Source organism: Ammodytes marinus, assembly GCF_949987685.1.
Source record: "Ammodytes marinus genome assembly, chromosome: 11".
Lineage (NCBI taxonomy): Eukaryota > Metazoa > Chordata > Actinopteri > Uranoscopiformes > Ammodytidae > Ammodytes > Ammodytes marinus.
The window spans coordinates 28,268,980-28,413,158 of record NC_137215.1 but is presented as its reverse complement, the minus strand read 5'-3'; the positions used below and the strand labels follow the sequence as shown (position 1 = coordinate 28,413,158).

Below are 144,179 nucleotides of genomic sequence, written 5' to 3'. Positions count from 1 at the left end.
TCTATGTGTGTGTGTGTGTCAGGGTCGGTGGGGGGGCCCAACTGCAATGACCCAGCTTTGGGGGGGCCCAGCTTGCAGAAGGTTGAGAACCCCTGCTCTAGAGTAACAAAGCAAGCAGCACAGGAGAGACTACACTCTCCAGGTATTATGATCAACTGTCTATCTATGAATAAATTAATTATGAATAATTAATTGATTTTATCGATTAGTTGTTGCAGCCCTACAGGAAATGAAGTGATGAATGCTCAAAAATTTCTGGGGGGGCACCCCAAGACCCCCCATTTAAAAAGTGTCCTAAACCAAGGTTTAATCATAACCTACACCCTTGAAATTCATTCATTATTTTGTTTAATGTTATCTATAGGCCTTTGTATAAGGATACTTCCTAATCCTTATCACACTATTTTAAATGAAAGTCTTAGGTCGTGCTTATCAATTGCTCATAATAACCAGTAGGCCTATTTCTGTGTTGGACATTACTGAACCTCTTCCCATTTACAGTGTGTTTAACAGGTCACTGTTTGTGACCAAACATAGGAAAATGCCACACAATATTTATATGAATGATTTTATCTGTATTGTATGTAAATTATTAGAATATTTGAATAACTTGATATTTGCACTCAAGTTAGACTGATGATTGACATCTGATGGGAGTATCTCATATTAACACAGACAAATACCAAAGACTCACTGTTAACTAAGTACTCATTGCAGCTCTCTTTGGCTGTATCTCGATTCAGGGGTTGCGGTCTACGAAGGCTGCATTTGAAGACCGATTGCGTCATAGCGGCGCACAAAGGTTGTTCCATTTGCAAGGCTCCTCATATGCGGCCGAGAAATGCAGCCTTCGTTTCACGGTTTTGAAGGCTGCATCAGATGTATCCTTCGCAGCCCATCATATCCCATGATTCATTGCGGTTTTTTCAGAGATGGCATACAATAAAATAAAAAATGCTCCATATTCTTAACTTTTATCTTCCTTTCTTTTTTTCTTGTACTTTTTTTTCTTTTCGTCTGGTAGGCAACTCCTTTTTCTTTTTTCCTCTGCTGACAAGGCTGTCTCCGTTGGCAGCTATCAGGGTTGCTAGGCAGCACAGGAGAGGCGTGTCGTCACGCAAGGTAACGGCTTGTTACGCAAACCGGAGACCTGCGGAGACCGTCCTGTTTAACAACGCTCGTTCGGCCCTGGTTCGGCCTTCGAATCGGCCTTCATAGGCTATAGCCTTCATAGACCGCAAGACCGCGTCCTACCAAGGAGGCGGTCTCTGTAACGGGATACAGCTCCGGTATAGATTTTGAACCCCATGCCCCCTACTGGTGTATTAGTGCAGGTGTTTGTTGTGAGGCAGGTAATGTAGTGATTATTCAGTGATAATAATAATCTTTTAAATTTTGTCTGACACCTTTTATGTTTAAATGTAAGGCTTCACTCGTGCTACAATACAACATATCTAAGTGTGGGGGCTTTCCCAAGTAAATATTTATTTATATAAATTTAATTAAATCGGCATACTAATACATCCGCCACAGGTGGCCACCCCTTAAAATCTCCTGCCACCCTCTTGCCACCCCATGAATATTTTTCTAGATCCGCCCCTGGCTATCAGGTAACCTTCAAACAAATTACTCACTCCCAAAGTGATCTTGCAGCACTCTTGGAGCGGAGAAAACGCTGCTCATTTTCTACACGGAACCGGATGAGCTTTCTAGTCTCCTCTGGAGTCCCTGCATGACAGGAACACGGAAATATCATTGTAGAGATCTCAAATTAACCAATGCTGTAACATTACTATCCCTAAATAGCAGGAAATCCCTGCTGGATCTCCATGGAGCATACATATCTTTGACATTAATTAGTTTGTTTTTTTATTATTCTATGCTAAAGTGAAGTGACGTTATGTGAATCGGACCAAGCTCCTCACAGCTAATACCATCTAAACTGGATACTTTGCGACTATAAACATGTTGTTGTGTCGTGTGTGATTTTAAATGCATAAATTATTGAAAAGGGTTTAACGTTGGCTGGTGTGTTACGGTCGGGAAGCAGCTAGCAGAAGCTCCAGTTAGCATAACTTGGCAGGGATGTTACCCCAGATCACCTACTATAGCCTACACGTCGACCATAACAATTTAGGTCTTTAAGGCGATATATATATCAAACAAGCGTTGAAGAGTATAATCCTGTGGTTTCTACGCCAACTCAGTAAACAATACAAAACCGATACTTCACTCAGTATCGTCCATGCTCCTATATGTCCATGCCATGCTCAGCCTACGAGCTCTTCTTCTCCCACATTAATTACAACGGGGGTGCCACCTAGTGGTGTTACATGTTATAAAACAGACTTGTAAATCTTTATTAATTGTTATTAACGGAGAAATTACCTATATATATATACTTACATTTGTGAGTCTCTTTGGTTGCCATGGTAATGACGGTGATTCGCAGGGTATTCTGAGAAAAATCTCATAGCCCTCCGTTTGGAGTGCGGGTCTGGAATATCTCCGTTTGGAGGGCCACATAGCCCTCCCCCTTTGCCCTCCGCCTCGATTCCAGATGGAATGGGACACCCCTTCACGTGAACGCGCAATTCGGAGGGGTAGGGCGAAGGGGTGAATTGGGATTGAGCCTTGGTCAGGGATGTCAAGGATTGGTCAGAAAGTGAGTAAATTATTTCTGGGGGGGGGGGAGGGTTTCTGCTGACTTTATGACCAACTTGTGTGTCTTCATCAGTGATTTGTTAGTTTTTTATTATTCTCAGAATTAGTGATAAAACCGTCTTATAACAATTTTCACTAAATAGTTTCAACAGCGCTTTCAGGATATATTCTGTTACTTTACATCAGAGTTTGTGCTAATTTTGAAATGTTTAAATCATGGGTTAATTGTAAAATATGTTTTCTGTTGGGTTTCATTAGAGATAGGCAAACAGTTCATTACCTTATTATAATGCTATTGGAAAATTAAAAAAGTGTGTGTTATAAAAATTACTCTAAGTGTAACACAAACGCTTCCTCTCTACCGCAACAGATGCTGCTGCCTTGGCCAGTAAGATAGAGATGCTGGTTGTGAGTGTAAAAAGACGCTCCCAGCAACTTTATAAGGATTATAACACAAACAAAGGTCGCGCAAGATCCGCAGGAAGATCAGGGAGGAGAAAGGGATATTGACTGCTGTTGTACAGCAGTACAACGGAATGGTTCCAAGCACAGAAGCTTTGAGCTTGGAGACCATTCTGTCTGGTGAGACAGCTTGGCCATGGCAGCTACCTGACAATGGTAGGGACAACAACTGTTTAATACTTCCAGCAAATGTGGCACACTTTTAATGGATTAAATAAGATTTATATTGAGCTTTCCTACATATGAATTAAATTCTTGTCATAAATGTTTCACAGACTCTGTCGACCTCAGAACAAAGAGGAGAGTTTTTGACGGTGTCATGGCGGAGCGGAGACGGAAGAAAAAACTATCTTTTTGTCCGAGATGAACTGCCACTGGAGGTCCTTAACAGTTTGTGGGGATTCCTTATAAGAGCTGTCTTCTCTGATTTCTAGGACAACGATGCAAGGTATGTTTTTAGTTTTTACATCACATGAATGTACACATCAATGACCGATGATAACATCAATAATTCTGGCTTGGTTTTATGTTCAAGATTCTCCATGGGCTTTGACTGAAGACGGGATGAAAAGTCTGCAGAGCATCGCCAAACAGAAGCTGCATCGTGTCAGAGAAATGAGGGCTTCTGCGAGAAAATGCTACCTTCAAGTTTTGACTGGAGCAGAGAAATTCCTTCAAAGCTTTCCAGATGAAGATTGTGACAGTGAATTATTTGTTTTTCACCCTTGAAAAATTCGGTTTGGGTCCTGTTTTCACTTCTTGGGTTAAATTACTATACGCATGCCCTTCTGCCTCAGTATTAACAAACAGCCGTTACTCAAGTAGTTTTGATCTGCACCGTGGGACCCGGCAGGGTTGTCCTTTGAGACCGCTCCTTTTTGCTATTGCAATCGAACCACTTGCGATTGCCATTTGCGGTAACAAACAGATTCAGGGGATATGGAGAGGAGGAATTAAACATAAGGTATCATTATACGCCGATGACTTACTTTTGTTTGTCGCCAAGCCAGCCACCTCTTTACCGGAGGCACTTTCTGTGTTGGAGGTCTTTAGTCAGTTTTCTGGTTATAAACTTAACTTGAGTAAGAGCGAACTCTTTCCGATTAATAAAGAAGCTCTTAAACTTGATTATACAGGTCTCCCACTCAAAGTGGTGACAGATCATCTGAGTTACCTTGGGGTATGTTTTACCAGAAATTTTAAAAACCTATTTAAATCGAACTTCCTCAAATTATTGGATCAGGCGAAGCAAATATTATCGAAGTGGTCTCATCTGGCTTTCTCTCTTATAGGGAGAATACATTCAATTAAAATGACATTACTCCCAAAGTTCCTATATCTATTCCAATGTCTTTCTCCCCAAATCCTTTTTTCAGGCCCTTGACTCTTTAATGATAAATTATATTTGGAATGGTAAACACCCTCGGTTACGGAAAGCTTTTCTTCAAAGACCCAAACAAACAGGTGGAATGGCCCTCCCTAATTTCCAATACTATTACTGGGCTGCTAATATCCGTTCCTTATGCTGCATCCACACCAAGCGCGGGAGGGGCGGTCACTTTGCATACAAAGTCAATGCACAGACGCGAATAGACGCGAATGCTTCTCGCGCGGCACGAATGATGCGAATGGCGCGGCGCGAAACACGAAATTCGCTCCGCCACTCATTCGCTTGAGTTGAATATATTCATCTCACGCGAAAACTTCGCGTGACGCTTTGAAGCGAAAGCCAATCAGCGTTGACACTCACTCTGACGTCATGACGTCAACGTCGCTCATGACAACAACAATGGAGGACCAACTTATCATTGCGGTTTGCCGGCACCCGGTGCTCTATGATACAGGCTTGTACAGCTACCGGGACCGGACAAAAAAGGAGGTTGCGTGGAGGGCTGTAGCGGAGGAGGTCGGCCTAACTGGTGAGTTGTAAAAATGTGTATGAGTTATTGTTTACAGCCATATTTGAGCTTCAAACTGACACAAACTGTCAAAAATAACGGAAGATAGCAGAAACTGAACCAAGCTAGCTAGCGTCAACCGGCATAGTTCAAGTGATAACAGTTCGTGCTTTGTTTCTTATGAGTTATTGTTTACAGCCATATTTGAGCTTCAAACTGAACCAAGCTAGCTAAAGTTAGCGTCAACCGCTGTCAACAGCTGTTCAACCGGCATAGTTCAAGTGATAACAGTTCGTGCTTTGTTTCTTGTCAGCGGATGTATGCAGGAAAAAGTGGAAGGGCCTCAGGGACACCTTTTTAAAAGAGAAAAGAAAGGAGAGTGAGGCCAAGAGGAGTGGGGCAGCGGCAGGGACTTTCAGGAGGTGGAAATACTCTGCGGTCCTGTCTTTCCTCGACCCCCACGTTACACCTAGGGCTACAGCAAGTAACATGGAGCGGGGGGTTGGGGAAGACAGGACTGCAGAGGAACCAGGGAGTCAGGCAGAGCAGGACAGCTCAGCCCAGGCAGAGGATTGGGCTGAGCTGTCTGTGGCCGGGCCTTCAGGAGGAGGAGGTTGGTTGAATTGTCAAGTCACACATAGTAATAACACGTAGCGAAAAAGTCAAGAACGTTTGTGATCTTGTCTTCTTGTAAAATAAAAGGCTCACTGCAGGAAAGGGTCAGATAGTGTAGTTACTGGAAATATGTAATGTACTGACATGGGTGTATTTGCTGTCACCAATTACAGATTATCATCATCACCAGCAGCAGGAGGACCTTGGCTCACCCTCTGCCTCTGAAGAGACAACAGAAGTTGATCCCCATCCTCCAGTGCTCCACCCAATACCACCAAGAGGTATGTACATGACAAACGATGTATTATATTAAATATAATGTATGCATGGATACTGTGTTTTTCTCGATAACATGTACTTTATTTTGTTTAGCCTGAAATGTGATAATTTTCATTTGAAGCAATGCTTTGATTTCATTTTGGAATATTCAATTGATAACCATAGTCAACCTGTTTGCATTCCCTTAAGTTTTTATTTAATGGGCATATTTACCTAAATAATGGTAATTGAAGTAAAATGTTCAATTACTCATGATATTGATTTGAGGGCAAATTGCCGAGCCCTTATAATAACCATATAAGTGATATTATAATGTTCTCATTTGATACAGGGAGAAAAGCAGGTCAAAAACGGTCCAGGGACAATGAAAGCAACATCGAGAGGATGCTCATGCAGTCCCTGGCCAGAGAGAACACCCCTGCTCCACCTCCCCTTTCGGAAGATGAGATCTTCTTTAAAAGCCTGCTTCCTGCCATGCAAAGGTTGCCCCTTCAACAGAAGGAACATGTGAAATTCAATATTTATAAATTAATTTACGAGGCCAGCACTATAATTCTTAATTTGGAACCTGTTGAGGGGGCAAACCTTGTCTGGCAGTGAAGCAGGCTTCAGTTGTTTTTCTTTTCTTTTTTTTCCGCATTTTTGTAATTTTTTTGTAATTTAATTTTTGATAGTTTATAAAAGATTTTTCTTATCGAATCATACCAAATAAATAAATATAACTCCACTTGGATTTTCAATGAATTTATTTTGTTTTATTTAAATATAAATAATTAAAGTTAACAGGACTGAATACTGAAAGCTTGTGCATTCTACTTGTTCTTACCGGTTTCTAAATGATGTGCAAGTTCTGTTACGGTTTGATACTGGACCCAAGAGCAGACAGAGGCAGAGTAGGGTTGATGAACAAAGGTTTATTGAAATGAGGAGGGGAAGCTGGTGGTGAATGAACGAGGAAGCCGGGGGGGGGACCAAAGCAGGGGAGCTGGAGAGAGTGATCCGGGTAACTGCAAGCAGAGGAAAACAGCGTTAGGATAAAATCACAAAAAGCTACAAGAGGTGAGAAAATAGAGCGTGGTAATAATATCTACTGGAGCCAGGCTCGCATAGTTACCACAGTAGTGCATGGTACGATCTGGCGACGACAGCAGGGAAGCCAGAGGTGAAGTAGGTGGGTTGATTGGTGATGCAGACCAGGTGTGAGACAGACAGTGGGAGTGGCAAGTTCAATTGAACCATATTCTTACATTAAACATACCTGAATGTGAACACAACTACTACTTACCTTTACACAATTTTTACCATCAGTGCTTAAATAAGAAAACATTATGTTATGTACAAATTGCAAGAAGATTGCTCAATTGAACTGAGTGGGTGGCTCTTAAAAGAGCCGTTTTGTGTGTGCTCCTGCTACACTATGGTGTCTTGCCAAGACAAAGCCCCCTCTGCTGAGAAGTGGGCAGTGAAGACCTCCCTCACCCTGACAGCCTCTCGTCCCGGGTTGTTGGCGGCAACTCTGCCCAGGTCTGGCAGTGGCTCCACCTCCACAACTGGGACGTTCCCCCTCACTGCACTAGCCTCCTCTGACCTCCGCAGGAAATTGTGCAGGACGCAGGTTGCCTTGACGCACATCTCTGCTACCTCTGGCTTGACCTCCATCGCACGCCTGTACATCCTCCATTGTGAGGAGAGGATCCCGAAGGCATTTTCAACTACCAGTCGAGCTCGGGAGAGACGGTAATTGAAAATCCTCTTCTCACGAGGGAGGATGCGCCCAGGGTATGGCCTCATGAGGTTTTTCCGCAATGGAAAAGCCTCATCTGCCACAAACACATGCGGCTGGGGTCCCCTCTGGTCAGCTCCAGGAAGTAGCAGGTCAGTGGGCAGGTCGAGGGTTCCAGACTGCAGGGCTTGACCAAACGCAGAATTGGCCAGTGTCCCGCCGTCACTGGATCTCCCGTACCCGCCAACGTCAATCACCCGGAAGCAACGCTGGGCATCCACAACTGCTAGCAATACAAGGGAGTATGTCCCCTTGTAATTGAAGAACTGGGACCCAGTATTGCCAGGGGCTTTGAGGGTCACATGCTTCCCATCCAGTGCTCCACAGCAGAGTGGGAAGTTCCAGCGCTCCTCAAACACTGCCGCGATGGACCTCCAATCTTCTGCTGTGGGCACTGCCATAAACTCCCCCACCAGGCACTCCCAAATGGCAGTGGCCACAGCAGGGACGATGACGCTGACAGTGGAGACCCCAACACGGAAGCTGTTGGCGATGGTCCTGTAGGAATCCCCTGTGGCAAAGTACCTGCAACACAGACAACAGTTAATATAGGCTAACTGAGTTATTATGTCAAGGTCTATACTAGTTTGTGCTGTTATTGGTGGTAGTATTTTATGTACATATATGGCTCTAAAGTCAGAGTAATCAATAATAGATAATAGGCTATAATAAAAGTATGTAGGCCTTTCTGTTTGTAAAAAAAAAAAGATAATATAGCTGCCACATTTATTTACAGTGTAGGCTACTTTTGATACATTTGTTTGTTGTGAGATCACAGTGAAATTTCCGTTTTGGTACCGGTCAGAGAGATTAAACACGCCAGGGTGTTAACATGTACTATGTCTGCTGAATAAAAACGGCGTAGGCTAATCAAAAATAAGCCTGCTTGTTTTTAAACGTCTTTCCAACTGTTGTTGTCCAACTGTTTTCCAACTACCAAATAAGCCCCTTAATAATAGGTAACCTACAACATCACAATAGGCTATAATAAAAGTATGTAGGCCTTTCTGTTTGTAAAAAAAAAGATAATATAGCTGCCACATTTATGTACCTAAAATGATGTTGCCTAGCTATTTCAGTGTAGGCTACTTTTGATACATTTGTTGTTGTGAGATCACAGTGAAATTTCCGTTTTGGTACCGGTCAGAGAGATTACTATAAATGTTGGTTGCAGTTACTATTGATACATTTCAACATTTGTTAGTAAACTCACTTACCGGAGACAGATAGACAGGCGCTCCGCCGCTGGGACGGAACGCCTGTAGTTGGTATCCTGCCGGGAAATCCTGTCACCGATCCGGGCCAACAGGTCGTCAAATTGGGCCACAGTCAACCGGAGGTAGCGCTGGAAACGACAGTCATCCAGGCGCAGCTCCTGAATCAACCGGTGATATTCACCCAGCTGGTTCCGACTGCGGGTGATGCTGTGAACCCAGATACGGCGGCGGTGGGTGCGACGCTTCTTCCAGAGAAGATATAAACACGCCAGGGTGTTAACATGTACCATGTTGTCTGCTGAATAAAAACGGCGTAGGCTAATTAAAACTAAGCCGGCTTGTTTTTAAACCTCTTTCCAACTGTTGTTGTCCAACTGTTTTCCAACTACCAAATAAGCCCCTCCCCTCACGCGGCGCGAATATTTTCACCGCTCCGCATTCACCCCTGGGGCACATTCACCCCCGCGGTGATTTACACGCGGTTCGCGCGGAGCAACGCGAATTTTCGCGTTTGGTGTGGATGCAGCATTAGTGTATTGGGTGCAATTTCACCTCGACGACTCAGCCCCAGTCTGGGTAACAATGGAGTCCAGCGCTATTAGCCCATTGTCTCTATCTGCCCTCTTAGGGCCCACTCACACTAGGGCCGTTTGCCTGTTCTGTGCTGCAGGAAGATTCAGCATGATTCCCCCCCCTCCCTACTCCCCCCACTGGCCCGTGCTCACACTGCTCGTGGCCTGGGCATGTTTGCACCTTGCCAAAGTCACCGTGCGCGTTTAGGATTTGGAGCGTAGTCTTGTAGGCTATACGGCTGTTTGTGAATATTTTCATCCGGCCAAAGTTGCATCATATATTCCACATTAGAGCAACGAGAATCCTTAAGCTATTGTTTATTTTTTAAATGTAGCCTTGACGTAATAGGTCGCGGTGGACAGTCTCATATTTGTGCAGCACGCTGTTTATTAATAATATAACAGCCCGTCATCAGACCATACGTACCGGATGGTTTTATACACACACACATCGCTCCATCAAATCCAAGTCAGAACTTTTTGTATGGGCAGAGATCGTTTTTTTAAGTGTCTTTATAAAGTTTATTGTTAAACCTTAGTGTAGGCTACTGTTTCCTTATCACCGGGCCGTGGTGTGTTGTTTTGGGTGCGTCTCCACCGCCATGCGTAAAGGCAGTTATGACAGCTGACGAGAGGAAAAAGGAAAAAAATCATCTGACGAACGTGAGTAAACACGTAAACCTTTTTGCTTTGCTTTCTGCGCTCACCTATTTAGCTCTCTCCCTCTTTTATTAGCCCACACCTAGGCCTACACACACGTTAATTCTCACACATTTTATGTAGCTACAAGTCCAAGTGGTGGGCAATTCTGGTGCCGACTAGTAAGGCAGCGGACGTTAACGGACTATGCATCCTTAATAAATTCACGTCAGGAACGCCGCCTGTGCGATTGCTTGTGCGCGTGTCATCTCATTAGCATCTGTACTTTGGCCACGGCACACCTCTCCCAGGTGTGCCGTGGCCAAGGGGCTGTTCCGTGCTGGAATACAAGTTGGCGTGGTCACACTAGCCAAACGTTCTAGACTTTAGTATGCAAATGAGCTTTGGCACGGGGCCGCGGCCCTAGTTTGAGTGGCCCCTTAAGCGCCGCACTTCCACTCTCTTCGGCTATTCCCAACAGTAGTCCCGTGATTAAGCACTCCCTTCGAATTTGGACCCAATTTAGGAAGAATTTTGGAATGCAGAATTTTTCACTTTTCAGCCCAATTGCAGCTAATCATTTGTTTACCCCCAAGTGCGTTGGGCGCTTTGGCCACCGCACCCAACGCGTTTGGTGTGTTCGCACCTTTATAATTGTCTGCTGCATGGTCTGCTTATTACATTGCATTATGCATTTATTTTCCTTGAGTTACATGGTTTCCATGTTTGGGCGATGATATAAAGACTGAGCAATGTTTTCAGGAGCCTATTATCACATTAAAAGAAAACAAAATATAATAGAATAAAAAAATGACACTCTCAGCTTCATGCTAGCTTAAAGCCTGTTACCCGACCCACGTTATGCGCCTTTTTACCGGAAAAAACTAACGATTTGCCATCTGGTACACTATTTTTAATCATACCATGTAGGCTTATACAAACAAAGCTCACCTACAAAAGTAATACTTTTTCTCTGTATTCCCCACAGCTCCTAGATTAAAAATGTTTCTAGAGCTTTCTGTGTGTTCTGTGTCAAAATGTTTATATTTTTGAGGAATGCAGTGATCTTTACATAAATTATATTATTAGTGTGGTTTAACTAGACACATACTGTTCAATTTAATTAACAATATGTCATCCCACTCCTCCCCTCTAGGTTACTGCAGCTGAGGTGACACAGGTGTACCACACAGTCAGACAGAACCTCAGCTACAACAGTGCTGACTGTGCACATAAACTGAATCAAAAGATTCTCCCGGATTCAAAAATTATAAAAACAAATGACTATAGGGAGAACAAAGGCAGAGGCAGTGGTTAAAGATGTCCTTGCTCCAAAGGCAGTGGCTGATGTTCTCAATGGCCCGCGTACTTCAGATAAACCCCTCCCATTTTCCATTCAGACAGATGCATCAAATAAAGGCAACAGGCTGTTCAATACTTCAGTCCAGAATGCGTGGTCACCAACAAAATGCTGGATTTCATTGAAAATGCAGATGAGTCCGCTGCTGGGATTGTAGCTCAGTCACTTGAAAAATGTGGCTTATCGTTTGATCAAGTGACAGCATTTAGTGCAGACAATACAAATGTGAATTATGGAATTTACAACTCTGTCTTCACCAACTTGAAGAAGAAACAAAAATATCTGCTGCAAGGAAACTGCCATGCCCATATTGTGCACAACACAGTGAAGCATGCTCTTGACCAGCTCTATGTAGATGTGGAAAATGTTGTGCTGAAGGTCTATGCCTTCTTTTCCACATCTGCCAAACGAAGAGAATCACTCAAAGAGTTTTGTAGGTTTTGTGATGTTGAGTTCCAGGAAATTCTGCGACATGTCACAACCAGGTGGCTCTCCCTTAATCCAGCCATCACCCGGCTAATGCAAACCTGGATTGCACTGAAATTGTACTTCATCAGCCTGGGGGAGGAGTGTCCCAAACAACTTTGAGCATTGTTAAAGCTCAGTGAGGACTCAACTGAGGAAGATGGAGACATTGTGGAGGTTTACCTTCTTTTCTGCAATAATATCCTCTCTCTTTGAGGAAGTTGTAAAGAAGCTGGAGAGTGATGAAACCACCTGTGTTGAGTTATATTCCATCATGGATAACTTCAAGCAAAAGCTCACACCGAGAGGAGATGACCAGTTCTATGGCTACTTAACTAAAGTGAAGCTGCAGCGTCTCCGTCCACGTGATGCAGACATGGCAAGGGCAGATTTTACTGCATTTCTCAACACAGCACTCTCATATGTTGAGAAATGGTTCAACTTTTCCAAAGACAACTGGTTGTTCTCACTGCAACCTCTCTCTCTCTGCACCATGGCACCATGACCTTTAGTGACAATGGGTCTTATTCATCATCCATGAGTAAATCTGTGTGTAGGGTTGCACATAAATTCTCACGCTACTAAAACTGCTCCGGATTCACGAAGCGTGCGGAAAACTCAGATTTGATCGTAAACACGTGTGTAACATGATGAATCCCAATCCTGCGTAAATTGAGAGCGCGCCCCCGGTGATCAGCAATTAGCATAGATCTCCGCCCATGAATAGCAAATGACCGCTATATAAGGGCATAGGTGCATCTGCTCAGCCTGCGATCATCATGGCGCAAGGAAAGAGAGAGAGAGAGAGAGGGGAAAAAAATTCTCTGAGGAGGAGATTGAAGTTATTCTGGCAGAAGTCGAAGTCAGGAAAAACATTTTATTTTGTTCAGTCAGCTCCGGGGTCAAAGGGACAGGGAAAGATAAAGCGTGGAAAGAGGTTGTAGAAGCAGTCAACTCCGTCTCCTCTGTTGGGAGGACCCTCCAAGAGGTTAAAAGAAAGTGGTTCGATATTAAAATAGATGCAAAAAAAAGAATCAGAGTAAATAAATTAAGCACTTCGGCCACGGGAGGAGGAGGACCATCACAGCCAACACTGAGCCAGCAAGACGAACGAATTGCGGGCATTATTGGGGATACTGCCTTATCAGGCATAATCCCTGATGGAGACAGCGACATGCCTCCTTTGGAGCTGAGCCAGTCCCCATCAACTTCAGAAGGTAAGGTCACACGTGTCATTCGTTCACAATATTCTGAAAAATTGCGACAAAGCACTGAAAAAGTGCTTTGTCAGGTGCTCTTTAAATTGAAGGAATTGGCAACCAGAGATTCTATTTTGTGCCAATTATAAACTTTAAATAACTCAGTGATGTCTGTCGGAATGTATAGCCACTTAACACGTTTAACAAATAAAGACAACATTTAAGTCTGACGAGAAGCACACAGCTCGAATCTTTCTTTCATGACAATACATTTGACTAAGCCTGCCCTTTCCTTATGAGATGTGCGTGTCTTTTATTCGATTCGAAGACAGCCTACAGCATTCAGGTCATTTACATTGAATTTAAAAAAAATGTAGGTTTGTGGTGTTCAAAGTAGGCCCACTTAATTTTTTTAAACAAGTTCTGTTTTTACAAGTTCAAATAAATCCACTCTGTAGCCAATGTAAATGTTTTCTCTTTTTTCAAAGCATATTTATTGATGTTTTTTTTTTTTTTTTATTGTTTCAGCCGGCGAGTGCTTCTCCCGTGGCTCCAGTCCTCCACCTGCTGCTCCTCCTGCTCCTGCTCCGTCACCCAGACGCCGAGGCCGGAGAGGTGACCCGGTCCTGACGGAGCAGGTCCTACAAAATCAAGTGGCAATTGTTAGGGCAATTGAAGGATTGAATAACACAATGCAGGAAATCAACACCAGCCTTAAGGCAATCTGCCAAGCACTTTTGCCCACCAAAAAATAAAGTTTACTTTTTTCAGTGTCCCCCCTGTGTGATGTTTGGTTATTCTAGGTAAAACCATTTGGAGCTGTAGAAAATAACGCAATGCAATAACAAAGGCAGTATTAAAATGAATTGATGAACTAAAATAAGCGGGATGTTGGATAGATAAACGAATATATCCGTTTTTGCAACAAAATAAAATGTTCAGATTAGCTTTTTTAATGTTAATGGTAGCTTGTGCAGTACTTGTGCAAGCAACATTTACCTTAAAATCGTTCTACAAGTCGCTGGCGTACCAGAACAGCAGCCGCATTCGTCATCTCGCGAGCTGGTTCTGGAGGCAGCCGCTCAGGTGGATGTGGGATATCTGGTAGGGGAAGTCCCCTCTTAATTGAAAAATTGTGCAGGACACAGCAGGCCATTATAATGTTGCACACCTTTTTGGGTGTATAGAGGAGGGTGCCACCTCTGTGATCAAGGCACAGCCATCTTGTCTTCAGAACCCCGTTGGTGCGTTCTATAACAGCCCTTGTGACGGCGTGGGCTTCATTGTAACGCAGCTCCTGTGGTGTCTGTGGGTTGGTGAGGGGTGTCATTAGCCACCGCCTAAGCGGGTAACCCCGGTCCCCTGTGGATATAAAAAGATAAGTCTCTACATATAAATCACATGCATTTGTGAGTATATTCTTACCGATAAGCCAGCCGTCTCTCACAGCTCCATTCTCCAAACGCGTGCCAATTGCGCAGTATGAAACTGTCATGCGTTCCTCCCGGCCACCGTGCCACAACGTTGAGCAACACACAGTTTGCATCACATATCAGCTGCACATTCACGGAATGAAAGTTTTTCCGGTTTATGAATGCAAATGCATCAACAGATGGAGCCTTGATGCGTATGTGTGTGCAGTCTATGGCACCGATTACATTGGGCATGTTGGCCAGCGCGCAAAACTCCTGCTTCACGAGTTGCCTTTGTGCGCCATAGGGGAATTGAATGTACTCCGGCATTAATCTATTAATGCCGGTAAAAGTACTTTGGGCAAAATGCGGCTCATTGATGGCTGGGATATTCCTGCTCTGTCTGCTATCTCCCGCTGGAAGGTCCCTGTGGCAAGGAATCCCAGCACGGATAGTACCTGCAGATGTGCGGGGATGGCGTGGCTTCTTTGAGTTGGCCTCGTCAGATTAGGCTCCAGAATGTTGCATAAATACAACAGAATTGGTCTCGGTAGACGGAAACGACTAATCAACCACTCATCACTCTCAGCCAACAAGTCTGCCCGGTCCCTGAAGTTCCTCTCTCTCCAGATAGCACCTTGTGCCAAATCGTGCAAAAGTGCAAGTTCAGCCATTGTTACCATTGTCTAAAACCGAAGTCCTTTTTATACTATGGTAATTTCAAATTCACAACACCTGGTGAGCACTATTTTGGCCGTGACAATAGTTTTTGTGTGATTTTATTATTATGATAATATTTTTTATTGATATGTAGAAAGTACGTGTTGTCTGTGGTTTTAAACAAGTAGTTTACATTCTAAATAAATCGAATCTATATCTTAAACCTTGAATTGTCAACTTATTTTCTGTAGAACATTTTTATATTTTTTATATTTTTTAATATTTTGTCATATGTCGCATATTGCGTGTTTCAAAGGCATCAGCGTATTTTGAACATGAGAGAGAGTAATACGAATTAAAATTGTAATTTTCAACAGTGACAAACAGTATTTATGTCTATTCCTACATTTACACACAGCGCTACACACAGTCGGGAGCATGTGTAGATTTTGTGAGTAGCTACACAAAAATCAGCACTACTAAAAGATTGATGAATGCGGAAATCACACGTAAATTCGCGCTGCTCACGGTTTACACACAAATCCGTGCTGCTCACGTTTCATGAATAAGACCCAGTGAGAGGGTGACCACCAAGCTCAACCTCATCCTCATCATCATAAAGTCAACATGGATGAACTTTATGATGAATGCTCCACAGCAAAACCCATTCTGAAGAGGCTCAAAGAAGATGCTGAAGATGAATGGAAGTCCAAAGGTGTGGCTGCCAGGTGGGTGGCTCTCTTTCAAGTAGCTGACCTGCCTAACATGCTGTCTATCACCAGCCACATCCTGAGCATCCCAGCATCCACTGGTTATGTGGAAAGGATCTTCTCCAGAATGGCCAACAAATGGAGTGACTGCAGGAACAGGTGCTCCACAGAGCTCATGAGAAGTGAGTTCCTGATCACTCTCAACTTTGAGCAGTCCTGTTCAGAGTTTTACAACAGCGCTTTGAAAGACAAAGAGTTACTCAGTGCTGCAAGGAGTAACAAGAAGTACACATGGAAAAAGAAGTAACAGTTTTGAGGGGTAATGTTGAGGGAAGGAGTAATGTTTTGCACTTTCTTACATAAGTTTACAAGTGTTTTTGTTGTTTTTTGTACTGTTCTTTTCGTACAAATGTTCAAAGAGAGTCCCTATACTTATGCACTTAAAACGTTACATGAAGTTCTCAGTTTATTTAGTTTATATTTTAAAAGTTCATTGTTGCACACGCCACGCAAAGATATTTCATCAAAATTCAAGATTTAATTGACTGCACTTTATAAGAGAATGTTAATTGGTAATAAAGCATTTCAAGCTTTAAGTATGACTAATTGCTTTCTTGATCAACCCTTTACTAAAAACACCAGCACAAAATAAAACATACCACTGCTGCGGTCGGGCCCGTGGTGGGCGTCCCTTATTTTCATTTCTGAAAGGTGGCAACCCTACCGAGGCGTGTAGCACTATGTAGCTTGCATTGAAGTGTTACAGGTAAATACCCTACCTCTTGCTCGTTCGAAGTGGAGTTGTTGCGGATTGTTGGAAAAGACCCGACATTGAGCTTTAGCCTCGAGGCAAGTCCTGTGTTATACTGGCCCAAGTTGTGGAAGCAGTCCAGACTGAAGTGGTTAGCACTTGATCAACCCTTTACTAAAAACACCAGCACAAAATAAAACATACCACTGCTGCGGTCGGGCCCGTGGTGGGCGTCCCTTATTTTCATTTCTGAAAGGTGGCAACCCTACCGAGGCGTGTAGCACTATGTAGCTTGCATTGAAGTGTTACAGGTAAATACCCTACCTCTTGCTCGTTCGAAGTGGAGTTGTTGCGGATTGTTGGAAAAGACCCGACATTGAGCTTTAGCCTCGAGGCAAGTCCTGTGTTATACTGGCCCAAGTTGTGGAAGCAGTCCAGACTGAAGTGGTTAGCACACACAAATAAACGTTTTGGTAGACTTGTTGGGACATTCCCATCAAAAATGAAATCAATCCACTGTGTCCTCAAATCCTCTGCTGTTGGGAGGATATGAATGCTTCTGTGTTGGTTTGTGCAGCCAACAACTGAGCACTCCTCAGGCCTTGCTCGGGACATCTTGTCGCTTGGAAGAAAAAAAACAACTGTGGTAGACAGTGTTGCCAACTCTTCAGTAAGGAAAGTAGCTATTGGCTGTCCAAAAAGTCGCTAGAAGTCGCCAGATGACGTCATCACCTAATTTGCATATTCGTAGATGACGTCATCGCCTAATTTGCATATTTGTAGACAGGGGTTTTATACAGTAATATTTGAATAGATGAGGTTCTAGTGTTATGAACGTGACAATCGCATAAACAACCAACGTGGTAATGTTAAGTCTAGCAGTAATCATACATGCTCCTGGTTAGAAAAGCACTGCATAACATTTTGAATTGCACTACTCGTAGACCGTAGAAGAGGTGGGAAAAGCTGCTAACTGCTAATAGTGATGCTAACGGAACACGAGCGGAGAGGTGTATCTCCTGCTCTGACCGCAGCTGGGAGGGGCTGCTGCGCAAGGACCGGGCCGTCTGTCAATGCTCTGTGACGGGGGACGGGCCAGGAGGCTCCCGCTGCTCGTTGAGAAGCGTTAAAAGTGATATTTGCTTCGGCGAAAAAGTCACCAATAACTCCAGAAAAGAAGCTAGATTTGTCGCTTGTCGCTTTTTTGAAAAAAAGTCGCCAAAGGGGTCTGAAAAGTCGCTAAATCTAGCGACAAAGTCGCTAAGTTGGCAACACTGGTGGTAGACGGCTGCAAATGTCTGAGCTATATGGGGAAACTTGATCGGTGGGTGTGCCGTGTGCTTATTGCAGGTGGAGGTTCCTGGTTTCAAAATGTGGGGGGAGGTGGCTGTGCAGTTTATGACGTCATAAACCGCGAGAATTCTGAACGGAGTATATTGGGGGGAGGGGTGGGAGTTTCAGAAAGGGGGAGAGTGAGAAAAGGAGAGATTGTTATTTTTTTTTATATTTTGGCAGTCTAGGCACACCGTGGACCCATGGATATGTTGGAACACATTTAAAAATTGCATTTAGCATAATATGTGACCTTTAAATCAATCAGTTTATTTTATTTCAATGTGAGGAGAGCAGAATTAATTAAAAAAATAGTAAGATAAAAATTAAAACATTCATGAATAAATAAACTAAAAAAGTAAATGAAGATGAAAAAGTAGACAGATAAAATAACTAAATATTTAACCAATTAAACATTGCTGTAAAGGATTTGTAATAGGATGAAAGGTATATGTAAACAAAGTTTGTATTGATAACCTTAAATGGTCCTCATCCAAGTCACTTTTAATTCAAGTTCATATTTTCTTTACAGAGTTAAATATGGAGAGGCTGTCTGCTGTCTTGGCCACATGCTCTTCTGCAGAGCCTCAACGAAGCTCTGCAAATTCATGGTCCCTGAGGCAGCAGAAAGCATCTGAGCGCTGGAAGGAAGCACGCCCATTTCACCTGGAGTGCTTCCTAGAAAACCAGGATGTTGGTCGTCCCCTTTGTTGCTCCTGCCAAGAGCCTGCTGTCATAAGGTTTTTTGTCATTAATACTAAACTTTAACAATCTAATTTAGTACTTCACTTAAATAAGTATATTATAAGCTGAGTCTATACTATGAAACATTCACCAAAACTATTTAATACGTTAGAATAATTCCATATTTTCTCCCTAGGTGCAGAGATTGTCTCCCTGAGGAGTAATTCTGTGGGGACTGTGATGTGCTCCATCACAGCAAAATGCCACTCCACAACCGGGAGTCCATCATAGATGGATTCTTTAAGGGAATCCCTCCTACCTTGAGGGTCAATATAGGTGTGGATGGGTATTGCACCCATGAGCAAGGTATAATCTCACAAAAGCCTTAATTTTGCCATTGCATCTACAGCCAGTTGCAGTTAATGTAAATAAGTATTTCCCTTCTTTTGCCAGCTTGCATTTTGCCAACAGTCAAGGCCCCGAAGTGCTCCTGTGAAGGGACAAACTTCAGTGACACCTGGAAAACCAGTGATCCTTGTCACAATCAATGGTAAAAACTATTCACCTTTCAGATTTACTTTGATTGTTTTGATACTATTGTTATTTTGTAGGGATACTGCTGTACTGTGGCATTTGCAGTACAGTTTAAATGTATAGCACGGCAGTATGGTATTGTTATTTACTGAAGCAAAGGGAAAAAAGTAAGAACACAATTCTACTAAGATGAAATTTGGTGAATTATTAGACACATATTAACAATGGAGGTGTAACACTACAAATGTAATGTGAATGCTATACTATGATTAAAGGAACTCTTGGTATCTCTCTCAACCATTCACAATGTGCAGCAAAAACAGTTACTGTTTCAAAATGTGTTTTCATTATGTAATTTACTTTTTTGTTCCAAGGGCGTTATGACTTGCATCAGCCAATTAACACTTGCCAAACGTGCCAGCAACAGTGGACCCCTGATTTGAAGGACCTCCTAAGGAGTGGATATTGGCCGGCCTCAATCTCCACCTCCACCTTCTATAGTGTGGACCTCCTGAGGTCCTTTCAGGAGTTGAAGGTGATTGCTCCTGGATTCTCCAGACAGGCATTTGCAAAGCTGCTAGATCATCGCTCCAAGGTCGGAGGAAGAGTAAGTGTAATTCTTCTTTACCGTGTTTTAAAGTGTCTTTCCTGAAGCAGACAACATCACAACAACTATTTAATACTATTTATGTTTATCTCTATTCCAGTCTGGACTTGTCAATGGGGATGCACTGCAGCGCAGCTTCTTGGAGTTTACATACTCCTCATTCGAGGAAGAAGAGTTGTGCTGTGGTGCTGCTTTCACCTGCCCAGCCTGCACCCCAGAAATGTTGGCTGTGTCAGCAGATGGCAACAGAAAGCTGCATTGCTGTAAGAGAAATTAAAGGTGCCTTTTGTTCCAGTGTTTTATTGATTTATTCACTTGCTTACATATTTCATGAATGGATTTTCTATTTTAATTTCTTCCTCAGTTCTGATGACCGTGCATTTTTTGAAGGGCTCTTTGTGGCTGAAGACAGTGATGTGTCTAAATTCGTTGAGTCCACAAAGCGGTGAAAAATGCAAGTTTCAATAATAAATCTAATTTGATTAATCATTTGATTAATTGACTAAATAGTTACTTGATAACCATGCACGTGCAACCTAGATTTACAACGCACCTACTCAAAGATCCTTTAAAGCGGCAACGAGTAACATTTAAATATCTTTTAAACAGCCTCATGTTTCCTCTCATAATCATAAATTACCTTTAACAGCAAACAAGACCATCAGTGCAAAGAAAGACGTTTTTATATAGTTTTTATTACTGCATTTGATCTGGTCGTACACCCAGTCCGATTTTCGGTTCACGCGTGCATGCTCTATGGTCACATATCCGCATTGGTCGCAGATTTCAGTGTGGCGCTGCAACGTGAATTGAGAAGCATATGGCTCCAGGTGAGGGAAGGGGAGCGGGAGCCTTGTTTGAGACAGATGTTTGTAGTCATAATGACTGATAACGGGGCTGAACCATCAAAGAAAAAAAAGAAAATGCAATGAAGAAAAGCTAAAAGGGAGAGTGATAGGCGGGCGGCGTTGCCAAGCAACGTATACACAATTTCACGGAGCGAACCTAGACTGCAGTGTTTACTCCTAAATGAATGAGCGGTAGCCTACTAAAACACAGTTTACTTTGCCTCACCAGCATCATCAGATGACCATTATTCATCTGAAATAGTCATTATTTACAACAACATAAACACATTACCTCATCGTGATCCATAGACTAACTAACTGCCATCTCACGGACACGGACTCGTTCAGCTACGTGAGAGGTGACAATGCATCAACTCATTGCAATCAGGTGTGTTTAGCACTTACTGGCATTAGTTGATGCTGTGTCACTAACCACTCTCTGGAAGCCGAAAAGAGTCCGGTGCCCTCACACTTTCAACACACGGACACGCACCATATTGCTTCCTGATTATTTGAATCTTGCTCTCCCCGCACGAGCTAGAAAACAGCTGGCGTCGTAAAAATACTACCGCTTTTGTTCAAAGGTGTCGCCAACGTGCCGACTTACTCGTAGTAGCTTTAATGTATTATGTATTGTATGACGCCATTGCCCTTATTGGATTTGTTATTTTTTATCATTTGTGTCATAGACCCAGGGAAAAGGCACATGTGGGGACTCGCAGTGGAGAGCAGCAAGGGAGACCTCAAGGAAGGCCTCCAACCTTGATGAAGAGGGGATGGAGGTTTCCGTGTGTCGCCATGGAGTCCTCCTCAAGGCCCTAAACATGTACAGAGGGGAGATTTTTGCATATCCCCTGTATATACAGAAGGTGCTGATGCCACTAATATAAAGGCTACATTCTTTGCCATGGATGTGGCATGCAAGTACTGGCCATACCTGGGAAAAGTTGCCACTGCTCTTCCTGCTCTCCAGGAGCTCACCCAAATGAAGCCATTCCTCAGTGTAATGCATGCACGAGGGCATGCTACCAAGTGTGAGGTATGTTTAATATTTGTGTATCACACTTGCATTTTTGATTGTTACAACTAAGCACATTCATAAAATAAAATATAAGTTAATGTTTGAACAATACTATGTGATCTTTTTTGCTTTACTAATTCAACTAACCTTGACTAACAGATTACATGGAGTGGTAAAAATCAGGAGGGGGCAGGGACAACTGCTGGGGAGGAGGTTGAGCAGGTCAACAGCTACCTCTCCCGTTGTGCCCTGATGACAAAGTACATGACTAATGCAGGTGATTGAAGTGTCCATAGTCTTGCATTTTTTATTAAGGCGAGACACGGCAGGCAAAAACATCGTTTTTTAAGCACTGGTCAATTTTGAGATTTGTGTCTATTTAGCTTCCATAACATGTCTTCTTTCATACTAGTATGGATAAAAGGTCCAAAATATACGTTTTAGGTGTTTATTTTACTAAACTTTGACTGCTTGCGTCTGTATTTTGCTCCTAAATTTGTCAAAAGTGAGCATTCTAACGTGACATACAGCACCGCGACCGCTGTATGAATCATAATAACCATTGGTACTGTTGGAAAGCTCTGAATCTCAAGAACAACGTTATCTGATCCAAATATGGTCATTTCCTTTGTATCAGTAACCAATCGTGAAAGTGTGAGGAGGGATTCAATGCTAGGAACGCGACCTCATTGGCTAATGCACATTTCTGACGATGTGATTCGCTAAAAGGCATCACGTGATGCTAACCACGGTAGCTCGAAAATCACAAAATAAAATGGGAAAAACGTCGAAAATATGCCAAACCAACACAAAAAAAAAAACTTAATCAATTGGCTACGGATACTACATGATCGCCATTTGAAGGGGAGAAGTGTTAAAGACATATAAATCACACCGATCACGTCGGAGAGACACAGACTGTCAGAGGATCAGAGGGGACATGGTGGGGAGAGAGAGCGTCTGTGCCCACTCCGGAGCAGGTTGACAGATAGTGGCTAATAATTAATTAATCACGTTTAAATTAGCATGTGGATGTAAATGTTACTATGCTATGGTTTATATATGTTAAGCAGTGGTAGGCCTATATGGCATTGAGGGGTGTAGGGCCTAATTCAATAAATTACTCTAGCTATAATCAGTGATTATCAGCAGAATTCACGTTTTTATCTTTAACGGCCGTTTTCTCAAAATGAGCTTTTTCCAATACTCTGCGAAAGATATCTCAACTTCTAGACCACTGACATCAACCAAACTTTCCATAATCATTCATAGCACTATTTTAAAGGTTTTTACACAAGGATTTGTTATTATATTGTTAATTGTCTGATTTATGATACATTTTCATCCTAAAAACATACCTAAAATGCATTTCTAAGACATGTACATAGTATTTTTTGATTTATTAAATGAAAAAAGGCTGTATCCAAAATCTGTTGTGTAAAAACCTTAGAAACTAATATGTGGTTAAAATAAAATAGAGATTTTAACTCTGGCTTTATCCAACATCTCGAATTTTTTCTCGAAAAATGACCCAAATTTACGCATAATTGGTTAAATATTGCCATATTTGCATATTTAATATAATATTAAAGAAAAACATGTAATACAAAAAAATGTTGTGTTAGTGTCAGTAATCAACTGGCAAAGTTTCATGATGATATCTACAAGTTAAAAAAAATTCCCTATTCACCTGGGGTGTCTCGCCTTAAACAGTAAAAGTACACGTCCTTAACTCAATAAGCACGGGTGGACATGCTAACCTTGCATGCCATAGGGTGGAACAAAAACAAAAAACAGTCCCTTCACAAGACACTGTCAGCAAGATACGTGAAGGTAAGTGTGCTGTTAATGGTTTGTCTTTTGTTGTATGCCCTGTTGTAAAGCATACACGTTTTAATTAGTGGTGGGCCGTTATCGGCGTTAACGTGCTGCGTTAACGCCAGACTCTTATCGGCGATAAAAAAAATATCGCCGTTAATCTCTTATTCCACCTCCTGTTCGGCTCAGGGGAGATAATAATAGCCGGGGGCCGTTGTTGACACTTGAGGAGCCTTTATTCTCTCACACACCCGCCGCTCTCTCTCTCCATCACTTGCCCACGACACAATCGGGTATTGGAACGCAGGGTGGGTGTGTGTGGCCACCGGTCGCCACGTGACTATAAGTTTCCAAGTTTTAAACACTTCTATCTCTTCAACGTCAACGTCACCGTACCCGAATCCTAAATATCCCCATAGCAGACGCTATATTTCATCGGGGGGGAAACTTTGTTTTGCGCCACAGTTCGGCCGTAATGCTGCTGCACACATACACACACACACACAGACACAGGCGCACACACACACGCTGCATGACAGAGACGAGGGGCGCTACCAAAAAGACGAGAGGAGCGGTTGGAGCAGTTGGAGCGTTTAGAGACACATGCGTGCACATTTATTTACATAAAATCGCAATCGCAGTCATTTGTGCAGTTATGTAAAATGTTTCACTAAGGAAAATTACAGAAAAAGTAACGCACAGTGACTTTGATGAGTAACTTTAATCTGATTACTGGTTTGGAGATAGTAACGCGTTAGATTACTTGTTACTGAAAAAAGAGGTCCGATGCCGGTAACGCGTTACTAAGTAACATCTTGTTGAACATTATTTATTTTCATCACCAATTATCATAGTAGAACAGCTTCCTCAAGCAGTTTGTGATGCATGTTGGAAACAGGAGATGAGCCCCTGGTCTGATGCGCCACCTGGCTTGAGAAACACGTTCTCAAAGATTTACTTTGAGTCATTATTTAGGGAGCACACACATGTTATGAATGAATTAAAATGAGCCATTTTAATCTAGATTAATCTAGATTAATTCCAAAATGAATCTAGATTAATCTAGATTAAAAAAAATAATCTATGCCCACCTCTAGTTTTAATACTAAATATGGTATCACATTGTTTATCAGACATGTCAGAGACTCTTGGTAGAGACTGGAAGGCTGCAGGAGCTGAAGATGGAGCTCCATTGCACAGACAACATGGTGTCTGCGTGGATTTCGGATGTGAAAGAATGGGCAGCCAGTGGTGAGCTTGACCATACAATAGAAGCAACATATCCTCTTCCACCACAATTTGAGTCTCGTTTGAAATAAAGTAGCAGTCAATATAGTAGGCTTGGCGTCCTGCTGACACTATTATTTCTACTAGGGCTGTGTCAAAAAATCGATATATCGCGGTACTTAGTTTCGCGATATCAGTATCGATTTTTATAACTAAAAATCGTTTTTTTTTTTTCATTTTTTTTTTCCAAGGCTTTATTGACAGTGCAGAGACACATATATGAAATGGGGCAGAGAGGGAATGAAATGCAGAGAACAACCACGGGTCAGATTCAAACCCATGTCTGCTGTCAGGCCTGAGCCTCTAGGATACTGACTATTGAAGTTAAATATGTTTTGTTTAGAACACTTAAGATTCACTGTGTCACAAAAGCACACTGATGTGTTTTCATTATCAGTGTGTCCTGTACAGTTAGTACAAGAGTGAATTGGATTTGTTATTTTGATGTTATGGCAGCTGCAGCAGTGTTTGATCATTTGCCAAAACCAAAAAAAAGGAAGAAAATAGTAAAGGAAGTTGTGAATGAAATAGTTTTGACTTCATTTGTCTGTGCAATTATCAATATATTGTGCTGTTATGTTTGACAAGGCAACTTGTATATGGAATATCGCAATATATCGTGATATATTGTATCGTGACCAGTGTATCGTGTTACATATCGTATCGCGAAGTCCTTGACGATACCCAGCCCTAATTTCTACAGAGATAGCAGATGATTCCTGTGCCACTTCAGCACCACAAAAGGGACTTCAGCAGTCCATTGAGGGGCACTACCTAAGTCTTAGGCAGGGGAAGCAAACCCTCTACCGTGAGAATGGTAGGCCTTCAGTATATGTCTTAAATTACTGCAGCTTAACTTTCAATTTTAAGGTGTAATGCAAACAGTTATGTCACTGACATCTACCCCTCTACTTCCTGTCTTCCTAGACAGCAACAAGGTTCGCCAGCGCCTTCGGAGGAAGCTGGCCGCGATCAAGAAGCTCCTTCTTCAGGAGATACTGGACTACAACTGTCTGGACTCCACCACAGTGAGCATTGATGTCGCTGTGGTGGAGCATTCGCTGACAGGGCAGAGCACTTTAGCCTCAATTTGGCCTTGGGAGGTTCATGGCAGTGGTATGTCAAGTTTTCAGATGCTTCATAACAGTTTAGGGTACTGCTATAAAGAGTAAACTAAACTAAGTAATAACATTGATTCTTATTTGTTTTATCTGTGCTTTCATATATCCTTCTGTGTGTCCTTCTGTTCATATTATGTATGTATTTATTTTTGTGAAAAAGTAAATGTTTGTAGTTGCTACAATTTTGTAATGTTATTATGCAATATTGTCTAATGTATAAATACAACTTTTTGATTTCCTTAGCAAACATTTCCATGAAGAAAAGCATTCATGACCAGGCGATGCTTACTAGGAGGCTGCAAGAGGAGAAGGGAATTTTGGTCGTGGAAATGGCACAACACTGCACATGGTTGCAGAACCAGGCAGTGGTTCTGAAGGAGAAGTTGGCTGAGCAGGGTAAGTTAAAAATAAACATTTATATATGCATTTAGGAATGTGTTTTAAATTAAATCTTAGTTTTTAAGGTTTAATTAGAGAGACCGTTTTACTCCACTGACGTTTTGTTGCCTTGTGAAGTAATCTTATTATGTTTATGTCTGTAATGATATCTCTTTTGTATTTTGAGATGGAGACCAGGGAAATCAGGGACTAGGCTGTCTGCTCAAAAGAAGGCATTCGGAGGTGTTGGAAAGCCTGCAGGAGGCCCTCAACCTCTACAAGACCGCTTAAGGTCCAGAGGCCTCTCTTCTAGATGCCAGAGGCGAAGAAGAGAGTGGCCTTAGCAGTCCAGACAGCAGTGAAGATGAAGAGGGTAACATGATTTAAAGGCACTACGAGTAAGATGGCACGTTGGCGTCCCCTTTGGACAAAAGCGGTAGTATTTTTACGACGCCCGCTGTCGCAAATGCTCGTGCCAGCCGCGTGAGCGTGGACTGAGAAGGGCGCAATATAGTGCATGTTCGTGTGTTGAAAGTGTGAGGACTCTTTCGGCTCCGTGAGAGTGGTTTTGACACTGCATCAACTAATGCCAGTCAGTACACACACCTGCTTGCAATGAGTTGATTCAGCAGCGTCACCTAACTACTCTCTCTCTCACGGAGCTGTGTCCTCACAGAAAGCGAATGAATGAGAGACGGCAGTTAGTAGACTATGGATCACGATGAGGTAATGTGTTTGTGTTGTTGATGTAAATAATGACTATTTCAGATAATGGTTATCTGATGATGGTGAAGCAAAGCAAACTTTGTGTTAGTACCAACCGCTCATTCATTTAGCAGTCTAGTTTCGCTCTCGTGAAATTGTATACACGTTGCTTGGCAACGTCCTCCCGCCCGCCTATCACTCACTCTCCCTTTTCGCTTTTCTTCATTGCATTCTCTTTTTTTTCTTTGATGGTTCAGCCCCGTTATCAGTCATTTATGACGACAAATAACTGTCTCAAACAAGGCTCCCGCTCCCCTTCCCTCACCTGGAGGGATAGGCTTCTCAAATCGCGTTGCAGCGCCACACTGAAATCTGCAACCAATACGGATATGTGACCATAGAGCCTGCACGAGCGAACCGAAAATCGGACTGGGTGTGCGACCAGACCAAAAGCAGTAATAAAAACTATATAAAAACGTCTTTCTTTGCACTGATGGTCTCGTTTGCTGTTAAAGGTAATTTATGATTATCAGAGGAAACATGAGGTTGTTTAAAAGATATTTAAATGTTACTCGTATCCGCTTTAAGTTATATACGTATGTATTGATGTTTGTTTGTTTTTATATTTGTTTCACAAACATAGACAATTAACTATTGAATTTACTTTTGAATGATTAGTTATTTGTGTTTTCAGAAGTGTTACACACCTAGTCAATTCTGAAACATTTTAGCTTCAGTTTGTATTCTTACCTCGTGTTTTTGTCCACTTCCCAAGATTGAAGCTGTACAAAGTATTGCAGTTAAGCCTTCCGACTGTCATTCTGGAACACAGTCTTTCTTTCCAGTCACCTATCAACTGAATCACCAAATCCACCATCCAGCATCTCCAAGCTTCAGGCCACATTGGAAGACAGTAGCAGAGATCATCTGTGCCTTCATCATGCTATCATGGTGCACTTTTGGAAACTTTTAAGAAATACAAAATTGTCAACTGTGCACTAGGGCTGTCCCCGACTAAGAAATTATCTAGTCCATTCCGATTGGAGAAGTCATCCATATAGTCAATTGATCGTTGATCTATATTTAAAATTGTCAGACCACAATGGTGATTTATAAATGCACAATGAGGGTCTCTACACATTACAATGAGGGCCTCTACACATTACAGTTTACAAAAAAAACTTACTTTGTAAATATTACTGTGATGTCTTTTACTGTGACATCACAGTAATATTTACAAAGTACTTTTTTTTAACCCTATATTTCTCTTTCTGTGATGTCACGAGAAAGAGAAATATAGGGTTAAAAAAACCACTCTTTCTGCCTTTTCTCAGGCTAGGATGAACCGATTTTAATTTTTTTTGCACATTTATACTACATAGGATCTCAGAATTCAATACACCTTCATATTCAAACCGGTGAAGTAGGCCTTTAAGGTGAGTGCTGGATCTACGGTACTGTTTTCAACCGAGTGAATACTTATCAAACCTACCTGCATCTTTGTTACCTGATGGTTTGAATATACATACAGTATTATTAAATAAATTTGTGGAATAAAATAAACAATTTTAAAAACCTGTCTGTTTTTAATTTCCCATACCTCCTTTTACACAAAAACATAAGTGAGCTACAATATTAGAACCAATTTTGATGGTGCTTTGTGTAAGTGTATGTGCCTTTAACAGTGGTTCCCAAACTTATTCTGCAGTACTCTTTTTTTAGAAAAAAAAAAAAAAAGTTTTTACCCCCCCAACATAACCACACTAGAATTTATTTAAAACATTGTCTGTAATAATTCATAAAGAACAAAAACTTCAGGGTGTGACATGTTATTGAAAAACGAAATACACAGAACTGGCAAGTCCACAAACTCCCTGAGAATTAACAAAAACATAAACATTTTCTCTGCAAGAATAACACGATAAGATAATTTTTGGATCAACAACAATACATAGGGCAAAGATAACTAAACTATTCTGACCTGGCTGAGGTGACTTAAGGTGGAGCAGACTATATATAGAGTATAAAGACTAAATTAATAACTTTATCTATTTTAAAATTATCTAACCAGTCACCTAACATGAGAATGTTTTTTGAAACTTTAAACACATCTTGATTGCTGTTAATTTTAAAGTAAACATTTTTTTACACAGTTCAACTGAAGAACATAGAGGAAAATCACTCAAAATGTATCACTATACCACATTTCATGGGTCTAGCATAAATTGAGGAAAAATGTATTTGTGTTTTTGGTGTCTGACGGTGTTGACACAAAATAAAGGAATGGCAAGGTAAAGAGCCATTTTGATAAAAAGGACAAAAGCTGGGAGGTTGTGTCAAAGCTTAGCTCAGTAGCTTAGTATGTTGGATACAAACATGTCATTTAATTTGCCTAAACATAGGACTTGTACTTTTTCAACATTGCACCCTGTTTTGTCCCACTTCTCAAGAATCACTGATATTCATCCACACCCCCTGTCATAACTCCGAGCGCCCCTCAGTTTTGAAAACTACTCTCATAGAAGCTTCCAAAGCGTTTCGTAGTCGTTTTTTTTTAATGTGCATATTCCCTGCTTTCTGATCGTTTGCTAAGCAATGCCTTTCAAGCCAAGACTTGGCGTACTGGTCTGGTTAGAAAATTTGGAGTGGAGGGCCAACACACTTCATAAAAAGCAAGGCTGACATGCTCTGAACCTCTAGGGTGCTTCTCGTTGTTGTTAAAATGTTCATCTGACTGAACCCACGCTCACACTCAGCTGTGGAGACAACAAGTGTGTTTGTTAACAGAATTTAATTTGCCTTATGATTGTATAATATTTTAATGCACAATACATGCTTTCTGCCTGTTGAACTTTGTCCCAGTAAACTAACAGCCCCAAAGTGTTTTGCTAAGACAAAAGTTGTTGTTTAGCCTTGAAGAAGAAACTGCCTAATAAGATTTTGGCACATACAGAGGTATGACGCATTCATGTGCACAGTGGTTGAGAAGAAATGACTCCCATATTCTGTTATCAGACATTGTATGAAGAATAACACCAGCTGAGATGAATTTCTGGGAATATCTACCTAATTAAAAACATTTCTGCTTTCGCCAGCAAAACAAGGGCTGGACACACAAACCGAGTGTATACGCCTACACATTTTTTGGACCATATAACCTCTGCTATTTCTGTTCAATCTTTGTCTCAATCCATGTAAGCTACACTTGTGATACATGTTGTTTGACCCTTGCATTTGCTGTCTGCAAGTAAACTTCACCTGTTTTCAAGAAGGCCTGACTCAGTTTCAATTATTCAAACACTTGGGCTGTTTGATGAAATAATTCTAGTAACAGTGTTCACAGCCTGAAGGAGGGGTTCTAGCTCTTCTGGTGCTAGTGGATTCAAATCATCTACAGTTTGGAGTCTACTAGGGGTGTGCGGAGACGTCATTATCTGTATCTGTATCTGTTCAACCAACAAAATTATCTGTATCTGTATCTGTATCCGGATACACAACAAGAAGTGGGCGTGGCTTATACCGGAAGTTTCTTTTACATTAGCCTACATTAAAGGAAGTCACACCTAAATTGATTTTCTAAACTAATATTCATTGTCAATGCAATTGTTGTCCCTTCAAAGCATCACATTGATGTAATGTTGACATATAAGTCAAAAAGTCAGATATATTTCTACCTTTTCATCTCTCTCTTCTTTGTTCTCAGAATACGAAGAAATTCAGGGAACGAAAATATTGATAAATAACAGCCCAAATCTGTGCATAGGCTACTCACTGTTAGTAAATGAGGGCCAGTGTTTTACTTTTAACTTAATTAAGGTATCCCTTTAACTGGGGGAAATACAGCTGTATTTCATGATTATTTTTTTATCTCCATCTCTCCCCCTCCCTCTTTTTTACTTTTGTTTTACTAAACTAAGATTTAGGAACAATATGTATCAACGTGCCAATCTCATAAACCCTAAATAATATGTTAGCCTTTCCACAAAGCCACATGTGATTTTAATGTGTCAAGTTTGCAGTTTCCGATTTTATTGTATAGGTCCTGAAGTAGGCCTCGCCGTATACGCATTGATTGACAGCTGAAAAAGTACAGGTCCTAACTTTCAGGTCCTTTCTTTATATGTCCATGGGTCCTAAGCATCAGTTTGATGGAAACGTTGTGATGTTTGAAAGAGTTTAAGCAGTAGGCCTAGTGAATGTAAATACATCGGAGAAGGGCTGACGGTGACTCGGGGTGCAGCATATTCCATCAGTTCGTCTCTTCTCCGCCACGGCAGCGGCCGGGTTACGAGGAAACTCACATAAAACCGGTCGCATTCGCTGCCGGTAGAAAACCTCTATTCAAGGGAAAGGGCGAACGCGCTGCGTTTATCAGTGGATAAAAAGAGAGACCGCGGGTCACGGGCCGCGCCCGGTCCTCTCATGTTCACCGCAGAACAGCTGTTAGTGTCATTCTACCTGTTGTGTCATTGAGGTGGAACGCGCTGCATCAATTAGGCGCATATAAAAATAAAAATAAATCCCCGAATAATAACGGGACTACTCGGAAATTATCCGTATCCGTATCTAACTCATTATCCGTGCTTATCCGAATACATATTCGGATTCGGGCTCATCCCTAGAGTCTACTCTTCTTTGCTTTTTTGTTTTCCAGGCAGGCATCCCATTCTTCTTTCGATATTTACAGCCAAAGCATGGAAAAACTGCTGGTGGTTAATCTCTCTGCTGTGCCGCAAATTATCTGTCAGGGGCACTCCCTTGAAATGCTTCAAACCGATTTCAGTCTAAGCCTCTTCTGCCCTTGGTCCAGGCTGCTCTGCCATTGACTTTAACACACTGACCTGCCGACTAAGACTTGCTTCAGCCTTGGGGAGCGTAATGTTTTGGTCTTAGAGAGAGAGAGAGAACTCGGACAACTCTTCTAAAGCTTCATACATGACTCCAAGATTCTGCACAAAGGTTGCATTTGAAAGGCGATTTATTAAACCACTGAACACGCATCTCTCTGTTGAACTTCTTTTAGGATCAACTGAGGCATTAGAGAAGTGCTTGTGGAGAGCAGGGTACTGCTGCAATACAGCTTTAATGGTCCTGTAACTGGATGCCACCCATCTAGTGCTGAGAATTCTCCCTATGTTCAGACACTGTAATGCAAGTTCCTGACAACATTCAGTGAGCTCACGGCGGTTTTTGGCCGATGCATGATAGAGACTGTACACTTTGTCAAAGAAAAACTGGAAGTCATTCATCCCTGCAACTTCTTCTACAGCATCTCCAACACTCAACTCTAGACGGTGGTTCATGCAGTGCCACACCAGCACGTTGGGAAACGTTTCTACAATTTTGGTTGCAACACCCGATTTACTTCCAAGCATGACAGAGGCTCCATCTGATGCAAAGCAAACAAAGCGCTCCATCATAATAGCTTCAGAGAAGCCATGATGTGACAGGTTATGCATTAGAACCTGGTACATTTCACCTGCATTGGTAGCAGAAAGCTCAACTAGGTCGAGGAAGAATGTGAGTGGCTGTTCACTCATCCCTAGGATTGCCCTAATATAAATGATCAAAACTGATTTTTTGCTGTCAGTTGTTGCTTCATCTATCATTACAGAAAATGTTGTTCCACTTTGAAGGACCTTTCCAACCACTCTGTTTCGCATTTCATTTGCTATGTGCTTGCTTATGGTTGCACAGGAATGGTCCGAATGTAAGGTTCTTCCCATGTCTAGTCCATTCAAGACTTGCAGATCAATATCTGTTGGAAGATCTGTGAAAGGCCTTGCAGATTTTACAATCTTATAAACTGTAAGAAACACCCTATCAGTACTAAGGAAGTGATCCCTTTGCATGTCTGAAGTCAATGTTTCAAATGTCTTTTCTTTTGCCTTTTCCATGCTTTTATCCGCTGCTGGTGATAATCTGAAGTTCTATGCTTGTGGATCTTCTTACGAAGAGACTGCAGCTGTAACTTTTACTTTGGACCACTCATCAGCAATATGCATCTGGCTCCCACATGCACTTGACACAACTACTTTATTTTTCTGGCAAGTTAGGCATCCAAGTTTTTTGCTTTGGCATATCAGCCATATCTCCTTGAACATGTTAGATGTCCAGCATTCAGGGATATCTTGTTCATCATCTCCCTTGTAACTTGGGCCATCAGAATTCTCAGCACTATCTTGTCCTGCTTCTGCCTCCTTCTCTCTTCTTTTTTTTACCACAAAAACATAAAATCTATGTTACGGTCAGCCCCCCTTGGTAGGATCAGCTACATTTCCCCCTCTTCCAAAAAGAAAGGTGTCTATTTAGAATGAACAAACCTGTTCCTCCTCCAGCTCTAGGCTGCACTGTTCTCTGTCCCGCTTCCTCAGAACTATCTTGCCCTGCTTCATTCTCTTCATCTCTTCTTTTTTCTACCACAAAAAACCAGTCAACCACTGGACAAAAACACCACACAATAAACAGTTCTGTGCCGACATTTCTCACTAAACACAAGACTCTCTTCACTGTTGCCGAGGTGACAACACATAACTCTCCTCTTTCAGCTACATTTCCCCCTCTTCCAAAAAGAAAAGCGTCTATTTTAGATAGGGCTGTCAAATTAACGCGTTAATTTCGATTAATTAATCACAGAAAAATTAACGCGATTAAAAAAATTAATGCAGATTAATCGCACTTCTATAATGCCCTTTGACCCAGTGCAAAAGTGGTCCGCAGCTCGGTGAGCTGCACCGAGCTGCACCTGTAGCTTACAGCCCGCATGGGTGAAAGGGAGAGAGAAGCAGAGGAAAGGGCGGGGCCGAGGGCTCTATGGAAAATAAGCATGAAGGTAGGAAGACATCTTACTTTATTCTCTGCAGTGTCTGGGCATTATTGATTTAGTGGTGCAACAATATAGGTTCAAAACAGTAGCCTATCTCTCAATCTTCATCTGTGTGTCTCAATTTTGTTTGCTAGCTGTCTCGTCTTCCGCCGCCCGCCCCGTGTGTGTGTGTGTGTATGTGTCAATATTTTTGCCTATGAGTACGACGATGGTGAATGAATCGGCATAGGCATATGTGGCAGTGCAGCGCTGTCTGTTGTGGAGACAGAAGTTACGAGAGACGGAGAGAGAGAGAGAGAAACAAACAGTAGCAGGCTATACAGCTGTTTATAAACAGGTATAAAAGTGTCATAAAAGTATGCGATTAATTTAGATTAATTAATCACAGAGCCTGTAATTAATTAGATTAATTTTTTTAATCGCTTGACAGCCCTAGTTTTAGAATGATCAAACCTGTTCCTCCTCCAGCTCTAGGCTCCTCTAATCTCCCTCCAGCATCCTCACCATGGTTATCCTCTATAAAGAAAACAGTGGCATTATGGTTTTGTGAGAATGAGCAGACAGAGATTTCCGACTTTGTAGTTCCGAGTTCCGACCTGTCTGTGTTCGAGTGTCTGCTCGCGAAAGTACGGATGCCTACAACCTTCCATCCAACCATCCAAATAACTAAACGTTAGGCTCTAGCAAATTACCGTTGCCAGGTACCGGTAGATCCATAGACTACAATATGTAGTGAAGTCGGAAATTTCCAAGTTCCCAGTTCAACTGGAACGCACCGTCAGAAGCCGGCTCATGACATACATCACGACCAAACGTTATGCGATTGGTTGGCTGATCCAGATTGGCACTGGGCAGATGCAATAGTTTTAAACTTCAACAGACACCCGCCTCCAAGTGAGTGAACGTTTGCCAAATAGAGCAGTTCCAGACCTTCAGTACAAATGAAATTAAGTACGATGGTCTGGTTGGACCAGGCTATTGGTTAGTGACACTGCATCAACTAACGCCAGTCAGTGCCACACACACCTGATTGCAATGAGTTGATGCAGTGTCACTAACCACTCGCACGGAGCTGAACGTTTCCGTGCCCTCACAGAAAGCGAATTAACTAGAGACGGCAGTTAGTATGGATCACGATGAGGTAATGTGTTTATGTTGTTATAAATAATGACTACTTCAGATTAATAATGGTCATCTGATGATGATGAAGCAAAGGATGGTGTCCCTCTCCCTTTGCTGATGGTGGCCTACCAGCAACGCTGCACTTGCAGAGCCACCGCCATCATAAAGGACATTCACCACCCCTCTCACAGCCTGTTCTCCCTCCTGCCATCAGGGAGGAGATACAGGAGCATCCCCTGCAGTTCCAGCAGGATGCTGAACAGCTTTTTCCCACAGGCTGTAAAGGTGCAAACACACCAAACGCGTTGGGTGCGGTGGCGGCGTTGAAAAATCCTATTTTTGCATAGGGAACCATTGGTTTAGGCGCGATGATGTGTTGGCCGCGGTAAAGCGGCGCTTTGGGCGTGGTAGCCGCGTTACCAAAGCGCGAGTTCAAAAAATTTAACTTTTAACGCTCCATCGCGTGACGTTTAGCCGCGTTGGCCAATCAGCGGTGAGCTCGACCCGTTGATTTGACAATAAAATGAATCTTGAATCTTGAAAGTAAACTTTATTTTAGTACCGTTCATTCACATAGGAGTAAACACTGCAGTCTAGTTCACTCCCGTTAAGTTGTTTACACGTTGCTTTTCTTCATTGAATTTTCTTTTTTTCTTTGATGGTTCTGCCCCGTGATCAACCATTATGACGAAAAATAACTGTCTAAAACAAGGCTCCCCTTCCCTTACCTGGAGGAGGGATAAAAGTTCCTCGTAGCCGCTTTAAGTAAAAATGCAAAATGGCTGCCACAGGTATCTAAACTTCCTGCACACAAATGGAACATTTGAAGGCCTTCACTCTCCTTTATGATTATCTATGGCACTTGGCGTTGTTCATATTCAGCACAAGATATCACATTGCTTAATTGTTTCTCTCACCAGGCTGATGCTGACTTTGTTTTTGCGGCATGCCATCCCGAGTTCAGAGAGAAAGGTTCTAACAAAGAACAGGTGGAAATCAGCTTAATGAACCACCTACAGGACTTTCTACAGGAGCTGGATGAATGTAAGTGTTCAGTTTTCTTGCAAACTATCAATCCACTTCGCAGTAAATAAAATTGCTCTAGATTTCTGTAGAGGTACAGATAGTGTGGCTAACAGGATGTAGGTTTTTGGCTACTTTTTGATTGCCATCAGATTCAATTCTGATTGACTGGGCACTGTTGCTGCGACTGCACGATTGTGATTGGATTGGATTGGATCAAAGAAATACAGTGTTTTTTTACGCTTATACCAGAAAGATGGCTATTGTTGCCAGACCCTTCTTACGCGTTGGTATATTGCATAAAGAAGGCTGGAAATAGGTCTGGATTATTGTACACTAGTGCAGGTAAACAATGTCCACATTCATTTACAAGAGTCTTTGTTTTTCTCCGTCTCTAAAAGGGTGACCATCTACAGTTGGGTGACCATCCAGGTCCCATTTCCCCTAGTATGGTCCTGAAGTGGCTCACAGAACAAGGGCACATTCCTGTGTTGCCAGAAGAAAAGGCAAACTTCAAAGTCACAGTGAAGTTCACAATTGTAACTTAGACTACGGCATTCATACAGTGTGCTATCCAACTGATGCTGCATGTGTGAACACAATTCACATGCCTGTGAAGCATATGCAGACATACACAGAGTTCAAATAACTTTTAACTGAGGTATTTTATCTGGGGCAGGCTTTTGACTGGGTGTAACTTGTGGACAAGAAAAGTTATTTCCACATAGGATATTCATCAGGGCCAGGGACAGTGTGATAGACCAACACAAAGTGGCTCATCATTGTTTACAATAGGTGTGTCAAACTCATACAGCCTCTCTGATCTCAAGTGGGCCGGACCAGTAAAATGATGGCAAAGTAATGTACGTATGTCAACTCCAAATCTTTAGCTTTGTTTTTCAGTAATATGCTTTATCATTCAGCCAACATGCGGAACAAAGTGGAAGAACTCCAGGCAAATGTTCGGTTCCAGAAAGACTTCGGAGAATGCAGCATAATGGCCTTCACAGAGACATGGCTCAACGACCGTGACAGGGACGGCGACATGTTCATTGAAGGCTTCGGAGCACCTATTCGCCTGGACCGAGAGGCTGAAGCGACAGGCAAAACACAAGGGGTGGGGTATGTTTATATGTAAACAAGCAGTATTGTAGCGCTGTGACCGTCAGAGAACGTATCTGCACATCGGACATTGAACTCTTATCTTTAGCATTGCGTCCTTTTTATCTGCCACGCGAGTTCCCTCAAATCTTTTTAACAGCAGTCTATATACAACGTTCCATGCCTGAAAAAATCACTTAGTCCTTATGGGTACATGTTGTTTATGTTCCCAGATAGGCAATATATTTACAGTATTCTGTCCCATTTGTGGTTATTTTATAAGTGTGCCAATTCAACACAGTGTGTTAAGTTAATTTCAATAAATAGAACAATTGCCGAAAAGATGCAGGCTGAATGCAAGGCTTATGCCCTTTAAACATTTAATTTGAATAGTTACAATAGTTATACATTATATAACATACATTATAACTAACTATACATTTATATTCCATACATATATTACCATACAATTATATCATACTCTAGAATCCATTTATATGCATAGACCACAAATATCTATGTAATTAATACTTTTAATAGTTTAGTACTTTTGTCAGTAAAGAAGGAGGCAAATTCATTGCAGGCTCTCGTGGAGGGATGTTCAGACGCTACTGGCACAGGAGGGTTTGTTAACCTGTCAACAGTATCAAATAGGGCTTTGTGAATTTTAAATTTAACGTAGTCCACTACGTGGGGCGATAATCTCTGCAAAACAGCGCAGCTGTCGCACTTGGGGGAACTTTTCCTTCACCATCTCCAGCACAGGGTCCAGATGGGCCCAGATGGCTGGTGGGTCATGTCTCAGAGAAGGGGAGATAGTGCAAAAGCTCTGAGGGGACTGCTGTAACGTATAAAGGACACCGGTGTGGAGGGTAGCTTGTTGATGGGATCCCCCAAAGTGGACTGCCTGAACCTCATTAGTGTATTTGCACCCATAGTTCTCACTGAAGTCCACATGAATTAAACATTCATTTTCTGCGAGGTTCTCCCTCAGCTCTCTGTATGCCTTGTACTGCCACCGGATGTTAAAAATATGTTGTCGAAATGTGGCCATCCGGTTTTGAAACTGGTCCACCGCTTCATCTTCAGGCAGCATTAACTCTTTTTTTATGGTCACAACAGACGGTTTTTCATCTTTGCTGACCTCAGTTGACCACTGAATGAGAGACACTGGATTTCTTGTTGCGGGCCTAACCAATGGAACGGCAGTAAGTTGGCACCCTCCACAAACACCATAGGCACAATCCTTCACATTTGAATCACAGACAATGGTATCCACCATTTTTTCTAAATCTTTAGAGGACAGAAGTCCACAGCTGAATAGGCTGTTGGACATACATTGAAGGTTCTCGTGTCTCGTCATCTTGCACTGACAAGTTTCCCTGTCCGCATCAGTGGGTGCTACAACCCAAAATGGCATCTGACTGCAGAAAAAAAGAGTATGACACCTGGTGTGTACTTTCAGAGATGAATTTCCTGAATATGTTTTTGATGGTGTCTGTCAGCAACCTCTTCTGCATCTTCTTTTTTTTTCCAGTTGTCATTCTGCTGAAGTCAGGCTGTTTGCCTGACAGAATCTCCGTGCACCTGAATGAGCAGAAGGTGTCCACTCTGAAGGATGCAGCAGTAGTAGCTGACGAGTTTACCATAACCCATAAAAGTAACTTCATCGTCAAGCGTGAGTTCTCATCAGCCCAAGAGTCCTTCAAGCGAAATTATTATTCACATACTCCGTCTAGAAACACATTCTCCACTACACAGTCACCAAGACCACATTCCTTAGGGCCAAAGGCTGAGTGGGAATGTTTCTACTGTCACAAGCCTGGTAATGGTATTGCCGAATGCAGAGCAAAACGCAGGTCTGAGGAAAGAAAACCAAAATGGATGGGGTTGATTAAAACTGTCCAACCTCAGGGTCTGGAAGGCTCTCAAAAAGAGGAATCTGACCCATGCTTTGAACCTTTCATATTTGATGGCATTGTCTCTTTAACAGGAAAGCGGGAACATAAGCGGCCGGTGAAGATCCTGAGAGATACTGGTGGATCACGGTCATTGCTCTTGTCAGACGTCCTACCCTTGAGTAAGGAGTCCTCCTGCCGAGCTAGCATCCTGGTACAGGGGGTTGAAATGGGCTATGTCCCAGCTCCATTACACAACGTGCACGTAAGGTCAAAGTTGGTCAGTGGTGTTTTCGCTGTGGCTGCACGGCCATCCTTCCCCATCAAAGGTATAGATTTCATTCTGGGAAATGACATTGCGGGGGGAAAGTGAGTCCTGTGCCTGAAGTGATAGATGTTCCGGAGTCCAAAGTGGATGAACGGTTTGAGATCTGTCCAAATGTTTTCTCCGCTAGTACTGCTGACCAGAGCTCAATCTCGCCAGATGCAAGAGGAACTGGACCTGAGTGATACGATGATGGCGTCTGTTCTGGCTGGTGATGAAGAGGACACAATCGATCTTAAGGAGGCTCCAGTGGTGGAAAAGGCCACCCGAAAAGAGGATGCCCCCATGATGGCTGCTTTGAAGCTCCCGCTGACATGTGAGGCGCTTGTGGTAGCTCAAAAAACAGGCAACTCTCTTGCTAAATGCTTCTCATCTATGTCTACAGCAGGGGAACTGGGAAACCCATACTTCCTAGTGGATGGGGTTTTGATGAGAAAGTGGAATCCCCATACAGCAAAGTCCGCAAGTGGTACAGATGATGTAACTGCCCGAGGGGGCCCGCACTCTGCTCCTGCCCGAGGGGGACCGCCCATCGCTCCTTTTCCAGGAAGACACCCAGGGAGTGTGCCACCCAGTTTCATACGTCTCTCGGAAGTTCAACCAGCATCAGTCAAGGTCTTCAACCATCGAGAAAGAGACCCTAGCCATGCTCCTCGCACTGTAGCAGTTCGAGGTCTATGTTGGGTCCACCTCAGTGCCGGTGGAAGGGTACACAGACCACAACCCTCTGGTCTTCCTAGCACGCAGGTACAACAACAACCCCAGCGATTAATGAGGTGGGCCGTAATCTGAGGCTAAAATTGGGTTTTTATTTTAGAAATAAGATGTGTTTCTCTTTCAATGTAAAAAAGCGACTTGTGGCTGCTACTTTTTTATCTGTTCTGGACTATGGTGATTTGTTGTATATGCATAGCTCTGTTCAGTGTCTTAATATGATTGACTCGGCGTACCATTCATCCCTGAGATTCATCACAAACTGTAAGGCTCGGACTCACCACTGCCAGTTGTACTCTCGGGTAGGATGGCCTGCTTTGTCCACTCGTAGGCTCAGTCACTACTGCACATTTATTTACAAGGCAATACTTGGTGTGCTACCAAGCTATGTATGCTCCCTTATCATGCGGAAAAGTGCTGGTCCACACTTTTTACGTTCGCAGTACTTGGTGTTGCTTTCGGTCCCCAATGTACGGACAGAACAGGGTAAAAAGGCTTTGTGTACTCTGCCCCCGCTGTGTGGAATACGCTGCAGAAAGACCTAGGACTTGTTGAATGAATTTCGTTGAATGCCTTTAAATCGAAAATGAAGAAAATTGAGCTAGACTCTAAGATGTCAGTGTTTTTAATAGGTTTTTTTCCTGGTTACAGAAATGGGTCTATTTAGGATTGTTGCAGTGTGAATTGATTTGCTTTATTTTTTAGTGCTATTTTAATTTTGTCCCTGTGTGTTTGTCTGTAACTGTGGTTCATTGTGCTGCTGCCTGTCTTGGCCAGGTCATCTTTGAAAAAGAGATTTTTAATCTCAATAGGTTTTTTTCCTGGTTAAATAAAGGTTAAATAAAAAAAATCAAAGTAATCGCCCAGAACCACAACCTGAAAATCTGACACAAAGGCTGTGACAATGTGCTAGAGGGTGCTCTTTCCAGGAGTTGGTAATGTAGATGATGTGTTGCAACTACTTTGATAACCGGTGGGGGTTATTTTTGTGTGTGGGGGTGTTACATTCCCATTCCCTATTTTCTAATGTGTTCTTGTGTATGCTCCCTCTAGATACTCTGCTCCACCCTCCTCTGCTCCACTACCTCTGCTTCTCCTGAACGAGGCACACCTGGGGCCTATTGCATAAAACTAGGATAAGGGATTAACCTAGGATTTTTCGGTTATCCTGGCTTGCGTTAGCCATGATCCGGTTGCATAAAAGCGGAGGGACATAAGTTACCCTGGAGATTTATCCTTTACGTTTAGCCTGGTCCCGACCAGGCTAAACGTAAAGGATAAACTTATTCTGTTGCCTGACTGGCTCAGTCAGCTGTCACTCCGATCTGAAGGTGTTTAACAGTTATTCCATGATCTTCTGTGTAATGCTTAAGTTTCAATAACCTGTTTTAAAGTACCATATAAAAGACTGCATTGTCATTTAGTTAAATAGTTATTTTTTTTATTATTTAACCTGAACCATTTATAATTAACTTAATTATAATTACATTAAAATGAAATTATATAAATTATAATAATTTATGGGATAGTCTGTTCATATTGCGGGCTATATTTATACAATTGATTATCGATGGTAGATGACGTTGCAAATGTGGGTCAAATAAATTCACTTTGTACTTATAACTATATCGAGGTGCATCTAAAACAAAATTAAATATCAATTAAAGTTTCCTTTTTTCTGTAATTTAATTCAAAAGTGAAACTTAAATATGTTCTAGATTCATTACACATTAAGTGAAATTAATCTAGAATAAACATACTTTTCAGAAGGTCGACATTTCTGATTGGTTGTATGCAATATTCTAATATTTTGAGATACTTATTCCATGATCAATCAATCATCCAAAAAGAAGGCCTGACATATTTCACTTTGTGTAATGAAAGTTTAACTTTTTGAATGGACTTTCCATAATATTCTATTTTTTAAATGCACCTGCAGACTGCTCACTGTCAACTAGTTTATCATAAAACAATGCAGGGACATCAAGATTAGTTGGCAGAGATGACATCCCCTGTATAAAATTAACTGCCCCCTGACTTGCGGTTTAAACTAGCAAGACATTGTGGGAAAATGGGCCGTCTTTTACATTTTTACATCAGTAAATCTGTGTTCGATCTCTGGGTCTACTTCTGAAAGCTGTGGGCTGGCTCTTAACAGAATGATTTACACCTGGCTTGACAAAGCGGCCCCTTTACATCCTGGATTGGCGTTTATGCAACTGACTAATCCAAAGTGCCCAGGCTAGACTTTGTCAAGGCTGGCTTTATCAATCATCCTGGATATCTTAATACTACTTTTATGCAATAGGCCCCTGGAGACTTAATCAAGGGGCTCTGCTACCAGTTCCATGTGCTGCTATCTGCTGAACGCTGTCTGCTGTCGCCTGCCACCTGGTTGTATTACTGCTGTCAACTGCATAGCGGTTCTGTCCTGTCGTATCCTAATTCTGTGTTGAGCCAGGAAGCCGTGTAGGGGAGGCCTGCCCTTTCGTTTATCCCCCCTTTTCTCCTGTTTTGATTGTGGCTAGGGAGGATCAGCACTTGCATTTTCATTTACCTTTAGAAAGAACCTTTTTGTTTAAAGCCAGGGAACCTTTTTGTTTGTTTTATTGGCCAATGGGTCTCCCTGAAGATATAGTGCTCGGTAATAAACACCTTTACTTTTGAACACCTGACTCCTCTATTTCCTTTGATCTGGTATATGTTACTCCCCTTACCCCTAGACCTCTTAGGGGACGTAACAAGGTGCTACAACCCAAAATGGCCTCTGACTGCAGAAAAAAAGAGTATGACAGTGTGCTTTCAGAGATGAATGAGTGTGTGCTTTCAGAGATGAATTTCCTGAATATGTTTTTGATGGTGTCTGTCAGCAACCTCTTCTGCATCTTCTTTTTCTGAAGAGTGATTGTCTGCTTTTTGCCAGTTGTCATTCTGCTGACGTCATCTCGCAAGTAAAACAGTACTACTGCCTGTCTTTTATCCTGTCTCTGACGTGTTCCTCTCTGGTAGCTGCAGAGGTTTCCATGCAATTGTGCCCGTTTCTTTGAGAAGCCCAGGGTTTTCTGACTTAAAGCCACTACGAGTAACTTTGTCCATTGGCGGCCCCTTTGGACAAAAGTGGTAGTATTTTTACGACGCCATAGCAATATAGTGCATGTCCGTGTGTTGAAAGTGTGAGGGCACCAGACGCTTTTCGGCTCCGTGAGAGTGGTTAGTGACACAGCATCAACTAATGCCAGTCAGTGCTACACACACCTGATTGCAATGAGTTGATGCAGTGTCACCAAACTACTGTCACGGAGCTGAAAGACTCTGTGTCCTCACAGAAAGCAAATGAACGATAGACGGCAGTTAGTATGGATCACGATGAGGTAATGTGTTTATCTTGGTGTAAATAATGACTATTTCAGATGAATAATTGTCGACTCATCTGATGATGGTGAGGCAAAGTGTTTTAGTAGGCTACCGCTCATTCATTTAGGAGTAAACACTGCAGTCTAGTTTGCTCCCGTGAAATTGTGTATACGTTGCTTGGCAACGCCCTCCCGCTCGCCTAACACTCTCCCTTTTAGCTTTTCTTCATTGCATTTTCTTTTTTTCTTTGATGGTTCAGCCCCGTTATCAGTCATTATGACGACAAATAACTGTCTCAAACAAGGCTCCCGCTCCCCTTCCCTCACCTGGAGGGATAGGCTTCTCAAATCGCGTTGTTGCGCCACACTGAAATCTGCGACCAATACGATATGTGACCAAAGAGCCTGCACACGCAAACCGAAAATCGGACTGGGTGTGCGACCAGACCAAACGCTGTAATAAAAACTATATAAAAACGTCTTTCTTTGCACTGATGGTCTCGTTTGCTGTTAAAGGTAATTTATGATTATCAGAGGAAACACGAGGCTGTTTAAAAGATTTTTAAATGTTACTCGGAGCTGCTTTAATCTCTGAAGCCTGTATTTTTTGATTACACTCCCCATGGTTGCTCTAGCAAGCACCTGTTTATCCTTTAGTTTTTTTGTGCTGAGGTATTTTCAACCACACAGACAGCCGAGGATGCTGTAGCAATTGATTAAGTTGTTTGCGAGGGGATGGGCTTTTTTTTTTTTTTTTTGGCGTTGCCACTTTATCTTGTACTTCTCCTTTTTCCTTTTTTCCTCAGACAAGGCAGCTTGGAGTTTTTGGATTTCTCTTTCTAATATTTTCTTCTTAACGTGGATGCGCTGGCCTTGTTTTTTTGCCTGAACACATAATAAAGACAGTTAGCACAAACACAATAGTGGTAGGGAAAGGTAGTGTAGAGTGAAGGGGGAGATAGAGGGGTAAAAATGTAATTATGTCCTGTTACAAGTCTGTATTGTGATGTTGTGCTAGAGTTTTTACATTTCTAACGTGGAGGGACATGCCACTGGTTGCGCCCCTAAAGGTGTTACAGGTGGAGATGGTGTTAAAGGGAGAGGGCCTACAGCTGCTTCTGGCCTGCGTTTTGCCTCCCTCTTCCTTTCTTTTCATTTCTTCCCCCGAGCTCGATGCTCACGCTCACTGAGGTCCTTAGCTTTTTTCTTTTTCCCTGTCTCGTGATCTTGCTGCCATTTCTCCCTCTCTTTCTCGAGATACTGTGCTCGCCTCTCAGGATCTGCATCACGCTTAGCCCTGTATCTACACTGCCTCTCTGCTGCATTTAATGCTGGAGCCATTTCCTAACAAATAAATACAATTTAACTTAAGCATATATATATATTCTGGAAACAAATTAGTTGGAGCTTACAGTTTGTTTAGATTACCCGCTAGTTGGATACATTGCATTTCCTGTTAGTTTAATTTGTGTTTGATCTCTCTTTGTTTACCATTGGCTCAACTACTACTGGGAGATAGATAATAGAATAGGCTAACTATATACAATTGATTGAAAATATTTAAAAAATATATATAATACAGCTTGATTACGCACACACATGATTACATTTTGTTCCATTGCCATGATAGAGCACCAGCATCTGTGCACATGTATTTGCACAGGAGGTCTCTGTTTTTCTTAGCCTGCAGAGTGATGTTTGTGCTGCGTGGTAGTGCAGCCTGGGCAAGGGTTGGACCCTGTTCCTGCTCACTGGGAAGCTGGGTGTTGTAAGAAATTGTGCAGCACGGTGCAAGCCAGGACGATCTTGTCCACAGTCTCCGGCTGCAGGTGGATTTTTGTGGTGAAGACACGCCAGCGGTTTGACAATATGCCAAAGGCATTTTCCACCACCCTCCGTGCTCTTGAAAGCCTGTGATTTGAGATGTAATAATTAGGGCTGTCAAGCGATTAAAAAAATTAATCTAATTAATTACAGGCTCTGTGATTAATTAATCTAAATTAATCGCATACTTTTATGACACTTTTATACCTGTTTATAAACAGCTGTATAGCCTGCTACAGTTTGTTTCTTTCTCTCTCTCTCTCTCTCTCCGTCTCTCGTAACTTCTGTCTCCACAACAGACAGCGCTGCACTGCCACATATGCCTATGCCGATTCATTCACCATCGTCGTACTCATAGGCAAAAATATTGACACATACACACACACACACACACACACACGGGGCGGGCGGCGGAAGACGAGACAGCTAGCAAACAAAATTGAGACACAGTTGAAGATTGAGAGATAGACTACTGTTTTGAACCTATATTGTTGCACCACTAAATCAATAATGCCCAGACACTGCGGAGAATAAAGTAAGATGTCTTCCTACCTTCATGCTTATTTTCCATAGAGCCCTCGGCCCCGCCCTTTCCTCTGCTTCTCTCTCCCTTTCACCCGTGCGGGCTGTAAACTACAGGTGCAGCTCGGTGCAGCTCACCGAGCTGCGGACCACTTTTGCACCGGGTCAAAGGGCATTATAGAAGTGCGATTCATCTGCGTTAATTTTTTTAATCGCGTTCATTTTTCTGTGATTAATTAATCGAAATGAACGCGTTAATTTGACAGCCCTAGTAATAATGGTATTATTTCTTCCTATTACGATCAACATTACCAACTTTTTAATTTGTTTTGTTTAATTGTGCTGAAATTTTCAAAAAGTGCTTAACGCAACTAAATAGGTCCGCTTTTATGATTTAGAAGGATGAGAAATTTGACCACTATTGTCATTTAAACCGTTCATTTAAAGGCCTACTTCACCGGTTTGAATATAAATATTACAGTAATATTTACAAAGTAAGTTTTTTTTTAACACTATATTTCTCTTTCTGTGATGTCACGAGAAAGAGAAATATAGGGTTAAAAAAAACACTCTTTCTGCCTTTTCTCAGGCTAGGATGAACCGATTTTAATTTTTTTTTGCACATTTATACTACATAGGATCTCAGAATTCAATACACCTTCATATTCAAACCGATTAAGTAGGCCTTTAACCTACCGGTAGTTGAAGATCCGCTGGCTGGGGTAGGGCTTCATGATCAGCCTCATCAGCCACAATTGTATAGGGAGACAGCAGTACCAGGTAGTGGTGCAGGGTCGGGATGTGCGCCGTCTTCTGCTCAAGGGACTGCTGGAGTGAGCAGCCCCTGAAGAGGGGACAATTGTTATATGTTTCCCATCCAGAGCACCAAGGCAGTTGGGGAATTGCCACTGGTCCTCAAATCCCTTTGCCACCTTCTTCCACTCCTCTGCGGTGTTGGGGCACTGAAAAACAAAGAAAATATTTCAATAATGTTTAATTTAATTTGTATTGATATTCTTTTTTTTTACAGATTGATGAAGAAGAGACAGAGACTGTGGAGGGACTGGATGAAGAAGAGGACACAGAAGTGGAGGAGATCAGTGTTGCCTCATCCCTCAGGTTCAGAATGTCGCTGGAAGCAAGAGAAGGAGGCGCGACATGGAAAGAAAAGAGGAAGATGCAGTCCTCACTGCAGTAGGCAATTATTTTTAAAAGCCGATGCGAAAACAAAGAGGAAGCGATTTTGATGTTCTGTAAGAGCCTTGAAATGAAAATTAGCAAAATGTATTACTCGAGTTAGAGCACCAGCTGGAGGAAGCTTGCTACCAGGCTTCAATCAAAGACAGAGTCATCCAAGCCCCCCCCCCCACCCCCCACCTACCCTTACAATTATTACCAACAAACTTATCAGCCACTTTGATTGCAGCCATTTTTGGCCGTTGTGTTTAGCTTAGGATAAACATTTTAAAGAATGCTTTTTATTGTGTTTTCAGTAGGGCTGTCAAGCGATTAAAACAATTTATCTAATTAATTACAGGCTCTGTGATTCATTAATCTAAATTAATCGCATACTTTTATGACACTTTTATACCTGTTTATAAACAGCTGTATAGCCTACTACAGTTTGTTTCTCTCTCTCTCTCTCTCTCTCCGTCTCTCGTAACTTCTTTCTCCACAACAGACAGCGCTGCACTGCCACAGATGCCTATGCCGATTCATTCACCATCGTCGTACTCATAGGCAAAAATATTGACACACACAGGGCGGGTGTCCATTTACGCGGGAGACGAGACAGCTAGCAAACAAAATTGAGACACACGGAGGAAGATTGAGAGATACTGTTTTGAACCTATACTGTACATTGTTGCACCCACTAAATCAATAATGCACAGACACTGCGTTAATTTTTTTAATCGCGTTAATTTTTCTGTGATTAATTAATCGAAATTAACGCGTTAATTTGACAGCCCTAGTTACTACCCTTTGTTCCGTTAGAAAAGACAATAATATCAGCTTTATCTGTTCACATTATAGTGATTACATTCTAGGACAAATATCACAATTAAGAACAATTACATTAACAATATTTACACATTTAATTTTGTGCCAGTAAAAGGACTATTTTCAAGTCTTGGTCAGTGTCTGAGAGCGTTCATGTTTAGTGTTTTTGATTTGTTTGATTGAAACAAACAGTGGTGTGTTTGGTTGGATAAAATGTTTTTTGTTGTTGCTGTGGTCGGTTTGTTCAGGTGAAAACACAGCAAAACCAGAATGAGATCTTGTTAAAGATAATCTGTACAATTCCATGGCAACTCTAGTGATCTGTTTGTGGTGAGGTGAGCGTACAGTCTGTCCCAGCTGCAGAAAGCAGAGCTCTATAGCACCAAACGCTATGCATTATTAGATGAGGAAGCGAATATACACACTGTAAGTTCCTAATGTAGTTTTCCCACATGGAGAGTCTAGCTGACTGTAGTTCAATATATGCTCTCCCCCAGAAACATTTGACCAAAGATGTGAAAAGGAAGGTGTTGCTTATACCGCAGTATTTTGGTTATCTTCAGATCAGAGCAAATTATAGGTGTGAAAGAGAACCCAAACTATTGAAAAACTAACCAATGTATCAATCCAGCATATACTTAGAACCAAGTAGGCTAGAAGTTGTCTTTCAGGTGCTAAAAAGCCTCAACTCCTACAGCAACAAACTTAGGTATGAAGAAAACAGTTAAGAGCAAAGATAATTTGGCATACTATGTCCGTAACAGAAGTTATATATTTAGTACACAAATATTTTAAAGGCCATAACCCTAACCCTAGCTCGAAAACAAGAAAAACTACAACTATGGCTAACTACAGCATTAGAGTGCATGACACGTCTCTGGGACATGTAGTTTTCTAAAAACAATAGTTTTTTCAAGAATTGGAACTTGAAAATTCCAAATGGATAGTTAAGTGAGGTGTTTCATGTGATGCTTCACACATTCATGTAATCAGTTTTGAAAAATATTATAATGAAATGGTTGAAATCCCCACATTTTATAATGCCCCTAGTTGTGTATTATATCACATTATAGCTCTCACTCACAAATATTTAAATCCTAATACATACAGTAACTCAAACCCTAGTCACAGGTGTGCCAGTCACACTTATGTTTACAGCTAATAGTTTCAGAGGACATTCTGAATTAAATTAAACTAGTGCAGTGCCCGTAGGAAGCAGGTAAACAAAGAAAAATTAATTGTAATTATTCTAGTCGTACAAATCCTTTTACATGTGTATTTTTTGTTATAGATGAGCTGTGCCACTGTATGCTGCAAGTTCTCACACACCTGCTTCCACCAACGGCTTCAGGAAGGGGTGCTGCAGCCTCAAGCCGATGTAGTGTGAAGTCGGCAATGTCGACTTGGTGAACTTTGTGCCGGTATGTTATTTTTTACTTAAACACATTTTTGCCTATACATTTGCATGTCCTTAAAGGCATACTAGGTAATTCTGGAGAATGTTCACAATCATTTTGTCAAAATCAGTGAATATCTCCTCACAATCTGCTACCTGTCAGTACTGTGTGTGTGCTGAAAAACAATTCTGGAGTTAATACAGAGACTAGGATCTGTAAACTGTTAGGTAAACAAAGTGGGTTCTTTTGTTTACATACCGGTTTACAGAGCCTATTCTCTTTATTAACTTCAGATTTTTTTTAAATTATTTACAGTACGGACAGTTAGCAGATTGTGAGAAGATATTCAATGATTTTGACAAAAGGAATTGTCAACCTTCTCCAGAATTACCTTGTATGCCTTTAAGCATTTTTCTGTGACAACAAATTTACTGATACACGTGTGACTATTTTCTAAAACTACCAATTAATAATGCACCAATTTACCATCATATGTTAGTTCCTCGATTTTTTTTCAGACTGTGAATGTGTTGAAGTGTGGTCTATTTTCTTCATTTTTTAAGCATGGGACCAGCATCCCCTCCCTTTGTGCAGTTGATGAAGGATCCTCGAGGTCCCCTCAGCCAACCCATCAGCCGCTGTTAGTGTGCATTGGTGATCTTTCCAGCCAAGCACACCAGTTTGTCATTGTTGCCAGAAGTGACAAGGTTGCCATTCCACTGGAGGATGACAGTCTAACCTGTGCCCTGGATAAGCTCTTCAAGTTTTTCTGGGTATGCAATGTTGCTTATCCTTGTCAGCTTGCTTCAGTTTTCACCTTTCTCGAGCATATCTATGACTTGCCAGTGTCTAATGGCGCTTTTCCACCGCATGGTATCAGCTCGACTCGACTCGACTCAACTCGCATTTTTGGCGTTTCCACTGCAATTTCATGGTACCTGGTACTTTTTTGGTATCGCCTCGCTCTAGGTTCCAAGCGAGCTGAGCCGATGCTAAAAGGTGACGTCGGCAGACGGCCGGCTACTGATTGGCCAGAGACTATTGTCTGGCCAATCAGTGGCCAGAGACTACCGGCTTCATTCTGTTGTTTATTCTCCCCAACTCTCCGGGACTTTTGAGTGTATTTACGCCGCGTGCAGCCTTCTCTGGCTCTCTTTCATTTGTTTTGCATCACAGATCCGAATTTCTTTTCCATATATTCGCTAAGCTCACCCAGTGTTGGTTGTTGGGGAAGTTACTTATCATACGAGAGGAGACATGTAGGGCAGCTAGCAGCTAGGCTAAATAGTAGCCAGCTGGGACAGACATGATAGCGAGCGATTACATTACAAGCCTCGGACTGAACTGATTACCTCAATAAAATATTCAGGCTGAGACACGGCTTGCATTTGAAAACACGTATCCTGAAACAAGCACTAAACCAGGGGTGGCCAACCAGTCAGAGACAAAGAGCCACATTTTTTACTGTGTTACTGCAAAGAGCCACATCGTACACACGGGTACACACAGTGGCGATTCCTGGAAATTTTGACTGGGGGTGGCCAAGGTGGGCCACAGAGTTAGAGTGGGGTGGCCATCGCACCCCTGAATGAATAGCATGTGATATGCTGTACAACCAATTCAAAGCTGATTTATAATCCCAAATGCCCAAATCATGTTAGTATCCATTGTAATGTTTGTCAGAAAACTAAACCCCTGAAGGGGGGTCTGGGGGCGAGCGATTACATTACAAGCCTCGGACTGAACTGATTACCTCAATAAAATATTCAGGCTGAGACACGGCTTGCATTTGAAAACACGTATCCTGAAACAAGCACTAAACCAGGGGTGGCCAACCAGTCAGAGACAAAGAGCCACATTTTTTACTGTGTTACTGCAAAGAGCCACATCGTACACACGGGTACACACAGTGGCGATTCCTGGAAATTTTGACTGGGGGTGGCCAAGGTGGGCCACAGAGTTAGAGTGGGGTGGCCATCGCACCCCTGAATGAATAGCATGTGATATGCTGTACAACCAATTCAAAGCTGATTTATAATCCCAAATGCCCAAATCATGTTAGTATCCATTGTAATGTTTGTCAGAAAACTAAACCCCTGAAGGGGGGTCTGGGGGCATCCCCCCCAGAAGATTTTTTTGTGTTTTTAACATGTAATCTAAGCATTCTGGTGCATTCTGGCGAAGATAATAAAGGAAAAAGTCAATATTTATTTCAGCTCAGATGAATAGTAAAATTAGCAAAACAACATAACTTGCTAGCAGCCAGATGCCTAACAACTGCACAGAGGGACGGATGACCACTAGCTTTTGACCAAATATCTTGCTAAAAAAATAAACCTTTATTTATGAAAGTCTGCCCTTGCTAAGAACATGTTACACTCGCTAACTACAAACTTTAATTTTTTTATTCAGATTTCAAAAATCTGCTGGGACACGTGCCTATACACATGCATGGGTGGCACGCATGTCACAAGCACACTTATGCTGTTTTCAAGACCTTTGCTGACCAGAGACCAGTTCTAGTGGCCACAGTCCTACCATTAATTTAGTAATTGAAAATTGCAAACTGATCTCATATCAGTGGATTGGAGTGTTTGTGTGATGAACTTGGCAACTACCTATCAAAAAAAGTTAAGAAAGAAAAAAAAATACATATCATCTCTGAACTAGGATACATATCAGGAAAAAAATTTAATTAAAAAAATAAAATGAAAATAAAAAATAACATTTGAACTGGGGGGGGGGCACTGGGGTGGCCAGTAAGATTTCAGGGGGGGGGGGGGGCGTTTTTATTTTCGCGGGGAGCTTGCACATGCATGCACAAGCATTATTTATTAAAAAAAAAAAAAAAAAAAAAAAAAGGGGGGCCCAAACTAGGACTTGAAACGGGCCCCCAGATCGTTAAGGCCGCCCCTGTGATAACGACAGGACTGGACTCCTACAGTACTAAAGACGACAGGGCAGTCATTTTCAACAATGAACATTGTGTGCACTGCCTCACACACAAACTCTCAGTTCAACCAAGTCCACAAACAAAAATATAACAATTTAAAATAGCGTTTTTCTCTTACTATGCATGTTGCTTTGTGGGACTTACTTTTAGCATGGAGAGAGCTGAAGTGGCGCCGAAGATTTGAAGCCTTGAAATACGCAAATGACACCTGGCATATAAGCAGAATGGCTTGCCATAACGTTCAACAAAAAATATAAACTCTCCCACTCTGTTTCGGAGCGAACTTGACACAAATAGTTTACTCACGGAAAACCTCCCTCCAAGCTGAGCGGGCAGTTTTATGTTGCGTCTGCACCAAACGTTTGCGAACGTTATGTTGCGTCCTCAATTAAACATTTGCGAACAGGCATACACATAGGGCCTACACATTAATAAAATAAAAAATGAAATAATAGACAACATGTAAAACGAACGTAAGAGCCGCATGAAACGTTTGCGAACATGCACACACATAGGCCCACACAAAAAAAAAGTATTAAAAAAAAATAAAATAAAATTATAATCACATAATTTGATATGAACTGAAGAGCCGCACGAAGCTGGGCAAAGAGCCACATGCGGCTCGCGAGCCGCGGGTTGGCCACCCCTGCACTAAACAGTCAACTTTATCATGCCCGTGTTTACGTGCATAGGGATGTACGTGACGCATCCCTACAGCTGACTGTGTGGCAGAGTCACACATCGGGACAACAACCATCCCTTTTAATGGCCCGTAGCAATATTCTTCTACTTCTTTTAGCAAACAGATACAAGGGGGGTATTTCTTAAACATTTTTCATCCGTTTTTGGCGGTTGGTTCAGTTAATAGTGCAACAACTGCTCGTAATTTCTGCTTTGCTACTTTGCTCCGGAGTAGGCTTTCAGCCCCTTACGACGACCCCGCCCACGTTCAGCAGGTACTATTTGCGGTGGAAAACGACCCGTGCTGCTACCAAACCAAGTTGAGTCGAGTCGAGTCGAGCTACATGTGCGGTGGAAAAGCGCCATAAGACAGCGAGACGATCCAAAGTGATGGAACTCATTGGCAAGCTTAAGGCTTTGGCCTAATCATCTCATCATGTATTGTTGCCCTATATGTAAAAAACCTGTTCCCAGTGGGATCAGGAAACTTCGCTGGCATCTACGGTTAGTGCACTCTTTATCTGACGGTCAGGACTATACTATTATCTGCAGTCAAAATGGCTGCCAACGGATTTACCATAATCTAAATTCCTACTCAAGGCATATTTCCAGAGAACATTTGTCTGGCGACCCTTGTGCTAGCAGTTTATCAAACCAGACTTTAGACAATAAAACCATCAGTGCTGAAAAGGAATTATGCAGTACCACAAGAAAATGAGGATGTTGTTTTATTATTGAAATACTTTGAAAGTGCTCGATATGTATTTAATTATTTGGACAGCCACTATAAAATAACAAAGTATTTTGAAGATAAGTATTCTCTTGTGAAGCCATCCGAAATCTTCCTAGGTCACAGAGCTGAAAAAGACATGGATTAGTCAAACAATCACTAACAGCTAACACTTTTCAGTATATTTCAATACTTGAGACACTTAAATTTATATTTTGCAATGAGAAAATGCAGACATTGTATTTGCAATCTCACAAGAGTACAGATGGAAAGATGCGTGATTACTGTGATGGTGCTCACTTTGCCAGTCATGACCTGTACAAAAGCCAACCAAATGCACTACAGATTCAACTCTACTTTGACGATTTGGAAACCACAAATCCCCTGGGGTCAAAAACAAAGATTCATAAAATGGGAGCTGTGTATTTCTCTTTAAGAAACCTGCCACCTCAGTACAATTCAAGCTTAGCAAATATCCATCTCTGCCTTCTGTTTAATTTTTTATTTTATTTATTTATTTATTATTCTTTCGGACAATTCCACCAATACACAATTTTCTCTTTCATATCTTCATACATCTTACTTTGTGTTGTCCGAAGGGTGACGGAAGAAGCCAAAGGCTTATCAGGTCCCGCCTCCATATTTGTCAATTCCATTGACAAAGAAACATATGGCTTTGGAAAGATACTTGAACCACTTTTGGATGACATAAGATTACTGGAATGTCATGGTATAGAGATTGGGATGAAAGAAGGAACACACTTATTGTTTGGAACAGTGTGTCTTTAAACAGGTGACAACCTGGGAATTCATTCATTGTGTGGCTATTTGGAAAGCTTTTCTGCCAACAAGTTCTGTCATATTTGCCTTGTCGATAAGACAATTTCACAAATGGTATACGATGAAGATAAACTTGAAAGAAGAAACCGAGACAATTACAAGCAGCATGTTGCTTTAAAAGATGGAAGTGTGACAGGAATCAAACAAGATTCATGCTTAAACACTCTAGAGTACTTTCATGTCACAGAAAATGTGGGTGTTGACATAATGCACGATGTCCTCGAGGGAGTTGCCCCTTTTGAGGTAAAACTACTACTTTGGCAATACATTTATGAGGAAAAACTCTTGAGCCTTGAACAGTTAAATGAAAGAATAGTCAGCTTTGATTATGGGTATTCAAATGATAAAAACAAACCCAGTGTCATCCTTAATTTGAGGACATCTGAGACTGCAATTAGACAGACCACAGCACAAATGTGGTGTTTATTACAAGTCTTACCTTTCGTACTTGGAGACCTGGTGAATCCAGAGAGCCTACACTGGCAATTATTTGGTTTGTTTCGTGAAATATGCAGCATCATTTTTGCACCTACTGTAACAACTGGACTTGCTGTCTATTTAAAGCAGCTTATTATAGACCATCATACAATGTTCAAAGAACTTTATCCAGGGAGAAACCTTATACCTAAACACCATTTTATGACACATTATCCTAGCATGATGGTTTTATTTGGACCACTATCCAAACTATGGTGTATGAGGTTTGAAGCTAAGCACAACCCTCTCAAAAGACAAGCACACATCTGCAAGTTTAAGAACATATCGAAGACATTGGCCTACAAAAACCAGGTTCAGCAAATGCATTGTTGGAGATTTGGACAACCACTGGGTATCAAAATGTGTGTTCCAAATGCTTTTCCAGTTATTCTCAGAACTCTAGACAAAGGTGAACAGTTGATTGATCACCTCAGGGCAACACTTGAAGAGAATATTTCAGAAATGATGTGTGTTTCTCACACAGTGACGTTGTATGGACAGACATACAGAACAGGGACAGTTGTTGTAACAGACACTGATGAACCAGTCTTTGGCGAAATAGTTCATATCCTCCCACAGGTAGAACAAGGCACAGCTCTTGCTTTTGTACAGCTTGTTAATGTGTGTTTTTTTGATGATCATTTTCATGCTTATTCTGTTCAAAGAGTCGATGAGTTTAAAGTGTTACAAATGCCTTGGGATTTTGCTGATTTTAGACCACTAGATGTTTTTACTTCTTTTAGGGGACATGATATGTATATCAACCCAAGATATAAACTTCTGTAGTCCTGATGTTTTGTGTGTTGATAATTTGAAATGAAATGTGGACTAAATGTCAGGGGCAAATATGTATAACTAAAATATGTGCTTTTGTAGCCCTGAACTTGTTATGAATTTAAATGTTGACCGTTAAGAAAAATAAATGTCTTAATATAAATATGGTGGCATTTTTATTCATTCTATTATACCTTTTGTGTACAATAACATGTTTGTTTATGTTTGAGTGACATTTCTGATTACTGTAATTTTACACAACACATATGAGTGAATATTTGCACATTATTTCACTTAAACACATAACTGTGTTAAATATTTACACATTATTACACATCTTTGTGTTAATCTATCTTACACAGACATTGTGTTAAATCCTTTACACACTTAATGTGTCAAAATTAACACAACAAGTGTTGTCCCAAATTCAATTCATTGATGAGTAGAAAATTAACACAGGTTGTGTTAATTTTGACACATCCTTGTTAAGAGTGCAGTCTAGTGTGATTGCGCCCTAAGAGCTAAGCGTGCACTAGAAAATGTATGCAACAAAACAAAATCAGATACTGTCCATACTGTGTGTGCACTCAGAAGAAATCGGGTGTTTATACACAGCCTAGGCATTGTAAACGTGTATGAAAAACGGGTAGGCTATAGGGGCCCACCATTTCATTTCATTTCATTTATTGTTTATTTAGCAGGGACAATGCACAATATACAATTGAGCCAGATTATAGCCACATGGCTAATTTTCGTCTGTAGTCCCTGGACAGGAATTGGTGTTAAGCTAAAAACAAAAAGGATTAAAATGAATAATAATACAAGAATTTGATAATACAATTAAAAGGTGCCCAATGTGCAAATATAGGCTCACAATATTGCATGACCAAGAAGGCATATCTAGTTAAAAGAGTACACCAAAACAAGATGTATAATAAAGTAAACATAAAACACCAAACATGAGATAAATGACTAAAAATGTTCACATCGCTGCCCTGTTTTTAGCCATTTCTTGAGACCTGATTTAAAACTACTGAGTGTGTTGCTTTGCCTAATACCTACAGGAATACTGTTCCATAGCCCTGTTGTTTTTACAGAAAAGGCACTTTGACCAAAAGTGGTCCTTCTAAACACACTTAATGAGTCCCCTCTAGATGATGCTCTTGTGTTGTTTTCTGCTCTACTCAGACTCACAAATTTCTTAAGAGGGGGGGGAGCAAGATCATTTACAATTTTAAAAAATAAACAGCAGTTTGAAAAAGAAATAAAATTGTCCAGACTAAATAAACCATACTTCTGTATGATGGGACAGTGGTGGTATAAATTAGATTTTTTGTCCAGAATTTTAAGAGCCTTTTTATAGGATTTGCGAATCAGTGACAGGGCAGTTGTATTTGCTTGGGACCAGGTGGTCAAGCAATATGAGATGTGAGTTAAAATCATTGAGTGGAAGTAAAGTTTCGCTGCCTCTGTGGTCAACTGATTCCTTATTATCTTAAAATGTACGAGGTTCATTTTAACTCGACCATTGACCTTTTTAATATGTTTTTTAAAACTTAAATGGGAGTCAACAATGACCCCTAAGTATTTAAAATCCTCTACTACCTTGAGCCTTTCTCCCTTAACAAATATGTCTGGCTCTTGAGTGGTCTTTTTGCGTATAGTGAAATACATGCAAACTGTTTTTGACGTATTAAGTGTCAAACAAGAATTATCCAACCAGTCCGCTATCTTACTCAATGCTGCATTGAGTTTGTATGCTGCGTGTTGTTTTGTTTTTGCATATGCGTATATCACTGTGTCATCAGCATACATTTGAATGTTTACATCAGGACAAACTAAGGGAAGATCATTTATATACATACTGAACAATAGAGGGCCCAAAATGGAACCCTGGGGAACCCCTATTGAGCATGTATTTTCAGTGGACAGTATATCATTAATTCTGGTGCAATTCTTCCTACCTGATAGATATGATGAAAACCATTTAATTGTGTCAGTAGAGATGTTATGTGAAGACAGTTTAGAAACTAAAACATTATGGTTTACAGTGTCAAAAGCTTTTTTCAAATCCAGGAAAATTGCTCCAACTACTCCACCCTTATCTAAATTGGATTTCAATTCTTCCACAAAGTAGCAAAGAGCAGTATCTGTGGAGTGATTTGCCCTGAATCCAAATTGCATTGCATGCAGGGGAGCATGGCACAAATTAAGATGTTTGGTGAGTTGTTGTGTGACAACCCTCTCAGCTACCTTAGAAATAATAGGGAGAATACTTATAGGCCTGTAGTTTGCCACGTCAGTTGTCTCCCCGGCTTTGAAAATCGGAATTATCACTGCTTTTGTCCAAGCATCAGGAAACAGGCACTGTTTGATGGACATGTTTACAAGATGCGTAATGGGTTCGCAAAGCGCATTTGCATTATTCTTAAACGAGGAGGAATCAAAACCATAAATATCTTGGGCCTTAGACCCTTTAAGATTAGTTAAAATTTTATATATCTCTTCTTCATTTACCTCTTGAAGATTAAAAACTGGATGTTCATTTAAGTGTGGAGATGAGTACATTCCGATGACCAAAAGTTTTTGCTAATTGCTCAACTGACTCCTTAAAGAAGGTGTTAAAAGCCAGTGCAATTTCTCTATCATCACTTGAGATACTTCCATTAATATTTAGCTCAAGTGCATGGTTTCCTTTTGGCTGTTTTTTCTGGCCATTGTATTAAGGTGTTTCCATATCTGTTGGCCATTACCTCTTGCCTGGTTAATAAGGCCAATGAAATAGTTTGCTTTAGATTTCCGGAGCATGCTTGTTACTTTATTCCTCAGCCCTTTAAATATCCTATAATCACTATTCAATTTACTTTTTAGGGCAGTTTTAAGTGCATGATCCCTTTTCCTCATTAGGCTCCATAACTCATCATTTAACCAAGGTAGATTAGCTTTTTTATGCCCATGTATACATTTCTTAACGAATGTATCCTTCACACCACTAATAATGCTAGAGAAGAGTGTGCACTTGTCATTTAAAGAAATGTCATCATTTTTAAAATCACACCAATCTAATAGTTTTAACTGTCCCTCGAACAAGTGCATATCCTTCCTAGGTATTTTGTATGAAATCTTTTTACTTTCATGTTTGTAAATAAACCTTTTCTTTGTCAGTTTCCGACATACCAACACTAGATTATGGTCTGAAATACCAGTAATGAAGTTATATGATACAGTGATCCTCTCTGGTCGATTGCAGAATATCAAGTCAATCTGTGTATTAGAACACTGTGTAATTCGAGTCGGCCCATTAACCATTTGGGACAGATTATGTTTACCAGTGATATCCTTAAGTTTCCTCCTGTCTGGTTTGCTAGACCAGTTAATATTGAAATCACCAAGGATCACAAATTCCTTCCCAGTGTGTTCAAGGTTAGATAAAGTGATTTAAATTCATCATAAAAATAACTACTTGCTGACGGTGGTCGATATAAGCAGACAATTATAAGGGACATGTTTTCCGACAATGATACAGTTACAGCTTACATAGCTTGCATTATGCCCTTCAGCCCAGACACAGTACGGACAGCCTGCAGCGGATCGTGAGGAAGAATTAAAAAGTGATTTTGACTACAAGGAATCCTCAGAATCACTGAATACTATACAGAAAGACACTATTTGATCGTGACTATTGAACGTTTCTTCTTATTTTTCCAGTTTTGCCAAATAGTCCTATGATCATAAGCTACTCATCCGTCCATTTATTCATAAGTTTGTCTTTTCAAATAGGCTCTGGAAGAGAGCACAGCCTCCCTACCGGCCAGTAGTGAGCAGAGCCGCCGCCGCAGCAGCAGCATTCCTGGGCCGGACAGCCTTGAATGTGATTGGGAGGGGCGGACACTCTGGGGTACAACATCCTCTCTGCTCGCAAACACTGACCCCCCCTTTACTTCCAAAGCCTGCGGGACCCCGACTTCTCCATGTGTGTTTGAACGCCCTTTTTCCATAGAAGAGAAACAAGCAAAAGGGAAACTGAATAATACAGCGTGGAGGCTGTTTTGGCGGACGATTGTTCTTTTCTCCTTTGGCCCGGTATTCACAGTAAAGCAGGAAGATTGCTTGGTGTAGTAGCTGTATCGGAGAGACGGCTCTGGAGGAGGCGAAACTGCGGGATATAATGACCGAGAAAGAAACAGCGACCGAGAAGATAATAGCAGGTAATTCAGTTATTTTTGTTGTCTCCAAACAGTGTTTTTTTCGCAGTTTTGAGCAGCATCGGTCATCTCTGATTGCAATTAATGCGCGTGCATGTGCGCAGTTTGTGCTTCGGTGTGGTCGACTGTGGGTCGCATTCACGTGCGCCCTCGATTTTCTTTTAGATTTGGGGTCAAACTAAAGGCAGTTAACAGAGGATGCAATTGATTTAAAACCATCTTATTGACACCTCTATCGCAGTGCGGGGAGGCTGTGTCATCTCTGGAGCAATGCTTTGGGCTTTTCAAGGGCAGCCGCAGTGTGCGGGACCTCGCCTCCTGGCCTGCCCAAAGATCCGGGCAGAGATTCAAAGTGTATGACTGGTCTGTGCTCAAACTGCAAGGCGGAGTTGAGTGTGTCATTGTGTAGCGCCTAATGTACAGTTGGTTGGAGAACATCTCGCCTCCGGCTCACTCCGCTCCTCCATAACGGTGCAGAGTTCGCTCACATGGCCCGTCCCACTGGAGTTGTGAGTCATTGCAGCAAAAAAAAAAAAAAAAAAAGTCTGCACCATGTCCTCAGGTAACGCAGTGTTCAACGCCCAAACGCACTGCCTCCGTCCGGCCAGGGATAGGCCTATGCGCCAATCCCTGTCACCGCAAATGTATTTAATAAGTAGCTTAAAATATGTTTTGGGTGTCTCGATTGATAGGATCAGTTAACCACTAAACCACGTATGGTATGCTACTCATAGGTACATGCCGTAGCCTTCTGTGATGACAGCCAAGCGTAATCCCATTGGAATTTCTATAATTGTATTGTTGCTCGCTTGTCAGACACCACAAACTCACTGTTATTCCCAATACATATGCAACATCATTTGTACATAGTCAAACTGTACAATTCGGCGCACACCCAATTCACCAAGCAGCGTTTATTTTCACAATGTGTCAAGTTTTCGGAGTCTCCGTTATGATTGATCAACATCCACTGTGGAGGGCGATAGTGAGCTGTGTGCGCTATTTCTATACAAATTAAAAAGATGCAAAGTTCTTCACACGTAAACGCTCATTCGTTTTAGTAGCTTCTACTGATTTGTATGACAAACTTTAAATTGTCTGAAGCATGAATGGGATTTGGTTAGTTGGAAGTTTGTTCCTCTCTAGATATCCTACATGGGACCAACCTATCCGGGGCTTGGCAACGCTCCAGCGTTATGTAACCACACTGATTGAGTGCCATAGCAACTGAGCTCTGATGAGGTCCCACTGGGAAACGAGCTAAATACCAGACTTTGGGTGAACTCTTAAAGCTAAATGGTTGCTTGTGTAGTTTAAACGTAAATTAAACCTATTGGAAAGATTGCAAATACTAGCTCTACTAAATCTGTTGTATGTTGCAAGGACATGTTGTAGGCTACCTGGATGTTATTATTCCATCCGTGTGTGTATATTATACTGATCTATGATATATACAGATAATTCTAAGGTAATTTAGGCTTACTTAAAATCCAAGCCAAGTCTATCTATAGATGCACTTTTTTTTACAGCAAAGAAGGAAAGCTCAGTTTTGGAATAAACATAGCTACACCTTCTTAAAGATTCAACCCTTTTGATGTTATTTCTATGTGTGATTATGCCCATGCAACCTGATTGCAGCCTCAGTCTCTCTTCCAGTCAGTGAAACCAAGCTGCATAAACTGGTAGCAGGATGTCATATTAGGTGTGACACCGAGGGGGTGTTTGTATGGTAACGAAAACGCGACTGTATTTTTAAGGTTTGTGGTCTATTATTTACATGATAACAGCAAATGCAGTCTTGAAAACATAAACTTTTGATACCAGGTTCCAGAGAGGAACCTCTTCAAAATGCAGCTCCATCGTCACCATGTGAATAGCAAAGCTGTTCCCTGTGATAACGATGACATCACAGCTCCACTCCACACATGCGTAGGTCTGTTACATTTACTGTCCAGATAGCTAAAGGCTATTTAGAAGTTTAGAAGACAACATGCACGGTGTCTCTGCTGCACCATCACTGTGATCAGCAGAGAGTCTCGCGCAGGGCATGAATAAAACACTCGCCAAATGCGGGTAAATTTAGTCTAAGCGATTAGTAAGTTACTGAGACCACCCGCCACTTTTGGCTGGGGAAAGATGTGTGCTCTGCCGACTTTTCTAGCAAAATAAACTCATGTCACCACCAGTAATGTCTGGTACACTGCTTTCTAGATTAAAAAACACTATCTATAGATCAGCGCGCAGCAGTTATGTTACTAACATACAGAGCATTTTGGGCTTTATCAGACCCGCCCCACTGACATGCTTATGCTTTATGTCCCACAAGCCCGGTCTGAGCTGGGAAAGACGCTTTTAGCTGCAGTGCCCCTGACTCCTGGAACAGCTTACAGCAACAATTTAAAATAAATACCATGATATCCTTTAACCAATTTTAACATACCACCTTAAATCTACCAAACTCTAACTGTAACTGTTTTATTTAGGCCATATTGTACTTTTACCAATTTAGTTTTATTTTCAGCCACTCTACACCTCTGTCTAAAATGTTTCTCTTTACCAGCTTATTGTGTATTTGATGTATTTGCATTGTATATTGTGTATGTAAGTTTGTTTTTTGTTTCTCGACATCATTGCAAATGAGGGTCACCCCTCAATGATATATCCAGTATAAATAAAGGTTAAATTAAATACATTTGTCAAATGCATAACAATTACAGGAGTAGTTACCGGCAATGCAATGCTTAAGTCTCGGGCTCCCTTCATCAATGCAACATGAGAAAAAAGAAACGTGAGCCACCATTCTAAAAAAATAAATGATCTTAAATCGTCCATCTTGGCACATAGTCGAACTACAACCTCTTCTTTCTGTCTAGAATTCCCAGTGACAAAGTATAATTTTGTTTTACCAAGGTCATCTCATTTCATCACTGCTCAGACAGTAAAGGTGTGGCTCTAGATGAGAAAGCATTTTTCCCGCCCCATCACCAATCCTTCTCAGAATATTGATAGCTTTGGGCGCTGCAGTAGAGCAATGCAGGGAGTTAACAAGGCAAATTGGCATCTATTGTAAAACCACTCAGCTCATTACCTAGTCTTTAAAGAACTATTCTCAACAGGAGAAATAATAATTGACTTATGAAGTGTTTGATTCTTCAACGTCTCGGGCAAATAAAACCTGATCTATAAAACTCAAATACAGTGCTGCCCAAACAGCAGACTATTGAATCTATGGACACTTACCGTAAATGATGTTGAGATAACCTGAATTATCAAGCAGACAGTGGATGTGCATGGCTCCTTTGTACTTAAAGGTGCTCCGAGGAACTTTCAGTTTGTGTTAATTCTTGCACCCCCTTTGGACAAAAGCCAGCTGTCGTTCCTGGGTGAGCTTACCCATGACAAAGGCACCAATGTAACTTATGGATCATCAGAGGAAAAATGAGACTGTTTCAGAAATATTTAAAAGTTCCTCGTAGCACCTTGAATTTTTTTGTCAACATAATGGACACATTCCACAGGTGCAGTTTGTGCATACAGTAGTACAGTAGTACAGTCACAGTCCGAAGCTTGACCTCTGGGTTAATGGGAACAGATGACAGTGATGCACATATGTCTAAATACTCACAAAAAGCAAAGTTTATTTAATAGCGTCCATTTGAAGTCAAAATAGATCAAGAAAACGCTGACTCTTTTTTTTACTATCACTTTTTTCAGTTGAGTTTTTACTCTTACTTGGTCATTTGCCACTAGAAGAGTTGAAGCATTCAGTGAGTGTGTGAGTTGGATTGAAAAAAACAAAACTTACTTAACCGTGTTTGGTAAATAAAGCTGTCGACGTCTGTCTGTGAATTGTGTGGGGGAGGGTGTCAGATAGGGTTTTGTTTGGTGCTGGGTGTCGAGGGGGTTGGGGTGATTTAACATACTAGATCAGTGTGACACAGAGCTGTTGACTGTAAAGACTTGATGTTTGAGCCTTTCCATCCACATCTGGAAGTTTTAAGTCACTTAAGATCAATCCGGTTCAAAAAGTTTACCGAGACCCTGTTTATACTAAAAACCGAAACGGTGCATCCGCTAACATACTTTTGCGGATGCAGCCTATCATTCACATGATAATTGCAAACGCAGGCTTGAAACCGCAAACTTTTGATACCACCTCCCAGGGAGGAATCTTTTGAGACCGCAACTGTTTTGGAATCTTGTAAACTGGCAAAATCGCTGGTAATGCTGACGTCACGGCTCCACTTCACACATGCGTAGTCTATTACATTTGCTGTCAAAATACCCACACACGAGTTATACAGTCAGAAGACATGCATGGTGTCTCTGCGGCACCATCACTGTGATCAGCGGAGAGTTTCGTGCAGGGCTCAAATATAACACTCGCCAATTTAGTCTAAGTGATTAGTAAGTTATTGAGACCACCAGCCACTTTGGCTGGGGAAAGATTTGTGCTTTGCCGGTTTTTCGAGCATAATAAACTTGTGTCACCACCTGTTATGCCAGGGATATGGCTTTCTAAATTAAAAAGCGCCCAGCAGTTAAGTTACTGTTCAAACAAAAGGAGCATTAAGGCTACGGCTTCACATTAAAAGCATTTCACTGGCTTCACATTGATAGCATTTCACTGGACAAACGTGAGTTGACTTTTATTTTTGAAGTACGCCTAACAGGAAGGTTAGGCGTACTTCACAGCTCTGCAGCACTCTAGTCACTTGCAGCATGTCTTCTGTTTTCACGAGTTTATCGCGGTGAAATAAGAGGACAGAAACCTTGTCATTTAAAATACTTGTAACCATAAGCTTACACCAACCGCTTCATGAACGTTAGTGGCATTTATTTTACGTAACAGTACGGTTATGCATCAAATCGTACCGGAAGAACTATCTACTATCACCACCGACTATTGGCTTGGCATGCGTACTACAGCGATTTCGGCCCGTTTTCACCCGAAAGCATGTGCACGAGTGATGTTTTCAAATAAATTGCGTCTGAATGTGTTAACTTTTGAAACCATAAAAGGGAAAACGGTTGCGTTTTCACAGTGTAAATGTGCCCCTGAGAAAGTCACAATATATTACAACGAGAACCCGGTAGAAAAACAATATGCTCCTGTCCCTAATGCAGCTGTCATTCAGGCTAAAGACTGCACATGACATGTTAAATGCCTATCAATATAATATTAGATATATGTTAACTTGTACATAAACTTTAGATTAAATGTAAATATTAGGGCTGTCAAAATGAACGAGTTAACGCAGGGTGATTAATTTCTGGAATTAACGCATTAATTTTTTTATCGCAATTAACGCATGTGCAGAATGATCCGCCCCGTGCATCCCACCGGCTCTGTACTACAGTCACTCGAACGTTGTGGCTGACCCAGGATCAGTAGCTGCGCGCAGCCAAACATAGCAGCACGTTAGCCCTTGCCGTGTTTTAATCTGCTAACGGTCACGTCTGTGTCAGGGGCATAGATAGTATATAAAATCAACTGCCGCGGGTGACAGTTGATGTCGGGAGCAACAGGAGGAGAAACATTGTCCGCTCTGTTCAGAGCCCGCGAGGACACAAACGTCTGCAGTTTTCAGAGGTGTGTGTGAGTAGACATCAACATAACTTCAGCTTCCTGGCACAAATGAACAGTCCCCTAGGACGTGTTCGCGCGTACAAACACACACACACACACACACACACACACACACACACCGCGGACTGTAATCAAGTTGTATTCAAGAATGCACAACCTATAGATTCACCAAATAAATGCCATTAGCCTATATTTGCCCAAATACATAGTAAAGAGACAGACCAATTGGATTATGGTGTGGTTGGTATATATTTTAGTTTGATTTAAATTTATGTTCAGTATTAAAACCATCATTTGGATTTTCAATCAGGCCTAATAAAAATAACATTTTTAAATGTACATATCCACCTTCTGTCCTTTATCTTTCCGTTCATACAACAATATACAGAGGAAATTCAAATTTTTCGGGCATATTTTGAGTGGTAAAATTGATCGTGATTAATCCACAGAATCCTGTGATTAATCTGATTAAAATTTTTAATCGTTTGACAGCCCTAGTAAATATAGAAACTGTAAATTATGAGTGATAAAAACTTTAAAAAAAACAATTCCTCCTGTATTAATGCAATCTGGCTCTTCCAAACAGTAGCCCCTTTCACACAGCCAGTGAAAGCCGGGAATATGCCGTAAATTCGGCCCTCTGCCCTGCTGTATAAATGCGACCGTTGCAGAACAAGGGAAGAAAGGTGCGAGAGATTGTTCCCGGAATTTTACTACCTCGGGGGGGGGGGGGGGGGGGTAGTCCGCCTCTGTATAAATGCGGCCAGCTTGTTGTTGCGGAACAGGGGGGCGTTTGACGTTCCATAGCTACGTTCTAAACATGCAACCATGGTAGCAGTTGAAAGACGTGTGTTTAACATGAACCATGTCGGCCTGATGTCCCGTAAAAATCACCAAATAAAAGGAACGACGTATAATCTAGCTGGTCATAAGGTCCGCTGCTCAATCCAAACCCCCACGCTTCATTTTCCAGAGTTTATGAGTGTATTTCTGCCCGGGGAAAGTTGTACAATGAAGTGGGAAAGCTATTGCTATCCTAAGCTAGTCTGCGACCGGATCGCCGCCGCTATTATTATCCTTACGTCTGAGCTTATATCCACACTTTATTTCTGTTTACAGTAACGTGACTTCACACACTGTGTATGTGTATGTGTAGGCTGTGTATGTCTGAATGGCAGAGCGCTGCCATCACAAAGAGAATCGCTCACAGGTGAAGCAGTGAGCGGAGTGATTTTGTCAGTTTGGTTAACAGTCCCAGATATGTTGGACTCAGCGCGTAGCGAGATCAACTGGCAGCTGACCGGCGCGGCGCTAAATGTTTACGTCACACCTGACGCTGCTTACAAGCACCTCTTTCATTCCGGAACGCTGTGTAAAATGGGCTACTGATGCGCCAGCAGGCCGACGTTGCTTGGTTCTGTGTAAATAACACAGGAGCAAGCAAGGACGGCATATTGCTGGACTGTTGTTCCGTCAACATGCCGCAATCTCTGTGTAAAAGCTAATGATTGCATTTCCTCACTCCCTCTTGACAAGTTGCTAGCCGCGTTTGAGTAGGAGCCGTCTGGCTAAGACCTGCGCAATTATGACGCGCGTCTTGCTGCATTTTTGCTGTGCGCTCAGCAAGACGCGCGTCATAATTGCGCAGGTCTGAGCCAGACGGCTCCTACTCAAACGAGGCTGCTATCTGATGGCCAGTGATTAGCCCCTCCCCCATCCTGTATTTTCCCCTGAGATGTCCACCTCCCTCTCCACGTGGCTAGTGTCACTGTACGTAGTGATTAAGAACAACAGTACATCTGCTATTGTATTACATTGAGTAAGGGCGGCATATAATAATACTTGAAACACACACCATGTCAAGCAGACACACATTGAACTTGCACCTCAGCTTAGAGACAGATATACTGGATACAGTGAACATGTGTCACTGCCAAGCTGTGAATACTCTTCCCTTTAAATAATTGATAATGCTTTTTAAATATTCACAAAAGAAAAGCATGGCTGCAGAATCAGATCTGAAACCCAGAGGCATTTGATATTGTGAGAGAACACGGGACACACCACTTTATTGTGTTGTCCAAAAAAATACTATAATGACATGATGTTAACACAATGCTGAGCTATTTTTGGGTTAAGAGAATTGTCTTCAGCGATCAGGGGCAGTTGGAGTGGAGGTTTTTGCTATTATCAGTTTTCCCCCTCACAGACAGGCAGGAAGGAAATCCATTGTTCAGCAGCGTTTTAAAGCATTTCCTCAGAGTGACCAAAATCTGCCCTCTCCAGGAACTTCCTCTCAGACATCTTTCTCTCTCTCTCCCTCTTTTCATGCTTTTATATCAACGTCTTAGTTCTCTATTGTAATGAACAATGCAGCCCTTGGATCTTTTAAACAACTGTGTCTCTAAAAGTATGGCTTTGCCTGTCCACTTTGATGTGGACATATGTGAAGGTATAGTTAGTATGAGGAAATAAATGATTTGAAAAGGGACGTATTCACAAAACATCTTAAGGTTGCGAACTAGGGATGGGCATAATTGATTGATGATCGATAATTGATCGATAAGAATATTGTCGATCACGTGAAATTGTTATCGATCATATAGCCGTTGTGTTGCGCAGTGTGAGTCCCGCAGCACAGCAATGAATGTCACTATGTGGCAGCACCATAGACTGTATGGGCAGCAATTATATATCCTACCAGCAGGGGGAGATACTTAACTAGTAGTAGGAGACAACAGAACAGGATCAGGTAGCAGCCTGCGAGCTGCCTTGATAAACAAGAAGAAGTCAAGGGGAAGTTTGGCATCGGACAGCTTTAGAACCGAAAATAACTAAGTTCATTAAGCGTTGTGAAACCTTGTATAAGCGCAAAACCGAATGATGTACCACTTGTACATTGAAGCCTACATCCGACCCTGTTTAACGTGTCACGTTAGCGCCGCTAGCATTAGCGGCTAACTTTAGCGTCTATGCTTTCCTACTTCGCCTTCATCAGGGAACTAATTTGCACATTTTAGATGATGATTAGACTAAGTAACGTTAGGTCCTTTACCACTCAGAGAAACGTGCCGTGCCCTTATGCAGTCTTTGGCAGCATCTTAGGAGGCGCATAATGTGTTTAAACTTTAAAAGGTATCGTAGCGTTGGCTCGTTGGTTCATAGCCTCGGGCTCTAACCAGCGCCGCATTTTATTATTATTTTATTTTTATTTTATTTTTAAAAGTTGCCTTGTCTTAATAGATTGTTGTTTGCCTGGAAGATCTTGGAATAAAGATGTAATTGGGTAAAAACCTCTTGTATACAGTCTATGGTAAAAACGCTGTATTTTGGATGTTCCTTTGGCATTTTTTAATATGTAAAAAGATAACGATTAATCGATAATTGATCATTAATTTTCCCGATCGATCAATGAAATGTCTTAAAATGCCCATCCCTACTGCGAACTATACGATGGCTACCAGGGAGCTCACTTTTTTCGGGGTGGGGGCTATTTAGAGAAATAAATTCGACATTAGTGTCTAGTTTTCTTCATTCATTTAAAAAACTGGGTGTGCAATGTTTATTTTCGAACACCGGGGGTTCTGGCGGTCCTCCCCTAGAAAAAGGTGATCTTTAAAGACACAGGCTGTGTTCCAAAAGCCATACTTAGGTCCTCCCTCCTACTTAATCAACATGTATACTCCATACTGTCTACTTAACAATCGATTGTGTATGCGAGGTTCGTCGAAATGTTCACACTGAAGTATAGACAAGCAATAAAGAATTTCTTCTTCTTCTTATAAGATTGCGGCCTTTTAGACGCTGTTTAGCGTATTACCGCCCTCCACAGGTTAGATATTGAACTAGATTTTTACATCCAGTCCTGTGTTGTGCAGGAATGGCAGAAATATAAATAAAGAATAATAAAAAAAAGCCTTCCTTGTCGTTTGAAAAGACGCAATGCATTGTGGGGCGTTCGAGTAGGAAAAGGATGCAATCGATCCAATTCTTTCTCGCATTCTGGCAACTTTAAAAACACGAAAATAAGTTCACATCATTGTACAATATCACGTTTTAGCAGTTCCTAAAAAGGAAAGGATACCTTGCTGCCTTCATCTTTACTAACGTTTAAGTAAAAAATTGAGAAAATTCAATGTGCCGCTATCATACATTCTTTGGCCACTGACAGGCTACCGGACATTTTTAAGGTGGTTTTCTTTCATTTTACTTATGCTGGGCCACTACACAACTTTTCACAAATTGTGGCGCGTGCCCATAATCTCAGTCGTTTGGTGTAAGGTGGTCCTCTGACTCAATTTCAGCCAGTCTTCTTCCTGTCTTGACGTTCAGACATTATCAAACAGGTTTGATATTATCGTTAGTCTTGAGGGGTTGGCTCAAGCGAAATGACGTGAACACTGTCACACTCTCTCCTTGGCTGGAGAACCAAGCTGACAACTGTGCAACCTTAACACATAACCGTCAAATTTAGGGTTAAGAGTTAGTTATTGGGGGACAAGATCAGCAAATAAAGCTGGTCAAATAACTACAGGATGTCCCCCGCTCGGAATGTTGAATTAACTTTTAATTTTGTATTAAATAATCACAATCGTGTTTGCAGTTTTTAATGTGATCATGCATGACAGTTAGCCTACATGATAAGGGCATATAGTTGTTTATATTTACTTAACACCCAGTTAATTTGACCTGCTTAAACATTTTTTATTTGACTGAAATCACTTTTAATCCCCTGCAGCAGGTTAATATTAATCTCAAAAGGAATCTAGTTGTAGTCTTGCAATATGAGACCCCCTGTCTTTTCAAACTAATGACTAATTGTCTTCAGGTGTGAGTTAATTGTCTTTATATGTGAGAGGGTGTCAGTCTCTTCAAAGTCTTTTAAAAGTCCTCTTATATAAGCCCTGCATTTGTTGATAACAGATTTGCTTTTATCTTCTCTTGCATGACAAAGCCTACACTTGAATGATGATCCTGGATGCTCAAAAAATGAATAGCCTATGAATATGAATTATGCAAACTGCAAATCATGTATTTTCCTCACCAGCAGCACAAGCTGTGCACAGTGCAAACCTCAAACCGCGTCAGTTAATAGAAGTAGCCTACTAGCTGAGTCAAGTGACAACACAGTGATCGGAGTAAGATAAGATAGTCTGTATTGTCATTGTACAGTCACCTATACAATGAAATTGGGAGTGCCAACTGAAGGTTATACATACAAAAAAACCAAGGACTTTAAGTTCAAAATAGTAAAGCCTCATTCACCCAGCCTTTCCCAGGAAGGGATCAATATTTGACTTAACCCCCGGTTTAGTTTTCTTTCTCTCCCCACAGCGCCACTACACTGTTGTATGGTCGTGTTCGTCAACGAGGGGACACTGTAAAAAATTATGCCCGTCATTGTCTTATATACTTGTTTTTTATGCCACTGTCAGCACTGTCCTCCCTGGTAAGCATGCGTTTTAAGACGGATATGGCTGGGATTACAATCAGTAGCAGATGATGTTTTGGAGCTGACGTTCCAGGTTAGCTCTTCGAATAGTTCCAGCACTGTTAGCGTTTTTTTTCCAGCAGTGTCCACTCGTTGACCGACAGCGTTGAGGGCATGTTGTGGCCAGCAGCATAGGCGCAAAGGGCTCGCCTTGGCTGTAAAAAGCTCTTGATCATACAGAATGAGCTGTTCCACCTTGTCTGGACGTCTTGTTGTAGCCGCAGTGAGGGCATGTGTAGCTCAAGCTGAATGTCTTCTAGGCGAGACAGTGCTAGTTGGGAGTGTTGAAAATGTCCCACAATCTGCCTTCCACTAGCCAAAGCATCCTTTATGCTGCGCTGTGAGAGAAGCCCCTCGTGCACAACGAGCAGCAACGTGTGAGCGAAACAACCCAAGCTAGAGACTCCCGACTCTTCCATTGCCTTTGTCATGTTGCTAGCGTTGTCTTGCAAAAATGTGTGTACTTTTGGCAATGGGATCTTCCAGTCATCCAGCATCTCCTTAATAATGGCTGCAGCACCGCTCTCTGTGTCTGACTTTAACCAGTGCACAGTTAGACTTATACACAACAATGGACTCACTCCCGAGGTCCAAATGTTTTTCGTGAAAGTCATTGACTGCACATCCGTCAGCTGCTTGACTAGCTGCGCAGCCACTTGGTTGTACAGCTCGGTTAGCACAGTCTCTGAAATGTATCTCCTAGATGGCAAACCATACTCAAGGTGCTCCAACAGGCTGCGAAATCCAACATTTTCCACAACAGAGAATGGTTGGTCATTGGTCGTGTTGAATGATGCACTGGAACCTTCCACCTCTCGGAATGATAGCTTTACACACATTGCACGTTGCAGTCTTGCTATGTTGTGTTTCAAGAGTAAAATACAGTATTTCATGTCAAAACGTACTCGGGCACGGAACAGATGGCCTAGTGTGAGTGCGCCCTGAGAAGGTGCGTTGATAATTATCTTCAACTGTGCAATCGAAAACCCCTCCCAAAAATAAATAATCCTCTGGCACACACTGACTTAAAACAAAACTGAGTTCATTTAAATACTACTTAAAAAAACTATCAGGGCCATACACATTTATAAATACAATATTAAAACACTCATTGTGCTTTGACCAACAGATGTCTCCCCTTCACACGCTCTTTCACCATATGGGATAAGGGCATAAAGTCTTTTGACAAAAGGAGAGCCACTCCTGTGTCAAACCTGTGTACTCAGGTGTCTCTTATACAAGTAAATACAGGTTTCTTTTATACAGGTAACGAGTCAGGAGTACTTTCTTAAAGCAAAAGTATGTATCTGTGGGAGCCAACATCCTTTATGGTTGATAAGGGATCAGTACTTATTTCTAGACTCACTCTATACCAACGTTTCCCAAACCTTTTAGCCCGCGGCCCACAAAATACAGTGCCAGAGACTAGAGACCCCACTGACCCTAGGTGGCATATCATGTTCCGCACTGCCATGCACATGCATTATCGTGCCTATGTAAACACGGGCATTATTATATGACACAAAAGAACAACAGCCAAAGAGTAATTTAAGAAAAAAACATAACCAGAATTCTCTGTGTATAAACCAAGCCCCAACAACAGCGAGTTCTACCAGCATGAAATGCGGAAGTGACAAAAGATTCAGTTCACCGAGTGGCCTCTAAGAGGTGGTACCAAAACAGAGCAATTTCTCATTGACTCCCTTGTTAAATAGGCCGTTTTCACAGCATTATTAAACCTATTTACGGCCTGGTCCAAAAAAACATTCTAGTCTGTATGTTTAGGTCATATCTCCATGACAACACTGATGGAGGTGAATTTTGGACTATGCTAGTGCTAGTAAACTATTGGAGGTTAAAATGTACGAATAAGAGGCACGCCCTCTTGAGTGACAGCTAGCCGCCTGCTAGCCCTCAATTCGCCTCGGAGGTATATGTCAGCTAGATGGGCGTATCTCCCTCCCCCCCGACGTCAATGCCATTTTTCGGTAAGAGGAAATGAGGCGAAGTGCATAGGCCAGGACGATTGGATGCAGTTGGAATAACTGAGGTCAGCCTGGATGCAACATCCATTTTATATACTATCTATGGTATAAACAGCAGCAGGACATTATTTATGTGCATGGTTCTATTTTAATTTCAAATCATATTTATGTATTGGTCCAATAATGGGTTACATTTGCAATATTTTTATTTATTGGAAAGCATCTTGCGACTCCCCATCTGAGTCTTGTGACCCCCTGGGGGTTTGCGACCCACACTTTGGGAACCACTGCTCTAGACCACTGGTACACGCCATGTAAGAATAGCTTTAGTCATATTTGACCACATCTTTCTTCCGCCAAAGTATTATCTATTTAGATGTTAAGGTGCACTGTGTGCACAATTATTAGGCAAGTGAGGATTTTGGCCATATCATAATTTTTATGCATATTTCCCAACTTCAAGCTGTATAAACCTAAGTGCTTATTGGATTTAAGCATACTAGGTGATGTGTATTTGTGTAATGAGTGAGGGTGTGGCCTAAGGAGATCAACACTCTATATCAAGGTGTGCATAATTATTAGGCAGCTTCTCTTTCTCAGGCAAAATGGCCAAAAAAAGAGATTTAACAGACTCTGAAAAGTCAAATTGTAAAAAGTCTTTCAGAGGGATGCAGCACTCTTGAAATTGCTAAGATATTGGGGCGTGACCACAGGACCATCAAACGTTTTGTTGCAAATAGCCAACAAGGTCGCAAGAAACGTATTGAGAAAAAAAGACGCAAATTAACTGCCAAAGATTTGAGAAGAATCAAACGTGAAGCTACCAGGAATCCATTATCCTCCAGTTCTGCCATATTCCAGAACTGCAACCTACCTGGAGTGCTCAGAAGTACAAGGTGTTCAGTGCTTAGAGACATGGCCAAGGTAAGGAAGGCTGAAACCCGACCACCACTGAACAAAACACAAGTTGAAACGTCAAGACTGGGCCAAGAAATATCTGAAGACAGATTTTTCAAAGGTTTTATGGACTGATGAGACGAGATGAGAGTGACTCTTGATGGCCCAGATGGACGGGCCCGTGGCTGGATCAGTAACAGACACAGAGCTCCACTTAGACTCAGACGCCAGCAAGGTGGAGGTGGGATACTGGTATGGGCTGGTATTAATAAAGATGAGCTAGTTGGACCTTTTCGGGTTGAAGATGGCCTCAAAATCAACTCCCAAACCTACTGCCAGTTTCTAGAAGATACTTTCTTCAAGCAGTGGTACAGGAAAAAGTCTGCATCTTTCAAGAAGACCATGATTTTTATGCAGGACAATGCTCCATCGCATGCATCGAAGTACTCAACTGCATGGCTAGCCAGTAAAGGCCTTAAGGATGAAAAAATAATGACATGGCCCCCTTGCTCACCTGACCAAAACCCTATTGAGAACCTGTGGGCCCTGCTTAAACGGGATATTTACAGTGAAGGAAATCAGTACACCTCTCGGAACAGTGGCTGGGAGGCTGTGGTTGCTGCTGCACAAAAAGTTGATCGTCAACAGATCAAGAAACTGACAGACTCCATGAATGGAAGGCTTGTGACAGTTATTGAAAAGAAGGGTGGCTATATTGGTCACTGATTTTTTTTTTTTTTTACATTTCGGAAATTTTTATTTGTAAATTTTGAGTTGTTTTATTATTCTCACTTTAACAGATGAAAATAAACAAGTGAGATGGGAAAATTTTAGTTTTTGCATAATAATTCTGCACACTAATAGTTGCCCAATAATTGTGCACATATATATATTCTCATAAGAAAGACAAAACCTCACTTTTACTTTCTTAAACATTCAGGTTTAGGTTCATTAACATTTTGGATTGACCGAGAGCAATGTAGTTGTTCAATAATAAAATTAATCCTCAAAAATACGACTTTCCTAATAATTGTGCACACAGTGTATTTGATGTTGGCATTTATCCTCAAAAACCCATATCAATATATAGTTTAGTGTGTTCGGCTAGATCCCTGTGTGCTTAAGAGGTAACATGCCGAGCGTTCCAATCCCCATACTTCCCTACTATTTAGTATGCCAGAAAAAGATTTAGAACGTCCCAATACATGCACGTCAATGCTGAAAATACATAAATGCCCCTGTAACTCCGATAGCATTTTGGAGTATTGTCTTTATTCTTGAGATTTCTCGACATAATGATAAAAAACACTTCCTTATCTAATTTTTTTCCCCCTCCTGTGGCCCTTAAACTCTTATGTACTTTAGTATGTAGTGTAGTAGATAGAAAGAGTATGTGATTTGGAACGCAGGGATGGTTTGTTGATTTGAACGTGTCTAGTCACTAGTGGCTGCAGCTGTGGTCAGGCTGTTTTATCTGCACTGTGTTACTGGGCCAAGTGGATGCAGTCAGCCGGTTAGCCTCTCTCTCTCTCTCTCTCTCTCTCTCTCGCTCTCTCTCTCTCTGCATGACATGAATGAATGGGACCTCTGAAGGGAAAAAGAAACAGCATGTTCTCCCAAACTCATTTTGCCGTCTCCCCTTTTGATTGAGGCTCTTTCTATTTTTTTGTGTGTTTGCTATAGTGAATTTAATGAGTCTCCTCTTCTGCTATTGTAGGAAACAGGCTGCTATTGTCTATGAAGATCTCCCAATATTCTCTGCAGCTTTGATTAAAAGTTTAGGAACTATTTGAATTTTTAAAATATTTAAACAAGGTTTCAGTTTGAATAAGCACAGCTGCACTTTCTAGCTGTCAGGCCTTGGCTTAGAATTGATGTCACATTATAGAATCCTTTTTAAACAAAGTTTGTATTTGCATTGATGAACTTTTTTATTTGCACATTTTTTGCATAGTAAACGTGAGTGGAAACACCAGAAATGTTTGCAAGATATTGTTTAGTCATTAAGATCACTAAAGAGAATATACTGTGATATGGCAGAAAATCTGAAGGAAACAGATTTTCCATGGCCTTCAGTGTAAAAGTAGCAACTGTTACTGGAACTGTTGGTTTCTTATTTGTATTAAATGTGGATTATTTTATTATAATTTAACCTGTACAGCACTTTGGGGCAGTACCCGCTGTTTGTAAATGTGCTTTATAAATAAATTTGACCTTGACCTTTGACCTTGTTACTACGTCTTAAAAGAAGCATTAGCATATCAGACTACCACAGTTAAGTAAGAACTAAGAACTAACCAAAAGAGCAAACACCTCTAAATGAATGATCCTGTTTTACTTTTCTTTCTTTCTGATTCTCCGTATTTGTATATAGCAAATGTTTCTATTGTATATCTTTGTCATTTTTATTGTAACATCAACCTGCCTATTGGACTACAGAAGGAAATTAGCTCCCGGGCTACAATCTGGCATTTTTACGTGTACTGCTGTACATGTTCATTACGGTGCATTGTCCTGAAACAAATAAATAAATACATACAATAAATAACAGGTCTCCACTCCACAGAAAGATCGAACAATTGTTTAAACGAAAATACTTACTGCATCATCCCTGGTTCAAGTCCAGAGCCACACTTCATGATTCCCTCTCTCTGGCAGCCTAACAGGGGTTCGCCCACATTTGTGCAAATTGCTGATCAGCTGGCTTTCCATAATGGGCTCACAGCAAGGGGTAAAACTGTGATGTCCCACACATTGTGGTTCCTGAGATAAGCCTCCTTCTTCAGACCAAACCATGACTTCCACTAAATTAGACTCATCCTTTTAGGTATTTCTGTGTCCAGTTCTCATGTTTTGATTACATCATTTGAGATGGATGCTACATATTGGAAAGATTCACATGTGAATGTTTGCCATCAGACAGTTGTATGGGAGAATTACAAATTGACAAGTTTCATGTAACCACTTCAATTTTTCCCCTTCAGAAACATTGCATGTTGCCAACTCCTGCTTGTATGATTCTCTATGTTGAGAAGGAAACAAAATGAGAAATAAAATTATTTGGGGTGGTGAAAAATCACGATTCCTATCTTCCGCAATTTTAAATCAATTAAAAATCAGCAAAAGTCTATTTAAATATATATTTTTTACCATATGCATTTCCCTGCTGTGGGTATGTTGCCTTGACGTATAATGCATTACAAGCTTCACATTAGAATAGATGTAAATGAAGATAGAAGTGTTTTTGATCCAGAGTGAAATTTCTTAATACATTTCTGGACTGATGGCGTGACAGTCTTAAATGAGGAAACGGGGTCAGGTTATTTTCTCCTAGGGGGGCCCCTTGAACTTTTGTCAGGAAAAAACTACTAATTTATATTTAAGGATACATTTCAAACTGAGAGAAGCTTTCTGCTTTGTAGGCTAAAGTGTATTCGTGAAGTAGTCACACTTGTGTTCATAAAAAAAGTAATGAGTTGTCCACCTCTCTCCAGGTGAACTTTGATTTTAGGTGCTGTTAGTCAAAGCTTAAGCTTTTATATTGACAAGTTGAACATGTCAGATTCAGCTTGCTAAAATGTTACTGTATGTAACTCACTAACCTTACTTATGTAATTTGTATCGCCAAAAACATACTAATTTGCCGCCAGGTGTTTCAATGTATTCATTTCTGATATTTCGGTAATCAAGTCATGCCATACTGTATGTGGAGAAAAACTGGAATTAACACCAATTCTAATGACTCATTCAAACTGTAGTGATGAGTTAACCTGCATCGTATTCACATAGTGTTTGACCTGTGTTGAAATTAAAGGATTAGGGTAAGGTTATCAGGTTGCGTTACTTTACCCTATATCTACGTATGGCAGCAGAAAGAAGCAGGGACCAAATTCATTCTATTTCATCTTTTGGAAAGTTAAACACACAGCTTCAAGCATGTGACTTTCATGTATGTAACATACAAAAACTGACCTATTGCCCTAGCACTGACATTTCTTATAAAATTGAGATACACAAACTGAGCTGGCACAAGAACAGCAAGCCAACCCCCCGGCAGTACAGCACTTGAGATATTATTTACAACAAGAGCAATCACTTTATTTTTTCTTATCGTGATTTGATTTTTATGGGCCATTGCTGGGAATAAAAAGTCAAGGTTGTAAAGGTGATTTTGAGAGTGAACAGTCGCCTCTGCACCGAGACAGAATGGATGGCGCTTAGAAGTAGTCTAGCCACAGGTGGTCGGTAATTCGGCACCGTAATTGCCTGGCAAAGTGTATTGTGGGTCTTCAGACCACTCATCCCCTCCGTAGGGGTGGACAGGAGAAATGGGCGAGCCAGGCGGAAAAAACAGGATGGATAACATGATGTCCCGTTGTGAGACAATTCTGCCAGACACTTACAATACTTTGGGGGAGTTTATTATTGTGTGCATTCAAAGACCATTTTCTATAAAGACAATTAAGCCACACTAATGAAAATGATGGTTTTTAAATGGGGAGACAATCTCCAACTCAATTGCAATGTCATTGTGTTTCCAAGACAGGTGCAACAGGGGTTTTCTTCTGTGTGAATGGAGTAGAATGTTATCACTCTGCAACTCTGCACCAGGAACCATTTTAGCCCCAGACGGTCCAGTGTTTGGGGGTGGGGTCATTTGGTGTTCAGGGCCTGCTTCTGGCATCATCCACTGTCCAACTAGCACCTCACAGTAGATCTTCACTTGAGTTTCAGAGCCTCGTCAGTCATCATGGCTGTTTGATGAGAGGCTCTTTCGAAAAATTTATTTTGGTCATTTGGAAATAATGACATTTAAATAAGGATGCCACTAAATAGCTGTTCTGGCATTGACTGAACGTTCAGGGGAGGACCCTTTGTCTTCCAGTAGGATTAGGGTGACCCATTCCACTTTTACATTACTCAGTCACTCTGTGCTAGAGATGAAATGATTACTTACTAACATATTAGTTGGTCAAAAGAAACTGATCTACAACTTCTACTTTCTACTACTATCTCTGGTTTCTACAGAAGAGTATTTGGGCCATGGGGAAGAAAAATGAGAGGCGGAAGTTTTTTTTTTATTATGCACCTCGAGAATAAGGTTGATATGCAGTGTAGTAGGGCCAGGTGAGAGAAGTTAAGGAAAACTGAACTTAAAACACCGGATCAGTCGTTCCACGCTGTTAAGTTTTCCTTAAACGTTTCCTTAACTGCCATTCAGCTTCGTCTTTATTCTGTGAATTAGATTTTTATTTTTTTTTGCATATGCAAAATTTCTAAAATATCCTCTTAATTTTTTTGTCACATGGCCCTAATACTCTGTATTTTGTCTTTATTCTCCAAATTCCGACTTTATTCTCGAAGTGCAAGTGGCCGTAATACTCTTCTGTAGGTTTCAGCCTCTCAAATGAGGATGATAGCCAACTGAATATTGTGGGGTTTTGGTCAAAAAGAAAATTAAAGATGCCTCTTTGGCTCTTGGAAGTTATTATTATCTTTAATATTGAAAATCATCATAGTTGCAGCCCTATTCTAGATCCTTGTTTAGACTAACATTTGTTTTAAATACTGTTCTTTAACAAAAGAATATTACAATTTTTGAATAATTCTGGACATAATTCTAAGATTATCCCATGTAGCTGCTACACACAGACCTTTAGGACCCTGGGTCAGACATTATGCAGACCGGTGGACTCTGGTGCAGTGTCTCCTGCGGCCTCTTCACCTGACTGCTGGAGACAGACAGGAAGGGAGACGGGGCCTCAATTAAGGGCTTTCACACTGGAAAGGCTCCGTGCCGGTTCCAGTCCGAGAACCTATGTTTGAACCGGCCGGCGTGTTCACACACCTAAAATAAATTGGTTCTGAACCTGAACCTGGAAAACGCTCAGTGTTCTGCTGAGGAAACTAAATGCTTGGTGAAGATTTGGGCACAAAGCGACTTCCAGGAGAAGTTAAAAAGCAGCACAAAATAGCACAAGACCATGACAAAGGGGGGGTTCAAATTTGGTATGAACGCAGTCTGCCACAGAGGGCACCAAGGTTCTCCAGTCCAGAACGGAACCAGAACCATGTTGATGTGAAAGCCCTAAGTGTAAACTGACTTTGATGGAGGTGTTGAAGAGGCTTTGTTGAAAGATCCAGGATGTGGGTTGATGGGTGAGGATGCACATAGTGAGTCCGTGGACTGGCAGGAGGGTGTGGGGTCTCAGTGTGGCAGGCTGGGGCGGAGGCAGCTGAAGGTCCAGTGCTGAATCTAATGAACCAGATGTTTCGGCTCATTGGCTCCTTCCAGGCTTCCCTCCTCCATGAAGCCTGTGATCTCTTTCATTCCTATCAACACATCCCACATGTTGTTTTACTGGAGCTTGTTTCGCAGCTTTTTCCAAAATGAGTCAGTGTTCTGGCTCGCGCTCTTAACTAATGCACCCCCACATTTGCATACAGTTAGTCCAGTGTTTTATATGATCTAGTGGACCAGTTGACCAATTGTTGGAATGTTGGCATTTTAAAGGCCTTTGCACACAGATTTGTGTATTGACTCTATATAAGTTTGATCATTATTATTAACGAGCTAATTAATCGTCCGAAGAAGAAGAAAAAACGTGCCCGATGTGCAAAGGCCTAAACAGAAAAATGTGGTTAAAGTCCCCTCAGATTGGATCATTTGGGTGTGTTTGGAGTCTCTCTGTGGTGGAGCTAATGACATCATATGCTGTGTCTGTAAAAGCTAATGGGCGGCTGTAAACACCAATGAGGATGGTGCATGTGAAGTGAACTCGCATGAAGAGAAAAACTCACTGCTGACAGATCAATGTCCAAACTGTCCCTGCGTTCCAATCCCCATACTTCCCTACTATTTAGTAAGCCATAGAAAGATTTAGGATGTCCCAATACATGCACGTCAATTGTAGTCTGATGAAAATACATAAATGCCCCACTAACAGTATTTGTCTTTTTTCTTGACATTTCTTGACATTAATGAAAAAAAAAACTTCCTTATCTGATTGTTTTTCCTCTCCCGTGGCCCTTAAACTCTTCTGTACTTTAGTATGTAGTGTAGTAAAAAGAAAAAGTATGTGATTTGGAACGCAGTGTTTTTCTATATTTCCCACTCCTTTCTCTCCGTTTGGCAGCAGCTCAAACATCCCTTTCTTTTCCTCTCTCATTGGCCAGGAATGTGTGGTCTTATTCCAGGCAGTAGTAGTGGGGAATCGGAGAGTGATATCAACTGGTCCTTTACTTTTTTTTTTACTTGTTGCCATGGTGGCCAGAATAACAAGCTTCACCAAAAAAACACCAAGAAGCACCAGCAGAACATACTCCCTAAAAAGTGCCAATAGACGAATACATAATACATAAAATAGGCACAATCATTTGAATAAAAACCAATAGGCTTACATCACTCAAAGATGGGAGCCACTGAAACAGGCAGCCCTTATTGCAGTGCCAACTGTGTGATTGTGACATCCATTTCTGTCTTCCTCCACAGATGCCATGGCTAATCCTTCTCCGGCAAAGAGCATGGGCGACCCTGGAATCACCCCACTGTCTCCCTCACACACTCAGGTCACTCACTTGTCTTATTTCTCCATACTTCTGTTGTCTTTGTGTATACATAAGTAGGCTATGCAGTGCATGTACTGTATATTCTACTAACATTTGTTTTCAAACAACGTTTGTTCTCCTGTCAGTATGGGTTTTTTACAGTTATCTTTTGACAACATATCTTTTCAGATGCTGATACTACAATATCATATTATATCAGTGATTGTTGAGAACCGGGACAAAAGGCTGTCTTCCATATGTAACTGCTGTTATGTTTAAAACTAAAAATATTTAAAATTGTAGATGTTATTAGGGATTAAGAATAGAATGTCTGGAGCACAATTATCCCCTTAAATTAAATGTTATCATTATTATGTCAAATATATGACACTTGTTATCTTCTCTCGACGTCCAAAATAGTGTGTCCTCAGAGAAGGTTTCAATCTTTCATATGCAATAAAACCTATTAAAAATGTACTTTAATTATTAAAAATTGCTTTTTTCATCAAAAGCAACACTAAATAATCTCTCATATCAAAAAAACAGTTTTTCTACAACACATTCATGTTTTATAAGGATTCTAAGTGGTGGGACCACTTTACTCTAAGTCAACACCGTCAGACATTTAATTATGTAAAGTAAAATCAGGCGAAATAAGGGGCAACTGTCACTTTGAAGGACCTTGTCAAATTCTACCTCTGCAGAGTACATTAGAGTCAGACAGGCTCTGATGAGTGTTGTAGTTTTAGAATATTTTACATTCCAAATCGTTAAAGTCCTGCGTCACAACCGTCAACACCGATACGTCGACACCGACTTACAATTTCTGAAGAAGTTGCTTGAAATTTTTTGATAATTTTATTTTCCTGAAGTAGTTCATACTAGCACCTAACATCAACAGAAAAACCAAATGGCTACTAGATAAATTCCATTTGTTATGTTTAAGGAAATCTGACGGAGTTGACATCTGACGGTGGTGATAGGCCAATGACGGTAAAAAAAACTAAAGCTGGGAGGTTGTGTCAAAGCTTAGCTCAGTAGCTTAGTATATGTTGGATACATACATGTAGTTTAATTTGCCGAAACATAGGGTTTGTATTTTTTCAACATTGCACCCTGTTTTGTCCCACTTCTCAAGAATCACTGATATATATTTTTTTTAAATACTTTATTTCTGGATTTTTTTTAAGAACATAAACACCCAACTGTAAAATTGAACACACAAAAAAAATTAAATAAACAACTATCATGACGTTTCTAAGGACATTGTTTAAACTCAAGGTAAATGTTAAACAAAAAATAAAATGTCAAAAAGGTGTCATATCTGTTTCCATTTTTCCTATCATCTTATATATGATCTGTATGGCAGTAATGTCTGTTCTTCCATACTGGGCTAAACTTACTTCTTATCCCATTGTCCATTAACTATTGATATACAATGACAGTTCTATAATAACCAACCTCTAACTATTTTGTTTGCTCTATCCCGATGGACTACGATTATGCCTCGCCCTCCACTGCCTATTCTCGGGCCTAAGCCGTTCCCATGACATCATCAAACTCCCTCTTTGGTTCTCATATTGATGGCGAGCCCCGTAAGCGCTATTGTGCGTTTAAAGTGAACAGAGACTTGGGTCACATTCATTTGTAGTGAGGTGTTCTTTCAATATAATCTTAAGGCTCAACCAAATCATTACCATCAATCATTACAAATGTGCTATGGGATGATGAGGGAGATGTTCTGCTTCCTACAATGGCTGGCCAATCATAGAGCGGTTCAGGAACTAAGTTATTGAGTGAAGAGAACACGCCCGTCAATTTTGGTTCACTTCACTAACTGATTCCAGACCAGAGGAAACGGATTGGTGTGAAAGAACCCAACCCGTTGAAACACAAAACAATGTCTTATTCTGGTGGAAACCAATAGGAAGCCAACTAGAGGTGTGAAACTGCCCTAATGCTGCTTTAGAATAATAGATTAATTAAGATAGAATCAAAAACTTCATCCGTGACAAAGATGCTACTTCCACCGTCACGGTTGAGTCGATTAAACTCTGAGCTGTTCTATGCTCCTATAGTTTACTTTTGAGGCCACGGCTCAAGCCTATACTGACTGCTTCTGATGGCTGTTGAATGAGTTTTATGTGATGTCATCCCTTTGCTGTAACCCTGTCCAACTGTCTATTCTCTCCGTACAGCAGAACGACACAGACAATGTACCGTCGGGGCCGGCCTTCGTGGTGGTGGTTGCCATTGACTTTGGCACCACGTCTAGCGGTTATGCTTACGCCTTCACAAAGGAGCCAGAGTGCATTCACACTATGAGGTAGGCCAACACTGCAATGCAGAAAAGACACTGATGTGTGATCAAGTGTGGGGGTGAGCAGGCCACATATGCAGAATAAAGAAGACAGATAGAAGCTTGACTGCCTAACATCACGAGCATCACGAGCATATGGGCTGATAACCGCTTTCAGGGTATACCTTGGTTTGAAATGGTCAAGCTTTAAAAAAATATTTTATTTTCCGCCATACTCAGGTATTAACGCTCCCCCACAGGATGTTAACATACAAGTTTATTAATGTTCAGAATATACCTGCATCATAACTTTGAATGAAAGAGAGATGTGTAGAAAGTGAACATGTCTCAAATTTTATTTGAGTGAGCTATTTTATTTTATTTCAATTTGTTTGGAATAGTTCAATCATTTATTGTATTGTGTTATCATACAAGTTAATTAATGTTCAGAATAATTCAGGAAATAGTTTAGAGTAATTTGGTGAAACACAGAAGATTGTCCTGTTCTATGAAACAAGCTCAGCATACACAGGATCTTTTTTCTTCTTCTAGCTGGCTTCACTAAACCTAACAAGTGCAATCAGGATAAGTGGTGTCACGGTGGCTCTCGACTCCTTTAATCAACCCAGGGTTTGGCCATATAGCTCTGAGCGCGTTCACATACACGGGAGGTGATTGAACCAATCACGGGAATAACACAAACAAGACTCCAGCATGAGTCACCACGGCGATCTGCCCCGGTAAAAAAGGGCATCCGAGTCACGACACTATGAGAAATGCCAGGATGGTTTATCGAAAAAATGGCGCAGCAAAGCAGCCACAAATCAACATATAAATCTATTCACAATCTATCACCAGGTACGCACCACCTGTTCCTCCTCCACCCCGGTAAGAAAAGCAAAAGTGTTTGTCAGAAGACGAATAAACTTACCTCTAAATCGAAGGAAAATTGCTGTGGTCAATTAGGCGCGTCTAGCAGCGCATATCTGGGAACCCTTAAGAAACATAAAAGTATTGCACTTGTAGCCATATTGGACCCGATACGGATATCTGATCAGATGGGTCCGATCCCTAACAAACACACACACAAACACACACACACGCACAGACACAGGGAGAAACAGAAGAGACAGGCAAAGAGAAAACACAGGGAGGCACATAATCCCTGAGGTCAGCCCTGCTGCCCTCAGTGCCAGGCACCACAGAGGTTACCATCTCACCCATCCCAGCTGACAGGTGTTTAGTAAATCTCTCCGTGTTTGTTTCTTCACATTCTTGGCATTACTATCTGAAGCTGCTCTGAGTTCGTATAGCATTGCAATCCACGGGGGTCTTTACATGTTTCTAATCAACCAAGTCAAGCAGTGTAGTGTAAGGGTGTATTCACACTGGGAAAGTCTGCTAGTTCACTTGCTTTGGTCCAGACCAAATAGAATTTACTTTTTTTGTTTGTTTGGTGTGGTCCACTTTCATATTACCACTTTTGCAAGTGAACCAGCATTACGAAGCAAAACCACACGTGATCCGAGATCATTCATTTGTTGGAAAGACATTCTGGGGTGGAGAGAAGCAGGAAGCACACAGTGAAAACTGCGAAATATATAATTGATATAATAGCTTCCGTCAGTCTGCCCCAGGGCAGCTGTGGCTACTCTCGTAGTTTACCACCACCAGTATGACTGAGTGTGAACGAATTGAACCAGGAAATGTAAAGCGTCTTTGAGTGCCTAGGCCAGGGGTCCCCAAACTACGGCCCGCGGGCCAAATGCGGCCCGCGGCCCGCTTTTTATTGGCCCGCGGCCGATTTTAAAAAGATAATGTAATTTTTTTTTTTTTTTTTTTTTTTTGAATTTCTTAGTTAAACCACTAGTGCAGGGGTGTCAAACACTGATTGATTGGCCCGTGGCACATTTTAAAAATATAATGTAATATGGCGCTTTTAAATAATTTAAATGCACTCATTATATTACAGACAAATATGTCCCATAAAAGAAAATGAGCAACAAGCCCATCCCAGAGGACCCTGCATAATATTTTATTTTAAATTAATATTATTATGGAAAATCTATGCGTCCTTCTCCAATAGCTTCTAATTCATCTGACACAGTGTCTCCATTTTTTTTCATACAAAATTCTTCAGATTTAGCCTCTTAATTTCCCTCTCAAAGTGCACCAAATTCATGCATTTCGCTTTAAAAACTTTAAAAAATCTCCCGGGGGGGCATACCCCCGGACCCCCCTAGGAGGGTCGGGACCTCGGCTGGATACTATTTTCACCCTGCTGGACATTGGACGCAAAGGCATAAAATACTGGGTGTATCATTGCCATATAAACAAGAGGGGGAATGTGTCTGTTTAATGTACAAGGAAAGTGTTGCCGTGAAGAAGGATTACAATTTACGAAGACACTATGAAACTAAACATCAGAGCAGCTACATGTCCTGATAAATGTGTTATTTTTGCAAAGTGGCCCGGCCCTTTGTAGATTTTTCTGTATGTGGCCCTCAGTGAAAAAAGTTTGGGGACCCCTGGCCTAGGCAATAAAGCGCTATATAAAACCTATCAATTATTATTATTATTATATGGGGTTAAAAATAATAAATAAATAGGCCCACATCTAGCATATCTAGTCTATAAATAAAGAAGAAAAAAATCTAATTATTGTCGTTTCATATGGTTATAATATGTAGGCCTATGTCAATGCCACTTTATGTGCCACACTGGAAGCCAGTGGAGTGATTTAATGGCTGGAGTGATGTGACATATCTAAGGCTGTCAGTTCTTAATATTATTATAATCAACAAGTCCTATGAAGTAGCCAAAAATCTCATTTTCAACATAAAGGGTTGAAAAGGGTTTAATCATTTCCGTAAACAGCTGTGTACAAACGTTACTAAAACAATAGATATCCCCAAATCAACCTCCTGCAAGACATTTCTCCAAACAGAGTTTTCCCTGATATCCTAAATGAGTCCCTTTTCATATCAGGTTTTCTTAGTGATCCCATCACACCCTTCTCCCAAGGAACCGAGATAACACTAATAATAGCTGACCTCCATTTGTCCAGAAATACTGTGCTAGCTCAATTAACCTAGAAGTTAAGTTCATATGGTATTTCCACTAGGACTGAATGACTGATTATAACCTCATAGAAGGCTATAAAGGTAAACTGTGAATGTTACAAGCTATATGCATGGTGAAAAGGCAATGCATTTCACTTTGTGCCTTTTGTAATAGATGTATAACTGTATGTGCAATTGAGGTTTGACCAGTTTTTTTATTATTATTATTTAAATGATTGTTACCCTGACATTTTCAAGATGCTTGACACCATGAAAAGTCTATATTTAATTAATATAATCTCCTCTCAGGCGTTGGGAAGGTGGGGACCCTGGTGTGTCCAACCAGAAGACTCCCACCACCATCCTGCTGACTCCAGACAGGAAGTTCCACAGCTTCGGCTATGCGGCTCGGGACTTCTACCACGACCTGGACCCCAGTGAGTCCAAACACTGGCTCTACCTGGAGAAGTTCAAGATGAAGCTCCATACCACTGCAGTAAGGATGCAAAACCTCTTGTATACAATGCATTACAGTTTATCTTCTTAATCAAATCAAATCAGTTTTATTTGCACAGCCCAATATCACAAATAGACATTTGCCTCAGTGGGCTTTTCATTCCATACAGTATGACACCCTTCTGCCCTTAGACTCTTAGCTCGGCTGAGAAAAAACTCCCAGTAAAAAACCCTTTATCGGGATTAAAAAATTTAGAAACCTCAGGGAGATTTGACAGAGTAAGGGATCCCTCTCCCAGGACGGACATACTGCAATAGATCGTAAGTAGAGAAAATCATAAAGGAGTCAATCATTGACGAGATGTTTACATGGTAGTACTAAATTAAAATATGAATAGTGTGGATGCAGGAGGACTTCAGATGCTGCCAGAGGCGAGACCTGATCCACACCGTCTCGTCTCCACCAGGGAAAACTGGAAGAGGACAAACAGACAGCCTTATTGCGAGCTTTCCAAGCTGCAGTAAGAATGCACACTGGTGACTAGGTGTCTCACCTCGGATGGTGCTCTGTGTTGTGTTGCTCTTTGGTGAACCGGAGCTGATGCTGCATCACAGACTTGCTCTATTTCTGCATTTCTGCCACTGGGCTCCTATACTGTCTACAACAGGGGTGTCCAAACTTTTTTCACTGAGGGCCACATACAGAAAAATCTACAAAGGGCCGGGCCACTTGGCAAAAATAACACATTTATCAGGACATGTAGCTAGTTTAGTTTCATGTCTTCGTAAATTGTAATCCTTCTTCACAGCAACACTTTACTTGCACATTAAACCGATACATTCCCCCTCTTGTTAAATGCCATCGATACACCCAGTGTTTTCTGCTTTTGCGTCCAATGTCCAACTGGGTGAAAATAGTAGCCAGCCGAGATCCCGCCCCTCCAAGGGGGGTCCGGGGGTATACCCCCCCGGGAGATTTTTTAAAATTTTTAAAGTGAAATGCATGAATCTGGTGCACTTTGAGAGGGAAATTAAGAGGCTAAAGCTGAAGAATTTTGTATGAAAAAAAATGGAGACACTGTGTCAGATGAATTAGAAGCTATTTTTAGAAGGACACATGGATTTTCCATAATAATATTAATTTAAAATAAAATATTATGCAGGGTCCTCTGGGATGGGCTTGGTGCTCTTTTTCTTTTATGGGACATATTTCTCTGTAATATAATGAGTGCATTTACATTATTTAAAAATTAAAAGGGCCATATTACATTATATTTTCAAAATGTGCCACGGGCCAATCAATCAGTTTTGATACCCATGCACTAGTGGGTTAACTAAGAAATGCAAAAAAAAAAAAAAATAATTTAAAGGGCCATATTACATTATATTTTAAAAATCGGCCGCGGGCCAATAAAAAGCGGGCCGCAGTTGGCCCGCGGGCCGTAGTTTGGACACCCCTGGTCTACAAGGATCTGCAGGACATGATCTGGATGAGGCTTACCATCATCAGTATGCCTCTTTGTCTGCTGTAGTGTGTTATCTATACCAATGTTAGCAGTATTAGAGCACCATGTAAGCCAGTCAAAATGTTCCATGTGATGACAATCAACATTCGTCTGGTACCAATAATAATAGCAACACTTGTTGAGCTGCTCCAACATAAATGTCATGGAGAATCATTGAGTATAAATAATGTAAAGCTCCACTAGCTGCCTCTAGATGTGTCTATGTTTATTGCAAACCATAATATGATCATTGTTACTACTGCACAGACAGCAGTTAGTTGTTTGTTTATTGTTTATTGTTTGTTGGATCCCCATTAGTTGTCACCATTGTGACAACTATTCTTCCTGGGGTCCCTAAAAAGCAAAACAATTCCTATACAGTTTTCCCAAAATAGGAATCACATACACAAAAAAAAATCTGAAACAAGCAATTACATTTTTCTCATAAAAAAAGAAGAAACTCAAATCATAGCCTACATCATACCGTGTGCATACACACACCCGCTTACCCACATTAGATGCCTAAAGGTTCATATTGTAAGCATATAGAATACATTTGCATGCACCAACACCTTTATCCGATCTACTTCACACACAAATCGGCACATTAACGGACAAGCGAAGTCGGATAAGAACACCTAGATAACTTGTTCATAGTCGGCATTCTATCTGCATGTAAACAGGATCGCACATCGGAGTTTGCATTCTGCGCTTGCTCCGAATCCCTGCCGGGGAGACGATGTAATAAATAGTAGGGTTGTTGCCGGAAGGGAACCAGGCGTGGCTCTATAACCACTTGTTGAAAGGGCTACAGCGCTACCTAGCATAGCGGAGTCAGCCATGCTCCGGCCATTTATCCGATTCCTGTGACGCGGTCCGTTCGAGTGGCAAGTTCGGTATATGTCTTAATCCAATCTAGTTGTCCCATGGAAACACACTGACTGTTTAGCCTGGTCCTACCAGACCATCGTACTTCACACTTGATGCGGATCTCTGAACCTAACTAACCGAGGCTCTACGAGTCGACATGTGTCAGACATGACAGTAAAACTGAGACTCTCTCCAAAGCCAAATATAGCTCAATCAGAAATCTTGATGTGAAACTTTAATGAACCCCTCTGAAACAAATCCTTCCCATTTAAGTGTTCAGAAGCTATGCAACTTTGTAGACATTTTAAGACTATTTCCCATTGTTGTTCGTTTGGATATGCAGTTTAATCTCATGTCAGAATCCCTGTTAGTTAATGCTTGATTAAGGCTTAGTAAGCATTTAGTAAGCATTACCTAACTGTTAATAAATGCTCGGTAAATGCTTAATTAACATAAACTAAGCATTAACTAACTGGTATGCTTAGTTTATGCTTAACTAAGCATTAGTTAACAAAGCATTAACTAACCGTCAATAACTTAGCATTAACACTTACTTATTGCTTAATAGGTATTAACTACACAGAAACTAACCATTAATAGCATTGACCTAGCATAAACTAACAGTTAATTGATGTACCCTTATTGTAAAGAGTTACCGAAATCATTATCTGGTGACCACGAAACTAATACACTGTCCCTGTGGTCCATATGACGAGGTGTTTGGTTCTGCAGTGTTGTATTAATGTCAATGATATAACTAAACATAACACATTATCTCTGCCATCAGAATCTGTCCATCGACACAGACATCCATGCCGCCAATGGGAAGCGAGTGAAGGCTTTGGACATCTTTGCCTATGCATTGGCCTTCTTTAAGGAGCAAGCACTAAAGGTAACATATTGTTGTCACCAATCCTGTATTTTATGATGTTTTACATACACAATGATTTTTTTTACCTCATAACCTTAAATCCATCTGTATAATTTGGGATCAATCCCAGTACAAACCATGTATCCATTGTACTGTGTGTGCCGATCCCCACGGTACCAACACTGCCCATAGGGTAGGGCTGGGCAATTCATCCATAATGAATTGTACCGACATTCAGACCCTGTAATCGGATTAAACTTGCACATGTCCCATTCTAATGATGTGGGCCCTGTCCAAGCCCCCTCTTTGTATAACTCTTAATCAGCAGTGATTTATTGACTTTGTATTGACATTTATATTTAAATTATTCTTTTACTAGAGATGCAAGTTATTGGTTGATTTTGGTTGGAAATATTCCATAAATAACCATGAGTAGTTAATCTTTGCATTTCCTTCATTTTTGTTTTAAATCACAAAGATAAGACATTTACTCTTTCACTAGATCAAATATCCCAGCTTTAATAGTTTACAGTACAAACCTTGTCAGTGAACTATGAGGGCAAAAATAACTAAATAGTCAATTAATCGTAATCCAGGTCAAATGTTCAATAGATGGTGATATTGATTTTGAGGTCAAATTGGCCCAGCCCTACCACAGAGTTCCTATCCTCTTAAAAGGGGTTTGTCTTTTCCTGGTGCAGGAGCTGAGTGATCAGACAGGCGGAGAGTTTGACAACAATGATGTGAGATGGGTCATCACTGTTCCTGCCATCTGGAAAATGCCTGCTAAGCAGTTCATGAGGGAAGCTGCTTATAAGGTAGGCTGAGGTGCTATACTCACATTTGTATACCTGACATTTGTCCCTCAAACCCAAATGACTGAATTCAGATTTGGAGGAAATTGTATCGTGATTTATATCGAGTCTTATATTGAGTCTCGACAGTAATCCATGTGCCCCATTGCGTTTTTTTTTTTTTTTCACATTTTCGCTTGTTGGAAGTCTTAATTTGAAAGGGACACACCAGGAAATGGTGAAACTACAGCGAAAGCTGCCGGTATGAAGTCAATATGACTCTCAGCAGAGTATTTCTCTATCAGTTAAAGCAGAGAGACCCGAGAGAGATGCGCGGCTCTCAGAACAAAATAGGCGAGCCTCCTGAGGTAAAGGGGAGCGTCGCTGCAGACGTGCCTCCGACAGGCATCAGCAGTGCGTCTGAGGTTGGATGTGTGGCCACTCTAGGTTGATTACACGGTAAGTGACAAAAAGTCAGACACAGACGCGCAGTAGAGGTAGGATGTGTGTGGAGGCCGTTATGTCACTACGTGCCGTTTGTACAGAATAAATCAATAGCGAGTGTAAATAGCATACTATTAGCCAGCCTATAGCAACAATGTATTCTGTTAAATATAAAAGAAAGACTTAAACGCCTAAACCTATTTTCACATTACAATATCAAGTAATCCGATCGGGAAAAACGTTCAAACAGGAAGTGCCTATCCACTTGTATTGCATGACTTCCCTGTCTGACAGAGGAGCCGGCAACAGAAGTGCCTGAGAGAGGAGGTGTGCAGCCAGACTGTCTGCTGAAGATTCCTGCTTCCCTAATGACATCATCATTTAGGCCTGATCACATCCCCAGTGTGCATGTTAACACAGGAGGAGAGGGAGGAAGAAAGTGTAGAAGAGGCCAGATAAAGAGCTGTTCTCTGCAGAGAGGATGTGTGTTTAGCACAGAGGGAGAGAGAAACAGAGAGAGAGAGAGAGCTGGGTGACTGGAGTGACTCAGCATCTGGCAGTGTGGACCCTTTGATTGGCCGTCCATGGAAGAGAGAGGGAGGGAGAAAATGGCAGCCTAAGCTGTTCTTCATTGCTGTCCAACTTTGTGGGGAAGATTGGTCAAACATTAGAGATAGAGATAAGGTGCACCATACACTGTACATATACAGTAGCATGTCAAATGAAATTCAATTCAATGTAGACCAAATAGAATACTGTACATGGAACTAAAATGTAGTGAAATAGGATGCTGTACATGGAATAGAATAATGTTAAATAAATCAAAAATATGTATTTGCGATGTGAACAGATATAAATTATGAGTGATGAGTGGTTAACGTTATGAACATGTGCAGCATGAACATTGTGATGTAAACACACATTTCTAAAGTATTTCTTAGTGGCATAGTGAGTAGCTAAGGAGCTCAGAAGTTCAACAGTCAATGTCATTTTGGACCATCATGGTAGGGGAACCATTGAATTATGACTAGAAAGACACCAAAGAAATTGAGAAAAACGTATAATATTAATTATTAATATAAATGCTAAGTCACAAAATGACTCAGAAATGTTTTCTGAATGTTCTAGGTGTCTACATTAAGGGTCTAGAGTTGCATGAGGCTGTGATTATCCTCAGCTCACAATAGATTATTTTATACAGTCAAGTTAAAAAATAAAAACAATGCTGTTAACACATTGAAAATAGTTACTGTGAGGCCATATCATCACACATGAATGAACTTGGGCTCTCAGGGCCAGTGTCCACCGAACTCGTTTTTTGCGCCACAAGCGCCTGTCTGCAAAGCATTCTCTATGGTAGCACGTGATGTCTGCAAAGCATTCTTTATAGTAGCACGTGATGTCTGCAAAGCATTCTTTATAGTAGCACGTGATGTCTGCAAAGCATTCTTTATAGTAGCACGCGCTGGCAGCACACCTTTACAAAGCGCAGCTGCTGCTGTTCAAATTCTTACCCGCGCCTCTTTAGGCGTAGCACTTTTTGTTAAAAACAGTTGAACTTTTGAAGAAAAGCACTGCTTAAAGGTTATTATTGAGACTTGATGCAGAACTCAGAACCTAACTAACCGAGGCTCTACGAGTCGACATGTGTCAGACATGACAGTAAAACTGAGACTCTCTCCAAAGCCAAATATAGCTCAATCAGAAATCTTGATGTGAAACTTTAATGAACCCCTTTAAAACAAATCCTGCCCATTTAAATTTTCAGAAGCTATGCCACTTTGTAGACATTTTAATATCATTTCCCAGTATGCTTAACATGGTTGTTTGTTTGGATGTGCAGTTTAATCTCATGTCAGAATCCCCTCAAAACATACAAAATTAAGAAAAAGAAAATAGGTCAGGTGGGCCCCTTAGGTAGGTCTCTGCTCGTTTCAAACTTTTGCGTATTGTCAGTGATTGTCAGCCCTCGGGGGACCCAAGCATTTGCCTGCTGGCAAGCCTCTGACAGTCATCATGATATAACACAATAACACGGCAAATAAGCTGAATGTGTATTTTCTTGTGTGTAGTCTGGTCTGGTTCCCCGTGAGAGCCCTGAGCAGCTGATCATCTCTCTGGAGCCAGAGGCCGCCTCTATCTACTGCCGCAAGCTGCGCCTGCACCAGATGGTGGACCTGGGCACCCAGGACACACACAACGGCTTCAGCCCTACTGACAACGCTGGAACGGCCCAAGGTACCACACATTAACACTGCTATTGATTGTCCTCATACTCTAATTATGCTTCCATACTTGACTCTCTCACACACACACACACACAGTACTGTTGAGAAGATTTTTTTCTGAATTTGTATATTTAGTTTGTCTTTTGAAAAGATTGACATTTAACATTGTAACATAATGTTCTTTCCTCCTGTGGAATGTCATTTCTTCTCCTAGTTTCTCCGGGTCATGGTAAACATGAATTTCTCTTTTTGGATTCAGACACTTTGATTTGGGACTATTTATGCTCATCACCACCGTCAGAAATGTGGACACACTTGGTTCCATTTGTTCTAAACTGTCATCTTGTCATTAAGGACAGTCACAATATGTCATTCACTTGCATGCACACAAAAAATAGTCAGGTTGAATAGGCCAGCTTTGTTTTTGGATGTTACACCGCCTGCTGTTAAAAAGCCCTTTACTGCATTAGACCATTACCATCTAAACATGGTAACAAACGCATGAGTTAAGTGGGATGTTTCAATCTTGTGTGAAGGAATGTGTCTCACCAATTAACACTTCCCTCTGTCCTTCCCCAAATGAACTGCTCTACATACAGTATATACAGTATGAGCTGTTTCAAGCTTCACTCACTCAGTGGTCCAAAATACTTCTGTGTCACAGTTTTAACTTCTAAGAGATCAATCAAAACTACAGATTGCAGATCAGGAAAAGCACCATCCTCAATGTACATCTTCACATCTCTTTGCTCTCTTTTTCCTTGGAGGAATTTTCCTGTCCTGCTTAATGTCCTCATTGATTTGCTCTGGCTTTATAACTGTTGTCTATGTATCATCCATTGTACCTTACTTGAATGAATGAATAGACTTTATTGTCATTGCACATGTCACAAATACAGAGCAACAAAATGATCAGTAAAAAGTTACTTGGCAACTTAACTGTAATTTATGATTCTTTAAAAAAAAAAATCAAATTCATACTTTAGAATTGTATATAGCAGTAGAGTAACGGTTAAATCTAGATTAGGTTACAGAGAGATTGGCTTTTAGGTTGGATTAGCAGAATCTCCAGTGCTACTATTGAGTATAGAAAGTCATAGGAACATCATGATGTAATAATATATAAGAAATATTTTTTCTGTCCCTTTTGCATTATAATATTTATTAATGATCGTTGGCCTGTCTGTCCGTGCTGTACTTATGTTACTACTATTACATGTCATTAATGTCTCTCATCGGACAATTTTCTGGCTGATATTGCTTTGACCTGTTATTATTTATTTTAAAGTGACCAATTTTGCATTGACTGACTTTATCATTGAAATATTAGCAAACTGTTCTGGGGGGGGGGTCATTTTTGTGCATTTATATTGTGTTGCTTTGATGTTAGGCTGACGTATTGTTAACTGTAGACCTTTCTCATGCCCTCTGCAGAGCTATTGAGAGTTGTCCTTTCTTCTCTGTATTAGTTCCTTTGTGTAGGAGGAAACATGAACTGCTGCCAGGTCTTTCTGCTATTAGCCAGTCAAACTCAAATCATACAGTCCCCTCCAATAGTATTGGAACAGTGAGGCCAATTCCTTTATTTTTGTTGTAGACTGGAAACATTTGGGTTTGACACCAAAATATGAATATGAGACAATAGATCAACATTTCAGCTTTCATTTCCAGGTATTAACATCTGGATCCGATACACGACTTAGAAGATTTAGCACAACTTAGCATTTTTTGTAAAGGAACACCACATTTTTAGGCGAGCAGAAGTATTGGAACAGATAGACTTTAAATAAATTAAAGTGAATAAAACGTAATATTTTGTCACAAATCCTTTGCTTGCAATAACCGCATCAAGCCTATGACCCATTGACATCACCAAACTTTTGCATTCTTCTTTTGTGATGCTTTTCCAGGCTTTCAACGCAGCCTCATTCAGTTGCTGTTTGTGTTAGGGGGTTACTCTCTTAAGTCTCCTCTTTAGCAGGTAAAATGCATTCTCTATAGCGTTTAAGTCTGGAGATTGACCTGGCTAGTCTATAACCTTCCACTTCTTGCCCCTGATTAACTCCTTTGTTGTGTTTTGGGTCATTATCTTGCTGCATGATGGAGGATCTTCCAATCAGTTTGGTTACATCTTTCCTTAAACTGGCAGACAAAATGTTTCTGTAGACTTAAAGTTCATTTTGCTGTTCCCATCATGTGTTACATCATCAATGAAGATTAATGAGCCCGTCCCAGAAGAAGCCATGCAAGCCCAAGCCATGACATTGCCTCCACCGTGTTTCACAGATGAGCTTGTATGTTTGGGATCATGAGCAGATTCTTTCTTTCTCTAAACTTGAGCCTTTCCATCACTTTGGTAAAGGTGCATCTTGACAACAACACAGTAACACATGATGGCAGCAGCAAAATGAACTCAGAAGTCTACAGGAACATTTTGTCTGCCAATTTAAAGAAAGATGCAACCAAACTGATTGGAAGATCCTTCATCATGCAGCAAGATAATGATCCAAAAAAACTGCAAAAACAAAAAAGGAGTTCATCAGGGGCAAGAAGTGGAAGGTTTTAGACTGGCCAAGTCAATCTCCAGACTTAAACCCTAAAAAGCATGCATGTTACCTGCTAAAGAGGAGACCGAAGGGAGTAACCCCCCAAAACAAACAGCAACTGAATGAGGCTGCGGTGAAAGCCTGGAAAAGTATCACAAAAGAAGAATGCAAAAGTTTGGTGATGTCAATGGGTCACAGGCTTGATGCGGTTATTGCAAGCAAAGTATTTGCGACAAAATATTACGGTTTATTCACTTTAATTTATTTAAAGTCTATCTGTTCCAATACTTTTGCTTGCCTAAAAATTTGGCGTTCCTTTTCAAAAAATGCTATCTTCTAAGTTGTGTATCGGATCCAGATGTTAATACCTGGAAATTAAAGCTGAAATGTTGATCTATTGTCTCATATTCATCGTTTGGTGTCAAACCCAAATGTCTCCAGTCTACAGCGAAAATAAAGGAATTGGCCTCACCGTTCCAATACTATTGGAGGGGACTGTATGTACTACATGTTAAAAACTTGTGGAAGTAGAATGTGTTTAGGAATATGTTCTTGTATTTTAATCCACCATGTGGAAATTGTTTACTTACAAAAAATAAACATTAGATATTTTCTTCCCTAACCAGCCAAGAACCAGTAGCCTACATGTTATTGTAAAGTTTGAATTCAACATTGATCTATTTTTGTTTTACCTAGCATTAGCATCTGGATAGCTTAGTAGGTAACACCACTGACTTTGGTATGGGGAAACCAGGGTATGATTCCACCACACAATGAGATTCTTGATGAGTGCTCAGAGTAGCAGCACCTGTGTTCTTGATGCTCTGTTTCACATTTAAACCTGACACACTTCCTGCATGTTTTCACTGTGAGCAACGTGATTGGTCTCCCTGTTGTGACGGATAGTCCCGGACGCTTCATACTCATGTACTTATTTAAATTTCATCGGTTCTTAAAGGAATAGTTCAACATTTAATTTGTTTTGCCTCTCTACAGTTCAAGAACCACATTATGTTGCGATCAATTTTTTTAATTTAATTTTAAATTTTTATTTTTACACGTTATGTCATTTTAGAATAAAATACATACGTGACCATCACGGGCACTTCCTGGTTTCCTTCCAGTATGTATTTAGTTTTTAAATTACATAAATTGCAAAAATGCTAAGCGCAACATAACGAGGTAAATAAACAAGTCCCAACAAGCATACAGTAGCGTTTAGTGATGTAGTAAAGTTTATCTTTTGACCTTATCCCCTTGACTACCAGTGTTTGAGCTAAGCTAACCTGGATGAGCGACCTTTGCCAATTTCTATATCAAAAAAACACATGCACAGTTACAGCAACGGTTTCTGTCGCCTTTTCTTGAGCTTTCCACCCAGACACATGCTCGCACGCACACACGCATACATCCGTTTAATTTTTGTGTTGTTTCTTATTTATTACACCCTGTCCAGACCTCTACGCCCGTCCCCTGACGTTACTGCAGCATTTGTATATCTGTTTTATATTTGTCCAAGTGAGTCATGCTTGTGTATTTGTTATTTGTACCTTTTATTCCTAGTGGGGCCTTATCTGGAAAACTAAAGGTTAGATAAATAAAAATAAAGCCTTAGAGTGAGGCAAAAAGCTAGAAATATTTTTTTATTTACCTATTCCTTTAATATACATCACATATTGAATAACCTGAATGGGACTTGAGTAGGCCTCAGACTTGCTCACAGGGTGGACACCTCATCCTGACGCTTGCCCCCTTACACACGGATGTATGTGAGCCCCACACCGCTTCACGTCTTCCATCACTCACCACAACATTCTTCTTCTCTCTGTTAACAAGCAGCTAAGGAGCATGTCCGGCGCAACAGGCAGAGCCGCACCTTTTTGGTGGAAAATGTCATAGGGGAGCTCTGGTCGGAGCTGGAAGAAGGTAGAGTCTTTCTCTTCTTTTGCTCATCTCTTATGATTTCATTTCTTCCAAATGCTCTTGCTTTTTCCCCCTAAGCTGCATGCCAATCAGAAACAATAGCCATTAGCTTTACATATTAGATTGTGGTTAACATAGAACTTTTCTTTTTTAACAATCTAGGAAAATGTAGTATTTAAAGAACAGCATCATATGTTTGACTTTCAAATGAGTATGCATTACGTTTGACCTTTTGTATGACAACACTTTGGCCTCACCAAAAAGAAGTTCCTTTTAACGTCTGTATTTAAACTCCACAAAAGAAAAACCGTGTTTTATTTGAACCTGTGTTTTACTTCATGAGCACTTGCCTTGGCTGTTTTAGTGATGACAACAGTTTACTCACCCAAGTAATGGATAAACCTGTCAGCTCAGAAAACCAGGTTGAGTCAGATTGATCTGGAAGGGAAATCAAGGGTGGATAGTAAAACCATCCAAAGTTCCATTAGCCAAGCTGTCCATCAAAGTGTATAGACTAATGACCTGCTACAACTAAATAGTCATTGTTTTTGCTCTATGGCACCTTTACTGTAGTGATGTCAGCATGCTCCCACGTCTCACTACAGTGAACTTGGCAGTAGAATGTTCTCATTGAAATGATAGTGTCAAGCTGCACTGAACCTACCTTCTCAACGTCCCAATGTGCCTTAACATGTAACAAGCACATGGACAGTTAGAATCAATGGCATGGTTTGACGCCTGTAACATTTAGAAATTGTGTCCAGATGAACCAATGAAGTCTCTCGGATGGAAATACAATGCAAACAGCCTTCATATCTTCTCTGTAAATCAAAAGGCCTTAATCCTTTCTTTCAGAAATAGAAAATAAATCAAATCAAATGTAAAAGTTATCCAATTTAGAGGATTTTAGTGAATTATGTAAGTAAGTCCAAATGGAACTGTTAACTTTTGTTGAAAGCCAGCAGTAAAGCAGATCCTAAATGTGACCTTGAGCCACTGTGCGATGTCCAAACTGTTAGCTATACTATACACCAATGTGTCTTTGAATCCCACTGTCTCCTTCTGTCACCTCAGTACTGTGCTACTGACATACAGGGAGACAGGTCAGCTGTGCTCTGGTTGAAGGAGACACACAAAGCAGCAGATTGTGTTAGGTGAGAGGCAGTGTGTCTGTATGTCAGCTGTGTTCTCTGTGCAGGAGACCGGTATGTCGTGGTGGACTGTGGAGGAGGAACGGTGGACCTGACTGTCCATCAGATCCGTCTTCCAGAGGGACATCTGAAGGAGCTCTACAAGGCTTCAGGTACATATCTACATATTGAATAATGTTCATACTTACTTACCTATTCTTCTTCTTCTTCTTCTTCTTCTTCTTCTTCTTCTTCTTCTTCTTCTTATATTATATTGTAGATTCTTATGTTGGTTAAACCTTGTGGCCTCAAGCACATATTATTTACGCTTATTTTTTTCTACATGTGTGTCTATTCGTTAAAGTATCGTTAAAGTATTTCTGATTCAGATTAAAACAGAGGTGACATATGAAGCTAGCAGCTTGAGATTCCATATTCTGTTGATGAGATGAACCATTCTGATGCCCTCTGTATCCCAGGCGGACCGTACGGCTCTATTGGGATCGACTATGAGTTTGAGAAGCTGCTGTGTAAGATCTTCGGACAGGATTTCATCGACCAGTTTAAGATCAAACGTCCGGCCGCCTGGGTGGACCTGATGATCGCCTTCGAGTCTCGGAAGAGAGCGGCCGCCCCCGACAGAACCAACCCCCTCAACATCAACCTGCCCTTCTCCTTCATCGACTACTACAAGAAGTTCAGGGGACACAGTGTGGAACACGCCCTGCGCAAGAGCAAGTGAGTACATGAACCAATACTAATCAAAAGAAAACTGGGACCAAACCCTGGTATGACATATTGAAACCTAAATAACATTCTGTAATTCAGTTGAATGTGAACGCGTATGGAAATGCTTTTAGAGGGAGCTACGTGCTGGAACTGTGTTTGAGCTCTGGACTGAGCCGGGCTATCTGTTTCCTCCAGTCTTTATGCTAAGCTAGGCTAACCACCACCCAACTGAGATAAAACAGCGGCATGTGATGCTGGAATATATCACTTGTTCTTATAATGTTTTACTATTGGAAAGTATCAAAATCCTTTATTGGTACCAGTTACGAAACAGACAATTAATCATGGTGATAACACTAGTCCAAAACAGCGCCAAAGACCAGCTCTTAACAGGACCAAGATAGAATCTTCGATGGAAGGTGTAACAACAGGTTAAACAAAGGTATGGGGGCAGTATGTATGACCATAAGAAAATATGTTGACAGGAGGCTCTAACCAAAATGAAACTTAAAAAATAAGATGATTATCCAATGGTAAAGTTTGTAAATACTGTAGATAGAATTGTTTGAGAGAGACTGTAAAAGCATCGTTACATTCAAGCAGTATGACCACGCACTTCTGGGAACACGGTGGAGTCTTGATTTTAATGGGCCCACGTCGTTATGGATTTTTCCTGAAGCCACAGCGAGGGACATTAAAAAGATATTTATATGGCTGAAACTGAAGCCCACAGTGGCCCCTGGGCTGGGCTGACGCCTGACTGGAAGTACTCTGTCTGTCTCAATGTGCCAGACAGGGCTGGGAGGGGCCCACATTAACACTAGTGAACATTAGTGAACATGGATTCATCACACATGGGATCACAGTAGATGGATACTATGGATTCTCTCCGATATTATGATTCAACAGTGGGGCATTGATATACAGCTCCGGAAGAAATTAAGACACCACTCCAAATGTTCAGTGTCTCTTGTTTTACTCTTCAGAGGCATATGTTTGAGTAAAATGAACATTTTGATTTTATAATATAAACTACTGATAATGTTTCTACCAAATTCACAATAAAAATATTGTCATTTAGAACATTTTCAACAAGTAATGTAGTAAAATTAAAGAAAATTCCAGACTGGTCTCTTAATTTTTTCCGGGGCTGTATGTGCTTGTAGAATGATAGCAGTGCTCCGTACAGGGCCTAGGGTATTTTTTTTTAGTAAATGGAACGTTGCACCAGTAGGCAGCAGAAGACGCCTAATGACGGGAACAGGCTAAATAAAAGTGATATGCTAGTTAAAGAAGAACAAACCAATTAATTTAGAGTGGATGAAAAGGCTTTGTATAATGTGAAATGTGTTCCATGTTGAGATTGACATTAATTAACACCCAAATCTTCAGTTTGCCTTTTCAGAAGATACATTTTCAGATCAATCGTTTTGAGCCACAGCAGCAAACAGACACAGTGACATACTTGCTGCTGAACATAGTGCAGCGTTTTATGTATGCACATTTTTTCTTAAGAAATACAACAAACAATCTGTAGAACACCTTGACAAGGTAAACTAGTTCTTAAAGGTGCACTATGCAGTTTCATGGGAGGGGCATTTGTTTACATTTACAAAGCCTGCAGTTAGTTTACAAAACATATTTTCTCTACATTTAACTCTTAGTATTGAATAATTATATAATCATAAATCAAAACAAAATCATTTTGAGGAACCTGGAACCAAACGTAAGATTAGAATATGTTTGTAAAGCAAACTGTGGGCCCTGCTTCTGTAAACAACCACAACAACAGTGAAGCAGACATTTTTCAGGAAGCTTTCTAACTTCAAAAACAAATTTTTCTGTGATGAAAGTTTGTTTATTCATTATGAGAATACACCTTATAAAATGTTTCACTTCTCTGACACACCCAAAGTGCTTGTGTAGACGCTGGATGTGTGTTCCAGGGGTTAGGTTTATGAGAGTCCACAGGTTCAGATGCACTGTGTAAATCTGACACACTTTTCTTCTACAAGCGACCGCTCAAAATTATTTAGTGCCTTAGCTTAAATTATTGATATTATATGAATTATTAAAGATTCACTGGCGAAGGCAACTGCTGAAATGAATGTGCTGCGATCTGCTAGAGAGAGGATGTATCACTTTGTTGGAACGATAGAAAAACTCATGATAGTAGTGTAGCGTAGCTTTTTCCCTCGTCAAATGACACTGAAGGCCAGTTTAAATTTGGTCTGATGTCAAATGACTTGATGGTATTATCATGAATGACAGCTGTTAAGTCCAGCTGCTGAAACTCATTGTGTCCCACATGATGGGCTGTGTTCGAAAAGCCATACTTACATCCTCCCTCCTACATACTCAACATGTATATACTCCGTCCATACTGTCTACTTAACAATCGATTGTGTATGCGAGGTTCGTCGAAACATTCACACTGCAGTATACTCAATCAATAAAGAATTTCCTCTTCTTCTTATAAGATTCCGGCAGTTTAGATGCTGTTTAGCGTATTACCGCCCTCCACAGGTTAGATATAGAACTAGATTTTTACATACAGTCCTGTGTTGTGCAGGATATGCATAATTGTAAATAAAGAATAAAAAAAAAACTTCCTTGTCGTTTGAAAGGACGCAATGCATTGTGGGGCGGTTGAGTAGGAAAAGTATCCAATCGATCCATACATGAGTACTAACTTCCGGGAAGATTTTGGTTATGGATCGACAGTGTCGCTCCACGATCTGAGGAGCCTGCACGATATGAGGACCACATGCGCAGAACGGCCGCCATCTTTGATAGCCCGCTACGGCTACACCAGTTGTTCATATGTGTATGCCTATACAGTAATACTTTTATTTACTGCAGCGCTTTCTAAGACAGTCGCCTAGGCAACGCATGTCAGCGGCCCCCTCCTGAAGTTCCCCGTGAGCAGCGGAAGTCGTTTGTCCTACACACACACACACACACACACACACACACACACACACACACACACACACATGCTGACATTCGTTGCCTAGGCGACTGTCTTAGAAAGCGCTGCAGTAAATAAAAGTATTACTGTACAGGCTTACACATATGAACAACTGGTGTAGCCGTAGTGGGCTATCAAAGATGGCGGCCGTTCTGCGCATGCGGTCCTCATATCGTGCAGGCTCCTCAGATCGTGTAGCGCCAGACAGGTTACTTTTTCTACTCAACCGCCCCACAATGCACTGGGTCAATTCTACCCGCACAGGAAAATGAAATATTTTCGAGCAAGTTGCTAGGCAACGACATTGTTTGGGGTCCACGATCTGACAACTGTACGTGCAGTCATTCATAAACTCTTACAATAGATAAGAGATGAAGATAAATACCTAACAACATTAGAGTTACTAAGTGAAATGAGTGATGCCAGTCTGATAGTGGAGATTGATGAGAACCATAGATAGTATATAAAATAAAATCAGATCAGAACTGAATGCTGTGTTCCACACACCGCGGCTCGTCCAGCTCAGCTGACAGACAGCAGAGTGCTGTCTGATGAGCCGGACAGAGAGCGTCAAAGGGATCCTCCGCCTCAAAACATAAACGTGTGACAAAATTAATAAATAATCAATTAGAGCTTACCTAAGAATAAGTGTGCCATGTTATTGTTTATTGTATTTAGGATTTTAGCTCATTTGGACGCTGTTTTGACCGTCTGTTTTCATTTAAGCTATTAGCGATATTATATCTACTTTCAGTTTCATTACCGAGTTGCGACGAAACGTGATTAGTGTTCTTAAAGATAGGCCTACTTAGATTATAAAACAAGAGGTCACAGATGATGAGCACAGGACTGTACAAATCTAGTTCAATATCTAACCTGTGGAGGGCGGTTATACGCTAAACGGTGTCTAAACGGCCTGAATCTTATAAGAAGAAGAAGAAATTCTTTATTGCTTGAGTAACTGAAAACATTTCGTCGCACCTCACATACACAATCGATCTTTGAGTAGACAGTATGTAGTATATACTGTAGATGGTGAGTATGTAGGATGTAGGACGCTAGTATGGCTTTCCGAACACAGCCATGGTTAGCATCAGGGTTTAGCCCATGTGTATGCTCTGCCATTGTCTGGGCAGCCTCACAAAGCAAATAGCCCTCCCTATACAGTGTGCTTCAACCTTTATTATTTGGTGTTTTATTTCAAATGAAATAAAAATGTCATAAAACTTTATTGTCTCTCACATAGTGACAGAAAATTGCCCTCAGTTAGTGGCTAAAACAACAGAAAAACAACATCAGACTCACATACAAATCACACAAACAGTTCAATAAAACAGTGAAAGTACATCTGTAAAGCAAAGCGGTGTTCAAATGAAGTGTCTATTTGGACTTTGGTTTTCTTCTGCTATACGTCTCAAAATGTCAAAAGGAACTAGTTATTTTAACTTCTACAACACATTCCTAATAATAACCATATAGGAACATCATTCTTTGCACTGATGGTCTCGTTTGCTGTTACAGGTCATTTATGATCATCAGAGGAAAAATTTGACTGTTTCAGAAATATTTCAAAAGTTCCTTAAGCTTCTCTTAAGCAGGCTCTGACGTGCTGTTTTCTGGCTTCTTGCTACAGTTGGGTGTGTCGTTTCTCTGTATGTTCAGAATTCTTTGTTCACTTTGCCATTACATCTCTCATCCTGGTATTTACAAAAAAATTGCTGAATTAATTATCAAAGCTATATTGTTATGTATCTTGGGCCTTTTTATGTGGGAATACATACACCCCCAGAAAAAATTAAGAGACCAGTCTGGATTTTTCTTAAATTTTATCTCTACATTACTTATTGAAACATATGCCTATAAATAGTAAAACAAGAGGCACCGAATATGTTCAATTTCTTTTCCATTTCTGCACTGCACTAACATGGATAGAACAAAAAACACTGTGTGTGGAATGCAATCGGATTAGACACCACTGAGGCATAATTCAATAGTATTGTTATATTATAATATTATGAAGTGACTGTGTGAATATCGTGCAATCGTTTCAAAATATTTTGTAAAAGGTTTTAAAGATTGTGACTAAAAGCATGAGTGAAGAGTTTTGTCTGGTGTAATGAAAACACGGGGAACCAGTTCATTCTACTGGGCATAACTAGATTAAACTTTATATTTGATTATGCAGACTCTTGCCATTTTGTGATATACAGCTCCGTAAAAAATTAAGAGACCAGTTTGGATTTTTCTTAAATCTTCATCTCTACATTACTTATTGAACAAATGACAGAAAATGTATTGAAATTTGGTAGTAATGTTGTCAGTAGTTTATATTATAAAATCAAAATGTTAATTTTACTCAAACATATGCCTCTAAATAGTAAAACAAGAGACACTGAACATTTGGAGTGGTCTCCAGAGCTGTATATGGGTATTTGAAATGTTTTCTTATTTCTTTTCATATGTATATATATATATAGAACATAATGTATTTGATTGGACTGAATGTAACTGGGCTCTCCTCTAGTGTGGACTTTGTTAAATGGTCGTCTCAGGGGATGCTGAGGATGACTCCAGAAGCCATGAACTCCCTCTTCAAGCCAACGATAGACCACATCATCCAACACCTCAGTAAGCTACAATGAGAAATTCAACACCTTAGCACACATGCACGCGCACACAAGCACACACACACCCATGCACGCATGCACACACGCAGGCACCCACACATACACCCACGCACGCACACACGCGCGCACACACACACGCAGGCACCCACGCACACATACACACCTATGCACACACACACACGCAGGCACCCACACAAACACCGTTTTTGTCTTTTGCTAAAACTACAGACAGAAAGAACTACTCAAGAAGATATAGCTATTTGTCATTTGTCTTTACTCTTCAATATCATATCATGTGCTAAATGTAATGGCAGTCACAAATGGGGTTATCCTAGTATCGGGTGAAAACATTCTGAGCAAAGTATTTTTTGTTGTTCAGTAAATGAGAGGGTTGGTCTCTCCCTAAGACAGCCTTCATAATTCATAACCTCCTTACCCATATCAAAGTGTGTCACGTTACTTTAGCATGGATCACTCTGTTTGACTTTCCTTTTCTAAGGACAATAACTGACATCAAGGGGCCAGTCTCTTACAAATACAGCGGTTAAAACTGTCATTTCCCTGCCTGCATTTCGTGGTATTTTGTCAGAAATCCAGAACGTGCACACAAGCACGCACACACACACACCGAGGGGGGAGGGGGGGTCCTAAACTACCCGCTTTATGCACACTGATAGGCTGCTAGATGCTTTGGAATGACATTCTTGTCTTATGGCGAGCGAGCGATAAAACACACGCACCAGCAAATTCTGATGATGGAGAATGACCGTCAGCTGCCACGTACAATGAACATACAGTATATCCGGCCTAGCTTCACCTCCTTGTTCTTCATGTTGACAGTGCACAGTGTTACAGTACACACAGCTATGTTTTGACTTCTTCCAAAATCTTGTGTGGACTTACTACTGGAGATCCATTCAAAAGAACATGCCAACATTAGGGCAACATGAACAACAACCATTACAAACAAAAAAATACAACACTCAGGGGTTGATCTACTAAACGTTTGCCCGTATATAACGTGTGCAAACGGGGTTTCACCCGCAAAAAAAAAACGCTCAAGCTGATCTACTAACGTTTGATCACTGAGGATTGTGTGTCAAATAACACGCGCTGTCCATTTAGTACGTTTGCCTGAATGAATATCCAAAATCAGGGGTTTCTTCCGAGCGCGCAAAATATGGGTGGAGTAGATGCAAAAAGGTTTATTTAGCAAACGCACTGTGATTTACAAAGACTGAAAATAATTGCCACCGTTGTGATTGCATCTACATTTAATACGTTACGTCTCTTCATTCCATCAGTCGGTTGTTTTACACACAGCATTTATTTCTTCAGACACTCTCCAATATCACGTTTCTTTGAGTAATATTAATATTAATTGGCTGTAGGTCAACAGTGTGTGTGTTTTCCTCTTCCTACACCTCTAACTCCATGGCATTACATTTCTCTTAGCGCTTGCTGTCACTCTGCTCTCCGTCCAAACACAGTAAACCAGTAACACACTAAACCCTCATTTAAATCTACTTCCTCTAACATGTTTACACCCGTTGTCATTTGCTCCATTAATCTTAGTTGATCACACGCAGAACGTCCACAAACCTTTTAGAATGCTCACGTAATTTACGACTCTTTATTATGGATCTTAGTAGAACAAACCCTATGTATGCCTACTTCATATATATGCACTTGTATTTGAAACAGTCTCTGAGATTGCTTCTTTTTTCCCCCCTAGCTGAGCTGTTCGATAAGCCGGAGGTGAGCAACATTAAGTTCCTGTTCTTGGTGGGAGGTTTTGCTGAGTCGTCCCTGCTGCAGCAAGCCGTCCAGAACATGCTCCAGGGCCGCAGCCGTATCATCATCCCCCACGACGTGGGCCTGACCATCCTGAAGGGGGCGGTTCTCTTCGGCCTGGACCCCAGTGTCATCAAGGTGCGCCGCTCGCCCCTCACCTACGGAGTGGGCGTCCTCAACCGCTACGTGGAGGGCAAGCACCCTGCAGACAAGCTGCTGGTCAAGGACGGCACACGCTGGTGCACCGACGTCTTTGACACCTTCATCTCTGCAGACCAGTCCGTGGCTCTGGGGGAGCTGGTGAAGAGGAGCTACACCCCGGCCAAGCCCTCACAGCAGGTGATAGTCATCCACGTGTACTGCTCTGAGAAGGAGAGCGCAGGCTTCATCAGCGAGCCCGGGGTCAGGAAGTGTGGCACACTGCGCCTGGACGTGAGCGGAACAGAGAGCAGCGCTCCACGCAGAGAGATCCAGACCCACATGCAGTTTGGTGACACGGAGATCCGCGCCATGGCAGTGGACGTGTCCACCGGACGCACGGTCAAAGCTAGCATTGACTTCCTCAGCCATTAAGAAGGGTAACAAGAGAGCAAAATGTTACAAAAGAGTTGGAAGCAATGGGAAATTCAACATAAAGCTTACACACACACACCAACACACACCACACCACACACACACACACACACACACACACACACAGCAAGGTGAGGATATTTACTAGAAAGTGCTTAATGTTCATGAATCTCAAGGTGCAGTCAATCCTAGCAGCGTGGGCAGTAGACGGTTTGAATGAAAGTGTTGAACCAGAGATGACATAAAACTGTAGACTCTATGTTATGACAAGGAAAATAAAAAAGAGTGTGGAGGATTTCAGTGTGCTTTAGGTCCGTCACTTCACTTTGTAAAGGCTTATTCACTGTTGAAAAATCACTTCTCAGTCCTAATATATTACATCCTATATTCTCTCCGTGCTTTCCACACTAGAACAATTCTCAAAGCCCAAACAGACACATGAAATAATATTCCCACACCAACATTTCTTTGATACACATTCAGGGTTCATCTTTACATGCTCCAGGTTCTTTAATGTTGCCAGGTTACTGCAGATTAGACATCTGTGTGTGTGTTCACTAAGGAAGATTGTGTGTGATAAAAGTATCAATGTTAACAAGCGTTGCTGAAAGGTCTTAATGCTGTTCATGATCCATCAGCTGCACCTGACTACTGTGTTCTGGACGTCCTCCCAGAGCTTTGAATGAGTGAGCCCAGTAAACATAGTGGGAACTGTTAGTACATCACCCCGGGGCCAGTACTGTTCTGAAGCATACCATTGTGTTTCACATTGATTTCCTACCTTCCAGGAAGACATTAGTGTAATAGTAAGCCACTTCATTTTCAGTGTGTACATATAACTAACTTCTAACCTCACTTAGGCTTGGTATAGATGTGTAAAAACTATGGATGAAGATGGGACCAAGAGTTGATATTGTGTATTTCTAGCCACATTTTTGTTCCATAGTCTGTGTGTGTGTGTGTGTGTGTGTGTGTGTGTGTGTGTGTGTGTGTGTGTGTGTGTGTGTGTGTGTGTGTGTGTGTGTGTGTGTGTGTGTGTGTGTGTGTGTGTGTGTGTGTGTGTGTGTGTGTGTGTGTGTGTGTGTCTGCTATTCAGCAGTATTATGCAGTTAGTGTAGAGTGAGTTCATCAGAGCTTTGTCACTGGAAACAGCTTGACTGTTGCTACTGTAAAAACACACAGGATTGATGCCAGCAGTTGTCTCTGATGAATAACAGCGTTCACGTTTATATAGTAATGTAATACGTTGTTCATATAAGTATTGATTTTGAGCATTATGATACACGGCTACAGATAGTCATTGGTTTAAACTTGCTATTGAACATTTTGCTGGTAGCCTAACTTGTGTAGCATGGCTGTTTAACACACAGCTGCTGCTGCTGTCAATGAAGGTGGGAGTGTGATGTGAAGAGGTTGTAAAGCATAGCAGTCGGTACTATGAAGGTACCAGTTAGCAACAATTCCTGGAAGATAGAAAATCAGTGTAGAAACCGATGGCATGTTTCCAAGAATTAACTGGCAATGAAGTCTGATCTTCAACCACTCAATCAATCGGGCAGACCTCCAGTTTGTTCTCTTAAGATTATTCCAAAATAAATCTCAATCCAAGAATGTGAAGCGTGCTGCAGGCTCTATCTACAAAGCAACGTGCAGCCATTGCTTGTGCTTTTAATTGTTGCCTTTATTTGTTTATGCTTATGAATATATATAATGTGAACAGAATGCCACTTGTCCACTTGAATACTATGAATCCAGGTGTGATTCTGCACAAAGGTGCAGGCCCGTTGAGACTAACAATGAAGTATGTTTATTTCTGTAAATACAGTATTTAAATATTGTACAGATTTTTAACTTTGTTTCAGCAGCTTTAGAGGCCGTGTGTGTGTGTGTGTGTGTGTGTGCACTCTCGTCTGGTCACCTATCAACATGTTTTTTTCTCCAGCCATAGCACAAGAATCCAAGTCAGGTTTGATTGCTGTGTCCATTCAAAGTGAGAGATGCCTGTGACTCATTTTTGCAATTCTCAAAAGAAACTTGAATACCTCCGTCCTTAAAAAAAGCATTTGACTGAACAGATCGACTGTTTTAAAAGAGAAGTGTAGTTTTTAAAATGGTATCTGAACGTGTCCAGTCCCCCTTTCCTGTCCCACACGCAGTTACGTTTGGCCATGATATCATATTATGATTTTATTACAATTAAGAAATATTAATGTATGTTCAACATGCTTGTACTTGGAAGAAATTGAGCCGTTGAATTTAGCAGTAATTCTTGTTAAAGACTGAGTCATAATCAGCCATAAGCATACAAGCAAAGAAATAATAAAAAATCCATATGGTTATGAAATTTCACTTTTAAAGTCTTAAATAAAAGAGTGCCTAGTAAGAATAAAATGTGATGTCAATATTCACTCACCCCATCGGAACATACAGTACTTTCAATCGCCCAGCCTCCTATCCATATATATTCTAAGCTTTATATAGAAGTCAATTCAGGTATGTATGTTTGTATGTATGTAGTGACCACATAAGACAATGGGTACATTTGGGTGTGGCTTTTAAAAGTTTCATTTATTTTGCGTTCTTACTACAGTGGAATACTTCCAGTCCAATGTCTAATACCTGTGCAGACATGTCACCATATCCTAACACACAACTCAATGAGGCTGATGTTGTTTACTCAAGACTCTAAGCTAGCTGATTAGCATGGAGCTAGCCATACAACATCTGCGTAAAGAGGCAAAGATATCCCCCATGATAAATACTGGAAGAGGAACCATGAACTCAAGACCAAGTAATCATTGATTACTGAGCATTGATCAACCCCCCAACCCCTACAGTTATATGAGTAATTACATGCTATAGTTATTAAAAGATCTGGATATCTTAATAAAAGGATCTTATAGCCAGTTTCTAAAAGCCATTTGTTTGACTATCCAAACAAGGCCTGTTTCGCTTTGCTGTGTCAATGTACAAAGTCGCACAAGCTGCTGCTGCTTCTGTCTCCGCACTTCTCTTTGCAATGCATGTTCTGCATGTGTCACATAGGAATGACTAAAAAACAACAAAGGACAAGTTGATTGCTGATACTAATACACATAAAAATCGCTGATCATATAGGGATGATGCGAGTGTTTTTGTGGAATCAACTGTGGTGCTCCTCCTCAGCTCAGACAGTCCCAGTGTTGTAGAGCCTACGTACTGCACTGAGAACTAACCCAATCACCTTTTAATACTCTGTGGCGGAATAAAAGGATTGTTATCAAGTGGACAGATTTAAGAACACCGCGTGTCTATTGTTTCCCTAGTTAGATCATTACAATGTATTTTGTGGAACATTGAGTAGGCCTATCATGTGGATACTGTTATGTAGCAGCTTAATATTGTAATACTGCTAGCATTTGGCGCTTTTGGCTCTGAAGTGATCTTTGGGTTTGATTTGAGGTAGCAGACTAGCCGACCATCATGTACAAGTATCCAGCTTAACAATATGTAAAATACACAATGATTCAGAAGCATTGTGCAGCTTAAAATGATTGAGCTTGTAGTTAAGATCATCTCAGCCACTCTGACACGCAACACAACGTCATTATAGTTGTTTTTGCCTCTTGATATGATGATGCAAGGGAATTATTGTTTTGTTAAGTTTTTTTTTTTCAGAAATGTCTTGCAATTTTCACACACTAATAATGGTGTGTGTGTTTGATCAATGCCAGGTATTCACCGTCAGACTGTCACCAATAAAATGTGTATTTCAACGATCATTCCCTTGTCTAGTGTTTTTCTTTTCATGTAATCTGTTTTGTTAACCTATACGTAGACTGCAATCCCATTAGCAGGCCAAGAGGAACCTGCGGAAATAAGTCTATTAGAAAATATTGTCAAGATACAAACATCTTATGATCCTTATGAACGTCCAAAGCCAGGGTTATTTTTGTCATGACTCCAAACCCCCACCCCCTTGTGTGAATACACAGCCTAGGCTCTGTAAACTGGCATGTTGCTAGCTATTGGGCCCCCTTTGTTTACTAAAAGTAAAGTCGCAAGCAGCAGCAAGCTAATTCACCCCTAATTAATTTATCTGATTTTCATTAATTTTTTTATAATATACAGTGGTGGCCAAAATTATTAGAACACTTGGCATTTCAGTTCTTTTTTGTTGAATCGGCCATTAAAATACCCATAAAATGAATGAAATATCTACAGAGTCATCATTATGCTCTATACAACAGAATAGACAGAGATTTAGGAAATTTTCATACAAAAAACAAGTTAGGCCTATTACACACAAGCACTGTATAGTACACTTTAGACCATGATGCCTCCAATTCACACCAGAACCAAAAGGGGAGAAGTAAAAAAATAAACTTTCAGACAGAGGAATGATGCATCTTTAAATTCTCAGTACTGAAGAAAGACCTCAAGAGAACTGTGTGACGAGATTAAGACCACAATGACTAATAGTGCAACAGTGTCTTCAAGAACTGCGTCGGAAACTGGGAGAAGAAGGACTTGTAGAACAGCAGCAAAGAAACTATAGCGACAGCTCTCCAATAAAGGCCGCTAAGAGGCTTAAGTGGGCTCCAGGCATTTACACGTAATTCAATTAGGCAAGTCCGGTGATGAGTATAGTTTGAATGTTTAATAAATGAAGGCAGAATAACAACGGATGAATGAAAACATGACGAGGGTATTGAAAACAAATAAAGAAAAGATAAACTGTTGTAATTGACGCTAGTTTGACGATAAGTTGACGGTAAACAGAAAATATCAGGTGCGCCACTAACCCCCTTTGTCTACTAACCCCGCCCGCCACAAGTGCCCAGGTATATAGATTAAACCACACCCACACCCACATGTGTCAATCAAAAGGAAAGTGACATAAACCAAAACAGTGTCCGTGCCTTTTCAAAATTAACAATAAACAAATAGACCAAATGTATTTTGGCCCCTACAGAAACCATTAACCAAAGAGTAAAATAGAGTGAAATACCTGAAATGTGCAATACACAGGAAATGGACAAAGGAAGATTAAAGTGTTGAGGACTGATAAGTCCATGTTTGAACAGTTTGGCAACAGACAAAGAGTGAATGTTTGACGTAGAGAGAGGGAGAGATATATAAATGAGTGTCTCTTGCCAACAGGAACATGTGACTTAGTGAAAGTAGATGGCATCATGGATAAGAAAGTATACCACAACATTCTGGTGAGGCACATTGAACAATCTGGGAGTCTTCTTATTGAAACTGGATTTCTTTTTCAAGAGGACAATGACCCTAAACATCCTTCTAACTATGGCCAGAACTACCTTCAACAGAAGGGATCTGGTGGAACATTGAATATTATGTACTGGGGTGCTCCGGTGGCATAGTGGATAGAGCGCGTACCATATTGGCTCAGGCCTCGATGCAGTGGTCGTGGGTTCGAATCCGACCAGTGGACTTTTACTGCAGGTCATCCCCCCTCTCTCTCTGTTTCCCCATTTCAACTCCGTACTATCAAATAAAGCTTTAAAATGCAAAAAAAAAAAATCTTATTTAAAAAAACAAAACAAAAAAAAATTATGGGCTGACCCGCTCAAAGTCCAGACCTCAACCCCATCAAGCTAATTTGGGGCGAGTTGGAAAATAAACTGGACAGATCTATTGTATATTCAAAGGAAAGCCTTTGTCTTGAGTAGTAGAAGGCATGGCAACATTAGTGTTGAAGTTATCAGTAAATATATTGACTTTATGCCAGAGAGATGTGCTGCTGTTATTGCTGCAAAAGGTGAACATACTAAATATTAAAGTTAAAAGTGGATAAAAACATTAGGACTCTCTCCATCTGATAATTTTTGTGCTCAGAACGACCATCTGCATATTGCATGAACATTATGAAATGAAATCGTGTTTTTGAGGCAAAAAAGTAAATATTTTCAGATCTGTCAGGTGTTCAAATAATGTTGGCCACCACTGTATATATATATAATGAATATTCAATTAAATGTATTTTTAATTGAATACATTTATTTCAGATGGATCAAAGTACAAAACTAAACTAAAAGCACAGGGAGAACATATCGATTTTTCAAATAATTTCACAAATAAAAAATAAAGATAATATAACATATATTCCATTGATATGCCTCAGTAGGGAAAAGCATAACACTTATTTAGTTCCCTTTTCAACACCTCAATAATGGATATTTATTAAATTAACTTCCTGTATTCATCATTTTATAATCTATATATACAATCTAACTATATAAGATTTGATATACTATATTTACTATTTATATATCTATACAATCCATACATGTGTATATATATATATATATATATATATATATATATTTATACCATTTGCTCTATATCTAAACTTTACATATTTATACGATCCATATATCTATACAGTTTAATATACTATGTTTACAATTTATTATATTTAATACAATCTATACCTAACTAAATTGTGTATATCTACAATAGATATACGACATTTGATATAGGTTACTTTATGTACAATTGACATATACCTATATATTATACACAGATTTGCATCTACAGTTTCACAAACATCAAACAATACATACACCTGTATACAAAACATGCAAACACCACCCACGCAACTATTTCCTTTTTTTCCCTCATCCCTATACCTTTTGAAAATCATTGCTTTGTACTATCGTCTTAAAATTGAACTTTTCCCTCAAAATATAATCCCCCCCCCTCTCTCAACCTGATTTGTGCCACTTGATCATCAACCAGGTATATATTTATAGTATAACAATTCAAACTATCTACTCTTGGATCTGGAATAAGTCCCAACATACAAAAGTTCACAAACCCCCCCAAACACACACACCAAAAAAAGCTGGATATGGACTGAACAGGTGGAGGAGTGTTTGTGAGGCAACACTGCCACCAAGTGGATTATGATTTTAAAAGACAATATACTGTATAATATATATTTCAATAAGTGTATAGGGGAGAGTGGCCTAAGTTGTGCAACTTTTCACTCAAAGTGACTTTAAAGTAAGGCCTTGACAGTAAAGTCTCCAACTCAAATATGTACATATATTTCAGGGTGTTGTGCATCCCTGGCTATAAAAACTTTGGATCTGGAATAAACTGTTGAAGAAATATAGCTTTCGGAAAAAAAGTTGTCTTGACACACAACTTGCCCCCAGTGTGGTGTAAGTTGTGCGGTTGGAGAGAATACCACGGGGTGAATTGTGCCATTGCTATATATCTCATAAACTGTAATGCAAGACAAATCCATTAGACAATCACTTATTTAAGGTGTATTTAAAGTAAATAAAGTAAATAGTTGACAAAGATTGAAGGACAATTTTCTTAAACAAGGCCTAGCAGATCTAATGGTTTTACCTGCAAAGCTCACAATGACAAAGTCACCATCATCATCTTTCTGGCCATCTGAACTCTCATCAGTGGTGTCGTTAAGTGGAATTGAGATGTCACTCTCTTCTGAGCTACTGTAGACAATCACTTTCTTTTGGTGACCAGCGTATACAGCCATGCCACTGGCACAACTCTCAGAAATGTACTTTGCACTAGTTGCTCCGTGCTTGTGGAACCAACTGCCACCTGACAAATGTGATTCCCCTACATTTCTGCCTTTAAATCAAGGCTCAAAACCCATATGTACACCCTGGTGTTTCCTCCCCATTAACTATCTTACCTCTGCACTACTATCTGTGTTTATGTGGATGTATGGGCTTTACATCTTTTATTTTGGTTATTGTTATTTTACCTTCATTGTTTACCTACTGAATGCACTATGTACAGCACTTTGGACAGTGCAAACTGTCATAAATGTGCTTTTATAAATACATTTTACTTACTTATAACTCACCCAGGCCCTTTGGCACAAATCACCCCAGTCCCAGAAATTTGGATAATAAGCATGATGCAGCAATTTAAGGCTGACATCGTGCTAACTGTATAGACTCAAAATGTAGCATACTAAAGCACTAAAACATGTGTCAAATGTTTTCAAACTTGTCTATAATTGTTCAGACACAATAATCAAAAAACCTTGATCATGGAAATTTTACTTTGAAAGGCAAAACACAGTGTGCACAATGTGCTTATATCTTATTCCTTGTGCCTCCCTTCTTTACAGGATGAGTCAAATGGATGGCTCTTCTTAAATATGTGGTCACATTTCCAATTTCTTCCACGGTTTTCTAGAAACAAGGGGTGGCACAACTTCCAAAATGCACAACTTAGGCCACTCTCCCCTACAGTAATAGAAAAATATACTGGTAAGACATACAAACAGACAGTAAACTTTCTTTTTCTGTATAGCATTCTTTTGTTTATGTTCAACTAGTCAGAAATATAATAACAGAAATAACTACACACAAGATGGAAAGGGGCAAACAAAATACTACAAAACAGTTGAATATGCAATGACCACATCATACAAGGACAGGCAAAGCAATAGTGCTGAAGAAGCCTGATGGGCTTTATTATGTGTGTGTGTGTGTGTGTGTGTGTGTGTGTGTGTGTGTGTGTGTGTGTGTGTGTGTGTGTGTGTGTGTGTGTGTGTGTGTGTACGTGTGTGTACAAGGGGCAAAGGAACAAGAGGAACCTGTCCAAAAGTGGTAGAATGGCCTAGAGAAAAGAGGGGACCACTGGTAACCATGAAGTCTGTGGTTGGATCCCCGGCGCCAGACAGGAGGGTGTTAGTAGTAAAACTAGTGGTGGCTGCTGTTACATCTACGGTGCCCACCATCTCTACTATTGTGTCCTTGAGCAAGACACTTAACCCCACACTACTCCAGGTGCACTGTACTATGTCTGACCCTGTGTGAGGGACCCCCTCTGGAGTGGAAAACCTCAGTGGGGATATGAGAAACGACATATGGACTTATGTATTTACTTACAATACAAGCACAGGAGTTTTGACTGTTTCTGTGGCTGAAGATCAAAATCAATCCTTTTTATTTGCATAGCCCAATATCACAAATAGACTTTAGCCTCAGTGGGCTTTACATTCCATACAGTATGACACCCTGTCCTTACACTCTGATGTCTTGCGCAAAAATATGTTAAGCAGCATATCTGTGATTTGCAAAACTGAGAAAAAAATCAGAAGTCTCTGTCACTACTAATCACTACTTTGGACTAACACCTGTTCCATTGATGCAAAGCCAGTTGTCCACAGTTACTAATGATGGTGCAGACATAACTGCAGGTAGTGTTGTGACCAAACTGCAAAAACAACTCTCTTTGTAGGTCGCAAAAAAACTCCCATACAGAAACAATGTTTCATTAAACTCAGGTCTCTCCTCTTTAGTACCTCCTCAAACACCCCCACCAGTGATTCACCCACTGGAATATGAAGCTAAACACAGGCACTTATTCAGTAACCAGAATACATTTACGCAGTGAGTGTATTATTCTTACAGAAGTGGCGGTAGAGAGCCACTCAACCCTTTACGGGGCAAGGTTGCTTTTAGCTTGGATGTGGTGTGTGTGTGTAGGGGTCAGGGTAGGACGACTGTGGAGACGGGGTGAGAGGGTTGGATAGGTGTGGCCGTTTTCCCTCAAATAGCTGTGAAGTAGAGTAGTTGCTACGGCAATCTGGAGAGACCCAAACTCTTCAACTGCCCTCCCACATACACGCTCTCTCTCTCCCAGTTAATGGCAGGGTTCAGGGCCACATGACTAACCAATGAAATCATGGGAGCATAACAGGGGGGCTTGACACACATTTGTCTGCTTGTTTAAGCTTCACTTGGTTCAAAACAGACAGAATGTAAGTTCATTAGAATTTGTTTGTTTGAATTGAATATTTGTGTAACCTTCTCAAGTGTTCTGGTTGTAAAGGGGCCGTCTGAGCACTTCAAACACACACATACACACACACACGTACACACACGCACACACACACGTGCACACATTATTTCAGAAGGAATCATTGTATAGATAATTAACCTATGTAACAATTGAATTGGGGACAGAACTCAAAGCCAGCTAGTCCCAATATTTCAAAATTATGTTCAGGTCAAATTCTGTCACAGTTTATATCAAATGCCAGAGTGCCATGGTTATTTATTTGTCAATTTTACGCAAAATGTAAATGGCAGGCCCTTGTTAGGGGATCGTGATTACAGTAACTTCAAAAGGCCCTACTGAAACCAAGGTAAACAACAGCAACTTCAGCGTTACTGTATTCTTCCATTGTTTTGCTGCGCTGAAGTTGAGTTACTGTACTTCACCTTTGTTTTGCCTCACTCCAAAGGGAAATGTCTGTCTTGCCCGAGCCCCAACCACAGCGAGTTCTACCAGCATCCAATGCGGAAGTTACAAAAAATTAAATTCACCGAGTGGCCACTAAGGCCTTGTTTCCACCTGGGATTATGATGTGATTTTGGTAATCTGATCACAGGTGGCCAGCTCTCAGTCCGTGTGTTCACACCTCTGTCCACATCTTCTTTGTCCAGTTGTGATCGGATTCCATTTACCCGCTCTGTATTTAAATCAATATGTACATCATTTCCGTTTGCATTGCTGTTTTTAACCGATGGGGTTCAAACACGTTAACATTCAGGGCTGTACAGTTCCACAGTTTTAATCGCATTTGCTATTAAAATGCATCACGTGCGAAGATAATTACAAGTCTAGGTTGACGAGATTTAGACAAGGAGGAGCGATGCACAACACTGCTTAGAGGGCTCTACTTTAACACTCGCCAAATGCGGGTAAATATAGATATTATATAAAAGTAAAAACTCTTAGGCGAGTAAGTTATTACGCCACTTTGGCTGGTGAAAGATGTGTGCTCGCCTGGCGGCTTCTCTTTAACGTCTGCCTCTGATACTCTTGTCACCACCACCAGTACACGGCTTTCTATACGCAGTTAAATTACTGCATGTGCGAACAGAATATTTCCTGTGCGCCTTCACATTAAAAGCCAAACGCGAGTTGACTTTTATTTTTAAGCAGATAAGAACAGGAAGTCGTTGCCTTGCAGCTCTCCAGTCAATAGCAGCAATTTCTGTGTTTTCAGATTTACGCAGTGAAATGAAAACAGAGGACAGAAAGCTTGTCATTTGCAATACTGGCGGATGCAACTAACGTTCATGAGGCTTCTATAAAAGCTGCATGAACGCCAGTGATGCATTTTCAACGTATTTCCGCTCAGGCAGGGGGCGGCAGTTGAGTAGGAGGTCCATAATGTGGACAAGAGTCACATTGCTGTTTATACTACTATTTGAATGCGGACACATCAGACACAAGCGACGTAAACCACCTCCGAATGTGGTTTTTATGATCCGATCTAATGCGTCTTCAATGCGTCCTGAGAGTGTTTTCACTTGTAGTTAGAGCTGCCCAGTTGTGATCAGATCACAAAAATCTCATTGACTCCCATGTTAAATAGGCCGTTTTCACAGCATTATTAAACCTACTTACGGCTTGGTCCAACAAACCATTCTAATATGTTTAGGTCATATCTCTATGACAACACTGAGGGGGGTGAATTTTTTTGGACAGTTTTTAAACTATTGGAGGTTAAATTATACGAATAATTAGGGGCACGGCCTCTTGAGTGACAGCTAGCCGCCCGTAAGCCCTCACTTCGCCTCGGAGGTGTACGTCAGCTAGATGGGCATATCTCCCTCCCCCCGACGTCACATCAATGCCCTTTTTTCGGTAAGAGGAAATGAGGCGGAGTAAAAATCTGACAAGATGGCGACGCGCATAGGCCAGGACAATTGGATGTAGTAGGAATAACTGAGGTCAGCCCGGATGCTACATCCATTTGATATACTATCTCTTGCCGCACTATGACGTTTCTGTTATTAATTTCTGTACCTAACAGTACATAACAGAAATATACCCTGCGTTCCGAATCGCATACTTTCTACTATATAGTATGTAGAAAAAAGATTTAGGATGTCCCGATTCTTGTGGCCAGATTTAGGATGGTTAAAAGTACCCAGATGTCCTACTTCATCCGGCCAATATTGTTAGTGTTGAAAACTGCATCCTATTTGAGCAATTCTGACCCACAATCGGGTGTGCACGTGAAGTGACGTCACATCGACGAAGCGTCCATATGAAAACAAACGGGGATGCGCCGGAAATAAAAGCAAGAGGCAAGATCAAGGCGCAATGTTATGATGAAATAAAAGAGTAAGAGTATGTCCCAATAGTATGCTTACTGCATCCTAACTAGATTATTTTTATCGTCGGATGTAGTATGTAGAATAGAAAAAAAGAAAGAGTATTCGATTCGGAACGCAGGGAAAGTTGTTAAAATTGTATCCATCTGATCAAGGCACTGTCTCGCTTTCTAGCTTAGCCAGCCTAGCCTAACATTAGCTTAGCCAGCGACTAATCTTCATCCTCCACAACATCGCTCAGTGCCCTCACTTGAGTTGTAAGGCAAAGCCCACCCTCTATACTAATTTTATTTTAAATAATTATTAGTGGCTTCAAAATGCTCAGAAACCTCCCGAATCCATTGATATAATTTGATTTGAAAAGCTACTTTGACACATTACATGTGTAGCCAACAGTAATGTTATGAGATAATAATAAATGGTGTAAATAAATAATATCAATAATAACAATAACGTAAAGAATAACGGTAAAATATACAGACATTCCATTTTACAGTATGGGCCTATCATTATCAAACTAAAGATTTGATCACACTGGTCATAATACCGCTTTTTAAAGCTTTGTTTACCATATCAAATGGAAGGCTCCCGGTCAAACCACAAGTAATCTTCCTAACAATGGCGACAACAACACTTTCCCATAATGTGAAGCTGACGGCGATTTATTAAAAAAGAAAAGAAAGAACAGGCACAGTGCTTCCTGCAATTGGGTCGGTTCGTGTCCGGCCGAATTCACACAACAAACGAACTGCAGCAGAGTGCGTTTGGAAACGCACCGAGACTACCTCTTCAGCTGGGTCTCGGAGCGCTTGTGTGGTCCGCCCCCGAGTGTGATTGCTGTATTCACACCTGCCTGAATGATGCGCACCGAAGGCGGAAGTGCACCTGAGTTCGTTTCAACCGAACTAAACACGGCAGGTGAATAAGGGTGTATTCACACATGCCGTGTTTAGTTCAGTTGAAACAAACTCAGATGCACTTCTGCCTTTGGTGCGCATCTTTCAGACAGGTGTGAATACAGCAATCGCACTCGGGGGCGGACCAAACAAACGCTCCGAGACCCAGTTGAAGAGGTGGTCTCGATGCGCTTCAAAACGCACTCTGCTGCAGTTCGTTTGTGGTGTGAATTTGGCCGGACTCGATCCAACCCAATTGCAGGAAGCACTGTGCCTTTTCTTTTTTAATAAATCGCTGTCAGCTTCACATTATAGGAAAGTGTTGTTGTCGCCATTGTTAGGAAGATTAGTTGTTGTTTGACCGGGAGCCCCGAGCGAATAAATTACATTTGATAGACAGGACGCGTAAACATGCTGATGTGTTCAGCGATCAGATGAAGGAGAGGGGAGCGTCTCCCGAACAGTGACAACAGGTTCACGCTGCGCTTTGTATGAAGTGCGTGTTTTTACTTTGCATCCCATGTTACGGTACCGTCAATACCATCCCCGTGTCAGTTTGGAGCTGAGCCGCGCCGAACTCACACCCAGCTGACACACTGTCAGCTTGAGCCTATTCCTCGCGAGCCGCGCGTCCAGCAGCAAAAATACAGTAAATATTATGTTTCACATCGTAGGCTACAAGCCACACATTGACACAGGCCTACATATTATAACCATATGAAACAACACTAATTTTATGTTTTTTTTATTTTATTTATAGGCTAGATGTAGGCCTATTTAGTTATTTATTATTTTTAACCCCATATCGTATCAGTTATATATTTCGCAGTTTTTACTTCGTTTTTCCTGCTTCTCTCCACCCCAGAATGTCTGTCCAATGAATGAATGACCTCAGATCACGTGTGGTTTTGCTTCGTGATGCTGGTTCACTTGCAAAAGGGGCAATATGAAAGTGGACCACACCAAACTAAAAAAATCTAAACTCTATTTGGTCTGGACCAAAGCAAGTGAACTAGCGGACTTTCCCAGTGTGAATACACCCTAAGTCAGTCCTTTTGCATCTTCAAGTGCACTAAGAATGAATTGGCTTATTACTGCCCCCTTGTGGCTAGTTGGAAATCCCTCTATAACCATGGTTGGGGAGCTCCTTCCCCTAATGCCTCGTTTCCACCGAGTAGAGCGGGTCGGATCGGAGCGGCTCAGAGCGGGACAGCTCACTTTTGAGAATCTCTGTGTTGTTTCCACCGCCGACTCTACCCTTACTGGTAGGGCGGGGTTTAGGCTGGACTGCGATAGCCACCGCCAGAATGTGGGTCAAACTATCGGGCTGTGGAACAACTGTGGTCAAGCCAGTGGTCTCTTGTTTTTGCTTGGTCAAACCAGCCGCTTCTTTATTTATTCCCCCCGTGTTGTTGTGAGCACAGAGACGGCTCGGTGTAACTGATAGAGACAGTGAGCGAACAGCGCTGGCTGCGGCAGCTACGTGACATCGTAGCAGTGGGACACAGTGTAGCCAACTGATTCATTTAATGACGAGGAAAAACACCACACAATAAACAGTGCCGCGCTCTCATTTTCGCCAAAACTCTCTTCACTCTAGCCGAGGTGACTACACACGGCGGAAATTATTCAAACCAGCCGCTTCTTTATTTTTTCCCCCCGTGTTGTTGTGAGCGTGTATTTACTACTATCTATGGCGTAAACACACAGAGACGGCTCGGCGCAACTCATAGAGACAGTGAGTGAACAGTGCTGGCTGCGGCAGCTACGTGACTATGGGACACAGTGTAACCAACTGATTAATTTATTGACGAGGAAAAACACCACACAATAAACAGTGCTGTGCTCACATTTTCGCCAAAACACAAGACTATCTTCACTCTTGCCAAGATGACTAGCCTACACATGGCGGAAATGATTCTTTCGACCAATCAAATGACGGCAGTGTGTAGCTCTGCCTTTTAGGCTGCCTTTTAGGCACCCTTTCAGGCGGCTAGTACCCCTACGGAGGAGTACTGAGATTAGGAGCCGCTCAGAGCGGTTAGGTGCGCTTAAACCGTACCCTACCCAACTTTTGGCAAATGAAAAGCCAAACTACCCGGACCGAACCGCTCCGACCCGCTCTACTCGGTGGAAACGAGGCATAAGTAACTGGCTCGGTTGTGAAATGCATAACTGGTGCATAACCACCTCTAATACAAAGCACTGCACAGCTGTTTGTACCTGAGCTTTCCTTTAGGAAGCATCCGGACCCCAAACAGAGGTGTCCAGCATCTGTGATGCTTTGCACAAACCGCACAGCAGTTATCCACTTAAATAATCTAATCAGCACAAACATGACAGTTGTGGCCCTGCCTGTTCAACCTTCCTCCTGCTCGCTACAATAAATCCCCCTCATGAACTCACGTTTATATCCATTAATTATGACAGTCCAAAAATAGTATAGTATTTAACAGTTTTATTATGGAGGTCAAGATGATTTAGCCCTTTCTGCATGTGACAGTTTCAGGAAAGCACAGGACCCCTGACATTCTTCAAACCCACTTTACTGTTTCTCTCGGCGTGTCCTTGTTGTTGGACATTCATTACTGTCTCAACTTTGTAACAACATCCGTTTGAATTCTTTCATAACCTCTCTGTTCATGCTGAACTGTTATTGACACCAATACAATGTAGCGGCCAGGGGTTAAGTTTGTTGTGCAAGCATTCCCCAGGGGAGCTATTTTTCTCTTGCCACCTACATCTATACCTCACTAATTCATGATCGTCTCTATAAATGCTTTGTTGGAAACAATGCCACCCCCCCAAAGCTACTGGCTTAAAGATGGGAAAGAGAAGCGCTGTCATTCGCAAATTTCCTCTGACAAACACACATAATTACAGGAATTAGCGCGCTATTTTGTCATTAGCCTTCACTTTCAATGAGCCAATAATGAAAAGAGAAACAAGAGTCAGAGACAAAGACGGACGTCGTTAGAGGATTTCAAGACACTTTCTCCCCCCACCTCTTAGCCCACACGTTCAATTTGCTTTTTTATTAATATCATTAATGTAGTCAAGCTTCAAGCTTTGAAGCCCAGAGTTTTCTCCTCTGATTGGTATTGTGTGAGCACTCATGGCTCAGCGCAGGGGGAAGTCAGAGTGATTTCAAATGCACTTTGTTAGCGCCATGATGGAAATGGCAGCTGGCCTTTTTAAAGCCTTATATCTGCGAGCTTGATTAGGGGGTGTGTGTTCAAATAAATGAAGCCAAAACAATGACACACAATCAGGACTTCATAAGACGGTGAAAGGCCACAGACAGATTAATAAGTGCTTTGCAGACACACACACACACACACACACACACACACACACACACACACACACACACACACACACACACACACACACACACACACACACACACACACACACACACACACACACACACACACACACACACACACACACACACACACACACACACACACACACACAGGCCTTTTGGAATAACAGATCTATGTGACACATTTGACAAGATTTTGTCCAAGACCACTCTGAATCCAAATGAGCAGCAGAAAGCTGTGATCTCACCATCTAATTTACTGTTGATTTGTGTTGTTCACAGATGTAGCTCTGTGTCTTTTAACATTAATAAGAGTTTCATTATACCCTCTCCTTGTGCTGACAGGCCGTGGCACTGAGCAACAGTTAGCTTTGTGATGCTAGAGAAAGACAAGGGGACGTTAACGGCTGGACGTGTTAAGTATCCCTGTACGGCTGCTTTGTTGAGCCTGGTAAAGTGACAGTAATAATGTGGGGGGGGGGGGGGGGGGGGGGGTTGTATGTGAATTTATACAAACACTGATAAATAATGATTGGAGACTTACAGTTAAATATGCACAATATAGGTTATATTACTGTATAGGCTACATTGTCAGTCTATTTAAGTGTCTAATTCCTTTTGAACCCACTAAATGGTTGTGCCAGCAGTAATGTTGTGGTGGTTTTGAAACTTTTTGAGGTGATTCCATTTCTCTTTGATGTGATTGTGTGTCTCTGTTACCCCTTTCAAAACAACAGGAACCAAGAGCCAGCTCCGGGCTGGTGCTTGGGCCAGTTCAAAACTGTGCTGTGTCTGAAATTGCGCACTTCTGTACTTACACTTACTTTTTTGAGGGCACTTTGCGCAAAACCGGAGAGTGTGCCAAAATGCAGTGCACTGTAAGTTCCTCGGTCGTGCACTCAAAACGGTCTAAAACTTGAGTGTGGAGCGATGGACACTTTCCACACTCAACGGCCGCCATCTTGCCTACGTAGCGGACAGGATGGGACATTAAAATCAAAGCAACTGGAAGCAACGGTGGAGACAGACGCGCTCTACAAAAGTTAAATTACACATTTGTTTAGTTTTTCCGTACAACTACACTGTTTTAGACTGTATCCGACCGTTTAAAAAAAAAATACCACAGAAGAAGAACCTTCAAAATGCAAAGTCATTTCCGGTAGGTGCGCGACGGCAGTTTGGACAGTGCACGGTAGAAATGAGAGCACTGCGTCTATAAGTAAGTGTATTGTAGGGATAATAAAGTGCACTCAATGTAAGTGCACTTTATTTAGAATCGGAGCCTTGCTCAAAGTGTACCGCTCATGTTAATTTTGACCCATCAGAAATCACATACCCCAGCTTTAACCAAACAGGGCCCATACAGCGTATTTTTGCCGGTTGATTTGATTGCTACGTTCGGTATTTTTTTTAAATTAAATTTGTTTAACCCTTGTGCAGCCTTAACATTTACTATACACAGAAGACCCTAAGGCCAAAAAAAGCCTCTCTCAATTAACTGCCATAAAACCATTATACAATGTTTTTTTTCCACTTTAAAAAATATATATATATACCCCACTTGAGCTCTGTACATACACATTTAATATTTGTTGAATTTATTTTGCTTTTAATGCTTAAAATTCCAGTTTGTGGGTCAAAGTTAGTAATAATTTTTCTAAAAACTAAAAAAAATAATAATAATCTGAAATAATAGATGCAGAGTGGATTTTTTAAAGTGGATTAACTAGAGTATAGGACATGTGAATGATTTACAGTAACATTTATTTTGATGTATGTTTAGTTTTTACGCATGCTCAGATGCAAATAAATTGTTACACAGCAGACCCTAAGGCCATAAAAAGCCTCTCCCAATTAACTGCCAAAAAACCATTATACAATAATGTTTTTTTTTTACTTTTTTTATATACCATTTACCCAACTTGAGCGCTTTACATACATATTTACTATTCGTTGATTTTTCATTGTTTTTATCCCTTTTCAGACTAGTTTGTGATTAAATGACAATTTTTTTCTATAAAAATAATAACTAAAACACTTTTGATACAATAGATGCAAGGTGGGTTTTTTTGTGCGGATTTTTATGAGATCGGATCTATGAATCATCAACGAAAACATTGACATTTATGCATTTTTAGTTTTTGAGCATCAACAACATTTATTTAACAAAAAAACACAAACCGAACATTAGAACAGGCTAACAACATAGTGTGTGTGTGTGTGTGTGTGTGTGCAGAGAGAGAGAGATTTCTTTTGAAAAAAACTTTATTTTCAGTTTCTTTCAACAAAAAATAATTGTAATTTTATACAAACAATCTTTGGTTTGGACAGGAAATGAATAAATAAATAAATAAATACACATTAAAACAGAGTTAAAAGAGAGCTTTCCCTCCTGTACAGAAACCACTGCTGTGGTGAAGCACCATACATCTGTAAACTCTTTCAATGTGTTCATTAGTACATGGTATCTGGGGCCTATTGCATAAAACTAGGATAAGGGATTAACCTAGGATATTTCGGTTATCCTGGCTTGCGTTAGCCATGATCCGGTTGCATAAAAGCGGAGGGACATAAATTACCGTGGAGATTTATCCTTTACGTTTAACCTGGTCCCGACCAGGCTAAACGTAAAGGATAAACTTATTCTGTTGCCTGATTGGCTCAGTCAGCTGTCACTCCGATCTGAAATCAAAGTGTTTAACAGTTATTCCATGATCTTCCGTGTATTGCTTTATTTTCATTAGCCTGTTTTAAGGTACCACATAAAAGACTGCATTGTCATTTAGTTAACTAGTTCTTATTTTTTATTTATTTAACCTGAACCATTTCTAATTAACTTAATTATAATTAGATTAAGATGCAATGATATAAATTATAATAATTTATGTGATAGTCTGTTCATATTGCAGGCTATATTTATACAATTGATTATCGATGGCAGATGACGTTGCAAGTGTGGGTCAAATAAATTCACTTTGTACTTATAACTATATCGAGGTGCATCTGAAACCAAATTCAATATCAATGAAAAATTCCTTTAATTGAATTCAAAAAGTGAAACTTAAATATATTCTAGAAATTCATTACACATGAAGTGAAATTAATCTAGAATAAACATCAGAAGGTCGACATTTCTGTATTATAAATCCTTTTTCTGATTGGTTGTATGTAATATTCTAATATTTTGAGATACTGGATTTTTTATTCCATGATCAATCAATCATCCAAAAAAAAGGCCTGACATATTTCACTTTGTGTAAAGAATCTATGAAAGTTTCACTTTTTGAATGGACTTTCCATGATATTCATTTTTTTAGATGCACCTGCAGACTGCTCACTGTCAACTATTTTATCATAAAACAATGCAGGGACAGCAAGAACAGACAGCAGAGAATACATCTCCTGTATGAAATGAATTGCCCCCTGATTTACGGTTTAAACTAGCAAGGCATTGTGGGAAAATGGGCCGTCTTTTCCATTTTTCCATCAGTAAATCTGTGTTGGATCTTTGGGTCTACTTCTGAAAGCTGAGGGCTGGCACTTAACAGAATTACTTACACCTGGCTTGACAAAGCAGCCCCTTTACATCCTGGATTGGCGTTTATGCAACTGACTAATCCAAAGTGCCCAGGCTAGACTTTGTCAAAGCTGGCTTTATCAATCATCCTGGATGTCTTTATTCCACTTTTGTGCAATAGGCCCCTGAAGTCTACCTTTATCCTGGCCTTGACCAGCACACAAAACATTTTCTTCAGACCAAGGCCTGCCTCCCCCTCTACCTGTTTTTTTCTGGTTTTGTAGATTGCCATTTTCGCTTGACCCACCACATAGTTTAACAGACACCATTTCTTTGAATTTTCTAGCCAGCACCAACAATAAAAGCAGCCTCTGATCAAACCTCTCCACACATTAAAAACACAGTTTTTAAAATGTGGAATAAAACACTCAGTCTGTGACAGTCGAGATAGCAATGAACCAGAGTTTCAGGTTGGTCACAGAAGGGACAAGTCTCTGACACAGTGGGGTTGATTTAGGAGATAAAAACATTGACAGCAAGCACCCCCTGCAGGATCCTCCATTGCAGGTCTCATGTCCTTTTGTTTAGTGGAGGCTTGTAGAGAAGCCTCCACACTGGCACCCAGCCCTGCAGCCTCTGTTTCCACACTCCGTTGGTGCTCAGTTTTTCTTTAAGTAAAGCCACCACACAGTATTTGTACTTTCAGCTCAGTCCAGAACGCTCTGTAAAACTCCGACGGCAGACCATCTATGCCGGGGGCCTGACCCCCCTGCACACTCTGCAAGGCCGCCAACAGCTCTGCCTCAGTCAGGGGCCCCTCCAGCTCCCTGTTTGTTTCTTCTGACACTGTGGGCAGCATCATCCTCTTGGTAGTCACTGCTGTAGAGCTGCACATAGAAATCCACTGCTCTGCTCCTGATGGCTGCAGTGTGTGTGAGCGTCTGCCCATCCTCTGCCTGCAGCGAGTGTATCTGTCTGCTCTGGCCATTCTTCTGTTCCAGGCTGAAGAAGAACTTGGAGGGAGAATCCATCAGCGCAGCGCTCTGGAACCGAGAACAGACTAGCGCCCCCTGCGCTCTGGCGCCCAGCAGGTCTGCCAGTATGGCTTTTTTAGATTTGAGGTTTTCAATACAACCTCAATTTCCTGTGGACTGTGAGGAACTCTGCAGCTCCACTATATCTACCTCCAGATCTTTGATAGACAACGATCATTTTATGGACAAAGTTTGCAAACTTAGGCATGAAATGCCAGCACCACACTCTGAACCATTGTATTCGTATTCATGTATAAAAGACATAATAATGAAAGATAAGAACTGTTATTTAGAATTCCGTAAAGTGGCTATAGAGGAAGTAGAACAACTATTATTATCTATCAATAATGATAAACCACCTGGTATTGACAACCTGGATGGAAAGCTGTTGAGGATAGTAGCCGATCAGATTGCCACTCCCATATGCCACATCTTCAATATCAGTCTAGACAGCAATATGTGCCCACAAACCTGGAAAGAGGCCAAGGTAATACCTTTACCCAAAAATGCTTGTGCTGCCTTTACTGGCTCTCAGGCATGCAAACTCATAAGCCACGAAAAAGGTGAGAAGCCCGTAAACAAACCCCGGAAGGGGGGGTCTGGGGGCACATTATTAACTTGAGGTGACATGTTAATCTGCAGTGACAATCCGCAAACCGTGGCCGTTAATCAGTGCGCGCATAAATCAATGCAAACGGCTGTAAAACAATAGTTGGCAAACTCGGTAAATTTATTTAAAAAGTGATTCACATAAACCAAGAAGGCACATTAACACGGTAAAATAATAGTAGTGTCACAACTTCAGCCAATTTTTTTTTCATATTTCTGTTTCCTGGTTTCCTTTCTAACTCTCATGTCATTTCAGACCCGGCCACTCCCCCCTGCTCTGCACTCCCTGTTAATTACATTCACCTGGCCTACCCATACTCACCTGCTCCCCATCTGCTAATCAGCCCCCCAGTATACATACCGGTTCATTTCCCTCAGTTCTCTGCCAGATTGTCTATTGTGCTCCAGCATTCTATCCCATTCTGCCTGCCTGCCTGCAGTGATGGGCAAATGAAGCTTTTATGAAGCATTGAACCAGTTGAGCCAATGTTTCGAAAATAGGTTCATTACTCGAAGCTTCAGTGACAGTGACCTCTGCTGGCGAAGTTCGAGGCTGCAGTGGATTCAACGTATCCCTGCTTTGAAAATTATTTGACGCACACACACACAAACCCAAATACTTAATATCATGATCTTTACACGAATAAATATTGATCTAAATACAGATGTTTAAATTGTTCTTAAATGGATATGCCTAGCCTTCTGTCCGTGTAGGCTAGGATACAATTGAAACAGCATATTAAAAACCTATCGGACTGCAGTCAGGCTATACCTTCCCCCCCAGACCGGGATTCGAACCCCGATCCTCAACTCCCCAGGCAGTGTGTTATCCCCTAGTCTAATCTAATCGATGCTTTACATCGTTCTATTACATAAATACTATGCACAACTCCCGTAAACGATTGTAGCATCGATTGTGTTATTTTTTTCCATTAAATAATTAGGCGGTGACAAGCTGGCTTCGGGCAAGGTTGGTTGGGTGTGCTTGAGGAACTCAAGGGGGTGATGATGTGGGATGGGGTTAGACACTCAAAGATTTGTATTGAGGTAGGCTGCCTTATGGATTGAGCCAGTTTCTTTGTTTTGCTCAAAGCTTCTCCACCGAGCCGCGGACCAGTAAGTGATTAATTCAGGGAACAAACCAGTTGCTGCTTCTGACGTCATATGTCACGTGATTGTTTTCGCTCTGAAGCAAGCTGCTTTAGTCAATCTTGGTTTTTCAACGGCTTATGCATTGAGCCGGTTTCTCTTTTTGCTCAAAGCTTCTCCACCGAAACACGGAAAATGATTTGATCCACACTTACACTAAGACTGAATATCATGTTATATTTACAAAACCAGGGACAGGGGTTGCAAATTAGTCTTGTCTAGAAACCTGTATGCATGGCATCTATTTTATATGAAACAATGTATTTGTCCCTGCTCAATAAACTTCTAAATATAAAAAAATAAAGATTGATGAATGTGTGTATTGTGCTTGTGTTACTGAGGAGAATGGAAAGATGGCATGTTGGGTGTGCTTGTGTAACTATGGCAGGAGGTAATTATGGAAATACGGGGTGATTATGGAACATTCAAAGATTTTTATTTAGGTACATCATCTTTTCCACAGTTTTAGGGTTGAGCCGGTTTCTTTTCTTGCTCACAATTTCTCCACATTTGGAGAAGATTCGCTCCGATGGTACCGAGGATGCTGGCGTGCATAAAAATGTGTTCGTCAGCTTGAATAGATGGGTATAAACATGCTGGTGTTCCCGCCAGTACTCCAGTGGATCTTGTGATCTGGAGATGGGTGGATCAGTTAAGTAATGCTGCACCTCCACAGTTGCATCTGATGTAGCATTCCTCCCCTTTCTTGCCTGTGAGGCATCCCTGTCAAGGCTTTCCCACAGGTTTATCACTGAAAGACAAACATGAAATTAATCATCAGTACAGAAATGTTTCAATATGTATCTATTTTTTCTTGTACTTACTTTGTCCTACATTTTATCACATAACTATGTAATTACCTGTTGAAGGAGGATTTTCCACATTCGCTCAATTTTTTTTTGCATGAAGGACAACAGGTTCTGTCCCAAAAGTTTTGCTGTGGGGTGCCTTGTGTTCTCCATCTCCCCATGCAGATATATGTTTAACATTTTGGTCATTGGGATGACCTTAGACTGGTTGAAGGGGGCAAGCAAATGTAGGCATGCAGCCGTTGTTTCGTAGTCCTCAGAGGACATAGGTGTCACATCCCCTACTGCCTGTCTCTCTTGGAAGAGGCGCTGGAGCATAAGGAATGTGCTGTTCCAGCGTGAGTCCACTTCTTGGATGAGCTTCATTACTGGCCTGTTAATTTGCTCCTGCACTGCATTTAGCTTCTCCTTTGCTGTAGTACTGGTTCTGAAAAAGGTTACAACTTTCCGTGCCCTTGTGCGTAGGTCCTCTAGACCTGGTGTAGCATCCATGGACTTCTTCACCACTAAATTCAGAGTGTGTGCAAAACAAAGTGCATGTCTCAAATTTAAGATTCTGACACAGGCAATCATGTTGGCTCCCGCTTCTGTCACGATCGAAGCCACTTTACTCTCAATGTCCCATTCCTCCACGAGAGACCTCATTGCTGCAGAAATGTTAACAGCCGTATGAGTCTCGGGGAAAGGCAGCACTCCCAAAAGCACTGTGGCCAGCTTTGAAGTGTCATCGACATAATGGCAGGTGACCGACTTGACGGCATCTAAGGAAGCAGAAATGGGCCTCAAGGCTTCACTCACTACCATTTTCATGGTTGTAGTAAAGGTTGTTGTTAGGTCGGATAGCAGCACAGCGCGTAGCTCGTCTAGATCAGGCGGCAGGGAGTCGACTCCGCCATGACAGTCCGACGTGGCTGCCTCTTTCTCCGGCGATTTCTGCCCTTTTTCCTTCTGCTTGCTACGGCCCATCATCACCAAACAATAATGTCAATAACCAAGCAGAAAAACGGCTTTCAGGTAGTGTGTGTGGTGTTATAATATATAAAAAAGCAGTGAACGCTTGGGAGCCCAGGCGCAACACGTTCTTCTTCTTCACATGCTAAACCGGAAGTCCTCGCAGTCCCCATTGTTGATTAAAATATAGGCTACAAATAAAGTGTATCATTATAATTATAATATTTATTTGTTTGCTCATATTGTTTGTGGTGAAGCAGAAGAACATTTTCCACTTTGTGGACATTGACATTAACAATTAATATTGGTTATCTTCCAAATTACTTTGTCCAATTCATTTATACATATTAGGTTACTATCTCTACTCAATAGTAACCATAGGCATGCTACCCTATTCCACACGTTATCTTAAGGCGAGACACCCCAGGTGAATAGGGATTTAGATATCATCATGAAACTTTGCCAGTTGATTACTGACACTAACACAATTATTTTTTGTATTACATGTTTTGCTTTAATATTTTATTAAATATGCAAATATGGCAATACTTAACCAATTATGCGTAAATTTGGGTAATTTTTCGAGAAAAAAATCGAGATGTTGGATAAAGCCAGAGTTAAAATTTCAATTTTATTTTAAGCACATATTAGTTTCTAAAGTTTTTACACAACAGATTTAGGATACAGCCTTTTTTCATTTAATAAATCAAAAAATACTATGTACATGTCTTAGAAATGCATTTTAGGCATGTTTTTAGGAGGAAAATGTATCATAAATCAGACAATTAACAATATATGAACAAATCCTTGTGTAAAAACCTTTAAAATAGTGCTATGAATGATTATAGAAAGTTTGGTTGATGTCAGTGGTCTAGAAGTTGAGATATCTTTCTCAGACTATTGGAAAAAGCTCATTTTGAGAAAACGGCCGTTAAAAATAAAAACGTGAATTCTGCTGATAATCACTGATTATAGCTAGAGTAATGTATTGAATTAGGCCCTACACCCCTCAATGCCATATAGGCCTACCACTGCTTAACATATATAAACCATAGCATAGTAACATTTACATCCACATGCTAATTTAAACGTGATTAATTCATTATTAGCCACTGTCTGTCAACCTGCTCCGGAGTCGGCACAGACGCTCTCTCTCCCCACCATCATCTCCCCTCTGATCCTCTGACAGTCTGTGTCTCTCCGACGTGATCGGCGTGATTTACATGTCTTTAACACTTCTCCCCTTCAAATGGCGATCATGTAATGTCCGTAGCCAATTGATTAAGTATTTTTTTTTGTGTTGGTTTGGCATATTTTCGACGTTTTTCCCATTTTATTTTGTGATTTTCGAGTTACCCGCGGCTAGCATCATGTGATGCCTTTTAGCGAATCACATCGTCAGAAATGTGCATTAGCCAATGAGGTCGCGTTCCTAGCATTGAATCCCTCCTCACACTTTCACGATTGGTTACTGATACAAAGGAAAAGACCATATTTGGATCCGATAACGTTGCACTTGAGATTCAGAGCTTTCCAACAGTACCATGGTTATTATGATTCATACAGCGGTCGCGGTGCTGTATGTTACGTTAGAATGCTCACTTTTGATGAATTTAGGAGCAAAATACAGACGCAAGCAAAAATTTAGTAAAATAAACACCTAAAACGTATATTTTGGAGCTTTTATCCATACTAGTATGAAAGAAGACATGTTATGGAAGCTAAATAGACACAAATCTCAAAATTGACCAGTGCTTGAAAAACGATGTTTTTGCCTGCCGTGTCTCGCCTTAATGGGAATAAACATGAAAAGAAGGAAAGAAAGTAGAACTAAATTTGAAAATGCAATTGCATTGTCAAGTTGACAAATAGGCCTATGTAACTTACTGTAGCCTTGGCAGCTTGTCTAGTTTGGGATGCACTGGGTTGTTTTGATTTTGTTGCCTTTTTTTCCTTTGCATGCTAGCTGCCTTTTCCTGCTCTATTCTTTCCTTCTCTGGGGTGTCAGTGAGGATACAGCTTGACAATTTATTTCGTTATTGGGTTCCCTTTCTGGCTGTAGCCTTTGGATAACTTGTGACAACCAACCCCCCAAAAAATGTGACGACCAACCCCAACTTGAATTTTTTGCTAGCATCAAGGCCAACAACCATCTGACAACTAATTAATTGCTAACCACAATCTAAACTATGGGTTGCGTTCCGAATCGCATACTCTTTCTTTTTTCTATTCTACATCCGACGATAAAAAGAATCTAGTTAGGATGCAGTAGACATACTATTGGGACATACTTTTCTCTCTTATTTCATCATAACATTGCGCCTTGATCTTGCCTCTTGCTTTTATATCCGTCGCATCCCCGTTTGTTTTCATAACATGGACCTATAGGCTTCGTCGATGTTACGTCACTTCACGTGCGCACTGGATTGTGGGTCAGAATCGCCCAAATAGGATGCAGTTTTCAACACTAACAATCTTGGCCGCATGAAGTAGACCATCCGGGTATTCTAACCATCCTAAATCTGGCCACAAGAATCGGGACATCCTAAATCTTTTTTCTACATACTATATAGTAGAAAGTATGCGATTCGGAACGCAACCATAGTTTACCCTTCACACTTTTTATGGGTAACAAGTGTTTTGTTATAAACCCATTCTGTAAAAGCCTAGAAGAAAAATACTGAGGAGGTAAATATTCTCAATTTGACATGAAAAACACAAACAGTCCTCTCACCTCAAATTCAGCAGTCTAACTCCAAGGAAGACTATGTAGGTGACCTCTTATCCCAATTCTGGATATTTACATACCACAATTTCACAGACAGCGCCTTCTGGTTCCGAGATATAACGATTGAGACAACCAACCCGTGTGACAAATTACCCCGTTCTCCCCAACTCCGGATTTATTTTTGAAATATACAGAGTAACACAAACGGTACAAAATAGACACGAACAAAATATAAAACAGCAATGTTCAAATAAAGATATTTTAAATAACATCCTTTAAAATGAAACAATAAATAAGGTTTTTAAAAATAAAATGAATAACCCTTGAACAAAAACAATAATACATTAATTATTTGCCAAATCAAATAGCCTACATCACCTTTCAAATACAATTATAATAAATTAGGTTTAGCCAAAATTATATTAATTAAAACCAATATACTTATAACATTGTTTTTACACATTTTTAAACTAATTCCTACAATATGTCACAGGCCCTGAGAAAATTATCTAGGTTGTGTTGTGTCAAAAATATAAAACACACAAAATTAAACTTCGTTACACATCAAAACCTGCTGGCACACTCACTTAACGTATGGAACTACAGAGAGGCTGAAAAAAAGAGACCACTCTCAGACTGTCACACAGCCAGACTGGGGGCCAGTGAGTAAACTACAGGGAGAACAGGACATGTGTCAAAGAAGAACAGTGTCTCTGTAGGCCTAATTGCGAGTGTGTGGGAGTCTGTGTCTATGTGATTGTGAGTGTGTGATTGTTATTTTGTGAGTTTGTGTAATTGAGAGCTTGTGAGTTTGTATGTGAGGTCAGGGGTGTGGTTATTGCTCCTTGGAATCAGCGGTTTCTTCCATTTTCTCGACTCACCCAGATAGTCTGTACAATCTGCATGGAGCCTACATGGCACTGCCACGGACACAACATCGGTGCGGCACCGGTGTGAGGACCCCGAGCCGATCTGGCAGCCGAGCACATCTGGTACTCACACCGGAGCTGTTAAAAGAGTCCGCGGACATTGTTGAGCCCTATGACAACATGACAACACTTGTCATGTGACTCAAGTGGCTGCATTTGATTGGCAAGCTTTTGTAATGTGGTTTTTATTGGTTAAAATAGTCACGTGATAGAGATGTTGGCTGAAGACGTCCCCGGGGAGGGAAATCATGAGAGAAATGGCTCTCGCATGTAATAAAAAAATATATAAAACAATAAAGTAACGACCGTCACGTAGCCAAATGGAACGGCGTAAAAGTACCGTTCTTTCTTCAAATATTTACTCAAGTAAAAGTAAAAGTATGTTGCAATAAAACTACTCTTAAAATTACAATTTATTCAAAAAGTTACTCAAGTATTTGTAACAGAGTAAATGTAGCGCGTTACTACCCACCTCTGGTCATCAGACACGTGTGCCGGATGATTTTTGCACATCAATCGCTCCATCAAGTTATCCAAGTCAGTGCTTTTTGTATGGGCAGAGATCGTTATTTTAAGTGTGTCTTTATGAAGTTTATTGTTAAACTTCAGTGTAGACTATTGTTTCCTTATCACCGCCGAGTTCCGCTGTTTGTTGTTTTGGGACCGTTTCGACCCGCCGTGCGTAAAGCAGCACTATAACAGCTGACGGAAGGAAAAAGAAACAAACCAGCTGACGAACGTGAGTAAACACTGCGGGGCTTAAGGCAGCGGTCAAGAAAACCACTGTTGCAAGTGGCCGTATTGTCGTATTTTCAAGTGATAAACAACCAACATTTAGAGAGATTCTGTCTCAACGCCATGTTTGCTGCATTCTGAACCAAAACAACGCAGCGTGAGTGTCAAGTCATGACGCATTTGCAACGAGCGGAATCGTTAAGCAGGCATGTTAACGGTTCCAAGGAATTGGTTGACTCGGCACCGGTTCTGAAGAGGAACCGGGTCTCGATTCCCATCCCTAGCCTCTACACTCTCTGCTGGTTCTGTGTTAATATTGTTCCCCTCCTCCTGAACAACACACTCACTCTGTTTTTCATTTTCAATAGTTTCAACACACACCTTTGTATTTTCAAGGTTTTTAACAAACTGCTTTCCATTTTCATCATTTTGAGCAACACTTTGAGTTGCATTTTTTGGTTGCCTCAGCAGGCTCAGCCCGTCTTCCAGGGGCTTTATCTCTCACCAAATGTCCTTCTTTGCCACAGGCAAAGCACTTGAGAGTTCCAGAGTTTACAAAAACTGCATTGTCAAAATCATCAACCTTCAAATTGAAAACTATATACTTAGTTCACTGTCTTTCTTGTGTAGTATCATCTGTACTCGCCGTCTGTGTGACACCACATGCCGCAGCAGGGGGGACTTCCACCCCGACGGCAGCTTCCTAATTGCCAACACAATCTTCCCGTGCCTTGACAGCTCCTGGACCAGAACCTCGTCTCCGATGAACGGCGGGATGTTAGAAATAGTAATACGCGCTGCCGGTGTTGTCAGCGGGGACACGGAAACAAAAAAGAGTCCTTCAGCACGATCCCCTTCTCCACCACTTTGTTCGCCTTGGCCACACTGTCCACAAAAATCACCACCGCTTTGTTCATCCGAGCCGCGGACCTGATGCTGCTGTGCCGGACTAGTTCCGCCACCGCAAGGCTGCACGATATTGCCCAAGATGATTATCACGATTATTTTGGTCAATATTGATTTCACGATATTTTACCACGATTATTCAGTCATTTTAGTGAGTAAAATATTTTTATTGGATTGTCACGTAAACATAACAGCGCTTTCATATCCATGTGATCGGCTATGCAATATTACTGATAATGTACATATATTTGCATAAATATAATAATTATTTACCTGAAGTCAATGCATTTCCACAAAGAAAATATAAATCAAAATATTGCAACAAAACTTTACACAAAATCAAAACTCCTAAAAGCAAAATATAAAATATTTTACTCCATTCATTGTACCTGCATGATGGATGTGTATAAAACTTGATTTTGAACTAAATAAAATTGTGCCCACAATGTATAACTAAAATAAGTATATTATGAGCTGTGCCCTGTCAAAATAAATCACAACCTATATGGCTCTACTAGGTCGGAATTTAATTTGAAAGGACGGAGATGGGAAGTGGCAGGTAACACTCAGCAACACGTTAGTTAACTGTTGCTGCCTCTCATGCCTTTACTCGCAACGCGAGGTTTCATCTTCGCTTCAGGACGTGTGTATGGGGGCATTATTGTATCAAAACGTTTGCAAATGCGTATTTGCGATTTGTATTTGCGATTTGTGTATCTGCAAATGGTTTTGTGCATGCACACAAAGATTTGTGTGTGTACACGGTTCTGTGTGTAGATACATCTGTAAATTATATTAATTGTGTTTCTAAAAGCTCAAATAGACTAAAGGTGCGAACACACTAGGCACTTAACACGCGTACAGACGCGTATGAAATCGGCCGTTTTTCCATAGGGAACCATTGGTTTACGCGCGTACATGGCGCGTAAATGCGTCACTCGCGCTAAAGCAAAATTTTCACTCGCGCTAAAGCAACATTTTTACGCGCGTATATATTACGCAGCTACGCGAGGAGTTCAAAAAATTTTACTTTTGTTGCTCCTACGCGAGACGATTAGCCGCGTTCGCCAATCAGCGTTGAGCTTGACCCGACGTCACATACATTGGCAGGGTCGGAGAACAGTGTACTGTACACAAAGGCTGATGAGAGACACCGAGGAGAAAAATGTATTGCGGGCGGCCGGTGCAGACGTGGGGAAAGTAAACCAGGAAAGTAAACCAGGAGAATGGACTTCCTGGTTAATTCAGTGAATATGTGCGGCTGTGCTTTAGCCGATAAACAAAGTTAGCGCCGTATAGCATTAGTTAACTCACCCGGTTGTGTGCGGGCGGCTAGCGCCTCATATTATGAACCCAAACATGACGACTGTCCGCGGGACTTTCACGACAAGTAGAGCGAAGCACCGGTGTTGATCTACACCAGCCACGGTCCCCTGTCACAGCCAGGTAGGGTAATTTTGGCTACTTGCCTTTATGTTGTGCCGCCGTGCACCGATGCTGCTGTAACTGTGTTTGTTATGTAACTGCCGTGAATATGCAATGCTGTTTTAATGCTAGGCTATTTGTGCTGTTCAGTTTGTCTTTTGGCCCAGTTGTTGGCCGTGTTGTTGTTGTTTTTGTGCGGACATGCACGCTGTTGTGGGTCTGATCAGCCATGGTTGATAAGGGAAATACAATATCGGGAGGGAGACTAGGCACGTTACGCGCGTATAACCATTTTTGACACAAAATGATCAAGCAATATTTTAGCTGCGTTACGCACGTAAATCTTACGCGTGTAAAATGCCTAGTGTGTTCGCACCTTTACAAATCTCTTTTTACAAAGCCATGGAAGAACTGTAGCAAAAGTCACGTGGTGTAGCAAAAGTCACGTGTGAAAAGACAGACACGTTGATTGGTCAATGTGTTACAGTGGCAGGACTCTTATTTTGAAAATCCCTAAACCGGATGTAAACAGAGCTTTGGCTATGAACCCATGTCGGCTATGCATGGAGGTGTCGTGGAGACAGAAGGCTAACGGACACTGCAGTTGACAAAGCACTTCAACTTAAAGTAGTTTAAAAGTAAGTATTGATTAACAATTTTCCTTTTTTTTCTTTTCAAGAATCATTCGTTCCCATGTAAATCTCAGTGATATCGGATACGTTTGCAAAAAGGAATCCCCTCGTGAATGCGTGCCGTGGAAGGACCATTTTAGCTTGATGTGCAACGTATCGTCACAATAATTATTTTAATAACGCGAGTGAGAGTTTCAACACCGGCAATCGCTTCATCTTCGTCAGTTTTGTCCATCCAGTTGTAAGCCTTGGGTAGCTTCTCTTTTAAATATGTGAACAAGACCGCACAACGAGCTCCGACACCAACACACACACACACACACACACACACACACACACACACACACACACACACACACACACACACACACACACACACACACAATTACTTTTATTGTTCGCAACCACAGATTCTTGGAAGAAGGCAAGGTTTGTAGATGACAGGTTGTTATTCGCAGCCCCAAGGTACATTATCTGTATCCGATATCACTGAGATTTACATGGGAACGAATGATTCTTGAAAAGAAAAAAAAGGAAAATTGTTAATCAATACTTACTTTTAAACTACTTGAAGTTGAAGTGCTTTGTCAACTGCAGTGTCCGTTAGCACTCTGTCTCCACGACACCTCCATGCATAGCCGACATGGGTTCATAGCCAAAGCTCTGTTTACATCCGGTTTAGGGATTTTCAAAATAAGAGTCCTGCCACTGTAACACATTGACCAATCAACGTGTCTGTCTTTTCACACGTGACTTTTGCTACACCACGTGACTTTTGCTACAGTTCTTCCATGGCTTTGTAAAAAGAGATTTGTAGAAGACTTAGTCTATTTGAGCTTTTAGAACCACAATTAATATAATTTACAGATGTGTCTACACACAGAACCGTGTACACACACAAATCTGTGTGTGCATGCACAAAACCATTTGCAGATACACAAACCGCAAATACAAATCGCAAATACACAAATACGCATTTGCAAACGTTTTGATATGTTGTGAAATTAATTCAACCAGGAAGGCATGAAGGACAGAGTTTCCAGTCAGGAGGCAAAGTTAATAAAGTGATCTTTATTTCACCAAAAAGCAGAATAGATGGCTCCGTACAGTCAAGCGTGCACGGTCCTAAATATGGGAAGTCAACCTAGAGTTAAGTTCCCAGAAGAAGGCGCCTAAGCAATGATGCGCTTGAGATTATATAGGGATTCCTCTTGTGAGGTCCCATAGGTCAAAGTCAAAACATGATGCAGGCGGGGCGTATTTTACTCATACGTGGCCTGAGTCGGAGCACTGAGTATTGGCCACTCAAACCGGCTCTCTCTTCTCCAGGGTCATCCTCCTCTTCTTATCAGTGACGATGTATGCATGTTGTAGATGTGCAAGAAGTGGGGGCCCCTTGTCAATCTAATCTATACAACTCTGTCTTATTCTAAGTGTGTGTGTGTTTAAGGTCAACCAAAGTTCTCTCCACGTTTCACTTCTGCAATCCCACAGTGCTATGGGTCAGTATAAGTCCCCTTCCAGTGTCACTTCTCTAATCTATGTACAAACAGCCGAAATAAGACTGTCTGGTGATTCAAACCGTCTTACGTGACTTCCTCACATGTAGGGTCTCCTGATTAAAGCTATAATGTGTAATATGTGTATATTCTAGTGCCTGTTGATTAAAGCTATCATGTGTAATATATGTATTATGAGTGGGCATCTCTAAAAGTTAATTTTCTCTACAAATCCCCCTTTCCACACCTGATAGGTGTGGAATAACTTTAACTTTTAGTGTGCCTAATGCAAGCTATTGCTAAATTCTGAAAAGCTATAAGGGTGGATAGAGCTTAAAAGGCAAGATTAACCTGGGGAAAAGATTTGAGATCAGATTCAAAAGGATAAAATAAAGGTTTTAGCTTAGAACAATATAAGACTAGTTCACCTTGTAATCATAGCGGGAAATAAATGGAACAAACAGAAATTCACTCAAGGGGTGAATTCCACCAAAGAGGGGAAGTAAAAGGGAAACACATGATTAGAAAAAACAATGATTTTTCAAAAGATTAACACAAAAACACATCAGGGAATCAAAGACAAACACAAAGGGTTAACATTTCAAAATTCACAGATTAAGGGTGATTCATTCATTAATTTCAAAAACCCATATCAAGGGGTCATTGGCTCTGAGAGCACAGTCAGAGCAAACATTTACTCTAAGATTGGGGCCTTATCCACACAGGAACATAATCAGGTAAAACATTATTTAACAACAAAAAATTGGTTACGGCTTTTGTCTTTGTAGACAATTAGATTTAACTTAACCTGGTTTAGAGCCAACACATGGTTGTAATCAGTTTAACTAACCTCTTCTGAATCGTGAGAGGCCGTAGGAGAATGGTGCACAATTTGTGAGTGGCGTGAAAAAGCTCCAGACTAACATAATTTACTTATAAGTACGTTCAATTTCTGCGTACAGTTATCACCACCTAGGCTTAAGCTCACCTTCTCTGTGAATGTGAACTTGACCCTGCACTTACTATCCTCTGGAGGTCTGGAGTCTTGCTAGGAGTTGCTCCGGCACAGGAGGCTGTACTAGATCAACACAAAGCTTGAGACAAACAATTAGTACAGACAACAATTAGCACAGACAAACGATTAACAGTTAATTTGCCAGACATCAGAAGAAGGTTCATGACCTCCCTCTTCTCATGTCCTTGGCTAAGTGTGAGTGTGAGAGTCTGTATGTGTATGTGTATGTGTGTGTATGTGTCGCTCCTGGAGATGTTGTCATTGATATGGGCCTGCATAATCTGAACCCTTTTAAACCATGAAGTATTGTAAAACTCAATAAAACAATAATAAAAACACTGGAAAAGAAAAACTTAACCTACTGAAGTCCCTCAATAGTCCCTTAATATGGACAAATGTAAAACCTTAATGATACCAAAAAAGAATGAAAGTAAAACAACCTGTGGATTTATTCAAAAACCTAAAACCTAAGGAAAAATGCTCATCCTTTTGTAAAGGGTAAAACAAAAACAGTCTTATTAAAGTCAAAAGTATCCTAATGTGCTTTAAGGGTCAATTAAGTTAACCCACAGCACCTACTTGTTATCTAATTTGTAATGGCACAAGGGCAATCACTTAAGTAAGGTTCAAATAAACTAATCACTGCCTGAATAAACCTGAATTCAAAGGGGAAACACAGGGCCAAATAAAAGAAATCAAACAAAAGAAATAAATCCAGGGGAGAGACGATGGGGCCTGGCAATAGACTAGCAACTCTAGAATGTCACTGTCTCTGGTGGGTTTGAGCAGTGGTTCTGCATTTTGTGGGCAGAACTGGCCTATAGCAGGTACAGGGGATTCATCAGTCTTCCTTTTGTGATGCATAATCCAGTGTATTTACTTTTCACTTCTATCGTATTAGTCCATGGCGTCCACATCGCTGGCTGTGGGATATTGATCACGTAGCACTTTTCATAGTTCATTGTGAAACACACACAGTGAGGTGTTTTCAGAGCTTTCTGATGCTTGCACAGAGAGAGCCACTTGTGTCTGTAGTGTCTATAATTCTATTCCATGCAGGCGGCATGGACAAACTGTATTCTATTATCCGGTGGTACATGTGGGCTTCAGTTGTGGCCACATGCAGCGGGTCTAGGGGCAAAACAGGTTGAGAAGACTGTCCCCTCTTCTTCTGGAATTCATGCAGCGTGTTGTGGCTGGAGGCCCAGAAGGGTTATCTTTAATGTCTGTGACAGTGGTCAGGGGTGATTTGGAAGTGGTCAGGCACCCAGAGGCTTCTTCCTCTTTTTCTTTCAGATGCTCCACAGTTCTTTGCAAATCAGTATCAGTATCCTATCCATCGGTGGAGGTCACAGTGTCATTCACCATGTGGCTGTTCAGTCCTGAGTCTTTGCTCAATGTCCAATACTTGTCCCATCTTTAAGATCCTTAAGCAGTATAGGGAAGTTTGAGCACAGCTAAGGAATGTTGAGGTCAGGGATCATCCTGCTTGTCCTTCTCCATGCTTGAGGACTGTTTATCTTTGTGGCAGGTCAATAAAAATAAAAGTGTTCCCCCTATGAATGTTAATCATTAAGTACTATAGAGAAACTAATCAGCCTAAAACTAAGTTATCCTGCCTTTGCAGTGTAACTAGCTTTAAGAACCACACAGCTGAAACTAGAGAAGGAGAAAAGAAAAAATTAACAAAACCAACATTAATTACTTTGCAATTGCTCTATTCGTGAAACGTGCATCTTGAGAGGACACAATAGTATCCG

General features: G+C 41.0%; 1 protein-coding gene across 5 annotated transcripts; it reads left to right on the top strand.

Moving 5' to 3' along the window:
• Positions 1-59,565: 59,565 nt before the first annotated feature.
• Positions 59,566-111,870, top strand: hspa12a (heat shock protein 12A). Of its 5 annotated transcripts, none has more exons than XM_080037165.1 (12): positions 59,566-59,790; positions 81,243-81,319; positions 83,500-83,624; positions 86,969-87,155; positions 90,278-90,382; positions 91,063-91,179; positions 93,672-93,837; positions 98,213-98,299; positions 99,495-99,599; positions 99,906-100,164; positions 105,651-105,754; positions 107,489-111,870. In XM_080037165.1, exons 1-12 carry the CDS (start codon positions 59,751-59,753, stop codon positions 108,118-108,120), a joined length of 2,004 nt encoding a protein of 667 aa, XP_079893291.1. In that variant the 5' UTR covers positions 59,566-59,750; the 3' UTR covers positions 108,121-111,870. The 5 variants fall into 5 exon arrangements, with proteins under 5 accessions (XP_079893291.1, XP_079893290.1, XP_079893289.1 ...); XM_080037164.1 differs by having other exon boundaries at positions 98,210-98,299; XM_080037163.1 differs by having other exon boundaries at positions 83,497-83,624.
• The last annotated feature ends 32,309 nt before the right edge of the window (positions 111,871-144,179 follow it).

Excerpts from the sequence above, each read along its gene's own strand:
- hspa12a (XM_080037162.1), top strand. The coding sequence starts at position 59,751 with ATGACCGAGAAAGAAACAGCGACCGAGAAGATAATAGCAG. Across the intron at positions 93,838-98,209 it reads CAACGCTGGAACGGCCCAAG|CAGCTAAGGAGCATGTCCGG; the intron begins GTACCACACATT and ends TCTGTTAACAAG. Across the intron at positions 100,165-105,650 it reads CACGCCCTGCGCAAGAGCAA|TGTGGACTTTGTTAAATGGT; the intron begins GTGAGTACATGA and ends GCTCTCCTCTAG.